The sequence below is a fragment of the Mytilus californianus genome, unplaced genomic scaffold (assembly GCF_021869535.1).
Source record: "Mytilus californianus isolate M0D057914Y unplaced genomic scaffold, xbMytCali1.0.p SCAF_10, whole genome shotgun sequence".
In the NCBI taxonomy this organism is placed as follows: domain Eukaryota; kingdom Metazoa; phylum Mollusca; class Bivalvia; order Mytilida; family Mytilidae; genus Mytilus; species Mytilus californianus.
Window position 1 is genome coordinate 12,039,781 of NW_026262582.1, and position 144,179 is coordinate 12,183,959.

The following is a 144,179-nucleotide window of genomic DNA, read 5'->3' on the forward strand; positions in this document are numbered from 1 at the left end:
CTGCAGTAACACCATTGTTGCAGGTTCAAGGATATTTGATTCTTCACTTAATAATTGAATACTTCTTTTTGTAAATTCATTGGGGTGTAAAAGCGTTGACGAAGTACATCTTGTCCCGCGCTTCATTCTAAAAATGAACGCACGGTTAACGCTTTTTCAACTCTACGACATTACCAAAAGAAGCATTCAATACTTATAATTACATTTTTTTCGCTATGATCATGATGATCATAAAAACACGATACTATCAAGTTTTTCTTATATTAACCTGTGCACTTTATTGTGGAAACGTGTGTCATGTATGTTTCATTTCATACAATTCATTTTGAAAGGAAGAATGACGCGAGATTGCTGTTAGCCAATCAAAATAACGTATAATAATGAAACATATATCTAATGTAATTATAGACATGTTTTACCCTGCCATAATCTTTTGATGCATGTCCCAAGTCAGGATTCTGTAAATATTTGTTTTTCATAAATCATGTTGTTGGTTTTCTCTTAATTGTTTTAAATTTTGTCAGGCCGAAGTCTTTTATATTATACAGATAGCTATCAGACAAGGTCTATCCCGCCATATTCGTTGGCAAATGTATGTCCCAAGTCAGCATTGTGACTTTTTCCCACTTCTTCCTTTAATTGATATTGTTTAGGTTTTGTCAGATTTTATACACTTCCCCTTTTTGAATTTGCCATGGAATTTGCTTTTTCTGTTATACTATTTTGCTAAATGTTTTTGTTTTTTCCTGAAGGACGTATATTTCGTTCACTTTTAGTTGCTTATTTCCATGCACTTGTGTTTTGTGAATGTCAATTCACATCTGCTTATGTTTATGTTACCCTTCCGGGGCATCTGAGATCAAACCGTGGTTTTTGGTGGGGTTCGTGTTGTTCAATTTTTAGTTTTCTTGTTTTTGTGTTTTCTGTACCTTTTTCTTCTTTTCTTTTTCCTTTTTTGACTTGGCGTTGTCAGTAAATTTTTTATTCATAAGTTTGAATGTCGCTGTGGTATTTTTCGCCCTTCTTCTAAAGTGGTTGATATCAGACCTGTTTTCAAACGTTCGTAAAGCAAAAAGCTTCATTTACAGTTTTTCATCGATGTTACTCCGTACGATATAAACTCTGACTATATTGTTGTCTTTTTACTTTCTATCTTTCTTCAGTAACCGTATCGATATGTAGATGTATCTTCGAATTTTCGACTCGGGAATTTTCTACACAACCATTTTCACAAAATTTAAACATGAATTCACAGTGCAAAGATTATGAAATTTTAGCTGTGCAATTCTTCAATTAACAAATTGAAGTATGACGCACAATTCATCTAGTATTGGCATTTTGAATTAAGACGTTTTCATACTGTTCTACTATTTTGCCTAATCATGACCACGTGATAAGGTTTCTTGGTATCTAAACAAAACAAAATAAGCGGAACTTAATTTTTTAATGTATAGAAGAATGCAACATGGGTGATCCCTTGGCTTTTTAATATTTCTAATTTGATGCATAATGGCGTACACATATTTCATTTTGCAAAGAAATATTAGTCCCAAGAATGAATAAGTTGGCATGTCTCTGCTAAATTTGTAGTTAAATGCAGTTTTTTAAATAAATCATCTACGTATTTTAATTCAGAATTTATGATGACTAAAAAATAATTCGTTGGGTCTAGAAGTTTTGGAGGTTTATATAAATTAGTTTATGTATTACTAAAGTTATTTTTGTGTTTGCAGGATCTCCATGCAACAATCAACCATGTTTTAATGGCGGTCTGTGTAAATCGGTTGTCAACAATTTCACCTGTACATGCCGACCTGGTTTCTCAGGATTCAGTTGTAAATGTAAATCTGACTTGTTTTAATATTTTAGTTCTTGAAAAATGTAAGTGTTACCATGGTTAATGCATGTACTTTTTTTAATCCACTTCACTGTTAATAATTTTTAGATGAGCTCTTAACAAAGGGTTTTTACTTGAAAACTCGCCATTTAATGTGCACCAAAGGTAATTGTGTTCAACTACAAGAAGTAAAGCCCAACCCGGATGAAACAAAACTATAATACAAGTGACATATTAAGGAACTAATACTTAAGTAACTGTATCTTAGACCGTTCCCAAGGTTTTTGATGGTCAGTTCAATGGACGTCTAACCGATTTATTAAAGGTTAACACACTTTGCAATTGCAGTGAGTGTATGTGACAGCAACCCATGTAGTAATGGAGGACTATGTCAAGTAAAGGGAGATAACTAAAAATGTACCTCGGATCCTGGTTTTTCAGGTGACCAATGTGATGGTATGTAGTATATCCTTTCAATAATTTTAATACTTCATGCAGTTGTATTCTTTTGAAATTAAGGGTAATAAGTGAGAGTAAGGAAACTGTGTATGTATGTTGGAAAAAGTCGTTGGGGTTGGGGGTGGGGGTGGGACTTAGAATTTATATTTAGTTCGGATCCCCAACTGTAATTATTTGTTATCATTGTCTAGGATTAGAGTGAACAATTATTTGGTGTCTTGACCTGTCCTATTACTGCACTTACTCGATAAAAAATGTTTTTAGAAGAAACAAAAACAACAAACAGAATCCTGCTGTAATTAATAAACATTTTTTTTTAACTTAACAGAACATTTCAATCGTCTGCTCTTTCAGATTAATGGCTTCAAACATATTTTGATAACCACATAAGTAACAAATATTAATGATCAAATTATAGGCTAACGAATTGTCCATAGATTTTTTTATTGTACTGTTGAAGAATTGTTGTGCATTTCTGTCACTTCCTTTGTTTACATCTTGAGACTCAATTTGAGTTTATTTGCTTTTCTAAAATTGTTAATTGCGGTTTTCACTTATTTGGCATTGCATAAGATATCTAGCACACTGCCTTCAGGAACTGATATAAGGACATTAGAAGGCATGAACCATATATCACAACATTTTGTACTTCGACCTTGTTTTCAGAACCGGCGAACATTCATTGATCGATAATGTTTGTATGGAAGTGCTCGATGCAGTTTATTTTTTGTTTTTTTTTCTCTATTATATCGGTAATGACGAGTACCTCGTTTTGCAAGCTTTTGTTAATTTTACCTAATTTCAAATCGTTCTATTTCCAATGCTCAAGAAACAGAGGGAGCGAATTGGGTACAGTATTTTCAGTTTTACTGCTCAGGTCTTTTGTAGCAATATGATGATGACAGCTTCAGCGTATTATCCTTTAAGTTCTTGTTGTTTGATGTGGAATGTTATGTGTAGCGTTTCATGAAGTACTTTCTCCGGACGATTTCTCTTTTTAGCCACTGTATTGTCGGTTTTTTTTTCTCGTTATTTTGAAAAAGGCCTGAAATTTGTACTTGTCTCTATTAAACACTTTTATTATTAGGGCATCATTCGAAAAAGATACGGCTATCGTAAAAAGCGATTTCGTTTCTTTTTCTAATAACTTAAGGAAACGTCAGGTAGATGAAACTTGGAAAGAATTTGATTTTAAAAAATATGTTCATAGTTGGCGCCTTTTCAATTTTTAAACCCGCTGCATTTTTATTCCCCTTCAATAAGTCAGGAGCCAGTTGTTCAGTTGTTGTAGTTTGTTGTTGTGGTTCATACGTGTTTCTCGTTTTTTTTATATAGATTAGACCGTTGGTTTTTCTGTTTGAATTGTTTTACACTAGTCATTCCAAGGGCCTTCATAGCTTGCTGTTCGGTGTTAGCCTAGGCTCTGTGTTGAGGGCCGTGCTTTGACCTTTAATTGTTATTTTTTTATACATTGTGACTTGGGTGGAGAGTTTTCTCATTGGCACTCAAACCCCATCTTCTTATTTATACTTATCTTTATTGTAGACATTTAAAGAAAATGCTTAATTTCATTCTCACGTTTTAAACTGACAAGCACATTATTTCAATTACAGTTGGCCCTTGTGATAGTAGTCCATGCTTGAACGGTGGAACCTGTGATATTAACGGAAACATACACAGCTGTACATGCCTGAGAGGATTTTCCGGTGGCCAGATAAACTTAAATCAAGGTCGAACACATACAAAAATACAAATGCCCTTTATCGAGATAAAAATGACAAGCTTGCTATGCTATATATTCAACTGTTTTTTGTTGAAAACTGGTGGGTGCCCTCAAGACATCTAGTGTAGCGGTGTTGCTGCCTTATCTGCCTTATCGTTATTGCTAGTAAACTAACAAGGTATGTGTTTGAAAAGTATTTAAATGCAGATTAGCATAGAAACTATTTGGTTAGGAAACCTCTGTCAATATAAATAAGATATTATATGGCTATCGAAAATGTATGTTTTTGAGTGAGTGATTACATACTTTTTATTTCTGAACATATCAAAATAATGTTGAAAAAAGTAAAACAACAAAAATATCAAACTCCAAGGAAAATTCAAAACGGAAAGTTCTTAAACAATAGGCAAAATCAAAAACTCAAACACATCAAACGAATGGGTAACAACTGTCATATTCTTGACTTGGTACATTCATTTTCTAATGTACAAACTGGTGGATTAAACCTGGTTTTAAAGCTAGCTAAACCTCTCACTTGTATGACAGTCGCCTTAAATTCCATTATAATGACAACAATGTGTGAAAAAAACAAACAGACATAGTAGGTAAAAATGTCAAAATTAGGGGTATAGCAGTTAACATTGTGTTATAATCTTTGTAATTGCAGCGAGTGTATGTGACAGCAACCCATAAAGTAATGGAGGACTATGTCAAGTAAAGGGAGATAACTACAAATGTACCTGTGATCCTGGTTTTTCAGGTGATCAATGTGATGGTATGTTGTATATCCTTTCAATAATTATAATACTTTATGCAGTTGTATTCTATTGAAAGTAAGGCGAATTTCATTTATGTAAGAGTCCGGAAAATGCATATCTATGTAGGGAAAAAATTGCGAAGGGTTGGGTCGGGGTGGAGGTTAGGGAGGGGGAGGATAAGAATTTATATTTAGTTCGGATCCCCAACTTTAATAATTAGTTATTATTGTCTAGGATTAAAGTGAACAATTTTTGGTGTCTTAACCTGTCCTACTTAACAGAACATTCCAAACGCCTGCTCTTTCAGGTTAATGGCTTTAAACATATTTTAATAACCAAATAAGTAACAAATATTAATGACAAATAAAATTATATGCAAATAAATTATCAATAGATTTTTTATTGTACTGTTGTAGTATTGATTTGCATTTCTGTTGCTTCCCTTGTTCACAATTTAAGACTAAATTATATTGGGTTTTTCTAAAATTATCAATTGCGATTTTCACATTACTTTATATTGAATGAGATCATCTAACACACTGTCTGCAGGAACTGATATATGAACACTAGAAGGCATGAACCATAAATCACAATACTTTGTACTTCAATTTTGCTTTTAGAAACAGCGAACAATCATTGATCAGATAATTTTGTATTAAATTGCTCTTGGCGGTTGAAAATAAGTTTTTTTCTGTTATATCAGTATTAACAATTCACGTGTTTTGCAAGCTTTTGTTAAATTTTACCTGATTTTAAGACATTATATTTTCCACATGTTCCAATGCTAAAGAAACAAAGGGAGCGAATTGGGTCCTTAAAATATATTTCGACCCTCTTCCATTTTCATAATTTACTGCTCAGGTCTTAAATACATGTTGTAAGTTCTCGAAACTACTTTGCAAAATCATGCCTGTGTTTGTTTAAAAAAAACCAACCCTAGTATGATTATCTTTTGTAGCAATAGGATGATGACAGCTACAGCGTATTATCCTTTAAGTTAATTCTTTTGGTTTAATTACTTGTTGTTTGGTGTGTAATGTTATGTGTAGCGTTTCATGGACTACTTTCGTCGCACAATTTCCTTTTTTAGCCACTGTTTTGTCTGTTTTCTTCGAAAAAATGGTTTTTATCGTTATTTTAAAAAGGCCTGAAATTTTGTACTTGAAAAAGTAAATTCAAGGATGGCGCCTGTTAGAACGTTAAAACCCGCTTCATTTTTATGCACCTGTCCAAAGTCAGGAGTATGTTGTTTAGTGGTTGTCGTTTGTTGTTGTTGTTCCCTCGTTTCTCGTTTTTTTTTATATAGATTAGACCTTCGGTTTTCCTGTTTGAATTGTTTAACATTTGTCCGTTTGGGGTCCTTTATAGCTTGCTGTTCGGTGTGAGCCAAGGCTCCGTGTTGAAAGGCTGTACTTTGAACTATAATTTTTAACGTTTTATACATTGAGACTTGGATGGAGAGTTTTGTCATTGGCACTCATACCCCATCTTCTTATTTATATTAAAAACTTATCTTTATTGTAGAAATTTGGGGAAAATGTTTAATTTCATTCTAACGTTTTAAACTGACAAGCACATTATTTCAATTACAGTTGGCCCTTGTGATAGTAGTCCATGCTTGAACGGTGGAACCTGTGATACTAACGGAAACACACACAGCAGTACATGCCTGAAAGGATTTTCCGGTGGCTAGTGTCAAAGTAAGTACAAGGAAGATTTTATCTCGCTTGCATAACTTTCAAATTATTTTGCAACCTGAATCAAGGTCGAACACAAACAAACATAATAATGCGCTTTATCGAGGTAAAAATGACAAGCTTGACATGCTGTATATTCAACTGTTTTTTGTTGAAAACTGGTTGGTGCCCAGCAGAAGTCTAGTTTTGCTGTGTTGCTGCCCCATCTTCCTTATCTATATTGTTAGTAAACTAACTAGGTATGTATTTAAAGGGTATATAAATGTAGATCAGCATAGAAACTATTTGGTTAGCAAACCTCTGTCAATATAAATAAGATTTTATATGGCTATCAAAAAGTATGTTTGTGATTGAGAGATTATATACTTTTAAATTCTAAACATATCAAAATAATGTTGACAAAAGTAAAACAACAAAAATAACAAACTCTAAGAAAAATTCAAAATTACCGAAGAAATACTTATCCAAAGAATGAAGGAATGGTCATGTTTCTGCTAAAATTTTGAAGTTAAATGTTTTTTTTTTTCTAAAGAAATCATTGACGTGTTTTAATTCGGAACTAATGATGACTAATTTTTAAAATAAATCGTTGGGTCTCGACGTTTTGAAGGTTTATATAAAATAGTTGATTCATTACTTAAGCTATTTTTTTTTCTTTTCAGGTACTCCATGCGACAATCAGCCATGTTTTAATGGCGGTCTGTTTAAATAGATTGGCGACAATTTTACCTGTACATGCCAACCTGGTTTCTCAGGATACAGATGTGAAGGTAAACCCGACTTGTTTCAATATTTGAGTTAATTCTGGAACAATGTAACTGTTAATGCTTTTGAAAACATCTTGAAAACCATTTACAATTGGGAACAATGTTGGTGTGCTGTCTCATTCATTGACATATAGTCCTCATTTCCTTTTAATCATGTGTGCAACCCCCCCCCCCCCTCCCCCCCCCCCCCCCCCAAAAAAAAACTGATGTAATTATATATGCAAGTACTAATATGATAACTTAAAATTTGATTTCTAAGTCTTAACCACAGATACTTGCATTTTTTCGTCTCTGAAAGGTATTTCCTGTATAACTTCATACAACAGTGTTAAATTAAGGTATATTGGAAAGGTTTTTCAGAGGCAAGTGCCAGTGGTCTTAAACTTTAAATTTTTCATTTGTGTTTTCTATCAAAAGACATTGGAAAATAAAATTAAAACAAAACAATACCGGACTTCTTTTAGTTGTATTATGATTTCTAGCAGTAGGTATAGATTTCTAGTTGAAATATGTTAATATTCTTAATTAAAAGTGTACATAATACTTTACACATGTGATAAGCATGAAATTATGATCATTTATTACTTTTCAAATGTACTGGTTCAGTTATGAAAGTACAGGTACACATGATCATTTATAAGAACATTTTAGATATTGTTGTTCATAATTACAATTAGAAAATAAAAAACCAATTAAAGACACGTCATGAAATTGAGTGTTCACAAAGTCAAGATCAGCCAACAAAACTTGTATAAAATGGGTTTGATTGATTGATCAAATTCTGAGAATTGATTTTCTTGAGTCAAATATGCATATTTAGGAAGAAAGAATATAATCTGATTAGAACCCTCCATTCCACTTTCAATATGATGGTGTGAGATGCCTAGGCTCATTCATTAAAATGAAGACAAATACTGCAAATACATGTACATGTATTACTTTAAAAGTTTTCCTGAGAACAATTTTTATTTCGCATGCATGGTTAACTTTGTAATGTAGACAGAGTTGGTGAATTTTGATTTTACCTTACTTTTACGCAATATTTAAATCATTTTTTTTTAAATACAGAAAATAAATTTCTATCATGAAAATGCAATATAGCATGATCATGATGATAGAGAGAGTAATTAGTCACATGTACCAAACATCAAATTTCATACCTAAAGTAAATGTCAGTCAATGAGAAAAAATATTAAGTTTAAAATAATGATGGATTATTTTATTAAACTAAAAAGTGTACTTTTTGACAATTGAAAATTAGGTAATTAGCAGATTTTAAAAAAAAATAAGGAGATATGGTATGATTGCCATTGAGACAACTATTCACCAAAGTTCAGATGAAGTGCATGTTAGCAATTATTGGCTACCACAGTACGCCCTTTAACAATGCGAAAAACCCATACCCGATCCGTCATAAAAGGCCTTGAAATGAAAAATTCGAAACGATTCAACTGAGAAAACTAACAGCATATTTTGATTAAAAACAATTTACGAAAAACAAATTTGACAGACAAGAACCAACGACAACCACTTTGGTTGTTGCTGTTAAATTTATTTTCAGTTTTCATACAAAAAAAGGAACAATTTAGAGCTTGACATAGATACATGTACTGTATAGACATCTGTCATTGTAATCTGCATGTTGATGCCTAGATGATACGAACAAAGGATAAATAACCAATGTCATTTGTTTGCTGACTGTTATACCCCACCAAGGATTAGTATAGTCAGGCATCTGGAGTCGGGATGTATGTATGCAATTAAGAGACAATTGTCTATCGTTTTTTTAAGATGGGGAAGGAATGTTTAGGACTTCTATACTGTATATGATATAGTATTCTGAGCTGAAAGAATGCATTGGTATGTCTATCTACATGTAAGGTTAAGCATGTAAGTTTTTGTCCTACAATCCATTTGAATTTCGTGGAAGTATTTGGAAGAAATTTTAATATCTGACAATTTAATACTCTTTCGGTGAATAGTTTCACTTTTGGCTGGTTGTCCCCAACCTGTTAAAAGCAATGCAGACAACATTCAAAATTTGTTGAAAGCATATTAAAATTAAGAGCTCTGGATTTGACAAATCCGAGGCAAATTGTCCAAATTTAACTGGGAATGACTTTTAATAATAAGAAGGTTTTAAATGATTGCAAATAATATAATAAAACATGTATTATAGCATTGATAATTTTGAAGGTGACTTTTAAATGTAGTTAAATCCTTACACAGATTTGATTTTCATTGTTTTTGATCAGTTTCCTTGGCAACAAACTGAAAAAAGTATTGGATATACATGTAAATACATATATTATTATATACATGTATCTTGCAAAAATTACACTCATGATATTAGTTTACATACATTATCAAACATGTATTTGACAAGAAAATATCTTGTGGCTGCTGCCGGGGTAATCCCTTATGATTCTGAGTCTGGAGCGATTGTCTTAATTGGGCCCCTCTGAGACTCCGGGACTCGGAAATTATCATAAACTGTAAAAGTGATTACAGCTTGGGTTAAATTTCATTACAACTGTAACTATTATATCAACAGACCCTGTTATTTTATTTGAAGATATTGATTAATTTTTTTTTATATTTACCTTATCCAATGTGAATACTCTGTACATGCTGTTTATGTCTGTTCTGTTTTCTACAAGGACTCCTCTTTTACAAAGAACTGCAAATCTACAGTCCTTCAAAGTTTCCAGATCTGCTTTAAACTTGACGTTAGTTGTGGTCATGATATCAACATCAAACTCAATTCCTTCTTCACTTCACACCAACATAATCCATCTATGTGAGCTCTACAGTACGTTTGTGTTATATCAGGACATTTTCGTCAAAAATGTGCAGAAGCACAGAGCTGATAAAAAGTAAAATAACAAAAATACCGAACTCCGAGGAAAATTCTAAACGGAAAGTTCCTAAGCAAACGGCAAAATCAAAAGCTCAAACACATCAAACGAATGGATAACAACTGTCCTATTCCTGACTTGGTACAGGCATTTTCTTATGTAGAAAATGGTGGATTAAACCTGGTTGTATAGCTAGCTTAACCTCTCACTTGTATGACATTCGCATAAAATTCCATTATATTGACAACGATGTTTGAACAAAACAAAGAGACATAATAGGTGAAAATGTCAAAAATAGGGGTACAGCAGTCAACATTGTGATATAATCTTAATCACTACAAAAATAAGCAAATATGTCAACAAAGACAAACAAAATGCATATAGACAAAGCACATTAGCAAAGACAATAATACAAACATTTACCATAGCACAACAACACAATGACGGGATGTACAAATACCGAGCCACGTCAAATGAATCACTACAAAACAAGCAAATATGTCCACAAAGACAAAGACAAAGCACATTAGCAAAAACGAAAGACAAGAATACAAAAATTTACCATAGCACAACAACACAATGACGGGATGTACAAGTACCGAGCCACGTCAAATGGATAATGCCAAAAATAGGCTAAACAGTAAAAGTAATAAAGACAAATTAAAAGAATACTTTAACACGTTATTAAGATGATAAACAACGTCAGTACCTAGAATCTGTACTTCAAGACCATCGTGTATTATTTGTGAAGTTGATACGGAATATTTATCAACAAGGTCTTGGTATCTTCCGATGAACTTTTTTAGAAAAAGGACGAGACGTTCTTTGACATACCCTTGGTTCATCAACTTTCTGCTCAAACACTAATGACGTTTTACAAAGCCTGAGTAGCAGCTGCAAGCTCTTGATTACCGAATGAGTTGGGAAATGTATATACCATATGCAAGGTGAAGTTGGTATATTGCTACTAAGGTGGGGGAAATTGATAATTTCAAAATTAAAATCGTTTCGTTTGTCATAGATTCTGGAACTGAGATGACCACTTATGTCAAATTCAAGGTATAAGTCTACAAATAAGGCAGAGGAAGCCGTGTCTGTTGTTTCTTTAATTTCTAGTTCTTGAGGATATATCAATGGAACCCAATTCCAAAAGTTTGGATTGTTAATGGAAAGAACATCATCAGTATATCTGAATGTGAAATTAAATGATCTGGCTTCTTTGATCTTCTTGGTTTTGACAGTGTCTGAAGGAACTCCGACTCATATGAAAATAAGAAGAAGTCGGCAAGTAGAGGCGCACAGTTCATTCCCATAGGAATGCCGACAGTTTGTTGAAAAAGTCTACCTCCAAATTCAACAAATATGTTGTCAATAAGAAACTCCAGCATACTGATCACTTGCTCCTCTGTGTAGCATGTTTTACCTTTTTGTTCACTATTGCCAAAATATGCCGTTTGGTATCCAAAAGTAATAAATTTATAGCGTATGCTAACATTTTTATGTTGAAAAGCACTGTGGATTATTTCGTGTAGACGATTTTTTAATTTCACATGGGGAATGGTGGTATACAGGGTTGAAAAATCAAAAGTTTTGATAGAACTAATTTCAGAGAAAGATCGAGATTTAAAATTATCCAGAAGATATTTAGAGTTTTTTAGAATCCACATATGGTTAGTACCACTACGCGAGTAAACAGTTTCACAGTATTTCTGAAGACCCTCTTTCACTGCGGACAGAATCTTTGTCAACCTAGAGGACAATTATTTAGTCGAACATGCAGATGAGCCGGCAATGTACCGTTGTTTGTACGGAATTTTGTGAAGCTTAGGTATTCAATACAAACAAGGTAAGTCCTCCGATTTGCTGTTCAATGTAATGTCCATTGAAGCCATGAAGGACTTATGATTCGCCAAAATCTAATCCTTGTCAAATGATATGTTTTTGTATGTGCTCATTTATTCCTAATTCCTAAAATGTGAGAAAACCTGGAATTTCTCTGGATTTTCACTTCACAATGCAAAATTGACATCAATGCAAAGTTTTGTGTATCTTTATGCTACTCATAGAGCTTAGGTAAGGTCTTTCTAACATAGGCAAGCTTAGTTGACATTGACAGGGAAGTCTGCATCTAAGCAGTTACCTTCTTCACATTCTTGTGTAGAATGTTTTAAGGGGAGATAACTCTTGATAACAATTTTTTTGTGAAAGTTACAAAATCTTATTTATTATGAAGTTATACATTTGCAAATAATTTTATCTGAATTAAATCTTTGAAATGTTGAAAATTGAACATTGTAAATGTTTATTAAATCATATTTTGTTTGAATTATTCATAATTGGTACAGTAAAAAATGTGGGAAAAGGATTGACGTGGGGTTTTAAAGTAAGAAATAAGGTATTTTTTATTTATTTGCCATGGTTGGATTTTTCACATTATTTTAATCCAATAACATTGATTGCAAATAAATTTATTTCATGTATTTAAGTGCTCACCTTTTTAAAAACAAATGACTTAAACTTATCTAGTAAATGACATACACAAAATAAGACCTTATAGGAAGCACCTTTTAAGTTTGCCAAAAAAGAAAACGCGTTATAAATTCACACTTTAGGACATTTTATATATATTTTCACAATATAAATGGCTAGAAACCCAATATAACTAGTATGGTGACTTTTAAAGTACTTTTAACTTAACCTATATTTGAAGGAATGTTCAGCTCATTTTAATAAATTATGCTAATTAGCTTGTTACTAAAAATAGACACAGTTCAGTGAAGTCTGAAATATGTGTTCTGGTTTCCATTGTACATAAGATCTTAAAAATCTTAGCAAGAAAAGTTTTAACCACCTTCCTGTGCGATTTTTCAAATTTTGCATGGTTTTCTGTAAGACAAGCTCTTTAAAAGTTCTTGTTGTTTAATGTGTTATGTTATGTGTAGCGTTTCATGAACTACTTTCGTCTGACGGTTTCCTTTTAAGCCACTGTTTTGTCGGTTTTCTTCGAAAAAATGTATTTTCTCGCTATTTTGAAAAGGCCTGAAATATTAAATTTGCCTCTATCAAACTCTATTATCATAAGGAGAACTTTCCGAAAAAATATATGTCTATCATGAAACACCGATTTCGTTACTTTTTCTAATAACTTAACGGAAAAGTCAGGTAGAAGAAACTTGGAAAGAATTTAATTTGAAAAAAAAACAGGTTCAAAAACGTATCTTTATTGTAGAAATTTGGAGAAAATGTTGATTTCTTTCTCACATTTTAAATGACAATCACATTATTTTAATTACAGTTGGCCCTTGTGATAGTAGTCCATGCTTGAACGGAAACACACACAGCTGTACATGCCTGAAAGGGTTTTCCGGTGGCCAGTGTAAAAGTAAGTACAAGGAAATTTATATCTCGCTTACATAACCATCAAATTATTTTGCAACGGAAAGTAATAAGTAAAAAATACAGAAAGGGAAAAATAGTTATGATTTCATTCAATACTGATGTTTCTGATAAATTAGATTTCTACATGAATAGATAAACGTTTTGGATGCAATATGGTTATTCGTATTTTCCATTTATATAAACACATGTACCTATAGGATGGAAAGTTTTATATTCTTCTTATATATACACAAAATATGAACAGATATTATGATAAAGCAGCTCATTTATACAATGTAAATTTCATAGATTATCAAATTTTAACAGGTTATCCGGCTTTTATGAAATGTTATTATGATGATAAATATATTAACATGATAAAACGTATATCCTATTCATGATTATATATTTAAATAGTACACAGGTTTCTCATTGTATCACGACAAATCCTTTCCGATTCAGTGTTGTATGCATTGCCATGAGTTACTATTTTATCACTAATCATCCGTATTTGAGGCTGTGACGACGAAGAAGTTGAATTTTGTTGAAAAAATCAAAATGGTTCAATCAATTACTTATTCTAAAGGGACGTTGTATTGTTATATTTTTTACGTCGGAGTTCGGTGGATATCTAAGTGTCGGAACCCTTTCCTCATAAACATGTTTTTTTTTTAAATTATGCAACAAAATCGGAAAAATAGAACACTTGAACGTACCTTTTTCAGAAAGAACTTTAAATACGCTCCTTCCCCCTTTTCTGGACTTAACCATCTCTTTCAAAACATTAGTTAAATTGCAATTTATTTTATGTTTTACTTCAGTTATTCATTTTTGTTTCTGTTTTTGCTTGAAAGCATAATTGCATACGTAGGGACTTGATTACTTGACCATTTACCTTCCTACCCTTTTTCCTCTTTAATAAATTGTCCTAGGATTTCGTCCACTAATAATGCGCCAAGTTTTCCTATTCAATGTTTAAGCAACCTCAAGAGATATAAACGAACAACAAGCGAGGTCGATATTAGCCCTTTCAAACCAGGTTTAATCCACCATTTTCTAAATAAGGAAATAGCTATACCAAGTCGGGAATATGGCAGTTGTTTTCCATTCGTTTGATGAGTTTGAGCTTTTGATTTTGCCGTTTAATTAGGGACTTTCCGTTTTGAATTTTCATTTGAGTTCGGTATTTTTGTTATTTTACTTTTTTCCTAAAAATTATATATATATTTTTTTTTCTCTTATATAGACCATTAACAAATAATTAAGACCTTGTTTTCTATGCCAAAAAATTGAATGTGATTTATATATATATGAACAGACTTGCATTGACCTGGGCTGTATTTACTTGAACCAGTTGATTTTTTCGCATTTCATATGCATTGTGTTGAGTGAGTCGAAGCATGCAAGAAAAGTTGTAAGTTTTCGTCTAGTGTAAAAGGTTGTGAATATCACACGAGGGAAAGACTGATGATCTATTAGATTTAGTTCCTTCATTCCCGAACATAAGTTTGCGAGTAACAAGATGGTTTTCTTACCTTTTCAGCTGGACTTCTTGTTGGCTACTTTCTTTTTCAATGTTATGAAACGTTGAAAATAAAATCTGGGGTCTATATAGGATATATCAATACACGATCAATCTTTTTGTGATAAAAAAAAGCAATGATAGATTTAGTGACAATTTTGAAAATTAAAAAGCTACTGTTACTGGAAATAGAAAGCTATTGAGGGTAAATATGTTAACACTGTCGTACACAATATATAAAACATATTATTTTATATACAATTTAATATGTATAGAAAAATTTTAGCAATTACAAAAATTCAGCAAGAGTGTACGAGTTTGTTTATTAGGTTACGTTACTTATATAACATTAAGAATAACGTTTTGTCTTTTATTAACTTAAGGTATAGGTTGCTGTCATATTGGTGAATACGTCACAATTTCTTTCTACTTTATGTGGAATCCTGTTTTAAAAGGAATGATTTCTAAATGATTAAGTAATACAGTAACAGCAAAACGTGAGGTCTAAAAATGAACGATCTTTTTATTACAATTATAAGAAAAAATAATAACCTGTATGACTTTTAATTTTTCATACGCCCGTTTACGGGACGTATTATCGTATACCGTTGTCTGTCCGTCCGTATGTCAGCTCGTCTCTCTGTCCCTCTGTCTTTCCGTCCGTCAACATGTCGGACAATAACTCAAAAAATCTTTCCCAAATTTGCATTAATCTTTGATGAGTAATTTAAATCTATTGACGTAAGCTCTCTTTCGATTTTTTTTTCAATTAAAGATTTTACGATTCCGGGTTATGGGATTTTATTCATTAAAAAAGGGGAGTTTCCAGTTTTCTAACTTTAATTCAAAAATGCCTTGAACAATTTACATGAAACTTTGGTGAATTGTTTATATTCATGATATTCATTAACACAAGTTTCCTTTCAACCTTTAATTTTCTTTGATTTTACTTTTGGGAGAACTGGGATTTTTAGTATTTCGGACAATAACTCAAAAACGCTTTTAGCAGTTATCATGAAACTTTGGTTACTTGTTTATATCTTTTGAAATAAGCTCTCTTTTTTTTATACATTTCTGAGTAATGGAACTTTATTAGTTGAAAAAATTGCCCAGTTGGCGACGGGCGTATCATGCGCTCATGGCGCAGCTCTTTATTACAGTTTGCTGTAATGGTTTAGTTTAACACTACTGTCCAAAGTCAGTCGGAACAACCTTTATTATTTTACTATCTTTCTTAAATAATCACCAAGATCCAATCATCAAATTTTAAAAGAAATACCTTCTGATTGAGGCTAAGACAATCATTTTAGAGAGCGCTTACAACAAATCTTTCCCAATAAGTAATGGAATTGAAAATACAAGTGAACTCATGTGTTAGAAATTTTAACTAATTCCACGTTCCTGCCAGTTTGATATTCTATTGTACATGCAATACATTCAGAATACTTATTTTTATTTTCACAGCATGTGGTCGAGCAAAAGTTGACATAATTATTATGTTGGACTCCTCAACAAGTATGGGTGATGATAACTACCAGAAAATGAAGAATTTCTGTAAAGATTTATTGAAGAAAGCTGATTTAGGTTCTGGTAACATACAGGTTGGAATTGTTTTAATCACTACTGCTGTCCGTATTGAATTCCATATTAATACCTACAGCACCTCAGACATATTGGAAGCTATTGACGACCTTCCATATAGATATAGAAGTACACACACTTTTGATGCTTTGAAGAAAATGCCTTCACAAATGTTCACGGCTGCCAATGGGGATCGTGATGGTGTGCCTAATGTAGCAGTTATTTTAACTGATGGTGTGTCGAATATGAATTCACAAAGAACCATTCCTTAGGCGGAGAAGGCTCGTGCAGAAGGAATTCATATTTATGCTATTGGTATTGGTTTAAGAGATACTCGTGAATTGGATGCCATGGCCTCCAGACTAGCCTAAAAAAACAGCTTTAAAGTAAAAAGCTTTGATGAATTGGCAGTTTTGAATGACCAAGTCTTCCGAGCTTTCTGTTCTGGTAAGCAGTAAAAATTATTTAAACAGTTGTTTGACCAACCCAATAGTCTCAAGGTTTGATGGTAGTCTCTAGAACAAAGGACATACAAAGTAATTATTTGCTGCTTGTCTTCTCGTCAAAGTAAAGTCGATAATCTTAAAGTCAGAATAATATGCAGCTAGCCCATTAAAAATATAGAAGCATATCTGTCTATTAAAACGCAAGGTGAATTATCTATATGATTTAAACATCAATTTATTGATAGTTGGTGTTTAATGCTTTTCAGCGACCTTCCCTTTATCATGAATGCCATTTGTTTTAGAGGAGGAAGCCAGAGGAGTCTGAGAAGACAACCAACCTTATGCATGAAAAATGGTAATCTTAGTCAGTTAAGATCGGAGTCAAAAGCACCATGTCAAAGTGGAGTTCCGATTCACAAACTCAGTGTTGTTAGGCTAGTGATAACTAAATATGAACTATATAGTCATATACCTTCTGAGAGACAGTTGAAATTAATTATTTTAAACTCAAAGGAAGTAGTAGTGTTATATTCATGACGACCACTATTCAAAGGAAAGTACAGCAATGAAATCCACGATTAACACCAATATGATATAAAAAAAGGTAACGAACCACCACTACAAAAGTCAAAAAGTCTGAAAAGACCAGTTTTTGTCTGAATTTGTTCATCTTGATTCAAAAACCTTATTCATTTTTTAGAACAACCCAAAAACATTTTTTATTCAAATTTGAGTGTTGAATTTTATAATTTTTTTATCAAAAATAAATAAATGTGATAACTCCTTCCTGAAAAGAAAAAAATGTTTAGATCTATATTATGCATGTCTGTTTGAGAACCATTTCACAAGACCGATGATTTCTATAGAAATCATTGATGGGACCCATTATAATTACATTTTTTTTATTATTCCTGGAGTAGGTAATAATTTTCTTTTAATCTTTGGGAATTATTCAATTTGTTTTTATGTTAAAATAGTTAACTTCATAATTTTGATGAAGAAAATCCATTTCAATTCAATTTTTTTTCATCAAAATGATGATTTTCATTTTCATCTATCAACAAACTTTTTAAATTGTAGTGGCATGGTCGGTCAACTGATAAGTTGTATGGCTGATTACAGGTAAAGCAATAACTTCTATTTGACAGTTTCGTGTACTCTGGGGTGTGGAATACCTTAATTTTATGGGGAACATATTCCAACAGATGACATTACACAAATATTTCTTCTGTTAAATGAATGATTTGTATATCATCATAATTTGCTATTTATATAAACCACATTTTGGTATAATAATTATTTACCACTTCAACATTGAATATTATGAATGTAGAATGAAATATGTTTACACTATAATTGGATTAAATCATTTAATTTATAAGATTTAGGAATCAAAATTTGTAATTATTTTAAAACCCACATTGAAATTGTTTTATATCAACACACCCACATTTGAATTATTTTATACTTTAGATTTCATAGCCATATTTGCATTTGTAAAAATATTTGTATACCCAAATTTTCAATTACTTCATGTACTTTACATGCCCAACTTTTATTTTTGTTGTAGAGGAGTGTAACTTGAAACAACAGTATATCATATAAAGAGAAATAAAGATTAAAGTTATATCATGAATATTGGTCATGATTTGTAAAACTCAGAACTGTCAAGTAAATTTAAGACACCATTCAAAATGGTCAGAATATGTCAAGCCATACTGAGAAAAAATAAGAATGTCGAGAATATGTCGAGAAATTTCAAGACAGTATTCAAATGTCAAGAATTTGTCAAGACCATATTCAGAATGTCGAGAACATGTCGAGTAAATTTCATACAAATTTAATATAAATGAGAATTTGTCAAGAAAAATTAAGACACAAGTCATACTTTTGGAGAATGTCGAGTAAAAGTGCATGCAAATTAAGACAAAAACTGGTCTTTTCAGACTTTTAGACTTTTGTAGTGCACTGTACTCAAAGTGCAATCAAAACACTATTGTTACCATCTTGTCGGCCTTTTCTCTATCGTTGCTAGTAAACACAATATAGTGAAATAGAACTTTCAATACACATGTCAAGCATTTTATGATTTGATAAGAATTATATATACTCATATATTTAGATTACTTAACTATGAGTATGGTTATCTGTTGCACAAAACAGTTTTATTGGAAGTAGCAGAAAGTAATGCATGGCTGATGAATCTATCTGTGCTACCTATGAAACTATGGAGGAAGGGATTAAACTCAATAAAAAATGTCTAAAGACATTCGCTTGATAATTTGCAAGGATAAGTTTCAAATTTAAAAGGCAAAATGAGAGCAATCTTAACCCCTCAGTACTTTTAATCACTTTAAGATCACCACGTTCTCGATAGGGGATCCGATGATAGTCTCTGAATGTCTACTTGAATCATATTTATACTCAAAAGACCATTTGACAAAAGGCTTCCATATTAAGTGAGATTATTTGTACTTATATTCCCTTGAACATGCTATACTGCTTGTATGAATTGACCGATTTTACAGTGAACTTTGTCCATTTTTTTCTACTCCCATTTACGGAACATATTATTGGATAACATTGTCCGTCTGACTCACCGTCTCTCCTTCCGTGTGTCGTCAACACTTGGGACAATAACTCAAAAAACGCTTTCACCAATTTTCATGAAACTTGGATGAATTGTTAATATCTATTGACGTAAGATCCTTTTCGATTTTTATTAATTGTGGATTTAACATTTCCCAGTAACGGGATTTTATTCATAAAATATGTCGAATTTTCTAGTTTTCTGACTATAACTCAAAATGCTTTGAGCAATTTTCGTGAAACTTTGGTGAATTGTTTTTATATATTGACATAATATAAAATTAAGGAGATGAGGTATGGTTGCCAATCAGATAACTACCCACCAAAGTTCAAATAAAGTGGATGTAAGCAATTATAGGCAATCGTATGGACTTCAACAATGAGAAAAGCCCATACCGAATAGTCAGCTATAAAACGCCCGACATCAAAATATGAAACAATTCAATTAACAAAAACTAACGGCCTAATTTATAACAAAACAATTAACGGAAAACAAATATGACAGACATGAACATAAGACAACCACTAACTGGAGGCTTCTGACTTGGGACAGGCACATAAAGAATGTGGCGGGCTTTAACATGGTTGTGAGCGCTCAACCCTCCCCTTACCTGGGACTGTGGTGTAACAGCACAACAAAAGAACAAATTATAAAAATCAGTTGAAAAAAGCTGAACTTATCAGATCGATACAAAGCAGAAAGCTATCAAACATAAACGCAGACCGGACGTCGCAGAGTATTTATCCATCCCTTATCTCTAAAAACAGAAAGGACAAATCTGAGAGTTCTCGCAGTTACTGACAGCTAGTTCAAAGCCAATAACCACTAATTAAAAAAATATAATATTTAAGACTAGGATATCAATTAGTACACATGCAACATCCAATGGATTTAGTGGACGTCATTTACAGTCAGAGATAAACATGACCTTGTCCAAAGCCAAAATAAAGGATCGAAAGACTGTAGTACCGTTAAAGTGCATATGTGTATAATAAAACTATAATTATGATTATAATTTACTGATAACAAAATCAATATTTATACCAATAAAAACAATATTGAAAGGTCTAATTACAGTTTTGAATTGATAACCTTTTAGAATAAGTTTATTTAAAGGATTGATAAGTTTACCCAGATTGTAAAAAACGCTTTCAGAAGGTTTCATGAAACTTTGGTTACTTGTTTATATCTATTGAAATAATATCCTTTTTGCTTTTGTTTTTTTTTTTAATAAATGTCTAATATGACATTGCTGAATTATGGAACTTTATTCGTTGCAAAATCATCGAAAACTGTCCATATTTCACATTTTGAACGAATATAGCATATTAATCGTTCAAAAATCGTGACCACAAACTTAGTAGAATTTGAGGAAGCCTTCATAGTGCCAAGTTATGCATGGTTTGTGTCAATAGGTACCACTGTGTGTGCATGTTACTTAATTGAGGGTTTAATGAAAGAAGGAAGACCTTGCATTATTTTCCTTCACAGATTCAGAAGAAATAAATTGTCAAATCCTACCCAGTAGTCAGCACTTCTGTGTTGACATGAATTATCATTGATAAGGTCATAATTATAAATTAACTGTTTAAAAAACTTTGAATTTTTGAAATACTTAGGCTTTTCTACCTCAGGAATAGATTACCTTAGCTGTATTATCAAAACTTTTAGGAATTTTTGGTCCTATGCTCTTCAATTTCGTACTTTTTTTGGCCTTTTTAACTTTTTTTTTATTCAAGCGTCACTGGTGAGTCTTTTGTAGACGAAACGCGCGTCTGGCGCAAATACAAAATTTCAATCCTGGTATTTATGATGAGTTTATTTAGATATCAAATAGTCTAAACAGAGTGTTTAACATATTGTTAAAACATTTCAAAACAATTTTAACATATTTAACAAAAAAAAAAAAAAAAAAAAATTAAAAGCATTCGGCCGTATATGTTACTGATGAAGGCATTTTGATAAAAATTGCAAAAATGCAATTCGGCTCAACATGTTGCTGCTGAAGACATTTTGATACAAAACTTCAAATTTTACATATTTGGTAAGTTATGCATTGAAGGACGTCAATTACCAAATTAATATACTGTGAATAAGAAATACAATACATAACTTTATTTCAAACAGAAATGTTGTTTTGGTTTCACTAATGATCTGTTTGAATTAGCCTATCCTTATTATTGCAAGAACCTTAAAGTACACCCTTGGAGATCGGAAACTGTGAATTGAATGAAAGATTTAAAAAGCATGAAATTCATAAGATATTTTCTAATTACCTTATTTGAGAACTAACTTTATGTGAAAATTGGCCATACCAAGTTGCTTTTTAAGCCATATATACCTTTTAAATGAATACGCATTTATATGTTGGCATAGGAATAAGAAGTAGGAGGAGTCTCTGTTTGACATTTTATACACAGTCACTGTTAATCGGACTGCCAACTGTAGACAGTGTCTCTCACCTTCTCTTTCAGTTGTCACATTCGATGTCAAACATTTGTGCCGACAAAACTTACCAAATTGAGAAACTTTCAAAAACGTGATTGTTTGATTCAAATATTGATACTGGAAGTAAGAAACAATTGCAAGTTAATTTAACCGGACTACAGGGAAGTAAAATTCTGAAAAGTTCAAATATAGCGGTCATTCGAATGTATGTCAGTGTTTTGAATTTAAATAACATAAATATTCTATACATTTGTATTACTTTTTATGGGATATTTAATTTGCCATATCTGAGAAAGTATAAAAATTTCATATCTCATTTTTTCGATATACTTGTTTAGTTCCACATGCTCTAGTTGCATGCACAATTTCTAAAAATTCTGTGGGCTCATCCATTTACGTACCTGTTACTTTGAAAGATAAATTAGCCTTTATGTGTTTAACATCCATCTATAGACAAATTGATTTTATTAAAGGACCCTTTTTTATTTGTATTAGCTGAACGCATTTTGTTTTTGTTTTTACTTTTCACAACCCCACACCATAGGCTTAGGGTAATTTTCACGTTTTTTTGTTGGTGTTCATGGCCTATTAAAAGCATATTTTCTTTGAAAATGTGTAAAATAGACTTTACTTTGCTCATCTGAAATAATGCAGGCACTTAATGTATGCTACGTGTCTTGCTTATCAATTTGACACATTTTCTGTATCAATAATCTTCAATAATTGCCACTTTTACACACAAAAAAAAAAAGCACAGAACCAGGACATAGGTGTCAGAACCATGACATGTTTCTCATCACCAACACATTGCCAAAAATTTCGGTTTTATATACCTCATGAGGTACGTGAAATGTGTTTGTGAAAATTTTAGCAACAAAATGTTGGTTTTATTGCCATTCTGATACAATATAAGCTAACCCATCATCACAGATTCAGGACCCTCTAAACTGATCAGGACCAAACAACGAACACAGAACCTTTTTTAAATTATCTTTCAGGGACAAAGTCTGTCGCAGAGGATGACATATAATACTCATTACCACGTCATAATCATGTATTGAGCCTTCTTCTTATATGTTGTTCCTGGTTTTACATTTAAATAACTTTTCTGTACCAGAAATGATTCTATGGTTGAGGTTTCTCTGTTACATGTATATTTATATTGTATAATTATTAATATTTTTACCAGACATATTCTCCCGTAGATCTGATAGTTACTTCCTGCTGGAGTATATATACCTGTGGTCATGAGAGTTCGCAATGAAATAGGGATCCAAAGAATAAATTTCCGTTGTTTTCTCCTTTAAGCAGCTAATAATATTTAAGCTAAATTGATCTTAGGTATTATTATATCTTAACTAAATGGTCTCATTAAATCAATTTTAATCATTTCGTGCGCATGGCGCTATTATAAAATCTTTAATTCAGATAATAAATTAGTATACACGTATGAGTTGTTTTAAGTTGAACAAAACATGTCTTTTTTTTTCTTTTTTTTATTGAAATTAAGGTCTTAAGGTATTCCCTATGTCTCCCTGGTTTCACATTCTTTAACGTTTTGTAAGGTTATAGATGGCCATTTCCATGTCAATCCCGTAATATCTATTCGATTATTTTACATCGCGAAATTAACTTTTTGAAATGCCGAAAGATACATCACTGGTTTATAAAACGATTTACATAAATCACCTGGCAGTGGGACCGTGTTAAGGTTTCTAGTTTGCTGTTAAAACGTACAGCAACGTTCAGCCGGAATAAAAAAGTTATAAGTGTTGAACCGATAAGCAGAGGCCAATGCTCTCCTTTGGTAACAAATCCTTGCAATAACTGCCCTATTGCAACGACAAATAATAACCCCTATTAAAAAACTTTTAAAAAACTGGCAATCTATATTTCACGCTCTTCAGCACTGACGTTTTGATATTTCTGAATATACAAATACCATTTTCAAATGGACGATATTATGGAAATACAATTTACTCTAGACCATGTTAAATGGTGCATTATTAAACCATTATTTCACAAACAGTCTTATATGAAAACATGCAGATTAAATCAAAAATAGGATGGACAAATATCGTTTTGGTCGGAAAACAAGACCCAACGATATCTAGACTGGTTTCCTCTCCTTTATCTGTTTGGCTCTTACAGATATAACAACAAGGGTGTCTCAGATAACCGTATGTTGCAAGGGAGAGGACCAGCCTAATTTAATATCATAAATAATTGAAATTGGTTCGTTTCTAATTTTTATGCCCCGTTCTAACGAAACTCCTTCGGGTTTACATCTTAAAGTGAAGCTATGCAAGTCTTACGGTCACTATCACGAATTGGCTGAATGATACGATGTATCTACGACTCAACTCACAACGGGATGTTTTTGCGGGCTTTGAATACAAAAACAGTCGTCTGATCTTTACATATACATTGTGACCTCTGCCCTATTGTGCATTTGACTGAGTGTAGACTTACATACCACTGTTAATCGATAAAAAACTTTATTCTGACTGAAATTGTTTTGATAATTACTGTAAATATTCAATATATATTTATATATCAAATGAATATATAAATATCAGGTATTGTTTTCATCCAAACCTCCTGTTAACGGAAGTATGTATCATTTGTTTCGTAGAAAGACAAATTCGTCATTCTGTTTCTTTAAGTGAAAGATAGGGTCAGTCGGGTACATGTACACCACATTTATATAACACTAATGTTAGCTAGTTAATATGGCACTAACCTGAGTGTACAGTGCTCACTGACTCCTAGTAACCAAAATCGAGTTGAGCTTTTTGTTTGGTTGATATATTTTTTTCTAATGCTTGTCTAAAAAAACGAAAACCAAAAACAACCACACGTATTCCTCAATAGTTGTACGCTTTATACATTCTTTGTTGGTCTTGTATGTTTTTTAATTTTCGTTCATTTATATGTTTTGGAGTTTAGTATGAGTTTATTATGACGTACATTTTCACTGAACTAGTACACGTTTTTGTTTAGGGTGCGGGGTTTTCTCGCTGGGTTGAAGACCAATTGGTGGCCTTCGGCTCTTTTCTGCTCTTTGGTCGGGTTGTTGTCTCTTTGACACATTCCCCATTTCAAAAAGGTACCAAATGACATCTCGAGGGCAACATACAGACTTTAAAAAATAAAAATGTGTCCATACAATATGTCAAATTCTAATTTGACCCTAGTCTTAAAAAGTTGTGAATTATTTCAATTAAAACAATATCATTTCTACCATTAACAAAAAAATGATCAAAATAACGAAAATTATATTTAAGATATGACATACGACAACTATTGATGAGGTTCCTGACACCCACATGACATGACCAACCCTCCCCTTTTTTTTAGATCGTAGATCGATTAACAAAACGTACTTTAAAAACATAATATAAATACCAATACAGTAAAAGCTTTCCAATCTGAAATTGCTTGCTGATATAAAACAAAACTACAAAATTATAATAAACTATGCCGTATTGAAAATGCTCGCAGTTAAAGAAAGCAAGCGCAAAGTGTTCGCCGGTAATTTTGCACGTTTTGTCTTTTTATCTTTATGTTGTCGTTTGTTTTTGTAGCAGTTCAGTGTTTCTGTTGTTCCGTTGTTTTCCTCTTATAGTTGATGTGTTTCCATCGGTTTTAGTTTGTGACCCAGATTTGTTTCATATAAATCGATTTATGACTATTGAATAGCGGTATACTACTGTTGTCTTTATTTATGGATAACTGTTTCATTGCTAAACATATTACACATCTTTATTTTTATATCAAAGTACTTTAACCTGCTTGTAAGAAATCATACCGTCCTTTACTTAATTTCGGTTTCTGTTTTTATGGATTTCATGCAGAAACGTAATAAACAAATTATACTGAAATATAAAAGATACATTTAAGTATTGCCTCAGACTTAAGAGAAGACAATTGATTATTATCCAAAACGTACGCGACTCTGTGATTAAACAACCAGAGTATAATAATAACCTTTCTCAATAAGTCTTTCAATCCAAGGATACATATTTGAAGGTCGATTTGTTGCTCTATACAAAATATTACTGGAAAAAACCTTGATGCAAAATTCCAAGTATGAATAAAGGGGAACTACATTGGTTCAATTTTATGTTGTATTGAATTGTAGCAGCAAATAACGTGAACAATGTGTAAATGAACTTACATACATGTAATACAAATGTACTATTTTTGCAGATTTCGGATAATTCTACTACGTCATCATGTTTACAGAACCACCAAGAGATAATAACATTCCTAGACTGTATATTCATTCTTCTAATAATCTACCAGTTTATATTCTAAGATTGATAAAAACCGAAGCTGTTGCCTTAGGTTCCGGTACTAATCAACTAGACCTTCTTAAATCTGTTTTAACCAAAGTTGACATTTTGGATAAAGCAATCCATGTGAATTCTACTGTACCTATTGTCTTTAATGGATTTATTATTGATATGTGGTTGGATGGTTGGCCATACCATCTTCTATGCTTGGTGAGAAATACATTGTCTAAACATATACACCGTCTAAACACGTGGATCTCGGGAAAGTTTGCTTGGCGTCATTATTTTGGAGGCAAATACACATGTACAAATAAAGTTTAAAATTCCAAGTACCGAAACAATGGTGAAATATAATCATAAATCGTATGGAAATGGTGAAACTTTGTCGGTAACTTTAGCCGAACTTCTAACATTCCAAATATCTCATATTTATGATGTATCTGGTTTTCTTTTAATATGAAACAAACCAGTAGGCGTTGTTTCTGGGAACATGTGCAATGATATTAGCAACTTCAGATGTAACGCATTTATTGAAATGGTTTTGCCTATTAACCAGTTTGTCCAACAGTACATCACTCCGACAATTGCCAGACGAAACGATGGTACGGTCAGGGTTTACACTCATGAAGCTACATAACTAAAGATATCAACAATAAGCCGAAAATATTCTGTCCGTGTCGAAAAAGATAATTTTTATGAATTTGAGAGTTCTCATGTATCAGTCATAAATGCAAGTGAGACTATTCTTGTAGTCAGTTTCCGACAGATACTCCTAACTATGACGTCTACATGATGACAATACCTGGAATACATCATTACAAATCACACTACAATTTCACTGTTCCAACCGGTAATACACGCTACATAAGAATTACATATCTCGTAACAGACGTGATATCACGATACGATCCATTTGATGGATTTAAAATCGATAATCGAAAGTTGGATTTGACAAACGTATTTTACAAAACAATCAATGATTATTCCTTTGCAAAACCTTTAGTAAGGAAATTGTAGACACCGCCCATGAGAATTAGATATGAAGTTTGGACTATTGATTAACAGAGAAAAGAACACTGAAGGTTATGGGTTTCCTGGCGGAATGGCTTATATAAGCCAACATAAACTCTTAAACTCTGAACACTGTGTAAAATCTTTTCACACACTTTTTTTTACTGCAACATGCTTTTATTCGATAAAAAAATGTGCAATGCCGATTTATGCATATAAGTTTAGAATGCATGTTTATATAACCGTTATACGCTTTGCTAGGAGAGTCACATAAACACCCTGTTCTGTCGGAATTGCTACAAGATTTTTTTATATATATACATATATATGAATGGGTTATGTCAAAGAACGTCTCGTTCTGTTCCTAAAAAACGTTCATTGGAAGATACCAAGACCGTGTTGATAAATATTCCTTATCAACATCATAAATAATACATGATGGTCTTGAAGTATAGATTCTAGGTATTGAAGTTGTTTATCATCTTAATAACGTGTTAAAGTTTCCCTTTTCTGTCCTTGTATATTTTTTAACCTATACTGTTTATCCAGTTTTGATTATATAATTATGACTTGGACCAATTTTGAGTGTTTGCCTTTCATTGTTGCTTATGTACTTTGCCTATATGCCATTTTGTGTTTCTTTGTTGAAATAGTTGTTTTTATAGTGATTAAGATTATGTTACAATGTTGACTGTTGTACCCCAATTTGTGACGTTTTTACCTACTATGTCTCTTTGTTTTGTTCACAATTTGTTGTCAATATAATGGAATACTATACGACTATCATACAAGTGAGAGGTTTAGCTAGCTATAAAACCAGGATTAAACCACCATTTTCTACATAAGGAAATGCCTGTACCAAGTCAAGAATATGACAGTTGTTTTCCATTCGTTAGATGTGTTTGAGCTTTTGATTTTGTCATTTTTATTAAAGACTTTCCGTTTTGAATTTCCACTGGAGTTCGGTATTTTTTTTATTATTTTACTTCGTACAGACATATCTTAGTTAGAAAGATACATTTTATTTCTATTTAACGTAGTGTAGTTGACCTAAGTCTATTGTGTTACTCGTTTTTGTTACAGTTATTATACTCTTAGGAATTTACTGATTTAGCGATATGTCAGTCGTCATGGATCAGTCAGCAACTATTCATTAATCAATCAACAATCATTTACCGATCAATCAACAATCAGCCGGACGGTTTACGCAACAAAAACATTTTTCAAAGATATTTCGAAATACTATTGTTGCAAAATGAACTTACTCAAAGTTAATTTATCAACTTTAAATCTCAATGTTTCATTGAAAATATCTGACCATTATTTTATAGAATATGATATGGAAATAGTTTTTGGAATATCATACTGTTACGTTTATGGGCTGTGTAAATGCCCTAATATTTGTGTATTATTGTCTTTTCTATTAAATATGGATATGTTTTATCGATCTCAGTTATTTGCTATATGAGCGAACACATTGCTTGGCACAATCGTCACTTCTTGCATTTCTAGGTTTCTGACATATGTCAATTGTAGTATTGTGTTAGATCATAGTATTGTCAGTATGCTGTCCGAAAACCTGGAGCGAAAGCACAGGCCGAATCTTCTAGATCTCTACCAGTAACGTAAAGGGTTGAGCTACCAGGGTATAATTTCGTGAGACAAACTAAGAAGGGAAAACCCGTTTACGTTGCAAATGTTGAATTAAAGGAACTGAATTCTATTATCCCCAATCATAATGAAATTCTCTCAGTCTATTGTAATTGATTAAGCAAATGAATAGTTTACTACCTAGGAATAGTTTGTAAATATAATTTTATCTTAATAGTTCTCAAATAGTATCAAAAATATTATACTTACTCATATATCTAGTGGAAATGCTCTTATTTTGTTGCGATTGATTGACCTGTAAGGAAACTGAATAGTTTTGTAGCCTGTGACAGGTGTTATACAATGTTACTTTAAATGGAATAAAATAAAATGAATCGTCACTCAAATAGCAAGATTGAATTTCTACCTGTTATTTAAATGGGTTGACCAGTAAAGGATATGAATAATTTGCCTACCTAAGAAAGGTGTGTTCTATATAATTTTACCTCTTATGATCTAACATTTCTTAATATATTTTTTTATGGTAACTGATATAGCAAGCTGAGATTCCCGTATTTTTTTTTTGATTAACTGCTTAAGTAAATGAATAGTTATGCTACCTATTACTGGTGTGTTGTATATAAACGTACCTTTCATGTTTTGAAGAAAACAGTAACACATTTTGTTGTAACTCCTACAGCAACATGAGCAAGTGGACATTCTCTTTTTGATATTACGATTTGTTAGTTGTATATATTTTACCATTAATGTTCTAAAGAAATTTATTTTTTTTTTATCCTTACTCATATTTCAAGCGTTAATTTCTCGATTTCATTAAATTAGAAGGACTGGTACATGTTCTAATATATCTAAGGTTTTTACGTAGTCGTAGCTGATATAGCAAGATGAAATTTCCGTATTCAATTGAAATTGATTGACTTTTAAAGAAATTGAATAATTATGCTACCTATGACTGGTGTGTTGTTTATAAATGTACCGTTCGTGTTTTGAAGGAAACAGTTACACATTTTGTTGTAACTCCTATAGCAAGTGGACATTCTTTTTTTTATATTTCGATTTGTTAATTGTATATATTTTACCAATAATGTTCTAAAGAAATTTTATTTTTTTTCCCTTACTCATATCGCAAGCGTTAATTTCTCGAATTAATTAAATTTGATGGACTGGTACATAAAATGAATAGGTTTGCTTCCTATGATAGATGTGTTGTATATAATTGTACCTCTAATGTTCTAAAGAAAGGGCAAATTTTTGTTGTAGCTCACATTGCAAGCTGAAATTCTGTTATTCTTTTGAAATTGATTAACTTGTGAAAAAAATAAATAGTTTTGCTAATTATGATTAGTGCGTTGTATATAATTTGATGAGTAATATAGAGTAGTAGTAACATTTTTATTGTAAGTCATATAGCAAGTGGAAAAAGGCTTATTTCATTGAAAGTTATTGACCCGTAAAGAAAATGAATAATTTTGCTAACTTTAACAGTCTGGTTCTATATAATTGTACCTCTCGTGTTCTTATGAAATTTTTATAGTTAATCACATAGCAAGCTGAAATTTGGTTATGTTATTGAAAAAGTTGAAATTGCTTGACGTGTAGGAAAATTAATAATTGGGCTACATGTTATAGATGTGTTCAAAATAATTTTACCTTATATGTTGTAATGGAGAAGTGTTCTTTTTTTTATCGTAATTATTATAGCTAAAATTCCCTTAATTTATTGAAATTGATTGACTTGTAAAGAAATGAACAGTTATAAGGACGAATGGTTGAAATCGACACTAAATAAGTTTTACAGTCAGAATCACGAATTTGTTGACCGATACGATGTGTGGGTGTGCCCAATTGGAGCCAAAATGTTAGAATCAAAATGAAATCGTTTCAGGACTTTTGCATGTTTTATGGAGTTGTAAGGGGTGTTTCTTTAGTTTTTCACCTAAAGTTCCATTTTCCACCACTGCAACAAGTGTGTTACAATATTTCTCCTTCCGAGACAGTTAAATTTTGATATTTAAAGCGCGAGGCTTGCCGAGCTTTTTAAATAATTAAAATTTAACTGTTGAGAGTGGAAACATATCGTAATACACGAGTTATAGTAGTGGAATCTGTTTCTCTAATGATTTTTATCCTTCCATTACAAAGATTTGCAGAAAGTTGTGTTCTTTATAAGTAACGTAATCAGGCATAGTTGCCTTATTTATAAATAATATAAATACAATATTTATACAGCGCATTATATAATAACAACAATTACTCTAAGCGCTTCACATTTGAAAATAAATAAAATACAAAAATACATAAAACATAAATTACAAAGCACCAACTTACAAGAATCAAACAAGCATATAAAAATTAATAAAATACTAAAAATGAAAAATGCATGTACCCTAAAATATACAAAAAACAGTCTAAAACTAATGCAGTCAATTAAAAGTATATGAAATCTACAAGAAATCCTTAAAAGCAGTTCGAAATAAGTAAGTCTTTAGTTGCTTTTTAAAAACATCCAAAGAATTTACACTCCGCAAGGACGATGACAAACTGTTCCAGAGTGTAGGTGCAGCCTTGTCAAAACGCCTCTCACCGTAGCTTTTCGCTCGGACGTCATTCGGAGGATGTAAGAGCATACAATTTTCCAACCTGAGTGATCTACTGGGTTTGTAAGGCGTAATTAAATCTTGAAGGTAGCTAGGAGCCTTGCCATTCTGGGCTTTGTACACATATAAAAGAAGTTTATATTGGCAACGGTAATGTATGGGTAGCCAGTGTAACGATATTAAAACAGTCGTAATTGAGTCAAATTTCTTTTTCGTGTAATCAAACGTGCTGCTGTATTTTGGACCCGCTGTAATTTACTGATAATGTTGGTGTTAGTACCGTACAACAATGCATTGCCATAGTCCAGCCTTGATGTAACTAGGGAGCATACTAGTGTTTTACAGGATTCTACTGAAATTAAAGATCGAATTCGACCAATATTCCGAATTTGGTAAACACAAGCCTTAGTGATCGCACTGGTTTGATGTTCCATGCTGATAGTTTTATCAAAGTACATTCCCAGATTTTTCACACAAGAAACGTCGCTTAACACAGTTCCATCAAATGTCAGACGGAAATAGGAAAGATGCTTCAATTGATGTTTTGGTGCAAAAATGATTATTTCTGTTTTGTCTTCATTAAGTTTCAGCATGTTGACACTCATCCAATCACCAATATCAGACAAACATTTGTTTAGGCGTTTGGACAGATCGCACCAGTCTCCTTGCGGTCTTATGATTTGATAAACCTAAGTATCGTCTGCGTATGAATGGTATGACATTCCGTGGCGCCTACAAATTTCACCTACTGGTTTTTCAAAAATACAATACAGTTTCGGCCCTAAAACCGAGCCCTGCGGTACACCAAAATCGAGTTTTATATCGTCAGATTGTACTGATCCTATAGCAACACATTGAGTCCTGTTCATAAGATACGATTGTAACCATAGCAAAGCATATCCGGAAACGCCAAAGGAATATTCCAAACGATCAAAAAGAATTTGATGGTCGATGGTATCAAAGGCGGCCGATAGATCGAGCATGAGCAAAACGGCACAACAGTTATTATCTAGTGCATAGGCAATATCGTGATGAACACGTAAGAGAGCAGTTTCCGTGGAATGACATGCACGGTAGGCTGACTGAACAGTATCATGTAGAGAATGTGAACTCATGTAATTTCCCCTCGACTGTCGACAACCTTTTCCAGTGTCTTTGAAATGAAAGGTAAGTTGAAGACTGGTCGGTAGTTTTTGAGCACCTCTTTATCTAGACTTGGTTTCTTAAGTAATGGTCTCACAACAGCTTGTTTGAACGACGGTGGTACACATTGTTCTGATAGCGACGTGTTAACTATATCTGTGATTGACGGCAACAAATGATCCACACAAGGCTTAAGAAGTTTTGTTGGTAACGGATCAAGTTCGCAAGACTTTTTCGTAGCAGCCAAGATAATTTTACGAAGTTCGTCATTTGAAACTGGCGATAACGATCTTAATGGTTCACCTTCAAATTTTATATCAGCTCTCATTGTATCACGGTTGTAATTGGATGCATCATTCTTAGCCGTTAGATTGTCACGAATGGCACTTATTTTTCCAACAAAAAATTCACAAAATTTGTCAGCCAGAACTTTTTCATCATCATGCGAAGGTAGTATGACTTCTCGCCTATTGCCCATTTAGTCATTTGTCAAACGATGCAATTGCTTTTGATCATGTTCTATTTCGGATATTTTGGTTGAAAAATAGTCCTTCTTGGATTTAAGGAGAAGCTTGCTTGCTTCCAGACAGGTATCTTGAAACATTTGACGATGAACTTTTAAATTCGATTTCCGCATACGTCGTTCTGCTTTCCGACGGTCTCTCTTAGCTATGCGTAGTTCGTCTGTATACCACTCAGTGTTTGGACGCATTATGATGTTCTTCGATTTTAATGGTGCATGCCTATCGATGATTGAACTAAGCTCGGTGTTATACAAGTTTACTCTATTTTCAACCGACCCTTCACGATTTTGAACTATTTTAGTAGTGCTCAAATCTTGTATGAAGTCAGTTGTACTGATGTCACTAAATTTGCGATAAGACACGGTATGGCGTTGTTTCGGGGGCTTTGAGATCTTCAATGATGTAAACAAAGCAAGGTGATCGCCAGAAGGATTACCATTCTGATCGAATAGACATGGGTCCTTAATGGATGGAGATGTTTGCACAATTATGCTGTTGTCTCTTGTTATAACGACATCAAGTATGTGACCCTTGTTGTGTGTTGGTCCTTGGACATGTTGTACCAGTCCATGGTCACGAAGAGTTTCATTGAATTTCCGAGTATCGCTCGCATTCACATTATCCAGGTGAAAATTAAGATCGCCCGTAATAAGCAACTCGTGTGGTATGACAACAAGCCGATCTAGGAATTCGGACCATTCCTCAAAGAATGTGGTGTTTTTCAGTTTATTTGTCCGAGATGGAGGAGGACGGTAGATGACGCATACTCGGAAATGATGTGATTTAACTACAACATCGCATTCTAGCAACTCAAAATGTGAGAAGGTCTGTGCGTGCTTCACTTCAATATTTGATTTGTGGGTAACGGCTACACCACCACCTGTCTTTCCTTTTCTCGAAATTTGGTGAATACTGTATCCATTTGGAGTAATTTCGGAGATTACAGGTTTGTCAATTGAAGTTCCTAGCCAGGTTTCAGTCAGTGCTAGTATATCTGCATCATTTGAAAGCAAAAAATCACAGATCGAAGTCGATTTGTTCTTTACGGATCTTGCATTTAGCGAAATGAGGGAAATTCTATCAATGATTTGACTGATAGCTATTCGCGGAATCTTTCGAAGATATGATGTATCACGGGCGAATGTTTCATGAGTGTCCTCGTCAGGTTTATGTCGAATGAGAGTCTTGATAGGATGTGTATCGATACTATTAACAGTGAAGTTAGATGAACATTGTGGTGTTATATGTATCAAATTACTATGGGAAATAGTTCCTCTGAAGGAATGATAAGCACACGAAACCCTGTTTGATGTCACAACAGTGCGGATCGATCGGAAAAAATTTCTTCAGGCTTTTGTCCCCCGTCTCGTTTTTTGGGTAGATTTCATGATGGACGTACTGTATTTTGAAATATTTTGACATGTAATCCACGGATGGCTGAATACTTGAGCCGTAGATAAAAATACCCTGACAGGTTGTAATGAGTTCATGGTTGATTGATCACAATAAAAGTTTGTTGACAAAATGTATACGGTCTCTAATAATGTTATTTCGTGCTGAATTGTTTAATTGAATATAACACTATTTACGATAGAGTAAAAATTTGGGAAGAAACAGTGTCTGGAAGTCACAGGAAAAGCAAAAATATCACTTACGTTGTGGGAGCTGCCATTAGCGCTATATTTAAACATGACAACAAGCCGATCTGGGAATTTGGACCATTCGTTATTTCATGACGTCACAATAGGAAACTCAAAATAAACAAATAAATTTTGACGTCATCAATAAATTTCGACCAATCATTTGCCGAGAACAGATATTTCACTAGTGAGGAGAACAATTTTTTCACAATCGGTTGAGAAATGTGAAAATAGTGAAAAAAAATTAGAGACATTTGTGTTGACATGAAAGATCATTGATTTGCTCATTTCCTCTTAATTTACTGAATATAGAATGTTCGGATTTTAAAGCTCTACCTTCCAACTGTTGTATTTCCATCGCCACTGCTGAGTCTTATTTATTATTTACTATGATATTCACACCAAAAAAAAACGCATACAAATAAGTTAATTTTAGCAACAGTAGTTTACCGATGTTCACAATTCATGAAAATCGTCTTCCAAGGCCGTCAAAGGAATCGACTGACGATTTCACTTATTTCTAAATTATGTCAAACCTACCATGTTTTCTGTTTAAAATATCTCTCTACTTTTATTATAGTTTTCATTATTATAGCCAAAAACGCAAAATTCATAAAATCGTTTTTGATGGGCAAAATTCCTATAATTTTTCGACCGACGTGTTCGTTCTATTTATGAAGATTTTGTCTTGCTGATCATCTTTGCTGTATATAGTTTCTCTCAGTCTACTGAAGTTTTCACAAAGAAATCGCAAAATGTCTGAAAATTGCCATGAAAGAAAAAATAACTCCAACACAGAGTCACAGAGAAGACATTTTTGGCATGATATTTGTCTGATCTGCTGCTATTGGTCGGGTCAAATGAACATAACTAACAATCGATTTGAATACGTACTCGCATTAACACTATTAGTACTAATATTTGAATGTAATCCCCAAGTAGAATATGACTGACTGATTAACGTAATACTAGGTGAAATTATAGTTTGAAAGCTAGAAACGCAAGGGCCAGCCATGGAACTATTAAAAGTATGAATACTTGAAGTGTAAGGAAGAATACCACTAGCACCTGATACACTATTTGGAACTAATTGTGTTTCATTTTCTCTTGTTAAGTTCGAAATTTCGGAATTAACACTATATATGGGAGCTCTTGAGGACCCTTCCCTCCATTATTTAAAAAAAATAGGAAGTGGTAATTGTCTGTGTCTCAAATTCATATTTTCAATATTACCCATATTTTAGTCAGTACTTGCATCTCATATATCCCAGTAAACTTGAAATTAAGGATACTACTGATACTAGAAAGCAGCTTTATCCCTTACTTTTTTTTTCCGTAAATTTTATGGACACCATCACGAATTGGTTGATCTTTACGATGTACCTGTGTCTAAACTAACTAACGACATTTTTTACCACGCCTTAGATTGTGGTTTACGATCTACGTCGTCTGGTCTGCTTAGTACCGAACGTGACCTGTTCCCGAATATGACTGTTTTGCCGAGTGTGCATTCGCATTGCTATATGACGTGTCTCGGTATTTATATATCCAACATTCATGTATTTAGTTATGATGTTTCTTTTGTATGTCCGGTTAGATATTTTGTTATTTCTTATGTTCGCTGTTGGAGACGACCTGGTTCGGTATTTATATATCCCGCTTTCGGGCATTTTGTTGTTACTTTCTAATACGTTTGGGTCCGGTGGGTCATTTTGTGCTGAGTTGTTGTCTGTTTATTTCGTTTGTGGTTTGAATTCTGTATTTTCGGTACATTTCACATATGTAGTGTTTGTCAGTATAGTCGAGTTACTCTCGGTTCGTCTACAGGACTTTTGTTTCATGTTGTTTGTTTTCACGTGTGTTTACTGTTTGGTCTTACATGATCTTGTTATATATTATAGTTATTTTATTTTTTATTTTCTATATGTATGTAAAAGTTGAGATAAACAAATTAACTACTGCATTTATATATGATTTTGAGATTAAAGCAACTATATGCACAGGATTTTTTTGTTTATACAGTTTTCAATTAGAAGAAAAACCACATGGTTAGATAAAGTAACACCATTACAAACTAAATCACAATTTAATATTCTTGTACGTGTCTATAAATAAAACAAATCTATTTTATTTTTAAAAATGTACCTATGATAACATAAACGTCACTAAATAAGTAACTTTTTGTGACGTTGATCCATTCATGTCACGCGCAGTTAATATTTCGTTTGTGGTGTCCTGGTGTGCTGTCGTAAATTCATGGGAGGTATCCGTTGTTATTCTGCGGTTTACATGTTGTAATATACTATTGTATTATTCATTTATGTATTTCTCTGTGCTTGAGTGTTCTTGCGTTTGTTTGTACTGTATTCCTGTCACGTACTGTTGTCATTCTAGCGGTATTTTTAACATTGCCATATAAGCGGGAGGTTTGGCTAGCCATAAAACCAGGTTCAACCCACCATTTTTTCTTAAAATGTCTACCAAGTCAGGAATATGGCAGTTGTTATCTATGTATGTTAGCGTTTGCTTTTGTTGTAGTTCAGTGTTTCTGTTGTTCCGTTGTTTTCCCCTTATCGTTGATGTGTTTCCCTCGGGTTTAGATCGTTAACCGGAAATGTTTTTGCCTAATCGAATTATGACTATTGAACAGCGGTATACTTTTGTTGCCTTAATTTGCCAGACTAAATTAATACTTTTAATTTCAGTTACCCTTAATGTTTAAAAATATTTTGACAAAAATACACCTTGAGTTGCAATAACTCTTAATGCTCAATTGATTATTTAAGTAAAATACACCATGAGTATCAACAATTCTTAGTACTGAATAATTGTATGGAGTAAAATACACCTTCCGTTTCAAAACATCTTAATGATCAATAAACTTATGGAGTAACACACATTGAATGTCACTAACTCTTAGTGCTCAATAATTATATGGAATAAAATACACCATGAGTTTCAATAACTGTTATTGCTCAATAATTTTATGGAGTAAAATACACCTTGAGGTTTAACAACTCTTAAGTCCTCAATAGTTTTGTCGAGTGAAATTCACCTTGAGTTTCAATTACTATTAGTGCTCAATAATTTTATATGGTAAAACACACCTTGAGTTTCAATAAGTCTTAGTGCTCATACTAATCAAAGTTTTGTCTTAATATTCACTTTCAGTCTGAAACTATAAGTGATTCGAAAAAGAAAACAATTGCAAAATCTATATTTAAGCTGTTTTGCTTGTTTGCTTGTTGAACTTTTTTATATGTATTTGTTTTTTGCATTGTTTTTTTTTTTAATTGTTCTTTTACCGCTGCCACCAATTGAAGAGCCAACCGATATTATGAATGGTTGGCAGATATTATCAAAAAATCAATTCTAAAAGTCACAGTATTAAACTGTTTTGAAAGTCCAAACTTTGTAAAACTAGAATCAATATTTATTTAGATAAATAAAAGCAGCTTTTTTAAAAGCTAATATTATTAGTTACAGTTATTAATTAATATGAAGTTGTAATGTGTGCTAAATAACTTGCAGTGTGTACAGTATACCTCAATAATCAAAAGTGCTAAACTGTCAAAATAAGCTGATCACTCAAGGCTCTAACTTGAAACTGACTATATTTTCTGAAAACGTTTGGAAGGCCAAATCAATCAATACAATTTATATATAGTACATGTGTACACACATGCAACAGTAAACAAAAATGGCCTTCAAGTAGGATTTTGGATTATTCTAACATTATAAAAGGATAAATATGGATTAACTAGGATGCAGTTATAACATCTGAATAAGGTAATTATGTTGTAACTATGAAAGATCCTTCCGCATAACAAACAACTGTACAAAAGTGAAAGTATATGGAACGCCACAGCTGTCTTATGTGGAACTCTGATACTACTTTATGTTGTTTAATTATTACTTGATGATATTTTGTCTTTACTTAATATGGTTTTGACATTACGTAATGATGTTTTGATATAACTCAATATGGAATAGTCATTACTTAATGATATTTCGATATTACACGATATGGTTTCGTATTGACTTGATATAGTTTTGTCATTACTCGATGTGGTTTCACCATTATTGAATGTGGTTGTGTCATTAGTCAATGTGGTTTTAACATTACTTGATGTGAATGTGACTTAACGTTATGTAGTTGTTTCACTACATGATGTGGTTTTGTTATTTTGTAATGATGATTTGCCTATTCTTTATATGGTTTTTACATTACGTGATGATGTTTCAAAATTTGACGATTTTACACTACATGATGTGTTTGTTTCATTATTTGATGTGGTCCTGTCATTCTTTGATGTGGTTACCCCATTACTTGATGAGGTAAAATCACGTGACCAATTCGGAAAAACCTGTTCTATTTTTAGATAGATTTCCATGTTGTATGTGCCTTGGATGAGTGTGGCCATCCATTGAATTAGAGTTCGGGTTACTGTTTAAGTTAAACTTTGAGTTGTTCTTCGATTTCGAATTCAAGTCATTATTAGAATTAAAGTTTTAGTTAGCATTGAGTTTCGAGTTGGACTTCGAGTTTGAGTCACATTTAAAGGTAGAGTTCTAGTTACAACATTAAATTTGAGTCACATTTTGAGGTAGAGTTTGAGTAAGATTCGAATTTAAGTCTGATTTAGATTAATTAAGATTATGAGTTGAAATTCGAGCTATCTTATATGAGTTCGTAATTAAATTTTCTATCGCGGAACAAGGGCTTCCGAAAAGAGGGCTCCAGGGTATGCGTACAAAAGATAAACAATGTTACAGTATACAAAACGCAACATAGAAGTTGAAATAAAGCTAGATGTGGTGTGATTGACAATAAGACAACTATCCACCAGAGTTTAAATGCAGTGGATGTAAGAAATCATATATAGGCAACCGTACAGCCTTCAACACACCGTATAGTCAGCTACAAAAGGCCACCATGCACCATGTGAAAAAATTCAAACGAAAAAACAAACGGTCTTATTTATAAATAAAGAATCTACTAAAAAAAATGACACACATTTATACAACGACAACAATTGAACTTCATGCTCCTGACTTGGGGCAGGTACATAAAGAAAGTGGCGGAGTTTAACATGTATGTGAGCGCTAAATCCTAACCTTACATCGGACTGTTACAGTTGTGTAACAGCACAACACGAGAAAAAAATGTAAACTAGACAACGTGATGCCCCTGCACTCAACTCATTTAACCGCTTATACCCCAAAAATGACAAAAAAAAGTTCAATTATCTTCCATAAAGAGCAAAAGATAATAAAAATTAAAACCCTGACCACATGCACACCTTCAATATTATGTTCAAACAGCCAGCAGAGTGAAAACTTCCTAGCATTCAAACTGTAGGAGGAGTTATCTGGAAACGCTCTTCTTATGCAAGTAAATTTCCCAAAAAATTACAAAGTTCAACTATCTCCCAAAAAAGCAAATATTAATAAACATTAAACCCTGACCACATGCACACCTTCAATATATGTACAAACAAACAGTAAAGAGAAAACTTCCTAGGATTCAAACTGTAGGAGGAGTTATGCGGAATAACTATATACCCATAATGGGACGGACAGAAGGACGGACGGACGGACAGTGGTAAAACAATATGCCCCCCAACTTTCAGTTGCGGTGGCATACAAAACAGTTTCATTTGGCTGATTCAATAGATCGGTATGACTGGGTAATATAAATCCATCGGGGTGATCTCGAATGCTCCAGAGAGGCACTCGTCGTGTTATTCGAGAAAGTACAAACCCAGTGATTTGGTTTTATTTGGTAGTTTACATTCAAGGAAAAGATGACGGTATTATGGTTACGACCACTGGAACATGTCCGTCGTTACATGTGAAACAGATATTCCAAAAAGTTTATTTTTCAATTAGTGCGAGGTAGATCAGGGAATTCAATTCATTACAAATAAAAGATTGATATTCGTATAAGTTCAAATGATCATTTAGGCTAAAAAAAAATTCGGAGAATTCTTATTTTATAGTATTGATGCTTTGTCGCTTAGTCCGAGACCCCCTTCCCCCGTTTCCCTGTAACTTAAGTGTGAGTTGATTTGAAGTGTTTCATTTGTTAACAATAAAGTTCAAGTCTATTGATTTGTGTCGAGCCTGCGACATCAATGTAGCGGCAGTGAGACACAACAAACATATATTTCATCGTCGATAGTGGCGTCGGCGTCTCCATCTCCATTTTTTTTATTTCTATTGAGTTTAACCTTTCATTATACATGTTACTAAACATGTATGCCATCATAATTTTGTACTTTTAGAATATCATACTGTATTTGTTTACCTTGACTATTGTATCTGTATGTTTCTCTGTAAACTTGTATTTAGTTTTTAGAGAATAAAGTATCTATGTATCTATCTATAGATCGTTAGGTTTCTAGTTTTTTACATTTTTCATTTCGGAACCTTTTATAGCTTACTTTAGGGTATGGGTTTTGCTCATTGTTGAAAACCATACAGTTTTGTTTTAGTTAAATAAAACCGAATTAAACTGTTTTGACATGATAAATTTGTAAACCTCCATGAAGTGTTTTAAAACTTGTATAGGAGTTATTCCTCAATTTCAAGAAATAGCATCTACAGAAAAACATTTTTTTTTAAATTTTTTTTTTACCGATAAATGTATAGATAAATGAACAGCCGATCAACATGAAGCTTTTACACTTACAGCAGCAATATCAGGCGCGACATATGGTTCCGTGGAATATTTTACAAATTTATTACGAAAATAATGCTTCCGTTTGAAAACATAGGATAAAAACAACAGGACCAAGGGGTTTGGGGATATCCCAATTATGTCCGAAATACTGTGAACTTTTTAATACTTTTTTTCTTATTATCGTCTGCCGTTCCCCTTTATAATACCAAATAACTCTGAACAACCACTCGAACTTTAATTTGAACTTTAACTCAATGGATAGCGATACCCATCTAAAGCACATTAAACAAACGATATAATATTGAAATCTGTTTAAAAATAGAACATATTTTTTTCCGAATTGGTCACGTGGTTTTACCTCATCAAGTAATGGGATAACCACATCAAAGAATGACAGGACCACATCAAATAATGAAACAAACACATCATGTAGTGTAAAATCGTCAAATTTTGAAACATCATTGCGTAATGTTAAAACCATAAAAAGAATAGGCAAATCATCATTACGAAATAACAAAACCACATCATGTAATAAAACAACTACATAACGTTAAGTCACATTCACATCAAGTAATGTTAAAACCACATTGACTAATGACACAACCACATTAAATAATGGTGAAACCACATCGAGTAATGACAAAACCATATTGAGTAATGACAAAACTATATCAAGTCAATACGAAACCATATCGTGTAATACCGAAATATCATTAAGTAATGACTATTCCATATTGAGTTATATCAAAACATCATTATGTAATGTCAAAACCATATTAAGTAAAGACAAAATATCATCAAGTAATAATAAAACAACATAAAGTAATATCAGAGTTCCACATAAGACAGCTGTGGCGTTCCATAAAAGTAAGTATGAAGTAGTTTCGTGGAAAAATATACGCCGGGAAAAACGAATGAAATGAATGAATGAAGGCTATTACTAAAATAATTACTGTCAATAATCTTGGCACAAGAATGGTATTGTAGATTTTCAGCAGTAACCTACCCTCTACTCCGTTGTATAGTGTTTACATATCTCAGTTACGCTCGTGCATGTTTACACTATACGGACTCTTTAACAGGGGTGTACTCCTTACACAAAAACAGCTCTTTGATATTAATAAGTATTGTAATTTTCATTGTTATTAATAAATGTAATGTCAGTATTACAAATCTAATCTTGAATCAATCCTAGTCCTATCTTATTTTTGGAAAATATTTTTACAAATTCAAATGTGACGTCACTTAGTGTGTTTTTTTTAGAATTTCAAATGTGACGTCACTTTGTGCGTTGATGCTTTGGCTAACTCGGCTGTGTATTTTTATATGTTGGATTAAGTTGTTTTATGTAATGTATCCGTTTTTATTCTGTAGTTAGTCCCCACTTCGGTTTTATCATGTATATCTATTATATAGTCATTTTATAAAATTTACTGTTTGCAAAATTATAAATTATTCTAAATAATAAGGATGTTCTTGTCCCAGGCAGAAAACCCTGGCCGTGTTAGGCGCAACTTTTTGGAAGTTTTGGTCCTCGGTGCTCTTGTCTTTGTACTTGTTTTGGCTTTCAAGCTTTTTTCATCTGAGCGTCACTGGATGGTCTTGTGTGGACGGGACGCACGTCTGGCGTATTGAATTTTAAGCCTAGTACCTTTTGTTAGCTATTATTCGTGTGTTTCTTTGTCCTATATCTTCTCCCATTTATTTGTATTGTGGTCCTGTCATGTGATGTTGTCGTTTTTGTGTTGTGTTTGACGTTGCCATTTAAGCGGGAGGTTTGGCATGCTACAAAACCAGGTTCAACCCACCATTTGTTTCTTAAAATGTCTTGTACTAAGTCAGGAAAATGGCCATTGTTATATTATAGTTCGTTTCTGTGTGTGTTACATTTTAATGTTGTGTTTTTGTTGTGTCGTTGTTCTACTCCTATTTTTGATGCGTTTCCCTCAGTTTTAGTTCGTAACCCGGATTTGTTTTTATCTCTATCGATTTATGAGTTTCGAACAGCGGTATACTACTGTTGCCTTTATCTTATAGAGTTACGGAGAAGAACGACTGAATTCAACACACCACAAGTGTTACAGTCAATATCAAGAATTGATTGACCGATGCAAGGTTTTGGTGTCTCAACTCACTAGCGACATATTTTCTGCGTTCTAAGATCTTTAGATACCAGCAAAGTTGTCTGATCTGTAACTTTTACCGATTGCGTCCTATTTTCGATGGTGACATTTTTACTGAGTTTAGATTCGCATGGTGGATAATTCATGCATAACAAGAGACGCTTACACTGTGGACGTACCCAGTCTCACTCCTTTTGGAGTTATTGCTATTCCCACTGGGTTTTTGTTTTTTATTTACCCTAATTTGTCTCTTCATAATCGATTTACGAGATTTGACAATCGTTAAACTACTGCCGCCTCAATCTATGCATATCAAAGGATTCAAATAAACGAATTCTTCTAACCTGGTATAATTTATGTGATTCATCCAGAATTTATACGAAATGAAAGAGGCGACCATACTGATTCAGCTGTCAGGAGACCGCTTTCACCAAAGACCACAGGTAACGTACGTGAATACTTTATTATATGCAGATCATAGTACGAGTTCAATAAATGGAGACCAATTGACTACACGTTCGTGTGTGTTTTTTTATTAAGGGATTAAATATATTCATGAGAACTGATTGTTTTTCCAAACATGAGACCCCGACATAAGAATAATGCATCAAACTGTAAAATTGAAATGAATATACTTCCTGCTACGCGTTCTCAGTGAACTAAAAGTTAAAAAATGTAAATAATGTACATTGTTATTCCATTCGTTTAGTGTTCCAATAACGAATTGGTTGACAATTACAGTATAATACTGGAAATAAGAGATTTGCTAACCCCAGGCAAATACGGCCTCAGTCAGATTTGGCACAACTTTGGTTTTTTTGGTTTTTGATGCTGTTCAACTTTGGTCATTTTAAGTATATTTACTGCTCATAAAATGATAAAATCACTCGGAACACTAATGTCTACCCCCAGACTAAAATGGCTTACGCCAGTTTTGTCACAACTTATTTGAATTTTTTGGGTCACTGCCTTTAACTTTGTAACTGATTTAGCCTTCCGACTCTTGATTTCAGTGTCATTTATCAGTCTTACGTAGACAAAAAGCGCGTATGGCGTATAACATTATAATCCTGAGATCTTTGAAGAATTTGTGCGAGGCTTGCTTTCATGCACAATATCAAAAGAATTGTTAACAAAAAGATATCAAAATACTCACCAGGATAAACCATTTTTTGTCGCGACTTCCGATCATTCCCGAATGTACCGATAATTTAAATATGCGGTCAACGAAAAGCAGCAATACGGCATGTCTAAAAATTAAACAAAAACCATTTCGAGGTCAATCTTTAATAAAATACAGGCTTTCCATATCATACATAAATCGTCCAGAAGAAACTTAGAAAATCATCCATATGGGAGAGGGTTAGACCAGTTTTGTGAAGATAAATTTAATATCCATAGTACAGAGAATAACACAGAAAAAATCAGTTCGGCTTTATAATTACATGCTGAACAAAAGTTTGCTTCTCTCGTTTGTTCAAATATAGTCATTAAGATTCACCTTCGTAGACAATTGACAGCCTGGGTATCAGTCCATATACAGTATACTAAGATTTGAATGAACAAAGGTTCATAAAACTGTCGTACCACATAATGAGCATAACACTTGATAAATTTTGATGCACCCAAAGCGGTTTTCTCCATTTAAGCGTCAACAGAAAAACACTCAAACCCAGAATTGATATTAACTATAATGAGGAATTATCATTTAAAAGCCCATAAAAATTACACACATCAAATATGAACTTTCAAAAAAACAATAGTACATAATCTCTGTCCACGTCATTTCATATCTATCATCCAATCAAATCTTGATATGGTTAAAACTTCGCCTATTAATTGTCGGCAAATGCTTAAATTGAAATGGTTGAGTAAACATTATAACAAATTTGCAGAATCTAACTTTATTCAACATGGAATTGTTGAACAGCTCCTACTTTGTAATAATGGTTTAACAGACGACAAAAACTATTTAAAAAAACAAATGTACTATAGAAAAATCAAAATAAAGAATTCATCATCTGCATTTTCAGAATGGCAAGCAAATCAGATAAAAGAAAACTGCATGCGGAAAGCTATAGTAAGTACTTAAGTACTCAATATAAACAAAAAACACGTGGTATGATTGCCAATGAGACCATTATCCACCAAAGTCAGTTTATCCTATAACCCAGAGGGACTTCTCTGACTATTTAAGTATTTCGGCCTTAGTTATAAATATGCGTTTTTGGAACAGTCAATTGGAATATTGTATTTTAAGACAAGTACTTGTACATATTTGACTGGGAATGTGTCTTTGATATAATGATTTTGACACTAGTTAAAGGAAATTACACACATTTTATGTTACAGTGAAACTTAGTGAAAAACAAAAAAAACATTATCTCGATGCCAGGAAACGTAAAAGCTAGAAAATATTTTGATTAACCACCTGAGAAAATTCTTTGTTTTTTTTTTTTATTTTGTAGCTATTTTTTTTTTAATTTAATTTAAATCTTATAGAATGGACTATGTCTTAAATAGATCCTCAAGAGCTCCACATCTGTAGTTTCCAATACAGATTTACTTGGAATGGGCTTACAATGAAGCTACTGATCAAAGGATTCCAATAATGGTAAAGTGTGCGTCATCTCTTCGAAAGGTTCACGGACGCTATCATGAATTGGATGACTTAGATTGAATATATGTGTTACAAATGACTATGGATAGTTTCTAGTTGTCATTTCTACAGTCTCACTCGCCAATAATCGTTTATTACTTACCACATACTACGTCTAATCACCATTTTTAATTGTCACGAGCAAAATTGGTGCTACTAGTGGCGCATAAACTGCTTACCCTTCTGGAGTTTATAAAGGTTTGGCAGGATTCAACGTGGTGACAACATGATAACCCTTACTTTTTTTTATGACAGTCCGAAAATTTTGTGCATATGTCCACTTGAGGAATCGCTATATAAAGGTATCCTTTTGTTTACGTTGCGTGTTTCAAGCGATATGGCTTTATAACAACATCAAGAAAAGAGAGACGAAAGATACCAAGGGACATGCAAACTCACATGTCCAAAATAAACTGACAACACCAATGAAAAAAAGCAAATGACCAAATAACTAACAACTGTGCACAAAACACAACATAAAAACCTTAAGAACGAGCACCATGAACCCCACAAAAAACCGGGGTTGATAGCAGGTGCTCCGGAAGGGTAAGCAGATCCTGCTTCACACCGTCGTGTTGCTCATGTAAGTACAAATCTGGCGATAAGTCTAATTCGGTAAGCCATATTCGGGGAATAGAGGACGGGATTGTGGTTACGACAATTGGAACATATCCGTTGTCATCTGTAACCAGATATTCCATAACGGTCAAACAACTCGTGATGGCGTCCGTAAAATCTATGAAGGGATGATTTCATCTTCACCACTTGAAACTCTTGGTTTAATAGCTTCCTTGTGAGCAGCAACCCTCTATCAAGGAAATCATGATAGGAAATGCATGCCCTGGAATATCGTCTCAACTGATAGATCTATACTTCAAATGCAGGCGCTGCAATACATTGATATAATTGGTGAAAAAAATACATAATCTGACTGCACTTTTGTCTAATATAAAATCTATATAAATAATTATTATCCCAAATAAAATATGTTCCTGACTTATTTCCATTATAAGCAAATACAGAGCTTAAAATATATAAATGATCAGTTCCTCTGATAATTTTGTCTAAATCATATGGGTGCATGGTGCCCTATTTCTGTGTAATAATTTATCAAATTAGATAAAAACATTTACAGGTTGTATTTCATGTAGAAAACTGCATTATATACAATAAATCTCATAAGTACGTAAGTCCCAATTTCAGAGTTTGATCAATTTTGGCGAATCAATAATGGTGCAATTTCCTGTAAATCTTTATGCAAAAACTTTATTTTGCGACTAAGGATGTCTAGTTATCGACTTCATATGGGTAGTAAATTTTAATCACGATAAGCGTTAACTGTCATGTCAAAATCGAAAGCTGATTCAAAAGAATCGTCAAACCTGTTGCGTAGACGGTCCATAAATAGAAGACGGTAGCATGTCCAGGCATACGACTTACACTCCCTTTCTAATGTTTTTCCGTCAAATGTTTTCCGTTTGTTACTGGAAAAACGAGCAACTGCTGTAAATCCCCTCATTATCTAATCAATCAATATCCAACCAAACGTGTCAATCCAGAGTTGTATACCTAAAATTTATAATGTTAGCATACACTTTTATTGAGTTCAATTTAAGTGATTGTAAGGTTTATGCATAAAAGGATTAATCTTTCGCCGTAATTTATTTAGATATTGCATGTTAATTGTATGAGAACTAACTAGCTTGTATGGAACATATTTGTGATCTTGTGATACATTAATTCTAAAGTCTCTATTACTCATGTTACAGTTGTATTAACCAAGCCGTATTTAGAGAAGTTAGCAAGCAAGATTCGAAGTCACTACCATCTCATTTTATTCAAACTTGGAGTGGAAGAACACATGTTTGGACATTATGATAAATATGCTTATCGAAATGCTTTTAATGGTTTGCTAGATTGGCAGAGACAGTTTGAGGATAAAGGTGAACATTACATGATACAGCGCCTGAAAGAAGCACTAGTTAATGCTGACAGAAAGGATTTATGTAAAGACTTAGGTATGAATATGATAATTATCTTTATATAAGACCTTTCCACAAAACAATCTTAGATAAAAAGTTTAAAATTTTAAAACCGTTCCTTGAATTAGACATCACTGAATGAGACTTTTCATCGAATTTGTAGTTGCAATCAGCAACACGACTGGGTATCTCAACTTTTTAACGACATGTTTTTTGCGGTCTTAGATCTTTACATGCTAATAAAGTTGTCTGAGCTTTAATTTTACCGATTGTGTTCTATTCCTGATTGTGACATTTTGACTGAGTGGGGATTCGCGTGGCAAGTGATACATGCATAGAAATAGACACTTATTCTATCGACGCACCAAGTCTTTTGTTTGTTACTTTGATTTGTCTCTTCTTAATCGCTTATCAGTCATAACTTTCTATGTTGTATTTCGTTGACTGTTGGTTGTCGTTTTCTCGTTTTTATACGGTTGTAAACATTTTGAGGTCGTATACTGGTATGGCGATATCGTCGTCAGCGTCGTCGTAGTTCGAAGACATTTGGTTTCATGACAATAACTTGAGTATAAGTGTATGGACATCTATGAAATTAAACCACAAGATTCCATACCAGAAAAGAAAGCTTGGGATTGAATTTGGGAGTTATTGTCTTAACTGTTTAGGAATGATGGGCCAAAAGGGGCAAAATAAGCATTGTTCTTGTTTTAGGACAATAACTTGTGTATAAGTGTTTGGATCTCCATTAGATTGCACCATAAGGTTCCATACCTCAAAATAAATGTTAGATTTGATTTGGGGGGTGATGGCCTAAACCGTTTAGGAATTAGGGGCAAACAAAAGGCCAATAAACAAGGACTCTCTGGTTTTCGGATAAAAATTTGAGAATAAGTCTACTGATCTCTTTAAATTGTACCATAAGGTGACATACCAAAAAAAAAAGGTGGGATTGATTTTGGGGGTCATGGTCCTAACCGTTTAGAAAAAAGAAGCCAAAATCAATACTTTTCTAATTCTTTGTATAAATTGCTTATTTCTTGACCAAGTTCAATGGGGTTTAATTCAAAGTCTTGAATTATTGAGGTTCTTTAATATGCTGAATTTAACCGTGTATTTATATTTTGGATTTAGACCGGGTTTTAAATTGATCCACATTAATGTCCAAAGGGTCCTAAATTTAACTTTGTTAAAAAAATAAATATACATGTATGGGGTTTTTGATATGCTTAATCTAACCATGTATTATAGATTTTTTATTCTTGTCCCAGTTATCAAATTGGTCCACATCCGAAGGATCAAAAATTAAACTTGATTTAAAGAAGAATTCTTGGGTTTTCTTTTTATATATGCTGAATTTTACCGTGTATTTAGATTTTTGATTTTGGGCCCGGAATTTAAATTGGTCCGCATTAAGGTCCAAAGGGTCCAAAGTTAAACTAAGGTTGATTTGAACAAAATTTGAATTATTGGGTTTTTTTGATATGCTGAATCTAACCATGTATTTATATTTTGGATATTGGACCATGATAGGTGAATACAATTTCAAATTTAAGTTCTTATACATCATTCATTTTGTGTCAGAAATCTTTACTATATCAAATATCTAATCACAATCCAAATTCAGAGTTTTGTCAAGCTTGAATGTTTTGTCCATACGTGCCAAACATGTACTTAGATTTTTTATTTTGGGCCAAGTTTTCAAGTTGGTCCTAATCGGGGTCCAAAATAAGTTAAATATATGGGGTTCTTTGATATGCTGAATCTAATCGTATTTTTAGATTTTGGATTTTGGGCCCCGTGATGTGATTAAATTGGTCTTCATTAAGGTCCAAATGGTTCAAAATTTAACTTTTGTTGACTTCATCGAAAATTGAATTCCTATGTTCTTTGATATGCTGATTCTAGCCATGTACATGCTGTATTTAGATTTCGGAAATTAGTGTTGGACAATAATAAGTAAATGTCTAATTTCTAAGTTCTTAGGCCAGATTCATTCTTTGTCAGAAACATTTGCTATATCAAATATCTAATCACAATCCAAATTCAGAGCTGTATCAAGCTTGAATGTTGTGTCCATACTTGCCTCAATTGTTCATGGTTCGACCTAGGCGGTCGTATCAAGCTGAACCTGGGAGCATTTTATTCGTTTTTTGTCATGATATTGTTGGAAATTATAATCAATGATAATGTTGAAAGCATTAAAAAAAAACTAAAATTCCAAAATTGTGTCCCCACTCCTGTATTGACATGAAATATAATTCAGATACTTTTTCGTCATTCAATGTATAAATTGTGTATGTTATAAAACTGCCGCTGCAATGGAACTTCCACCGGACGAATTGATATCAGACACTGTTGAAGCTACGATGTAAAATCGTTTGGTTTTCATGCTCCTTAGTGTTTTATAAATTTTGATTCCCAAACTTTGGAACTCAACCGTTCTTGAGAAGGATTATTTTAGACACACATTTAGTCTAAAAAAAGACGAGAATCCTACATTTATTTTTCAAAAAGGCAGACCATACCAAAACTTTTTTTAAAGACTGTTATAAACTGATAGTATATAAATAACAGAACTTAAAATGTAGAAAAATTCCATGTCCTTGTTTTTGAGATAAAGCCATTCAAAATGTGGCGGGAATTAAACATTGTCACATTTTTTCTTTCAAAAACTACGAAAAAATTACAAAGATTTTATTAAATTTTCAAAAACGGCTTTTAAAACTAAATGTATATTCAATTGAATAATGAAAAAAAAAGTATGAGCTAGGTCCGTGTATATTTGCGTCCATTCGTTTTTCATTTTGAAATATCAAAAACAAAAAACAAAAAACGAGAGTGTTTTCATTTTTCGTTTTTGATTTCTCAAAAACCAAAACGAAAAACAAAAGTGTTTTCATTTTTCGTTTTTGATTTCTCTAAAACCAAAACGGAAAACGAAAGTGTTTTCATTTTTTGTTTTTGATTTCTCTAAAACCAAAATGAAAATCAAAAGTGTTTCCGTTTTTCGTTTTTGGTTTCACTAAACAAGAATTTTGTATTTAATTTTAATTATTTCTCGTTTTATAATGTACAATGTTTTCCTTTCTTGTTTCACAGTCATTGATAGTAAATAATGCCAATGTAAACACCCCGGTGTTCTTTCAACATAATGTAGACAAAATAGACCGCCTGACTTATGAATTGAACTACGGTGATAAATGAATCAAAGCCTTTCAAATTACCTTGTTTATATCTTTAATAAAAAATAAATTATTATATTTAAATATCAAACGAATCATAAATTGAAATTGTACAATACAATATTATATAAAGATGGTACAAATAAATAGATTGATTACAACATCACATTAACAAGGGAGGTTACTACTTTTAAAAACTTATAAGAAAACTACCCGGGTCGTTAAAGTATACATGCACAGTCACTGTGGTTATCAGATCTTTAATCGAAGATAATGTCGACGGATGCAAAAGACTTTATCAATCTGAACAATAAGGGTGCGTGATCTTTACTTTTAAATTTAGAAAGGTTGATCTCATATGATTAGAATTCATAACCAAGGTACATTTTACGAACATTCAGGACAATAATGTGTTTTGCTTGATCAGTTAATTGAAAAACAAATTTCCGCAATTTCACAATTCAAACCGGGATAAGCATTCAATCATTTTGCCTTTCGGAGCCTACTCGGTATTAGTTTTGCTTATTTTTGAAAGCTATATGGTGACCTTAACTAGAGCCTGGGTGTGGATGGGGGTTTACGGAAGAGAGAATAGTGGGAAAAAAATATAAATGATAGAGACAATGGACCAAGAAATAAAAAAAATAGAATAATGAGGTGTTAAAATATAAAAAGAATAGAATAATTGGCAAAAAGTATAAGAAATAAACATGATAAAGAATAGAGAAAAATGGCCTGAAACACTGATTGAAGAATAGAGAAAATGGAATAGAATATCAAAGAATACAGAAATGAAGAAATACGCATCCAGACCATCATACTATAGTTGCCTAAACCAACGTTATTTTGTCTTCGGTAGAATGTTATTGGTTTTCATACGTTTTCTTTTTATTTCTATGCCTATCAATTAAGACATGAGCTTTCATAATTTGCCAGCTTATTACATTATAAAAAAAGACTAAGCCGAACATCACTCTGGATTTTTTCTCAAGTAGACCTCAGCTACCCACCCTACCACACCATTACCGAAAAGTTAATAAACAAAATCTACGGCAAGACTTTTGGCCGTACTAGGTGCAAAGGGAAACTGGGTACCTGAGGTCTTCTGGAGAAAAAATCCAGGGTGTAGGATAAAGCAAAACATTGTAATCCACATAGCCAAGTGTGTGGCTGTTGTTTTCAGGGTATGAATGGTTCTTTTCCTCGTTGAAGACCCTCCAGCTATTTTCAAGATAAAGAACAGGAATAATAGCCCTGTTCATCGATAATTTGTATTTTTTCTATGTATTGTGTGCGATTTTGTCCCATGTACATCTCTTTATTTTCTATTTTAGGGCCTACACACGGCTCAATGCAAGTTTAGCCCTTCAATATTAAATGTCATATGTTACATTATTGTTTCGGATAAGAGTGAATTTGGTACCTATTAAAACGTTTAAACCCGCTGCATTTGTTTGCACGTGTTCTAAGTCAGGAACCTGATGTTCAGTAGTTGCCGTTTGTTGATGTGGTTCATAAGTGTTCTCGTTTCTTGTTTATTATATAGATTATACCGTTGCATAGTTTTCCCGTTTTAATGGTTTTGCACTGGTCATTTTGGGGCCCTTTGTAGCTTGCTGTTCGGTGTGAGCCAAGGCTCCGTGTTGAAGATCGTACTTTGACCTACAATGGTTTTTCTTTTAGAAATTGTGACTTGGATGGAGAAATGTCTCATTGGCACTCATACCACATCTTCTTATATCTATATATGTTTTTTTTTGAGTGAATTGGGAGATTGGGATTTCTAGCTTTAATCTCACCCATGTGATTTACAGAAAAGAGAGCTAGTTTTGTATTCTTTAATATACTGTAACAGTTTAATTTTCCATGAAAAAAGGACAGTTTTTTCTATGTCCGGTAGCGTCGTATCGTATCTGGACATCGGCTGTTGTCTGCTCTTTGGTCGGGTTGTTGTCTCTTTGACATTTTCCCCATTTCCATTGTCAATTTAATTATCGGTAGGTATGTAAAATTGCCAAACCATGCATACACGACCGTTCATTAGTCATCGTAGATCTATTCCAAGTCTTAATAAGTCTACACAAAGCAGAAAAGGAACTTTTACAAAAAGGAATATAACACAACTGAAGCCATAGTCATAAAGATCGATTGACTGATTGGTGTTCCTTTAACGTCGCCGCAGAACATAAAATTATTACCTGATCTTTATTCTCAACATCTTCAATCTCTATTGTTCCCAAGGAAGCAACCATTTGATTCTCTGGGGTGGGGCAATAATTTTTTTTAACTCAGACTGAAAAACATGCCTTTATCCATGGCCACACACAAACACAATAATATTTTCAAGATTTATTAAAAAAATATTTTGTTTACACTTTTATATTTTTATGTTGTTTTGAAATATTAATTTGACTTGAATTTATACAAATTTACTAAATATACATGTTTATACCAAGCCAAGTCCGTTTATATCTTGTTTCTCGCCTGACTATACAAAAGGCCAGGAGAGCTTTGGCCATCATTTGTCGTCTTTGATAGATATGGTTGACTGATAAGCTGTCTATATAAAGTAATGGGACAATGGCATGAAGACATCACCAAATCACCATATACAATACACAAAAAGACACCTAGAGCTTACCATATGGTCGTCAACTACCCACCAACAGGCAGTAAGCTCTGGTTGGCCTTAAACACAAATCCAAGGGCACAGCAAAATGAGAAAATATCCAATTAAAACTGGGTGATCTGGGAAGAAAACATTGGAACTTTCCTAAGAAATACAAATTTCACCCCTCCCCCCCCCCCCTTCCCCACTCAACATTTTAATAAGGGGATGTGGTATGATTGCCAATGTGACAACTATCCCCAAAGTTCAAATGAAGTGGATGTAAGCAATTATATATAGGCAACCGTTCCACCTTCAACAATGAGAAAAAAACCAGTAGGGTATAGTCGGCTATGAAAGGCTCTGACATGAAAAATATGAAACAGTTCAGTTGAGAAAAAACGGCCTAATTTAAAACACAATAAAACGAAAAACAAATATGACAGACATCAACAAACGACAACCATTGAACTACAGGCTCCTAATTTGGGACAGGCACATACAGTATGTGGCGGGGTTAAACATGCAAGTGAGCGCTCAACCCTCCCTTTAACCTGGGACGAGTTTTGTTATAGAACAACATAAGAACAAACTATAAAAATCAGTTGAAAAGGGCTTAACATATCAGATCGATACAAAACAGAAAAAAACATCTAACAAAAACACAGACAGGACGTGGCAGGGTATTTATACATCCTTAACAAACAAAAAAGGACACAAAGTACAGATCTGAGAGTAATCGCAGTACTGACAGCAAGTTTAAAGCCAATAACAACTAATACAAAAATCATGTATCTAAGACTAAAATATCAATCAGTACGCATCCAACATCCAATGGATTTAGTGTAATTAGTTCATTAACAGTCAGAAAAAGACATGACCTTGTGCAATGCCAAATCATAGGTATCAACAGATTGTAGAACCTTGATGTGTATAACAATAATATGTAGTAAAATTTTAAGTTACAGTGACTGATAACAAAATTAATATTTATACCAATAAAAACAATATTCAAAGATCTATTTGCAGTTTTCAATTGGTAACCTTTTAAAATAAGTTTATTTAAAGGATTAATTCAGTTTACCCTGATTTTTATAGTTTGTTCTTATGTTGTTCTGTAACAAAACTCGTCCCAGGTTAACGGGAGGGTTGAGCGCTCACTTGCATGTTTAACCCCGCCACATACTGTATGTGCCTGTCCCAAATTAGGAACCTGTAGTTCAATGGTTGTCGTTTGTTGATGTCTGTCATATTTGTTTTTCGTTTTATTGTGTTATAAATTAGGCCGTTTTTTCTCAACTGAACTGTTTCATATTTTTCATGTCAGAGCCTTTCATAGCCGACTATACCCTATTGTTTTTTTTTCTCATTGTTGAAGGGGGGATAGTTGTCACATTGGCAATCATACCACATCTCCTTATTAAAATGTTGAGGGGGGAAAGGGGGGGGGGGTGAAATTTGTATTTCTTAGGAAAGTTCCAATGTTTTCTTCCCAGGTCACCCAGTTTTAATTGGATATTTTCTCATTTTGCTGTGCCCTTGGATTTGTGTTTAAGGTCAACCAGAGCTTACTGCCTGTTGGTGGGTAGTTGAAGACCATATGGTAAGCTCTAGGTGTCTTTTTGTGTATTGTATATGGTGATTTGGTGATGTCTTCATGCCATTGTCCCATTACTTTATATAGACAGCTTATCAGTCAACCATATCTATCAAAGACGACAAATGATGGCCAAAGCTCTCCTGGCCTTTTGTATAGTCAGGCGAGAAACAAGATATAAACGGACTTGGCTTGGTATAAACATGTATATTTAGTAAATTCGTATAAATTCAAGTCAATTTAATATTTCAAAACAACATAAAAATATAAAAGTGTAAACAAAATATTTTTTTAATAAATCTTGAAAATATTATTGTGTTTGTGTGTGGCCATGGATAAAGGCATGTTTTTCAGTCTGGGTTAAAAAAAAATATTGACTTCGGGTACAAATCCCTGCCCCACCCCAGAGAATCAAATGGTTGCTTCCTTGGGAACAATAGAGATTGAAGATGTTGAGAATGAAGATCAGGTAATAATTTTATGTTCTGCGGCGACGTTAAAGGAACACCAATCAGTCAATTGATCTTTATGACTATGGCTTCAGTTGTGTAATATTCCTTGTTGTAAAAGTTCCTTTTCTGCTTTGTGTAGACTTATTAAGACTTGGAATAGATCTACGATGACTAATGAACGGTCGTGTATGGTTTGGCAATTTTACATGCATACCGATAATTAAATTGACAATGGAAATGGGGAATACGTCAAAGAGACAACAACCCGACCAAAGAGCAGACAACAGCCGATGTCCAGATATGATACGATGCTACCGGACATAGAAAAAACTATCCTTTTTTCATGGAAAATTAAACTGTTACAGTATATTAAAGAATACAAAACTAGCTCTCTTTTCTGTAAATCACATGGGTGGGATTAAAGCTAGAAATCCCAATCTCCCAATTCACTTAAAAAGACCATATATAGATATAAGAAGATGTGGTATGAGTGCCAATGAGACATTTCTCCATCCAAGTCACAATTTCTAAAAGAAAAACCATTGTAGGTCAAAGTACGATCTTCAACACAGAGCCTTGGCTAACACCGAACAGCAAGCTACAAAGGGCCCCAAAATGACCAGTGCAAAACCATTCAAACGGGAAAACTATGCAACGGTATAATCTATATAATAAACAAGAAACGAGAACACTTATGAACCACATCAACAAACGGCAACTACTGAACATCAGGTTCCTGACTTAGTACAGGTGCAAACAAATGCAGCGGGTTTAAACGTTTTAATAGGTACCAAATTCATTCTTATCCGAAACAATAATGTAACATATGACATTTAATATTGAAGGGCTAAACTTGCATTGAGCCGTGTTTAGGCCCTAAAATAGAAAATAAAGAGATGTACATGGGACAAAATCGCACACAATACATAGAAAAAATACAAATTATCAATGAACAGGGCTTTTATTTCTGTTCTTCATCTTGAAAGTAGCTGGAGGGTCTTCAACGAGGAAAAGAACCATTCATACCCTGAAAACAACAGCCACACACTTGGCTATGTGGATTACAATGTTTTGCTTTATCCTACACCCTGGATTTTTTCTCCAGAAGACCTCAGGTACCCAGCTTCCCTTTGCACCTAGTACGGACAAAAGTATTGCCGTAGATTTTGTTTATTAACTTTTCGGTAATGGTGTGGTAGGGTGGGTAGCTGAGGTCTACTTGAGAAAAAATCCAGAGTGATGTTCGGCTTAGTTTTTTTTATAATGTAATACGCAGGCAAATTATGAAAGCTCATGTCTTAATTGATAGGCAAAGAAATAAAAAGAAAACGTATGAAAACCAATAACATTCTACCGGAGACAAAATAGCGTTGGTTTAGGCAACTAGTATGATGGTCTGGATGCGTATTTCTTCATTTCTGTATTCTTTGATATTCTATTCCATTTTCTCTATTCTTTAATCAGTGTTTCAGGCCATTTTTCTCTATTCTTTATCATGTTTCTTTCTTTATACTTTTTGCCAAATATTATATTCTTTTTATATTTTAACACCTCATTATTCTATTTTTTTTATTTTTTGGTCCATTGTCTCTATTATTTATATTTTTTTCCCACTATTCTCTATTCCGTAAACCCCCATCCACACCCAGGCTCTAGTTAAGGTCACCATATAGCTTTCAAAAATAAGCAAAACCAATACCGAGTAGGCTCCGAATGGCAAACTGGTTGAATGCTTATCCCGGTTTGAATTGTGAAATTGCTTAAATTTGTTTTTCAATCAACTGATAAAACAAAACACATTATCGTCCTGAATGTTCGTAAAATGTACCTTGGTTATGAATTCTAATCATCTGAGATCAACCTTTCTAAATTTAAAAGTAAAGATCACGGACCCTTATTTTTCAGATTGATAGTCTTTTGCATCCGTCGACATTATCTTCGATTTAAGATCTGATAACCACAGTGACTGTGCATGTATACTTTAACGACCCGGGTAGTTTTCTTATAAGGTTTTAAAAGTAGTAACCTCCCTTGTTAATGTGATGTTGTAATCAATCTATTTATTTGTACCATCTTTATATTATATTGTATTGTACAATTTCAATTTATGATTCGTTTGATATTTAAATATAATAATTTATTTTTTATTAAAGATATAAACAAGGTAATTTGAAAGGCTTTGATTCATTTATCACCGTAGTTCAATTCATAAGTCAGGCGGTCTATTTTGTCTACATTATGTTGAAAGAACACCGGGGTGTTTACATTGGCATTATTTACTATCAATGACTGTGAAACAAGAAAGGAAAACATTGTACATTATAAAACGAGAAATAATTAAAATTAAATACAAAATTATTGTTTAGTGAAATCAAAAACGAAAAACGGAAACACTTTGGATTTTCATTTTGGTTTTAGAGAAATCAAAAACAAAAAATGAAAACACTTTCGCTTTCCCTTTTGGTTTTAGAGAAATCAAAAATGAAAAATGAAAACACTTTTGTTTTTCGTTTTGGTTTTTGAGAAATCAAAAACGAAAAATGAAAACACTCTCGTTTTTTGTTTTTTGTTTTTGATATTTCAAAATGAAAAACGAATGGCCGCAAATATACACGGACCGAGCTAGCGGACAACATTCTAATGACACTTCATGGATAAAACCAGAGGGTTCCGAATATCTGACAAAAGGTCAAAAACAAGACTAGCGAATATTATTAATGAATCCATCCTGCAGCGGAACTACATGATCACACCGTGATATTTGAGTGACAAATAAGTTGATGCTCAACTCACAAACTGTGTTTAAAGTACAACTACATGTACAACAGCGACAACATAGTCTACATTATACCTAAAACGTTTTCTTTAAATGAAGGTTAATGGATAAGTTTTGTCTTTTATATTGTTTCACATTTTGTTAACCACGGCCTTTTATAACTTACTGTACGGTATAAGTTTTGCACATTGTTGAAAGCTGTATTGTGACCTGATGTTGCTTACATTTTTGTCCTTTTGTCTTTTTGAGGAAAGTTGTCTAATTCGCAATTAATCTTATTTTAATATATATTAATCATAAAAATTATTCAACCAGCATCTTTTTTTTGCATAATTGCTTTCGTTATTGCAAAAGAGTACTGTTGTGAAATCCTTGAATTCATAAGTACTCTATGGATCATCATGTGTTTAGGCGAAACGTGGTTCAACCAAAACCGGCTTAAAACTGGGAAACTGGCTTATATGAATCATTTTATCAATGAAATTTTACAGGGGATATCGTAGTATTTTAAACGAACGTCTGTTCTCGCCTAACAAACTCATCTTTCCATAGGGGTTGCGTTTAGTCGGGTTCAACTACAAATATAACACGATTGGACGTCTAAGTGTAGACATGGGTTTCACCAATGAAATCATATAAAAGAATATATCCTTGTTTTAGAAATATTCTATACTAAATTTCATTATCATGAATTGAAAATATCGATTGAATGTAGGTTAATCAGCAGTGACTTTTGATTCAAAATTAGTATTTAAAACTAATACCAGCACGAATGGATTGGGATCTTGGTAATTATTATCAACGTAAAAATACTCACTACTATACAATACAAATGAACGTACAAAATAATCAAATAAACAATGTCTTACAAATTTTTTCCCTTTAAATTCAAAAGAAGAAGAACAGCAAAAACAACAACAATATCAAGAAGAAGAAGAAGCAGAACGACGACGACAACGACAAGAAGAAGAAGAAGACCAGCGACGACAGCAAGAAGAAGACGAAGAAGAAGAACGACGTCGACAACAAGAAGAAGACGAAGAAGACGAACTACGACGGCAAGAAGAAGAAGAAGAAGAAGAAGAACGACGACGACAACAAGAAGACGACGACGAAGAAGAACGACGACAACAAGAAGAAGACGAAGAAGAAGAACGACGACAACTAGAAGAAGAAGAAGAAGAAGATCGAAGACGACGACAACAAGAAGACGACGACGAAGAAGAAGATCGAAGACGACAACAAGAAGAAGACGAAGAAGAACAAAGACGACAACAAGAAAAAGACGAAGAAGAACAACGACGACAAGAAGAAGAAGAACAAGAAGAAGAAGACCAACGACGACAACAACAACAAGACGACGAAGAAGAAGCAGAACGACAACGACAAGAAGAAGAAGAAGAAGACCAACGACGACAAGAAGAAGAACAAGAAGAAGAACGACAACGACAACAAGAAGAAGAACGACAACGACAAGAAGAAGAAGACTACTACTTGTACTATGATGATGATGAGTAAGATTTTAACTGTCACTGATAACAGTCATGATATTTAAGACAAACGTATGAGAAGTGTCTGTTAGCTTTGTAAAATGTCAGTCCTTTATATAATATTATACACTAACAAACTTTATTTCAACTGAAACATCTCACGAGTATAACAATAAATATATAAAAATGTGCATCATAGAAAAGCCATATGTATTACCATCACACGATGTATTTCCTTTGTAGTCCTTTAAAAAATGTCCACTGAAACCACTAGGTCAATCAGAACTAAATTTGGCCTGTAACTTTTTTTTTTTTTTTTTTTTAGGGGGGGGGGGGTACTTTTATACTTGACCCCTATTGCTAATAGTACAACATAAGAGCAATATTAAGAAATACCTCAATCAAATATTACTAGTAAAAAATAAATCTTATCAGAAATAAAAAGCTATAAACTATTGCGCAAAATTTATTATTTGTAATTAATAATTATACTATTATGATGTTATCACCCAACAGATACTCAATCTTGCTATCTAGCGTTTATTTGAATAGAAATGTGGACAAAAATGTAAAGAAAAGGATGTAAAAAAATATGAAGTATCAATATACTTTGATTAAATAATGCATTCGTAGTCCTCTTTAAGAACGTCATTTAATGAACTAATCAACATTCAAACCTAACATTCTAACTTAACCGCCATCATTTCTAACAATGGGAAATATGACAACAAATTCATTATTTTTCTTAAACATTGTTTCCTTGTAAATCAACTATGCCAATTGGCTCAAAACATGCTCTGTATCTTCCCAAGGGGTCTATTGAATTAGTTTATTTGTTGCAATATAACATTCATCATAACCTAATCTAAACATTTCTTTTGTTTGTTTTATCACAGTTAGCGTAGCTGTACATGTAGTAAAAAGTAATGATCGATATTTATAATATATATTCGAAATGATTCATTCCAAAAATAAAGTAAAAAGCAGTGTTCTTCTCAAAGTTATAAATAAATCAGCATTGGTTACTTATCGCAGGAAAGAGATGCTTAAATACCGTCTAGATTCGATTTTAACCGATGATGTAACATTCATTAAGGATGTTGCATTCGATCCTAATGCTCTAACAATTAATGACATTTATTGGATGGTAATGAATACAAAATTTATATATATAAAGTCATGCAAGCTTATACTATTGCTAAAAAATACACAGAGAAATCCATTTTAAAGATCTGGTAACAGAAGGTGGATAGCCATGTTAAATTTCCATATAAAACAGGTGATTTAGTACAATAACGTTCGAAGAAGTTTGGAGATGAAATCCATCTTACTTTGGTTTGCCTTGGAAGTAATATTGAAAGGAAGAACAACAACGCCAGTTCAAAGGTTTCATCTGCGTTACCGCCTATCTTTCGATTACTCGTTAATCATTTTACGATATGGAATGGTAGTTGATTCTCCGCATGTGATCGATCAAATCACTGACACTTTTCGGTCGTTTTCGTGTTCACGGAAAATTACGAACAGACAAGTTGTTGTCGTATATACGTGCGAGGTAACCCGAATAGTCCACTCGTTACATTCCGCTGATGTACGCTGTCGAATAGAGTAATTCGTTCAATGTTGATTTTAGTCTAATTTTCCTATTTCTGTTTATTTCGATCTTAAAAACTTGAGAACATGGGTGGATCGTTTTCAATTTTAATATTTACAGACAGTTAAGACGCCATTTCTTAAAAATTTAAGAATATGATTGTACAACAAATATGTTTGGACCCCCTTTTATTAAATATGAATAATCCAAGTCACGCGTGTATACCAGTCAATTAAAATATTCACAAACGTTTCGATTCTTTAAACTAATTCGTATAAATGAATATGCGGTTAGGCAGATAGGGTCAAGCTCATTTTGTCTGTTTGTTTTTATTTTTGCTGTAGCGTGTTATATTAACTGGATTAAAACATTTTTTAAAATAGATATTTACGAACTTATCCCGATTTTAGTTGTCCAGTTTCAATAATGTAATCAATGACATTTATTACATATACATAAATTTAAAATACTTGAAAGTAAATATCCTTTTTTAAATCTCGATAAACTTTGCACATTTCAACAGTAAAAAAATCTATGTCTTCATTTGTCTTCATTTTTTTGTTAAACATCATGTGAAACCTGATCGCTTCGTCGGTATTACCTGTTTTACTCGGGATCCGCTTTCAATCGGAAAATACTTTTAGATCAGTTTAAAACGAACGGTAAAAAGCAAAAATATGCAAAAATAAATACAATTTTCCATGTTTAACTGCTGTAGTGTAAACAATTCTCGTCCGTTTTTCAAGTTTTTTTTACATCATTCAATTTCTTTTTGAAGGTAGAAGTTATATATGCTGAAATATTAGGCATTTTAGTAAGGAGTAGTGATGAGATAAAGGGTATTACGATAGATGATTCAGAGTATATCTTGTCTCAATATGCACACGACACATCACTTATTTTAGATGGGTCGCCTTCCTCAGTGGATGCATCTCTCCGTATATTAACAAATCTATGCTGAGATATCAGGACTGAAAATTAATTTAGACAAAACAAACGTTACATGGATAGGTAGTAAAAGACATAGTCAAGACAAAATATGTGTGAAGTGGGGACTGAAATGGGGTTTCAGTACATTCAAATTATTAGGTATCACTTTCTGTGTTGATTTAGATAGAATGTTAAATCTAAACTATGCTCCTTGAATACAAAAAATAGAACAAATATTACAAAAATGTTCAAAACAGTCACTTACCCCGTTTGGTAAAATAACAATTATAAAGTCACTAATTATATCAAAATTAAATCATCTGTTCCTGTCAATCCCAGGTCCAGATGATAATATGATACGTCAACTTAATAGTAAAATTTATTCATTCATTTGGGATGATAAGCCTGACAAGATAAAGCGGGATCTTCTATGCCAAGAATACTTCAGAGGGGGCCTAAAAATTATTAATTTGAGACATTTTATACAAGGGTTAAAACTTACTTGGGTAAGAAGATTATTTCAGTCAAAATCCAAATGGATCCAATTATTTACCTCCACCCAAAATATAAATTTTACAGAGTTGGCTTATTTTGGAATTATTAAAAAATCAAAAACAAATTCTGGGATGAAGTTTTTCATGCCTGGAAAAGTCCGAAAAGGGCTCAAAGGATATGTATACTATTTTAAATCAAGGAACATTACCTATAGATTTCGTAGCAGAAAAAAAATGCTAATTAGTCGTTGTTATTCCTTTTAAATATTACTTCCATGCCATTGGGTTTGCACAACAAAAATTATAAAGCAGGAACATAAAAGAATAATAGAACTTCTTACGATAATAATAATAATTTGGAATTATTCACAAACATGACTCTGTCAACCGAAGACATTAATCAATTCACATACAGCCAGGAAACAGCTACTGGTCAAGGAGTTTAACTTGTGACTTTTAGGAAAGAACAAGTCTGAGTAAGTCTTCAAAACGTGCAGCATCGTTCAATCTCATGGCATGCTCACCCAAACAGCTGACAAATTGTACTGCTAAAAATGCGCAAAGTTTGTTAGTGGCCAAAACGATGGTTAAACTAAATGCTGAAATAGTATACGTTTCTAAACAAAGGGTATGGGTGACAATATCTAATCAATGCTCGGAATCATCTTAGAAAGATTATATGATGCTTTTATTGATTGTAGTCAGAACAGAAGACAATGAAACTTTCTATTATATATTCGAAGACTGTTCAGAAAGGAAAATTTACTTATATCATAGCAAAGGGCATTACAAAAATAGAATGATCATTTCTACATGTTCTATAAACTACTTGAGAAAATATATTGCAAACATATTTTTCTCATAAAAACGATTTTTAGATTAGTTGTATGAAAACGTTATTCTTTTCTGATTTTTAACAGAATAAAAATACTGAAAATACTGTGATTAACGAAACCCATTCTCTTACTCTATTTCCAGTTCATGATATTTAATATCGCACTTAAACCGACGTTGTAACTTCCTCAGGCAGAAGTCCCCTTCAGATTTTGCTCTTTTTGTTTACTGTTTTCATTCGTTTAACATCACTTTCTTAATTTGAACGCTCGTACCCGATGATGGTTTTTCAAAAAACGCGTCTTGCCCTCGTAAATTGATATTATAAGTTTAGAGTTAATTTCATGTTTTAGTATCTTATTAATTTATTTCAAATTATTTGTTTTATTGACTTTTAAATATCTTATAATTTATTATCAACGTTTATATAGTTTCCCTTCTTATTTTACCAATTATATTACTTCATTAAGATATGAGGTTAGTGTCTTCCTTTATTACATGGATTATGCAAAAAAATAAAATTGTCTATTAATCATAATGTACAAGGTCTATGAAAGAAGTAGAATAACAAAAATACCGAACTCCAAGGAAAATTCAAATTGGAAAGTCCCTTAACAAATGGCAAAATCAAAAGCTCAAACACATTAAACGAATGGAAAACAACCGTCATATTCCTGACTTGGTACAGGCATTACCTAATGTAGAAAATGGTGGATTATACCTGGTTTTAAAGCTAGCTAAACCTCTCACTTGTATGACAGTCGCGAAAAAAATAATTATATTGACAACAATGTGTAAGCAAAACAAAAAGACATAATAGGTAATAATGTCAGAAATTAGGGTACATCAGTCAGCATTGTGTTATTATCTTAATCACTTAAACAATAACTATATGTCAACAAAGAAAAACTAAATGGCATGTAGACACTCATATAGACAAAGCACATAAGCAAAAATGAAAGACAAGAATACAAAACAAATGACCATAGCACATTAACACAATGGCGGGATGTATATATACCGAGCCACGCCAGAATGATTTTACCAAAAAAAGGACTAAACAGTAAAGGTTAAAATAATACAAGGACAAATAAAGAGAACACTATAATACGTTATTAAGATGATAAACATCATCAGTACCTTAAATCTATACTTCAAGACCATCATGTATTTTTGTGAAGTTGATACTGAATATTTATCAACAAGGTCTTGGTATCTTCCGATGAACTTTTTTAGAAAAATTATGAGACGTTCCTTGACATACCTCTGGTTCATCAACTTTCGGCTCAGACACTGGAGACGTTTTATAGTCTGAGAAGCAGCTGCAAGCTCTTGAGTAACGAATGAGTTGGGAAATGTACATCCCATATGCAGGTGAAGTTGGTATTATGCTGCTAGCGTGGGGAGACCAGATTATTAACTTACTGATTAAAAATCGTAATAAGCGCAACAAAATGTGTGTCTGTATCAAGTCAGGCGATTTGAACCGTGTGTTTGTTTGTTGTTGTTGTTTGTCTTTGTTTAAACGTCTTGTGGTTTTTTTCCGGAGGAGTCGGGTATTGTTGTGGTATGTTCGTACTGTTTAATATTTTTTTCATAACTCATGTTATACTTTTAATGCATTATTAATAAAAGAAGAATGTGTCGGATGACACGAATGCCCCCTCTCAACCTTGCTTATAATATGTGAAAATAAGACTGGAATGAACGGAAGGACCATCGAAAAGACAGACGGACAGAAAGACGGACGGACGGAAGGACGGACGGTCAAGGGTTACACTTAAAGCTCCCGTTGCTAATCGGCGGGGTATAATTATCGTGCTAGTATCTTTTTACATTAGAGAACTACGTATAAGTAATTAGACACATCATTAACACAAAAAAAGGAAGGACGGAGTGATTACCATATATGTAGTACTAGTATCATTTAGAATAGAACTTCTATCTAACAATGAACTCAGTTTCAGAGTTTCATCAAATGTGACGATAAAGTAAATATTAATGAAAAGATATTTTCTATTCTGAATAATCTATATATAATGGTTGTTCTTGACTACAAGAGGCAGGCGAATTCAAAAATAAATTCAGAGATGACAGGCTTATAGTGTAATACGCCAAAACAAATTTTACGAACAATTTTTGTCTGCAGAATGTAGATTAACTGCAATTTGAGAATGATTGTACATGACGGCGACGATAAGTCATAATTGACAACATAACAAAAAATAAAGTTGACAAAATTGCTTACATCTACTTCATTTGAACTTGGTTGCATAGTTGTCTCATTGGCAATCATACCACATCACCTTATTTAAAAAAAGATAAAACAAAAGATAACAAATAAAAAAGATAGACGGATTGTTGAATCATAAATCATACAACAGTTATATATGGTCTACTGCGACTAATGATGTCAACAATTGCAATGAAAGTAAACATGCAAAAGCTAAGTACATTAGTTTTTCCGTGTGATTTAGTTTAATGATTATCAGAATATAGACAATGTATTCCCAGGCTGCTCAGATAATGTTGCAACTGTAACATATTATAAAACAAATATTGGACTAAAATAATATACATGCACGCGTTAAATGATACTATTTAACAAGGAATAACCAGTTTTTAATTTACTTGATTGTACTAAAACTAGACCTCAGAAAGTGTTCATAATTGATTTGGCCTTCCAATTGTTTTGATTCAATCCCCACTGATAAGAGTTATCTAGACCAAACGCGCGTGTGGCGTGTGAAATTATAATTATACCTGGCATTTTTAGTATGTTTTTCTAAACCGTAGACAGTTTTGTTTGTTTTTCTCAGGTACATTTGGTTATTGAAGCTCTCATACGTTGTTGTCTTCACAAATGGCCGAGCGTACACGATAAAGATTTCAGTTTCAAAAGTCTCCTTCAACCCAAGTGTTCGCAAAATTTAAGGGTTAGTACGCTAAACATAAGCCCAGATTAAATAACTTGATCTAAAACATCTCTAGTCTTGATAAGTTATATACAAATGTAACAAAGAATCACACAATTTGACAGTAACACTAAAATAAACTTGTACAACAAAGATAAAATTTATAAATGTCAGTATAACAAAAGACCAAACATAGTGCGTGCTTCAACCTTCAAAATACTACAATATCATACACAACATGACTTACAGCAAGCCTAGTATGTCAGAGAAGAAAAAAGAAAAAAATTCAAAATAGCTAAATGAAATAAATTGTGTGTTCCATCAATATTTAAAACCAAATTGACTGCTTATATCTTTAAACCATAGCAACTTTGCACAATAATCATACAGCTCAGAACTCTCGGTTTGAAATTTTCAAAATTATATGCATATATCATTTAAATACTTGATTGTTTCAATTTTTTCAGTATTAAACATACATAGTGCAAAACTGAAAAGGTTAAGCCTTTGATTTAATTTGGCCTTCCAGCTGTTTGTTGATCCAACGCCACAGATAAATCGTCGTCTGGCGTGACAAATATAAGCCTGGAACTTTTATAAGCTTATTTATGTATGCCAATATGAAAACAGAGATATGTAGTTATTCAAAAATGCCTGGAAAACCTTATTACTAACGAGATAAAACATCCTATTTTTAACGGTGCTATATAGAGCCCGGAATCTTAGATACGATACATGTAAACTTATTGATCCTTGGCTTTTAAATGTTTGGGTTTGATCGTCCCTGATGAAGGTAAATCCAGGAGATTGCTTCGGATACACAAAAAAATTAATAAAGTGTTATTTTCATTTAATAATTCAATTAACAAAGGGTCTTCAATTTAACATTAAAGTAAGATCTTTATCGGTACTAAGATTGCTTTTTTTTTTTGGTAAATTAAAGCATAACTCTACTTATACAGTTAATAACACTTCTAGTCCTACAACTTGTTGATACTTATATTTTGTAATTGCACAAGGTCGTGTTTATCTCAGATTGTTTGTGACATCCTTACACTAAATCTGTCTGATTGTTTACTGATTGATATTTTAGTCTTTGAAATCATAATTTATATTTTTAGTTGACATTATTTTTGAACTATCTGTCAGTTACTGTTTAGCTGTTTATTTTACTTGCTGATCTGATGAACCAAGCCCTTTCCAACTGATGTTCACAGTTGCTGATTGTCGTTGGTTTCTGTTTGTCATAATTGTTTTTTTGTTTATTGTTTTTGACATAAAATGGCCGTTGGTTTTCTCTTTTGAATTGTTTCATCTTTTGTCATGTATGGAACTTTCATAGCTTACTATATGGTATGGGATATGCTAATTGTTGAAGATCCTACGGTGACCTATACTAGTTGTTTTTCTGGAAAGTACTATATCAGAACTAAAATCGCTGTTATTATTGTAACCAAAAGTGACATTTTTCTTTTGTGCGGCTTTATCTTGTTCAGTTTTCACAAATGCATATTAACAAAATATGTTGTGTTGTTAGTTAACTTTCTTAAACTTGGTATGTTGATATGTCCATTGAGAGTAAAGCTAGAGAGACGAATTTTTGCTAAGTTCAACAAATTCATTCCTTATATACCAATCACAAAGTAGTTTGAAATTCAGTTTGGATGTTTGATTTTTTGATATATTTTGAATGCCACGAATGTAGTTTTCATCAAAAGGGAACCAACGATCGGATATTGACCGCGAAATACCGCCAAACGTAGACAATTGCAACATTTTACCGGTTGTACAGTATACAAAGTGTATTCTCTGCTAAGATTTATGTGAGCAGAGAGGTTATAGATTGACACGTCACATTCCTTTTTGACACTTCTACGAAACATACCTACTTGTAGGATTATGTAAAGTTAAGAAGTGTCGAGCTGATTAACTAGCGTAAGTGGCTAATATTAGGGAGCTACCATTTGTCCCCCCCCCCCTAAAAATCAAATGGTAGCTCCCTTAAGTACGAATTAATACGTGAGCTGCTGATTTAACTAGCCAAAATCAACAAAAATGCCATACCCATGCCAGTTTTTTTTTAGTTAGAATACAATACCTGAAAATTCAAGCACAGTAAACTTTCAAATTATTAAAACAACATCCTAGTTACATGTTTATGACAGTTAACCTATACTGGAGCAAAAACACCAAACTTTGCCGGAGCACTGCGTTCATAAGATTTTTAAGGGGTTCGTCTTTCTTAATCCTTAGTTTTCAGAGTAGAGTGGATGTTATTTGTCTTTCGGTTCTACTTATTTTTGTCATGGCGTAGTCTGACTTTCTTTAACTTATTGTTTTAATTACCCCTTTGATATATCATCTTATGGTTTAACATATATGTCTTTCACCTGAGAAATAACTATTTTGTCTGCAACATAATATCTAACCAAACTCGGTTACAAAACTGGATATAACTCTATATTACAGTAATACTTCTTTATCTATTGGAAAGAACTTTGATTCTTCTGGCAGTACTGGTTATTCGTCCTTTATCTGTTTGGCTCTAACCAAGGTAACTCAGATACTTGTACGTCGCAAGAGAGAGAACCAGCCTACAGTACTGGTCTATTTATGAAAATTGAAGAAATTGTAATTTAGGCGTCAAATGTCTCTCTTTGAAAACGACTAACGAGGGAAGGCCTTAACATAAAAAACATTGTGTCGACTTGGAGGACTCAGTCAACATAGCTACCTCTAACATTTAGTTTGAGTTAGTAAGAAAAACAAAATAAAATAATCGGATTTTTTTTAATTTATATCCAGTCTTGGGTTCTGTATTGTCCTGCGTGACTTCACAGTCTAAAATAAAAGTATAAAAGTAGTGTGTGATATACATGATAAATTATTTCATATTTTTTTTTTTCCTCAACAATATGATTTTATTGAACACAAACATATCCTGTTGTTTAAACTTTGCATAAAAGTGCCATACTTTGATAGGTTTATACGAGGGAGACAATTTTCTATATCCCATAGTTCAATGAGAGAACATTTTTTTTTAATGTCACCCTCTTATGCAGACCAATCAAACATCGATAATTTAAAAAACAATGAATTTAATTTACATCCATAATTCTAAAGACAAAGAATGCTAAGGTTTTACGTTTTTTTTTCATAGATTTTCACATTACAAAATACATTTTGATTCACTTTTGTTTCTTTTCTAAAGACTGTAACGATGATATGCACATTAAATCCTAGTTCATTATTTGCAATTTAAAATTTTAAAAGTTTTAAATAATGACAAACCTTTCAATATAATATAGTGAATAACATAAAGCTGGGAGGGTGATAGAGCAGATTACCTTCTCACATATGTGTCATTTATATGGTGGTCCTTAATGCTTTCTCTTACGTATTTGAAAATCTTCAGTAAAACATCTGTAATCTACCTAGGGTAAGGGACATAACTCGTATAAATCAGTGTTGCGCTTTAGTCAACCATTTTCATAATTATATTCTAAACTTCTAAGAAACACAGATTGTTTAAATTCTGTATCACATACTTAACGCATACACCTTATCGCTATTTGTCCGCCATTACTGGATATCACACAGGTTCCCATAAAATTTTGACGTCATAAAACAAAATATCTGACGCCACAATGGAAAAGTGATTGTTGTTGACGTCAAAAGTTCAAGCGGCCGGGTCAGCCGGAAATAGCGATAAGGTGTATTGGTGAAATAGTCTGATACAAACGCATTACTAATTTAAAGAATTGTCTCCCTTGATTAACCCAGGTCTACCCACTTAAATGTCTACACACCTATCCCTTTTAATGTACTACTTTGACAATCGATATTTATTTGGCGCCTGGTTTTTTAAATTGTTTTAACTATAAGTCACCAGCGCGCATAGATAGCGAAAGGACTTGCACTGATCTTATCATTGTATAGTTATTTCATAAATATGGTTAAGGTCATAGGGTCAACACAAATTCACAAACTCGAAAAGAGTATTCTTACTATGATTTGAAATGAAACAGAATATGGAAATTATGGAGAGTGTCGCCTTCTTTCACCACACATTTTCCTTGTAAAAATTTGTATGCGGCAAAGTTCCATACTTACTGTTATAAGACAGCTGTTTAGTTGTTTCTGTTCAGCAATGCAAGGGCAACAAACAAACCTCCAACTAAAATTAGAAAATGAAAGCAATTGAAAGTATGTTAACTTTATTGTTTGTATATTTTTTCTTGTAAGTTAAATATTATGTGTATTTGTTTCTTTAATACCTTATCTAAAATGTCAACCTCGTTTGTACTCGGCTTCCGTCTGTTTCATTGGTCACTTCCTGCTTTGTCAGCAACATAGCTAAGCTCGGATCGGCAGTTAATAAGGTAATATAACACAAGTTTGAAAAGTTTCTTTATTCTAATAGGAAAAGTACATTCTGTACTAGAACTCACAATATCACAGCTGTATGCGAGTACTGTGAGGTTCTTTATTATATTTTGTCGTATTTATGAACATGCAACCAAATCATAAAATCTTTGCACCCGCCTTTATTATCCTGCCAAACGCTTAAAATATGTTTCTCTACCTTAACGTTTAAGGTAATTGCATAATGACTATAAGCCTATAAGCAAAAGCAAAAAAGTTGTAGAAAAAAGTCTCTTTTTTCTTGCCAGCAAAAAAGTTATTAAATCTTTGTTTGTGCATGACTATATTGATGAATAATTAAATACTTGCAGTAGTGGTAAAGGTTTATTTTCGTGCAACGTGTTTGCAATTTTTATTTTACGCGTTTGTGTGCTTGAAGCTATTATCCATCGTGTTTCGTGCGAATAGGTACAAACGTAACGTGTAAGCTTTTTTGTTTTTTTAGTTAAACAAGAAATGGCCATTTCATTACCCGTTCTTCTATGACACAAACACCCCCTTTTTGCGACACTCTTTAACATTACTTACTGGCTGCAATAGAGGCACCTTCTCCTCCAAAGATACCAGTGGAACCAGCTGGATTATACGGAGCAGCGAAAGCATATCCATATGAAGGAACACCATATGGAATCGGTTGTGGCATGTAAATAGTAGTTTCATCAATGTAACCTCCTTTTTTGCCATATCCGGAATATCCCTTGTTGCCGTAACCCGAGTAACCACTGATTCCACCGTAACCCTTCTTGCCATATCCGGAGTAACCACCATAGCTACTGTGACCTCCGCCATATCCTGTTTTGCCGTATCCTCCAATTCCACCATAACTTCCGCCATATGTTCCGGGATGGCCATAACTTCCGGCACCGCCATGATAGTTATCAGCGAGAATACCAGTAATGCCACAAAGACATATTGTAATGGCAAGTGTGCTGATTGCAAGTTTCATGCTACAACATAACATTGAAACCTAATTCACAAGGAGTAAAAATCGCTTAAAAACTAGAATTTCACACTTCAAGTTTTAAAATAGATTGAAAAATATTAATTTTTATCTATCTCAATGACATTTAATTGACGTGGTTGATGTCACTAGATCTATAGATTTAATTGTTCTATTGCATGCATGCGGAAACTAACTTCTTTCAAGTTTGGCTCTTTTAGATTTGACATTTATTCACTTGTTATTTCATATTTTCAATATCAAGCTAAATTTCTAAATCAATAACATAAAACTCCGCATTTATATTCCCATTTTTAACGTTTTCCCGCAGAAATTTTCGTTTTTTTTTTTAATTTTTATTTATGCTTGATGGCACATTGATAGTAAAAACATCAAAAATCAATACAAATATCAAAACTAACAAAATAAGTAAAAAATATCAAACAAACATAGAAATTAATGTCCCGAGGTCATATGTTATATGACTAGATAAATCCCTCAAACAAGTCAAGTCCAAAATGACTTTAAATTAAACGAAGTCCAATGAAATCAGGATTTCATAGCAATTTAACGTAAGTTAAATAATAACTTTTTATCTGTATAATTTATCATTTTGATTTAATAATTGAATTTGTATTTATGTAAACAATAAATGTTTTTCAAATTGTTCGAAAAACAAATTTAATTAAATGTTATGTTCATATAAATGTGAATTATTTTGTAAATATTTGTCTCATAAGCCGACTCCATTGCTGGGTACTGATTGTTTTTATGTATATTTTTATTATGTTATTGTATGATGTACAATCAATATGTGACACATTATTAAAATAAAAATGTATTATTTAAAACACAATTAATCAGAGTAGCCCATTAAAGTTTTGATTAATAACTCATTAAAGTTTAAAAATATAGATGTATTTTCTTTCCCATAGTAGGAAAGGTTGCAACCATACCACATTCCTTATTTTTTGTATTGCATAAATATTAACATTTCTACATAATTTGTACTAAGATCTCGGAAACTTTTCGTTATCCTGCGTTCAAAATTATTGACAAAGTGTATCTATAAAATTAAAAATGGTCAAATCTTAAACGATTTGCCTACCTGATACGATCTCTGTTTTATTCAAGAAATGATTTTCTGACACGAGCGACACCTTTTTCTATAAAAATGACTTCCTATTTTGTGGGATTATGTATAATTATATTAACTTATATTACAGACTTAAAAACATGTCTTTTTGGTCAACTCCTCTTATTAGTTATTGCAGATAATTATCATGTTGTACTTTGATAAAATAACAGCATTATCATCATTGATATTTTGTCAATAATTAATTATTTTGAAATATCTAAAATAACACTTTTGTTCATCAAAGACATTGAATCATTTTTTTCTTTAAATTGTAAAATATCCAAACAAGTATTTTTTATATAGATTAGACAGTTGGTTTTCCTGTTTGAATGGTTTTACACTAGTCATTTTTGGGGCCCTTTATAGCTTGCTGTCCGGTGTGAGCCAAGGCTTCGTGTTGAAGGCCGTACTTTGACCATAATGGTTTACTTTTACATATTGTGACTTGGATGGAGAGTTGTTTCCTTGGCACTCATACCAATTATGGTATTCAGGTAACTTTAATTTACTCAATTTTCTCTGTAATATTCTGCTGTTCATTATAATGCCGTGATATGTGCTAAACACTCCAGCATTTTACTTTGCAATAAGTGCTAAGAGTGATGTTTAATACACGCAGCCTCCTCCATTTATAACAGCTTCTTTCCTTGAAACTTAATTAAAGCCATATGAAACGAATTTCTTTTAATTTTAATGTTATCGAAATTATTGAACCAAACCATGCATATATACTAAACTAAGTCCTGTATGCACGTTTTTTTTTTTATAGTTGTAACGAATCTATTATGTTTTATCGACAAATAATATTTCATTTAATGATCGTTGATCGCAAGCTAATTTACTTTCGAGTTTGTTGCCGAATTTTACTGGATCGTGACATTGACAAACAATCAACACAGAGCACGTGGAGCAGTTAGTGTACGGGAAAACAGTAATTCAATAGCAGTACATTTGTGAAGATTTTGATATAATAAAGGATTTTCTTTTACAAGAAAGTTCACGTACACATGTTTTATAGTAAAACTTAGCCATTCATGTATTCGTTCAGTGTATTATCACTGAACTAGTATACATATTTGTTTAGGGGCCAGCTGAAGGACGCCCTGGGTGCGGGAGTTTCTCGCTGCATTGAAGATCCATTGATGGCCTTCGGCTGTTGTCTGCTCTATGGTCGGGTTGTTGTCTCTTTGACACATTCCCCATTTCTATTCTCAATTTTATCACTTGTGTTAATATGTCTTTTGATTGAGTTAAGCCATTTCAATTGATATTTTATAGTGTCTCTTTCTATGTTGTGATGTTACACTATTGTTTTAGGTAAGGGTGAAGGTAGGTACCTATTAAAACGTTTAAACCCGCTGCATTTGTTTGCACCTGTCCTAAGTCAGGAACCTGATGTTCAGTGGCTGTCGTTTGTTGATGTGGTTCATAAGTGTTTCTCGTTTCTCGTTTTTTATATAGATTAGACAGTTGGTTTTCCCGTTTGAATGGTTTTACACTAGTCATCTGTGGGGCCCTTTATAGCTTGCTGTTCGGTGTGAGCCAAGGCTCCGTGTTGAAGACCGTACTTTGACCTATAATGGTTTACTTTTACAAATTGTGACTTGGATGGAGAGTTGTCTCATTGGCACTCATACCACATCTTCTTATATCTATATAAAACATTTTCAACTTTTTTTTTTAATTTGAAGATTTATATGACTTTAAGAAATAAAAAAAACACAAAGGTTTTTGTCATTTCGCAAAGGTTTGCGTTCATTCGTTAAGGTTTGCGTTATTTCGCAAAGGTTAACATTATAACGAATAGGTTGCGAAATAATTGCCTGTTCTCAATACAGCAATGAAACCATAATTGATGAAACTGCAGAAATGGTGCCATGGTAGCTCTAGTGGTATATTCTTAAAATTAACGTATATTCACCTCTTTTTACGTTTATATATATGTTAATTTAAGTATTGATGAAACAAATTAATTAAGGAATTGCCTATTTAATCTTTCGTTTTATCTTATAATGCATTTTTTTTATGAAAGTATAATTATATTGTTGTTGTGCAATAAATGCGTTTTGTATATTTTGGTATGATTAATAAATCACAAATTAATTGTTTGAACAAGACTAAAATTTTCCCTTTTTTTCTGCATTGTGCTGATTATGACTGTCTTCGTGTGATGTGCATGACGTTTATCTTCCCTGTAGTTCAGTGAACCGATATTAGAGCGAATAACGATATAATTTCACATCAGCAGATTAGATACTTTGATACGTAATTGTTTCAGTGGTTGTCTTTGGTTGCTGTCTGCAATATATTTATTTCCGTTTAATATTTTAGCAAAAATCAGGCCATTGGTTTTCTATTCTAAATCGTTTCATATTTTGTCATTCTTATTTTTTATAGATTACTATACGGTATGGGATTTTCTCATTGTGAAATGCCGTACGGTGACCATAGTTGCTTACAACCACGTCCGTTGGTCTCTTGTGAATAGTTGTTAAATTGTCAATCCTACCACATTTCCATATGTTTTAAGTGATTATATTGTAATGGATAAAAACTTCTTCTATGTTTTTGGTTCGAGTGTTCCTGATGATGGTAATCAACGAAAAACAATTCAGACGCACCAAATTATCGACTTTTTTAGATTAGAAACAATTTAGAGCTTGACATGTCATATTTGTAGTCGAAGACTGTTGTTTTGTGTCTTCTTTTAGTTTGCTGTCTTGGTGCCATATACATCATATCTCCTTTAATAAAGCACATATAAATTGAAATTAGAAATACAGTATATGTGATTTAGTGGTTGTTGTTTCTTGCTGTCTGTCATAACTTTTTAATCGATCATTATTTATTCATAAATCAGGCATTCCACCGTTCTGATGCCTTTAAGAAAGCCTTCTATACGATGGATACGGAATTTGTTCATTGTTAAAAGACCGTACGGTGAAATCAAATTCCTTACATTCGCATCTGTTGGCCTCTTATGAAGTTATTTCATTATTAATCACACAATATTCCCTTTTGTTTGTCTATACTATTAAACGAGAAGACCTCATTTTGTGTGTCGCTTCTCTTCCTTCCACAATAAATTAATCATCATGCCTCTGTGTCCTATAGGTACCATGCATAGTCGCATTTGTCATCCTCGCTTATGATTATTCGGTTTGGGTTATTTTGGGAGGAAAACGAAAATAAAGGCGTCCGGATATTGTTTCCGTCACCGGACGGACTTTTAAGTCATAGAAAAGACCGTTTAGGACTGTTTTAAAATTACACATACGTACTTGGGGACAGGACAATTATTTTCGCGTTTTTCTGTATACTATGATCATACATATACTATAAATAAAGTGTATTTGCTATTTACTATCAATTCCAAGTTTACTATCCACGGCGGTTACTGATATATATTATATAGAGTCTCTATATAATATATCAGTGACCGCCGTAGATAGTCTCTTAGTCTATATAATTTATCAGTGACCGCCGTGGATAGTAAACTTAGAATTGATAGTAAATAGCAAATACACTTTATTTAAAGTGTATGTATGTTCATAGTACACAGAAAAACAGAAAACAAAAAATAACGGACTTTGGAAAAAAGGGGGAGGGCTAAAAAAATTGTCCTGTCCCCAAGTAAAGATGACTTTTGATACCTTTCCTGAAATTCTCCAGTCATAAATCTTTTACAAAAATTCATCCTACAACAGTTTACATACTTTCAATGACGCTCTATTGCCCGCGATTTCGCGGGTGTGTTCTAGTATTGTTTATATTGGAATGGAAAGTGAAAGGACAGTTATTGAAAACTTCAAAAGAAAAATATACATGCATCAGAGAAAAGTGCTAGCACAGCTGGCAGTTCCGGAAGCTCACCAAAATAAGACAAGGAACTCTCTACTCACAGCAAGATCAGCACAGCCCAGAAGGTCGAATAAAGTGGCAACGTAGGCATTCTTTTGGGTTCTTTATTGTTGTAATTTGACAACAATTACAAATTGTCTTAAAGTTAATAACAATCTGTTGAGTTAAGCCATTTCCAACTGATTTTTAAATCAATTTTATGGTGTTATGTTACACAACTGCCGTAGGTAAGGTGAGTCCTGTGCGCTTACAAACATCTTATGTATGTGTCTGTCCCAATTCAGGAGCCTGTAATTCAGTGGATGTATCTGTATATCAAATTTGTTTTTGGCTTATTGTTTTGTTAAAATCAGGCCGTTGTTTTTTTTTTCGATTTGTTTCACATTTTGTTATGTCGGGGCTTACTATACGTTATAATTTTCATCATTGACGAAGCCCGCATGGTGACCTTTAATTGCTTACATCAATGTCATTTGGACTAAAAAAATCTTGTGGATATTTGTATATTTGGCAATCACATATATCACATCACCTTATCTATATATCTAGGACAATGTTTATGAATAAAAGAAATGTTCGACAACGAGAAAGGAACACGACGACAAAAAAGCCCCAAAACATCTTGAGGTCAAAGTACATACTTCAACGATAGACTGGTGTTTATTGAATATGTCAAATATATAAATTGTCCTGTCTCTAAATTAGGCAAATAAGTTTCTGATAAATTCAACACAGAATAATATGCTTGTTTGCTTTAAATCTTTTCTCCTCTGTACAGTAGTTTGCTGTAAATTGAAAGATATTTCGGAATACTTGATATTTATACTGAGGAAGCAAAATCAACAAAAAAAGAAACCGACTGACTCCGAAACAGTGGTTACATTGTCTCTACTACCCGACGCTGACTTTAGCGAAGCGACGTCGCCACTGTTTCGGAGTTTAAACGGTCCAAGTTGAATCTTCACAAGAGTGGTTACCAGGATTCTGATTTGATAAATATCAATTGAATACTAGATTAATAATATTGATTTCTATCTTATTATATAGTTTAATATTACATGTTCACATAATTTTAAATAAATATAAGCAAACCAAACTTATTTACATAAATTACACATATAAATGATACGGATAAAGGCCTCTTCAAAGATGGCATCGTCAAATTATTACATAATTTTTGCACCAAAATATATTATTATTACAATATGCATTGTTTAACCAGTACAACGTTAAAAGCAGCATTTTTTTCATTCCGAATATCTAACTAACTTGAAGATAAAAGCACTCCTGCAATACGGAAGATAATTTAGTATTTCTGATGGTAACTTCATACATAAAAACTTTTAACATTAAACTGTACTATTCTGCTGGAGGCTTATGACAAGTGCATCATAGAGTAAAAAACGTGTTGTCCAATTTTATAATTTTGTTGGAAATGATACAAGAGGGTCTGTATGGAGTTAACAGAATAAACGAACACTACAGAAAAACTGCTAAAAAAAATAAAGAACAGAGAAAAATAGGTCCACAAGATAAAAAATAGAGAATAATGGTGTTTAAGATATCAAGAATAGAGAATAATGGGTCAAGTTATAAAGAATAGAGAATAATGGGCAAAAATATGAAGAATTGAGAATAATTGGCAAAAGTATAAATAATTAGAGAAATAAAAGGCAACAATATAAAGAATCGAGAAAAAAAATGCCCTAAAAATTAAAGAATACAGAAAGGAGGGACCCCCATAAAGACCTTCACACAACTCCTAGGTAAGAAAAATTATGGTTCCTGTCAATACCAATTAAGTGGTTCAATTATGGTTCATTATGCGGAATTTAACCAAATTTTGACTTCGTAAGTGTATCACAAATTTATTGTTAAAATAGGAGGATAAGTTATCAAAATATTTTACACCATCGTACATTACGGAATGATCCTATCTTAATGTTTGCGATGACGAGGAACACAGTCTGTGGTATTAAAGAGTTGACTCCCTTTGCAGCAAAAAGAATTACAATAGCAAAATAGTCGGTAACTTGGTAATTGACTACTGTATTTATAAGCAGTATGAGAATTTTCTAAAACAACGTATTTTTACACATAAATTTATATAAGTTCCGGTCCGTATTTTTGTAAGTCTTAAAATAAAACTTGTCGTCGTGATTTCTTAGGGAGAAAATCATTCTTTTCTCCACTTCAAGTCCTACTGGTCACAATAAAGTGTGCTTAACTGATAAAGCTAAGCAAATAAGTGGTGAACATTTTTACATTTCTAAATTGGAAAACGTATGTCAAGATATAAAATAAACTGTTTTTTTTTTTAATTTTTGAACACAAAAAAATCATTTCTTCCAGAAGGGATGTTGCTAAACGGCGGAAACAGAATACGAAATGGAAACGGAAAACGGAAACAGAAAGAAGCGGTTTTTTGGTGATATATCAGGGGGAAAAATAGTAAGAACTGCGGAAATCAATAAAGAGTGAAATAACAAAAGCACACAACAAGTATGTCGAAAATATTATAGCACATATCACAGAAAGTAGCACCCGTTTTGGAAATACATAACCACCACTACACTGAAACAACCCTTACGACAGAAAAGGACCGTGAAAAAGCAGAAGCATTTGAATGAACAATTTGCTAGTGTATTAGCACCTATAATTGAGGGGGCGGACAGGGTGTTACCTTTCTCCATTCTCCCGCCCTTTCTCTCCTTTCTCCTGCCACCTCTCTCCTTTCTCCCGCACCATCTCTCCTTTCTCCCGCCCGTGCTCTCCTTTCTCCCACCCCCTCTCTCCCTGTCTCCCTTTACCCTGTCCGCCCCTCATAATTAGGCACATTTTTCAACAATATAAATCAGAGTTAATTATAAATTTCAACATGATAGTTCAATTGACTGATTCTGTTTTATTACTTAATATCAAATATCCGCCTCAAGTATCAGTCAGTTAAAGAGTTCTCATGTTCTATGTTAAATAATTTATATATATGAAAAAGTCGACTTTAAATAAAGATTATCTTTGTATAAATGAATATAAATAATGTCCATGTTAATATTTTCAATAATAGCGTAATGCTCAACACATAACACCGAATGAGTGACAATATTGTTTATTGTATTATCATGAAACAAAGTTCACGGACACTTTAAAAGTACTTTTTTTTTTCAGTTCTTACCGGGTCAAGTTATTCATTTTCAAAATACTCCTGCCCCTCCCCAAGCAAATCAAATGGTCGGCCCATTTTCTTAGCTCACCAAGGATTTTTTTCCTGAATTTTATTTCCCACCAGATCTACACATATGGTCATTGTTTGAAGTTTCAAATTTCAAAAAGCTTCAATTTATTTTGTCTTAAACCATTGTGGTGACGTCAGCCTATTCATTTACCGTGGATTCTTTTTCTAGAATCAACGCTTCCTAAATCTGCCGCTGAAATTGACTCACCAACTTATATTCAATTGTTTCCTTTGTGTGCCTAATTTCATTAAGTTTGAATTGGCTAATTTACTGATTTCTGTTCACTAATGGAATTAATTTAAAAACTTACCTTTAATTTTTGTAATTTTTATATGCCTTCACTGAAATCTGTTATGTGTGACTCACATCAATACATCGACGAAACCTCTCGGCTACCAATGGGTTACACTATAAATGTCTATTTTATATATTTAAATAAACATTTGATATACATCGGTTCATCGGACACACAGGGCTTGTACCTTTATATAGACAGAATAGGCAGTCGTATAGTATGAGTCGGTAGCCGCGAGGTTAGCATGGTTAAAATCAATGAGTTAAAGATAGGGATTTGTCGGTTTAGGTTCGAATCCCTGTATTCTCTCTGTTGTTCCAATTCTTAAGTTATCCTGGTTTTATTCTAATTTTGCATGTTATAGTGGATATATTTGTAATAATAGCGAGTTTTACCGGTTTTTTTTTTAATTATTATTATTGGCTATTTCACATGTTTGAAACAAAAATGATTACATTCTATTTGTCAATTTTTGTTTTATAAATATAGTATGATTTCATCTGTTTTACTACATAATTTTACAAAGGTTTGTTCGCAAATTCCTAGAAAATCGTGATGTGCCTAGAGTGCTAGAAAAATTTCGATAACATACTTATTATATATACTTTATATATGCTTTTTGGTCGGGATGTTGTCTTTTTGACACTTTCCCCATTTCCATTTTCAATTTTATTAGAACTAATTTGAATATGTCTTATTTTGTATAAACAGATAATATTCATATGCCTGGTAATATAAAGATCTTTAAAGGTAGAAGTGTTATATTGGTATTTTGTTAACTAATTAATTGTGATCTGAGATTTATCATGCAATGCATCGTTGGACACGATAACATGGTTATTTAAACTCACTTACAATACCTTCTAATTAAGAAAAGGCTTTAATTTTGAAAAGAAATTAACACAATAGTTTAAGTTATAGATACAATGGATAAGCGTAGATTCATGAAAAACAAACCATTCGCCCTCCGGGCTCATGGTTTCTTTTTCAAGAATCCACGCTTATCCATTGTATCTATATAACATATACAGTTCTTTTAATCTTTTGATGTAGATTATTGCAATAGATATGACCCTTGATTGAAGTACTGAACAACGTTAATCCGTTTGAAGTCATGTCAGTGAAGCGTGAAGCATTAGACGTGTTAGGAAAGTCAATACGATTTTGACGCTGATGTTAAATACCAATACCACTACAGGCTATAGTGGGGACCATCTCAAAAAGCACAGATAATCATTCATTATAGTTACCTGTATGGGTTTGTTTGATAATGCTGAGATGATTTTTAAACAATAAAATAGTAACAATTTATTCCGCAATACACGGACGAGGATCCAGCGAACAACACGAACATTATTCTTGCATTGTGTCATAGTAGGGATCGATTAAGTTTAAGATCGTTGTTCCCCCATTTCTTACTATTTTGTTGAACGACTACAAGGAAAATCTACAAAGTGATCAAAATAAATGAATAGAAAAAACACAGGAATCAAATCACACTCAAATCCGATTTTTTTACTCTACATCAATCTTTGTTCAAAACGTTCGTTTATTTGAAATTTATTTAAAAAATAATTGTCATGTCGGGGCCTTTCTTAGCTTTTATATGCGGGAATGGTTTTGCTCCATGTTGGGGGTCTGTCATACGGTAATCAATAGTTGCAAACATTTACGTCGTTTGGTCTCTGGTAGATAGTTGTCTATTTTGGCAATCATACCGCATCTCCTTATTTTATATCATTTTCTAGAATAGAGAAATGTGTTACACAGTAGCGTTCTAAAAAAAAACCAAACTAGAAATTTGTGTACTTGACAATTAAAAAAAAAGACTGAAACAAAAGCGTTTTCAATTTGATTATCTTTATATTTTTATTTTATCTAGAAATGTCACTGACAATTTTATATAATGTTAAATGAATAAATTCTTATTCACGTACAAAGTTTTGCCCTGACATTTTCCTTCTATCAACTTTTATCAGTTAGTTTTTCGGAAAAGAGAGGTTATCGAATTAAGTATTAAAAGATTACAACGTTTGGACATTATCAAGCATGTTAAATTTACGTTTCAGTGAAGGGTCGGAAGTTGTTTTTCTTGTTACCTCGACTTCCTCCACCAACAAAGCAGAACACCACGATTAAATTGAGATATTATTGAAATTGGCGTTAAACTTTCATATGGAGAAGTTAATGATAGTATCTTTGGGTCAGGAGGTTATTTTGAAAATGGAATATTCATTTTCACCTCTTTCAAAACAAAGGCTGCTAAATTATATGTCGGGCATTTTTTTCTTTTTTTTTTTATTTGCTTCATTTTGTTTTGCCTTAGATTCACTATACACTCCACTTTCTAAATTGGACGGTATATAGTGATGGGTGCATTAATCCATCCGTCCGGTCTTTCGTCCCTCTGACCATTCATTGCATTCATACCCAGATAGTAGTAGACAATACGAATCACATATAGCTCATGAAAAGTGGTTTTCTTGAACATTAAAACGATGCACAGCAAGACAACCTTCTTCTGTAGCCCCCTGCTTCTTAAAGTTGTATATAAAAATAGCACTGTATCCACTTGTGTCCACTTTTTATTTACTTTTTTATATAAAGATATAACGATGTGTTCAGATTAGTACTGATTTGTTTAAGCCACACATGTATACGCGTCCCTGTATCACTGGACACAAAATGCATGCTAACTATATTTTGCAACGGAGATAGGACATATCTGTTGTGGAGAGACAAATTGAGTTATTTAACTATTAAACATATTCTAATCATATCGCTTAATATATATATATGGACTTGTGGCCGTAAAATCCGTCATTCCCATTCTTGACTCTTACATATATTTTTGTTAAGTTTTGTTTTGCACTCTTAAATCAAACAAATATAAACTAATGTATGGATGTATGAAGATCTACGTAAGGCCAATGCACGTCTTAAGCTAAACTATACTACTCCGGGATACTTTTCAATGCAATTGCATTTTGAGAAAGTCCACACTTAAATCTTGTATCGGTATTGGTATTTAACATCAGCGCAGTATTTAAACCCCTTTCCTAACACGTCTATTTAAAAACCAAGTTGCGTTACTTTTTGTGCTCATAGTTTATCTACTCGTCGAGCAAAATCATGTGGGAAGAAGAATTTGCGAAGTTTCTACAGAGGTATGCTTAAATGTGTAAATCTAAATCGAATTAAAAATAAAACAGAGGGAGGGCATAAAAACATAAAATAGTACATATTATTCCGTTTACTTTAGAATTCTCTCTTTTCGTATTGCTCGTTAAGAGTAGTGTAAAAGTATAACTGTTATGACGAAAAGTTCGGGAAATCATTTTTAAAATTTGTTTTTAATTTATTGCTAACAAAGATTTTTTTCTGTATTTCATTAATGCCCATCAGTTTAATTTATTCTCTGCTTAAATATGGGATTGGCGATGAATAACAAATTCAAGAATTTGCCCGTTGCAGCTTGATTGAAACTCAAATTTCAGAAGAATCCAAGAAGCAACTAATCATTGTTAAGTCCCTGATCTGACGTGACTGTTATGGGATCCTATAATCGCCAACCGGGGTGATATGAACGAAATAAACAATAATATTTTTAAATAAACACTTTTATTTTTTTTAATTTTTTATTAATCATGGAACCAGACCGAACATCCTTAACTTGTTTTTTCTTTCTTACGAAATATCCATTTATAACAGATTTTCGCCCTATCTATTTAGGTCACAGAGATAAAAACCAAGCACTCTAATATTTTCAATTGAAACACGGAATATGATGCACAAAGAAATACAATACTAATTTGCATACTTTTAAACAAACAAACAAGAATTCTACGACATGAACTTCATTGCAGTACCATGACTTTGTCAGTGTGTTGTTACGGCCAGAAAATCGCCTTTTAATTGTAGCCAACAAAAGACACAAATCAATAATAAAAGTTAACAAGATTTATTATACACAAGTTTACAAGAAGTATTACACAAAAAGAAATGTCAACTTAACTGTCAAAATATATGTCCGATCTTTTGTCTTTTCTTTATCCGGAAATCTTCTCGGTTTGATTGCATATGTCGGCTACAAGACAAAAATGATCATTCGTTACCTAATACAATGAAATATGCGTAGTTATTATGAATATAATTTGTACGATGTCTACTAATAGTTCCTTGAAACACGAAAGGTGTCATTTTTTTGTAAGAATTAATTGCAAATATGTAAATTAAGAATGAGAGACTAAAAATTAAATCAAACTTAATAAAACTAAAACTTAAAACTTGGTAAATATGAATATAGCTTTAGATGCAAAAGTTGGTGCAGAAAACACGACAATTTCTATGTATATTTGTTTTTTTAATGTCGTTTTTTTTTTTTTTTGGAAAAGGGAGTTGGAACTTAGATGGGGCAATACCCTGGCAATAATTCCATTTGAACCCCTTTTCCTGTGTGTATTGGTTATTCAGAGGGGGTCACATTGAAGTACTGCCTTCGCAAAGATTAAGTGTACCGGGAAAACGTCTTATGCCCGGCTTTTGGTACGGTTCGTTTTGCTTCGTCTTTAGTTTTTTTTATTAAATATTCTGTGTTATGATGTTTGTCTTTCGGTAATTTCGTTTTTTAATATTTTGACATAGCATTTTCAGTTGTATTTCTACTTGTGAGTTTGAATATCCCTTTGATATCTTTCGCCCTCTGTTATAACATGACAGAAGAACAAATTAAACATATTCCATTGAGTCAAAACTCTAAACTCCTTACAATGTCAGAACTCGTTTTTACATAACACACACAAAGGCCGTACGATAACCTATAATTGTATCCTAGTCCTTTGGTGTTATCCGGACACGCCGGTTTCCTCCACCAATAAAAACTGACCGCCACGAAATAGCACAACAGTGTTGAAAGTGGCGTTAAACACCAATCAATCAATCAATAGTCCTTTGGTCTCTGGTTGAAAATTGTCACATGGGCAATCATACAATATATCTATTTTACGTTATCTTTCTTTATTTAAAGACTGTTGTTGCGTAATGTCCAGTGGCAAATATGTCATGGAAAGTTGTCACATGGGCAATCAACTTACATCTCCTTATTTTGATATTTATCTATTTTACGTTGTCTTTTTAATTATTGATTGACGGTTGTTGCGTAATTTCCAGTGGCAAATATGTCCTGGAAATTAAAAACATATAATATTAAGAGCTTTTCAATCTGCAACGAAGGTCGACCGGAATGAAGTGCAGGAAATTTTAAATGTCCTGGGGATGGATTTTATGTTGGACATGGGGAAACATTTTGATTTGTGACAAGGCCATTCAGAACCCTCAGAGAGTTGTTGCAAGCATTCTTAAACGTGCATAGAACGTGGCAAGCATGCTGTTGTCTCTTTGACACATTCCCAGTTTCGAGAGCGTAGAACTCTCCGTACACGATGCAATTGGATTAACATCCATATTCAGATCTGACGTGGCTGCGTATTTATACATCCCGCCAAACAGATTCCCCATTTTTATAAGATTTTTGCTGCCAAATGGGATAAGTCCGAGGATGACCATATTTCTAAATCAAATCCAATCCTTTTGCAATGAACAAGGACTTCTGTTTATATAGCTCAGTACTAGAAAATACAGATAGACAGCAAACCTTCAAAGTTAACAATATGCGGGAAAGTTATATGGTACATTTGTACAAAGGAATATATTTATTTCTTAATGATAGTATTACAATGTTTTCATTTTTGTATCGCCTTGACGGAGACAAAAAGCAAGACATAGGTATGCTGTTTCCGGCGTCGGCGGCGGCGTCAACAATGTATTAGTTTGTGAATAGGTCTAGTTCATGGTGAACCACTAGTGGTAGGTCAATGATATTTGGTTTGCAGTTGTATTAGCATTGGCACTTCTCATTACTATGGAGATTATTTGGCCCCGCCCCCTCAGTCAAGGTCTATTGACTTTGAAAATTTTGCTAAGTTTTCATGTATTAGTTTGTGATTAAGTCAGTTCAAGGGGAACCATTAGTGGTAGGCCAATGTTAATTGGTGTTCAGTTGTATAAGCATAAGCACATCTCATTTCCATGGAGAATATTTGGCCCTGCCCCTCAGTCATGGTCTATTTACTTTGAAACTTTTGCTTAGTTTACATGTATTAGTTTGTGATTAGGTCAATTTATGGGGAACCACTAGTGGTAGGTCAATGATATTTGGTATGCAGTTGTATAAGCATTGACATATCTCATTTAGATGGAGATTATTTGGCTCCGCCCCCTTAGTCATGGTCTATAGACTTTGAAAATTTTGCTAAGTTTACATGTATTAGTTTGTGATTAAGTCAGTTCAAGGGAAACCATTAGTGGTAGGCCAATGTTAATTGGTGTTCAGTTGTATAAGCATAAGCACATCTCATTTCCAAGGAGAATATTTGGCCCTGCCCCTCAGTCATGGTCTATTTACTTTGAAACTTTTGCTTAGTTTGCATGTATTAGTTTGTGATTAGATCAGTTTAAGATGAACTGCTAATGTTAAGTCAATGATATTTGGTATGCAAATGTATTGGCATTTGCAAGTATCGTTTCCATGGAGATTATATAGCCCCACCCCTGATCATGGTTCATTGACTTTGAAACTTTTACATAGTTTACAAGTTAATGTTTGTGTTTAGGTTTGTTTAAAGGGAACGACTTATAATAAGTCAATGGTATTTGGTATGCAGTTGTATTAGCATTGGCACATCTCATTCCATGGAGATTGTTTAGCCATGTACCTTCAGTCATGGTTCATCGACTTTGAATATTTGCATAACTTACATGTTAAAGTATTGCTATTTTAATTTCAACATTTGCATTATCAAAATTACAAAAAGGCGAGATATATCTCTGTGATAACAGTTTATTATTATTAAACAAAATTTGGAATACTATAATATTGACAAACAAGTAACATTTTAATATCCTCCTTTGGTGTTTAGCACCAAAAACCAATTTTCACAGCAAAATGTTAATTGGATTTAAAGCAGTTTTGTTGACCAGGTTCTATTAAACTGACCAAATCACGGTATATAATTTTCAATTCTTTTTTAATAAGAAATTTTGTATATGTGTCTATGCCGTTCTTTACCTTGCTTACTCAATCTTATTAAAAGATCTCTGATTTCGCTGTGCTTCGACGTGTAAGGGAGCTACCATTTGATTTTTATAGGGGGGGGGGGGGGGGGGGGCTAGGATGAAATTTGAAAAAAAATAGGCAGGACAGGAGTTTTGAGTAAAAAAAAAGGCAGGATGAGCAACTTGGTAAAAAAAAAAGGCAGGATGACAATTTGTGTAAAAAAATTCAGGATAAACTAGTAAAAAAAAAGGGCAGGACAGAGATTACAACTAAAAAAAAAGCAGGACAAAATTTTTCATCCTCATTACTGTCTCATTTAGGATAACCTGTATCTCCTTATATTCATGCATACAGACAAATAATGTGACGTAGCTTAGACTTCTATATTCGTACAAGTATAGATAACATAGAACTCTACAGTGAAAGCCATACAAAATAATCTTTTAAGAATAGAAAACCCTTTTTCGGCCATTTTTCTTAAAAAAACAATTTAATATTTTTCTGCAGTTTTGCAATTGAAATTGTTATGTAAATTTATTACACGTTATACTTGTAAACAACTGTATGCTACAAAGTAGCTGGTCGAACAGAAGCTAGAATTAGTTTGGTTTTACTGTGCTTTTAAAGATCTGTCGTACCGAAGAAGACATGAAGTTCGGTGTCATATGTGTAATTGTTTTCACGTTATTTTTATTTTCTTTAGCAGTGGCAGTAGATGATGAAATGATAGAGAGGCTAGTTCAGACTGTGGAACGAATGAGGGAAACACAGGAAAAAATGCAGAAAGAAATTCATCAATTGAAAGAGGAGATAAATCGGTGTTATAATCATACGAAAGATTCACAAAGAAGTAAGTAGTTTCGGTACTTTTGGTTATTTTTATCATTGACATGAACCTAACATCGACTTCATACCGTTCAAGTAGTTCTGACTAATTTCTTTTATAGAATTAGTTTTTTTGTTGTACATTTTCACTCAAAGAGGGAGGAACAATTTCGTATTTATGTATTTTATGTCAGACCAGTATAGAAGATGTGGGGTATACAGAAGCGAAAAAGCAACAACATGTTGGGTCCAAATATGTTTAACCTATCCTCCCCTCATTCTGTATGTGCTTGTACCAAGTCAGGAGCTCGAATTCAGTGTTTGTAGTGTGTTGCTGCATAGTTTATTTTGGTTTTTGTTTGTTGTTTTGTACATAAATCAGGCCAATAGCTTTCTAGTTTGAACTGTTGTTTGTTTGTCTTGTCGGGGCCTTGCATAGCTTGCAAGCCGGGTGGGATTTGCTCATTGTTAAAAGCCATACGATGACCTGTAGCGGTTCATATCATTGCCTGTTGAGACTCTGGTGGATCGTTGTCCCATTAGCAATCATACCGCACCTTCTTATTTTTATGAAAAGAACAAAAAGATATCCAAAGATCAACATACGGTTATACGAAACAAAACAACTTTTTATGTCAAGCTATGAATCGCCCCGAGTTTAGAACCGTGAATTTATTAAAGTAGACTCAAAGTTTTTCGACCCAAGTAAGCAGTCTATTTGTCAATTTTCCACTAACTGTAACATGTAAAATAACAGAGTTGTAACCTCTAATTTAAATAAGGGTACGATATAAACCATATTTTGGACAAGTATAAAACCATTTTATGTGTATACCTCCTACAAGAAGGTCTGGAATATATATTATAGACATAAAGCTTTATTTAGAGTCGGTATAAGCAATACAATTACAAACATAAGCTCTGAAGAGCTTTTAAAACCGACAGAACAAAAGCACAACAAACAAAACATACATATCAAGTCATGCCCACATACAATTAAACATAGAAAGCAAGAGTTCATTATGAACACGATGAAAAAATCCGGTCATGACTGGTTTTTGATAAGTATCGTCATAACCTTTCTTTCAAAGTCATAAATAGATAGCTAACTTCCTATTAAGGATAAGGATTTTTTTGGGGGGTGGGGAGGGGGGCAGCTCGTTTTCTAAGGAATACAAAGGGAGGGACTCCTGATGTTTACAGCTACTTTTGCACATGTACTCTTTTAGTAATAGTATAATAACTGTTTTGCATTACTGAAAATGTACCTAAATACTATAGTACTTTCGAACTTTTTTACTAATTTCAGAGCTCTCGAAAATTGGTGGTCCGAAGGTTTTGACCACCAAAATTTTCAAAGGATTGACACAATTTTGGTATTTTGCAATAGAAATAAAAGTGAGGACAAGCTGATTTTCTTCAAGGACCACCAGGGAAAAACGATTTCGATAACTCTGTAATTTTGTACAATAGTTTAACATTTCCAAATGTGTACTACAAATTTGAAGTACAAGTTTGTACCTCCGTTTTGTAGCTTAATATCTGAAGGTACAATGTCTATATTAAACTTCTTAGGAAATTTAATTGAAAGTGCGATGATATAAAAGTAGTGTACTGGTACAAACCTCTTGTACCGGGTTGAAATGTTCTGCACATTAACAGTATAAATCTGTTACTTTAAAATTCTAATACAAAAACAGTGACATAATTTCAAGGTTCCTCAAGCCTACTATATTATTTATGTGCGTTTTCAGTACTGTTAAGTTTTAGTACAAAATAAGAATATAAATTACACATGCAAAAGAAGCCGTGTATATACCCAAATGCATGTATATGTCGTTTCTAATGGTAAGTTGAAACATTGATAAATATAAATTTAATCTGTTTTTTGGTTATGTGAACCTTTTTTTCTTGGTTTCTTGTATAAGCTTGTAAGGAAATTTAAACACGTATTCCTTTAAAAACTTTACTTTAGTAATCACTAAATTCTAGCAAAACGAATTGATGTGTCTAGTTAAATTTTTTAGTAGTAGAGGATTGTTTATATCAAATGTTGCTGACAAAATATTACAAATATAAAATTAATTAATAAAAAGAAATGCCCAACGTATTTTTTTAATCGGACATATTTCATATACCAGAAATAAAAGAGAGTACCGAAATCTCAAGTTGAAAAGAAAAGAAATTAAAAAACCCTGCCCTTCAAAAAAATGATAACAAAAAAAAAACATCTAAGTACAAACTTAACACCCAGTCTATCATAAAAAACAAAACAAAACAAAAACACACAAAAGAAATATGTGTGAGTAACTCAAGTATTCTTAAACAGGAAACATATCACATAAAAATATTTAGAATATGGACTTAACTTATCAAATGATAAAGATCATGTACCGTCATAATGTAAATGAATTGCTGTATCTGTGAAAAAAAAATTCATATGCTCTGATTACTGACGAAGTGAACTTGAAGGGTTGAAAAATAAGGTCTTGATCCAAAACAAGCATATATAATACTAAAATAACGAGGTCCAATTTGTTCGCCGGCATGATGTAAAAGCGACGAATTATAGAATTCAACTTTATATATGACTAATATAGGACAATGGTGTTGATTAAAAATTACACCATTCCAGGCCCTTTTGTTTTCCACATAATTAATATTGCCAATAATTAACCAGTTCCGGGTCGAATCCGATACCGATACCAATAGTATACATGCCACATGTTACCTGTTACCTAATCTGTACGTTCTGCGTCTGTCAGGCGCACCGCCAAACGGTGTAGTTGAGATTTGCGATGTACACGGGTCATAATCACACCCGAACTTCGTCATTATACAGGGATTGGCAATACTAAATTCAATCATTGCATGATAAAAAAAAATATATCTACAAGTAGTTTCCGGTTGAACGGTAGTAAGAAAACGAGGACGTTCAAAGAGAAGGATTTTGAAAGGATTTTGCACCTTATAATCAGCATGAATTTATCTAATGACAATACGAATACTAAAAATCAAGGCTGAAAATAAGGCGTAGGTACTTAAATTCAGTCACGGACCCGCAGTTTCACGGGTGTGTTCTAGTTGTATTTAAATTTCAGATCAAACTACATTTTTGTTGTTGACTTAAAGTAAGTTAGGCTCACGTGTAAGATCACTACTCATCAATTTCTATCTTCCATCTATTCGTCATCACTTCATTTCCAACAAGTAGTTTGTTATGCAGTAAGGGTTAAATGTTGTATAATATGGTCACCTGGAGTTTCTAAATGCGTCAGCAGGAGCCGAGTGTCCATTTGACTGTACGGGATGTATACATGCACAGAAAAATACTTAATATTGTGTTGTCCATCTTAATTTAGACAACAGTACCGATATTCAAATCTCATAAATCGATTAAGATTACAAACCAAGCTAAGAAAAATCAAACTTAGGGAATCACATGAACTCAAAATTTTAACAGGAGCAAAACCTGGTGCGTCGACAGAATAACAACCGATTACGTGATAGTAAGTTCTCTTAAAGCCGTTAAATGAGTATTCAAGTTTAAAAGAAATTGCCATCAGCTCTGGCAAAAAAATGAAAATGAAGACTATACAGTCATGTATGTGTTTTTTTTTTATTTTTGTGCTTGTCACTTTGAAATATTTACCCCCACTTACTATTTTCGTCTACTCCTACGCCATCGGTATTATAACTTTCCGTTGCTTTAAATAGTCTTTGGAATAGATATTTTATGGAATTGGGTTTCTAACAATCTCACCGCTATATTTGTGTAGGATATGTATGAACAAGTTCCAAAAAAAATATTTTGGAGTTATTGCCTTAGAAGATATAAAATATGTGCATGGGCAAAGGACATTGGAACGCTTTTCTTATATTTGTCTTAAAAGTAATTTGTTTTAATTTTTAGGGATACTTCTTGCAAATGGAGACGAATCTACTGTTAAGGTAGCTTTCGATGCCATCTTGACTCACAGCCTTGACCATTCTTCCATTGAGGATACAACTATCATATTTGATAGTATCCTGACAAATGTCGGTAATGCATACGTGAAGGACTTTGGAGCATTTATAGCTCCCGTTCCAGGGGTTTACTTGTTTACCTATACGATTCACGCAGGCGGAGCTGGGGACATTTTTGGAACTTTAATGGTTAATGGCCAAAGAAAGACAAGTATTCACGTTGATGGCAGCAGTCACTCTATTTTGATAGCTTCTTCATCGAGAACCGCAATCCTGTCCCTTAACCAAGGAGATAGAGTGTACATCCATATTCTGAAGAACAGCCGAGGTCTGTTGAGCTCCACAAATAACGGGCATTCAGCATTTGCAGGAGCGCTATTATTTACTAATTAATAAAAGAATGCTGAACATTTAAATTTGTTAATATTGCACAAACAGTCGTGAGGAAGCATTATCGATATTTACATGTAGCAATGACTACCGCTTTCACCGATGTTAGGGGACGTCGTGAACTTGCAGTGATGTGTGAGTTTATTGTTCTCTGTTGAAATTAAAAGCAGCAATAACTAGAGGCACAAAAGAACCTGTGTCGCTCACCTAGGTCTAAGATATCTTCAGCAATGAACACCCTCAAACACTGTAGACTAGAGTATAATTTATAACTAAACTCTCTGTTTTGCTGACCTTGTATTGCTGTTCATTTTTTTCTGTTTAATTTATCTCTATCTTCTACAGTTTTCACATAAAACACAAAAAGGGTAAAAATTGTCATTTAAGGGCAATAACTCTTATGAGAAGACAACTGACAATTTCATGTATGCTGACATATTTGCAGATCTTGTCGTGCTAACTATTTTTGCTTTTTAATTATAATATTCAAAATAATAGGCAATGACACAAAAGTAAATAAAAATCATCATTTAAGAGCATTAACTCCTGTAAGGAATCAACTGACCATTTTAGTAATATCGGCTTATTTGTAGATCTTATCTTGCTGATCATAATTGCTTTTTACAGTTTCTATCTATCTATTATAATTTTCAAGGCAACAGGCAAAAATGTAAAAAGTTGGTAAAAATCGGCATTAAAGGGCAATAACTCCGGTAAGGAGATAAATAAAGATTTCTACCATTTGACTCATTAATAGATCTAACAGTCAATTAAATTCACACATGAAATTTCCGACTCTAAAATGACTTTCTTGGACACAACTACATCTATAAAGGACGGTGTCATGTCAACAGACCTCTACTGTAAACCTACAGATAAACATCAGTACCTTTCTCCACAAAACTGTCACCCCAAACACTGTACAAACAGTTCCCTGTACAGTCAAGCTCACAAAGTAAAGAAGTAAAGCGGATTTGCTCCTATGAGGAATCTGTCACTAAACGGTTACAGGAACTTCGCGGATTTTTTACCAAACGAGGTTATAAGAAATATATATATACGAATGTATCAACGCCACAAAAAGTGACGTCACAGGTAAATTTCTAAAAAGTGGATATAAATAGAGATTAGGTTTGTAATTATGTTATCTGATGTATTTTATAACAATTACAAAAATATTATTATAGAATTGTGTTAGTAATTGTGCAACGAACTGCACTATCTAACTATGTCGGCCTTTCTTCCAAATCAAACTGTGTACAACAAATCCATCCTGTGCTCATAGTTGATTTAAACTAAAATCATACAAATGAATGGTGTGATTAATTATCTTTACTTTTACATACGAATAGAAAATAAAAAATAGAATTACAACTACAAACGATAAGATACAAAACAATATCCGATCAGAATTACAAATAAAACTTCGTAACTAAATACATGAACGCTGGATAAACAAATACCGAGACACGTCTTATAGCAATGCGAATTAACACTCAGTAAAACAGTCATATTCGGGAATAGGTCATGTTCGGTACTTAAAAGATCAGACGACGTCAATGGTAAATCACAATCTAAGACGTGGTAAAAATGTCCTTAGTAAGTTAAGAAACAGACACATCGTATGGATCAACCAATTCGTGATGATGTCAATCAAATTTACGGAGTGTCATTTTAATCTTTCCTCCTCATAACTTTGTTGGAGCACACTCCTGTATATGAAATCCGTATAGTGTGAACATGCACGAGCATAACGTATGAACTGAGATATGTAAACACCATACGATGGGGCAGAGGGTATATTACTGCTGAGAAATGGGAAATTGATAATTGGGAAGTTGAAATCGTCCCGTTTGTCATAGATTTTAGTGTGAAGTCGTCCATCTGTGTTAATATTGAGGAAGAGATCAAGGTATGAAGCAGTCATTTTAGTATCAGTAGTATCCTTAATTTCAAGTTCACTGGGATATATGAGATGTAAGTATTAGCTGAAATATGGGTTATTCAATGATAGGAAATCATCAATATATCGGAAAGTAAAATTAAAGAATTTCGCAAGGTGTTTTTTTTTTGTCTTTTAGAAGGTTCTGAATGAATTCTGCTTCATACGAGTACAAAAACAAATTGGCCAGTAGGGGTGCACAATTAGTACCCATTGGAATACCGACTGTCTGTTGAAGTATCAATCCTCCAAACTCAACAAATATATTGTCGATCAAAAAGTCCAGCATTTTGATATTATCATCTTCATAAACTAATCAGTGAAAATAAGAGAATTCAAAGTTTTGAACATAAAAAAAAAATAAAAATAATAACAATAAATAAATAGATGCACAGACTGTTGTATTTTAAATGTCAATTTTTGTTGGATACTTAACAAAAATATGCTTATAGTAAACAAACATCTGGTGGTATCATTACTAAACCCTTAGGCGATACATATGGTTACAAGAGCGCAATTATTCGTAATGCATTTTCCATAGGGTACCACTGGTGTTCCGTATTTTTTTTCTCGAAGACTACACAAACTAGGGAAAAACGGATTGCAGTTCCTGTTACTAGAAATGCCAGTGTTGCATTACAACCAAAAAAATATATAGGGTCATGCGGCAGAAATTGACTTAAAATGCAGTTGAAAAAGATCGTCTATTTTTTTCGCTTAATGAAAAAGGCATATTTTTAATGGCTCCGACGTGCAGAAATGGAGGATATTTTCTATACTTCGTAAAATGTGAATATGATTTTCTGCAATTTTTAAACCTAATTGGATAAGCTTTCGATTAAATGTAATTCCAATCCTGTATCATCCAATCAGAAGCCGTATAGGATTCTATTCTGAGTACCATCTTGGGGTAAAAAAACTTGCCGGTAAAATGTAAACAAATAATTGCGCTCTTGTAACCTATACGGTAATGAAAAAAAATTCCGAAAATTAAGCGCCCGCGCTAAATGAAGCGCTAGCGTCTATCTAGATAAAATCACGTCTTTAAAACATTATCTGATCACTCTCTTAATTTTGAGAATTAGTTTTTGCCCGCCGATCGGGCCAAAAATTTGAACTGATTTTTTCACCAAATACGGTACTGCTCAAAAAGACATGAAGATAAAGTTTATTTACTGGCCTTATTTTTCAAAGGCCACCCAGCACTGATCATATTGTCGACAAAACCGTTCTGATATGGAAAAGCTACATCGAATTTTGAAGAATGGCTTTAAATGAAACCATTTCTTGAAAAAACACGTTTTTGAAACAGACTATAGTTTTTCCAAATTTTGAAAATATGATAATATTACTACTTTGGCAAGAGAAACTATTCGTGGACTATAATATTCAATGCCAAGATTAATTTTTCTACTTTGCAATTTAACTAAATCGTTGGTGTTTGCTTAGGGACCCTTTCGGTCAATTTTCACCAAATTAGCTTTTTGCTAGAATAGCAACTGAGTCACGATCATTATTGTTAAAAACCAAAATGAATCTTCAAATTCAAGATATACACATGCTTTTCCCCATAAAAACAGTAGATATCACAAAACCGTTCTATTCTCTTCATACTTTGTCGACATTCGAGCCCACCCTAGATTTAGATATGGAAATCAACATAAATAGGAAACAGACTATAGCTTGAATTCACGTTGATGAAAAGTCCATTTGACCCAATTTCTCGCTGTATCACATTTTTTCCGAGCAAAATGACTATTTTTAACATTTTTCAAAGCCTTATTAAAAAAAAATGTCTTTTTTCTATAGGTTACAAGAGCGCAATTATTCGTAATGCATTTTCCATAGGGTACCACTGGTGTTCCGTATTTTTTTTTCTCGAAGACTACACAAACTAGGGAAAAACAGATTGCAGTTCCTGTTACTAGAAATGCCAGTGTTGCATTACAACCAAAAAAATATATAGGGTCATGCGGCAGAAATTGACTTAAAATGCAGTTGAAAAAGATCGTCTATTTTTTTCGCTTAATGAAAAAGGCATATTTTTAATGGCTCCGACGTGCAGAAATGGAGGATATTTTCTATACTTCGTAAAATGTGAATATGATTTTCTGCAATTTTTAAACCTAATTGGATAAGCTTTCGATTAAATGTAATTCCAATCCTGTATCATCCAATCAGAAGCCGTATAGGATTCTATTCTGAGTACCATCTTGGGGTAAAAAAACTTGCCGGTAAAATGTAAACAAATAATTGCGCTCTTGTAACCTATACGGTAATGAAAAAAAATTCCGAAAATTAAGCGCCCGCGCTAAATGAAGCGCTAGCGTCTATCTAGATAAAATCACGTCTTTAAAACATTATCTGATCACTCTCTTAATTTTGAGAATTAGTTTTTGCCCGCCGATCGGGCCAAAAATTTGAACTGATTTTTTCACCAAATACGGTACTGCTCAAAAAGACATGAAGATAAAGTTTATTTACTGGCCTTATTTTTCAAAGGCCACCCAGCACTGATCATATTGTCGACAAAACCGTTCTGATATGGAAAAGCTACATCGAATTTTGAAGAATGGCTTTAAATGAAACCATTTCTTGAAAAAACACGTTTTTGAAACAGACTATAGTTTTTCCAAATTTTGAAAATATGATAATATTACTACTTTGGCAAGAAAAACTATTCGTGGACTATAATATTCAATGCCAAGATTAATTTTTCTACTTTGCAATTTAACTAAATCGTTGGTGTTTGCTTAGGGACCCTTTCGGTCAATTTTCACCAAATTAGCTTTTTGCTAGAATAGCAACTGAGTCACGATCATTATTGTTAAAAACCAAAATGAATCTTCAAATTCAAGATATACACATGCTTTTCCCCATAAAAACAGTAGATATCACAAAACCGTTCTATTCTCTTCATACTTTGTCGACATTCGAGCCCACCCTAGATTTAGATATGGAAATCAACATAAATAGGAAACAGACTATAGCTTGAATTCACGTTGATGAAAAGTCCATTTGACCCAATTTCTCGCTGTATCACATTTTTTCCGAGCAAAATGACTATTTTTAACATTTTTCAAAGCCTTATTAAAAAAAAATGTCTTTTTTCTATAGGTTACAAGAGCGCAATTATTCGTAATGCATTTTCCATAGGGTACCACTGGTGTTCCGTATTTTTTTTTCTCGAAGACTACACAAACTAGGGAAAAACAGATTGCAGTTCCTGTTACTAGAAATGCCAGTGTTGCATTACAACCAAAAAAATATATAGGGTCATGCGGCAGAAATTGACTTAAAATGCAGTTGAAAAAGATCGTCTATTTTTTTCGCTTAATGAAAAAGGCATATTTTTAATGGCTCCGACGTGCAGAAATGGAGGATATTTTCTATACTTCGTAAAATGTGAATATGATTTTCTGCAATTTTTAAACCTAATTGGATAAGCTTTCGATTAAATGTAATTCCAATCCTGTATCATCCAATCAGAAGCCGTATAGGATTCTATTCTGAGTACCATCTTGGGGTAAAAAAACTTGCCGGTAAAATGTAAACAAATAATTGCGCTCTTGTAACCTATACGGTAATGAAAAAAAATTCCGAAAATTAAGCGCCCGCGCTAAATGAAGCGCTAGCGTCTATCTAGATAAAATCACGTCTTTAAAACATTATCTGATCACTCTCTTAATTTTGAGAATTAGTTTTTGCCCGCCGATCGGGCCAAAAATTTGAACTGATTTTTTCACCAAATACGGTACTGCTCAAAAAGACATGAAGATAAAGTTTATTTACTGGCCTTATTTTTCAAAGGCCACCCAGCACTGATCATATTGTCGACAAAACCGTTCTGATATGGAAAAGCTACATCGAATTTTGAAGAATGGCTTTAAATGAAACCATTTCTTGAAAAAACACGTTTTTGAAACAGACTATAGTTTTTCCAAATTTTGAAAATATGATAATATTACTACTTTGGCAAGAGAAACTATTCGTGGACTATAATATTCAATGCCAAGATTAATTTTTCTACTTTGCAATTTAACTAAATCGTTGGTGTTTGCTTAGGGACCCTTTCGGTCAATTTTCACCAAATTAGCTTTTTGCTAGAATAGCAACTGAGTCACGATCATTATTGTTAAAAACCAAAATGAATCTTCAAATTCAAGATATACACATGCTTTTCCCCATAAAAACAGTAGATATCACAAAACCGTTCTATTCTCTTCATACTTTGTCGACATTCGAGCCCACCCTAGATTTAGATATGGAAATCAACATAAATAGGAAACAGACTATAGCTTGAATTCACGTTGATGAAAAGTCCATTTGACCCAATTTCTCGCTGTATCACATTTTTTCCGAGCAAAATGACTATTTTTAACATTTTTCAAAGCCTTATTAAAAAAAAATGTCTTTTTTCTATAGGTTACAAGAGCGCAATTATTCGTAATGCATTTTCCATAGGGTACCACTGGTGTTCCGTATTTTTTTTTCTCGAAGACTACACAAACTAGGGAAAAACAGATTGCAGTTCCTGTTACTAGAAATGCCAGTGTTGCATTACAACTAAAAAAATATATAGGGTCATGCGGCAGAAATTGACTTAAAATGCAGTTGAAAAAGATCGTCTATTTTTTTCGCTTAATGAAAAAGGCATATTTTTAATGGCTCCGACGTGCAGAAATGGAGGATATTTTCTATACTTCGTAAAATGTGAATATGATTTTCTGCAATTTTTAAACCTAATTGGATAAGCTTTCGATTAAATGTAATTCCAATCCTGTATCATCCAATCAGAAGCCGTATAGGATTCTATTCTGAGTACCATCTTGGGGTAAAAAAACTTGCCGGTAAAATGTAAACAAATAATTGCGCTCTTGTAACCTATACGGTAATAAAAAAAAATTCCGAAAATTAAGCGCCCGCGCTAAATGAAGCGCTAGCGTCTATCTAGATAAAATCACGTCTTTAAAACATTATCTGATCACTCTCTTAATTTTGAGAATTAGTTTTTGCCCGCCGATCGGGCCAAAAATTTGAACTGATTTTTTCACCAAATACGGTACTGCTCAAAAAGACATGAAGATAAAGTTTATTTACTGGCCTTATTTTTCAAAGGCCACCCAGCACTGATCATATTGTCGACAAAACCGTTCTGATATGGAAAAGCTACATCGAATTTTGAAGAATGGCTTTAAATGAAACCATTTCTTGAAAAAACACGTTTTTGAAACAGACTATAGTTTTTCCAAATTTTGAAAATATGATAATATTACTACTTTGGCAAGAAAAACTATTCGTGGACTATAATATTCAATGCCAAGATTAATTTTTCTACTTTGCAATTTAACTAAATCGTTGGTGTTTGCTTAGGGACCCTTTCGGTCAATTTTCACCAAATTAGCTTTTTGCTAGAATAGCAACTGAGTCACGATCATTATTGTTAAAAACCAAAATGAATCTTCAAATTCAAGATATACACATGCTTTTCCCCATAAAAACAGTAGATATCACAAAACCGTTCTATTCTCTTCATACTTTGTCGACATTCGAGCCCACCCTAGATTTAGATATGGAAATCAACATAAATAGGAAACAGACTATAGCTTGAATTCACGTTGATGAAAAGTCCATTTGACCCAATTTCTCGCTGTATCACATTTTTTCCGAGCAAAATGACTATTTTTAACATTTTTCAAAGCCTTATTAAAAAAAAATGTCTTTTTTCTATAGGTTACAAGAGCGCAATTATTCGTAATGCATTTTCCATAGGGTACCACTGGTGTTCCGTATTTTTTTTTCTCGAAGACTACACAAACTAGGGAAAAACAGATTGCAGTTCCTGTTACTAGAAATGCCAGTGTTGCATTACAACTAAAAAAATATATAGGGTCATGCGGCAGAAATTGACTTAAAATGCAGTTGAAAAAGATCGTCTATTTTTTTCGCTTAATGAAAAAGGCATATTTTTAATGGCTCCGACGTGCAGAAATGGAGGATATTTTCTATACTTCGTAAAATGTGAATATGATTTTCTGCAATTTTTAAACCTAATTGGATAAGCTTTCGATTAAATGTAATTCCAATCCTGTATCATCCAATCAGAAGCCGTATAGGATTCTATTCTGAGTACCATCTTGGGGTAAAAAAACTTGCCGGTAAAATGTAAACAAATAATTGCGCTCTTGTAACCTATACGGTAATGAAAAAAAATTCCGAAAATTAAGCGCCCGCGCTAAATGAAGCGCTAGCGTCTATCTAGATAAAATCACGTCTTTAAAACATTATCTGATCACTCTCTTAATTTTGAGAATTAGTTTTTGCCCGCCGATCGGGCCAAAAATTTGAACTGATTTTTTCACCAAATACGGTACTGCTCAAAAAGACATGAAGATAAAGTTTATTTACTGGCCTTATTTTTCAAAGGCCACCCAGCACTGATCATATTGTCGACAAAACCGTTCTGATATGGAAAAGCTACATCGAATTTTGAAGAATGGCTTTAAATGAAACCATTTCTTGAAAAAACACGTTTTTGAAACAGACTATAGTTTTTCCAAATTTTGAAAATATGATAATATTACTACTTTGGCAAGAAAAACTATTCGTGGACTATAATATTCAATGCCAAGATTAATTTTTCTACTTTGCAATTTAACTAAATCGTTGGTGTTTGCTTAGGGACCCTTTCGGTCAATTTTCACCAAATTAGCTTTTTGCTAGAATAGCAACTGAGTCACGATCATTATTGTTAAAAACCAAAATGAATCTTCAAATTCAAGATATACACATGCTTTTCCCCATAAAAACAGTAGATATCACAAAACCGTTCTATTCTCTTCATACTTTGTCGACATTCGAGCCCACCCTAGATTTAGATATGGAAATCAACATAAATAGGAAACAGACTATAGCTTGAATTCACGTTGATGAAAAGTCCATTTGACCCAATTTCTCGCTGTATCACATTTTTTCCGAGCAAAATGACTATTTTTAACATTTTTCAAAGCCTTATTAAAAAAAAATGTCTTTTTTCTATAGGTTACAAGAGCGCAATTATTCGTAATGCATTTTCCATAGGGTACCACTGGTGTTCCGTATTTTTTTTTCTCGAAGACTACACAAACTAGGGAAAAACAGATTGCAGTTCCTGTTACTAGAAATGCCAGTGTTGCATTACAACTAAAAAAATATATAGGGTCATGCGGCAGAAATTGACTTAAAATGCAGTTGAAAAAGATCGTCTATTTTTTTCGCTTAATGAAAAAGGCATATTTTTAATGGCTCCGACGTGCAGAAATGGAGGATATTTTCTATACTTCGTAAAATGTGAATATGATTTTCTGCAATTTTTAAACCTAATTGGATAAGCTTTCGATTAAATGTAATTCCAATCCTGTATCATCCAATCAGAAGCCGTATAGGATTCTATTCTGAGTACCATCTTGGGGTAAAAAAACTTGCCGGTAAAATGTAAACAAATAATTGCGCTCTTGTAACCATATACAACTACAAAAAAAATGTCTTTACCAAAATTAATTTAGATATTTAATGAAAAATAAATGTAAAAAGAAAATATATATATATTTATTAAATACTATAAAAAAGATGTCAAATAAATATTGTTCTAGTACTTGAGAGTACTACAAGATGATGTAATAACATGTTCGTGACATCACATAATAACTAATTAGTAAAAAAACTTGTATTCTTGTCTTTCATTTTTGCTAATATGCTTTGTCTATATGCCTTATTGTGTTTCTTTGTTACATATGACGTGGCACTGTACTTATACATCCCGTCATTGTGTTATTGTTCTATAATAATTTCTGTATTCTTGTCTTTCATTTTTGCTAATATGCTTTGCCTATATGCCTTTTTGTGTTTCTTTGTTATATATGACGTGGCTCTGTCCTTATACGTCCCGTGATTGTGTTATTGTGCAATGGTAAATGTTTGTTTATATATTTGGTTTTTTTTATAGTGATTAAGATAATAACACAATGTTGACTGCTGTATCCCTATTTTTGACATGTTTTCCTATTATGTCTGTTTGTTTTGTTCACACATCGTTGTCAATATAATGGAATTTTATGCGACTGTCATACAAGTGAGAGGTTTAGCTAGCCACAAAACCAGGTTTAATCCACCATTTTCTACATAAGAAAATGCCTGTACCAAGTCAAGAATATGACAGTTGTTGTCCATTCGTTTGATGTGTTTTAGCTTTTGATTTTGCCATTTGATTAGGGACTTTACGTTTTGAATTTTCCTCGGAGTTCATTATTTTTGTGATTTTATTTTTTACATGTCAACATACGAAATCCTTAGCCGATATATATAAACGAGAAAATAAAACCAATAACATAGTTAAACAAATAATTATAAAATAGAATAAATTTAATTAAATTAAAAAAAAAAGAAAAAAGAAAAAAGAAAAAATTAAAAGAAAAATTTGAAAAAATGAGCATTCAGTACTATTTAAACACATAAAAATCAATTTGAAAATATTTAGATTAAACCAGCAATTTTCGTAATAAAAATTGAAAGTCGTTTGTAGACTTCCATATTACAAATGGACAATAATCCTTCCGTTTTAATGTATTGTGAATTAATAGTATAGTATCTAGGTAAGTATTGGTTTCTATAATTAACAGCAGAATAAGTTGACATACAAATAAAACATGAAATTCATCGCCAACAAATTCATGAACATAAAGTACACATTCTCTCTGGTCTAGGTATATTTTGCTTGATTGGAATACGTGAGTTCGATGTCCTTAATTTTCTTACCAAGCCTCTATTCTGTTCAAACAGTCTGATCAGATATTTTTCTAATCCAAAGTCCTTTTTTAAATGTCTCATAAAATGGTCTCCGAGATGAATTGGCTATATCGCCAAACCAATAGGAAATAAACTGATAACTCAATATTCGATAGAGACAATTTTTATCACAAAAGTCGATCTGATTCATGAAAATACACCCTAGACCAGTGTTGTTAAATATTGATTCTACAGAATTAACCCATTTGAAAACATAATGACCATGATTCTTCAATGATAACATCAGCCTGTACAGAGCACTACTGAGTTTACTACTATTGTGTACAACTTTACACCAGTACGTAATCATCCTACATTTAACTTGAATTTGCAGAAAAAATCTTCCCAATTCTCCATATACAATAAAATTATTTTTAATAACAAATTATATATAAACAATCAACTGATTACAATTTCTTCTTTTCTTTTTACAATGGAATCTCTTCACATTCATTCTGCATTGTGGTACTGTCGTGTAAACTTTATCAAACTATTCCATTCACTGCATTCACACGATGATTCAAGTGTTATCTCTCTTCTCTAAAATATGGTTTGAAATTTCTAAAATGAAAATTCAAAAGTTACAAACAAGATATAAAATACTTTCTATTTTTCCAATGTAATGCAGGCTGCAGACATCAGCGGTTTATTTGGCACAGGTATTACTTTCTTGAATGAATCTGATATCAAAGATCATGAAATATTTGCCAAAAGCAATCAATCATACATATTTGCATTTGATACCTTAACAGTAAAAACATGAAGCTTCGATTGGATCGAATTTTAGAACACATACGTGTATTGCCCTCTAGAACTGCCTTTCTAACTTTTTTATTCGAGCGTCATAGGTAATTTTATTGTAGACTAAACGCGCATCAAGCGTACCAAATTTAAATTCTGGCATATCTCATTCCATGGATTCTATGTAATCTGTTTTATTTAACATTTTAAAGTGTCTTAAACATTCATATTTTAGATGCTTATTTTAATGTGCAAGAATTTTTTTTCTTGGTTAATCGTCAACAGGTACATTTATCAGGGAAAGCATAAACAAAAAATAACAAAAATAGGAAAAAGTATCTGAGGTTGAAATACAAACACATGAAATAATTACTGACGGTAAACACCCTAAGGGGTCGTGTTGCTCAGTCCTTAGATTTTTATTTAGTGTTTTGTCGACTGTTGGTCGTCTTTTCGTCGCTTTCGTGTATTTTGCTATGATTGTGTTGCCATCTCTTCGTCTCATGAGTTTTTGATTCTCCATTTGGTATCTACCTCGTATTTTTCATGATTGCTGTATATATTGACAAGTAGAATACACTTACCATAATGAGGTTAAAGCTGTTTAATCGTCGTTGTTTCTGAACAAGAACGGTACCAATAAAAGGAGTGGAACTGAAATATATAACAGACAATATAATATCCGTCAATGAGACAGCAATTAACCCCATAACACAGCGGACCGGTAAATAGATTTATACAGGTCAGCATATGGTATACGTTGTTATTAAGTAGGAAAGAGAATGAATACAACGACATGGTCAATATCACTTTTCAAATACATTTGATCTTCTTTATCTCAATCTAAATCAGGCGAGCTTTCAAACTATTTAATACTTACATTTTTCAGTTTTTAAAAAAAACGTCACCGACATAGTGTGACAGAGTTTACATGTATGTGGGGTCTTACCATGTTTTCATTTTTTGAGAAATTTGACTGGTTGTTTAAAACATATTCTTATCGTTCAAATTTTTCTGGTTTTCAATTGAATAAGATATAAATATTCAAGTGAAAAAGTTTCAAGATATATCAAAATTTTCAAACAATTTGAATTTCATTTCTTTATATAAATTTAGGGATTTATTATGCTTAGATTGTCAACGAGATAACTTTCCACCAGAGACCAAATGATGTAGAAGTTTGCAACAATGTGCAAAACCCACACCACATAGTAAGCTACAAAATGTATGTATTCAAATTCTGTATTTAGCTTAAAAGTGTATATGCATTTATATTTGTGTTTTGTTTTGTTGATTGACATGAAAAGATAAAAATCAACTTACGTAGTGACATGCTATCACCACCAATACCACTGCCAATACCGCCACCAATACCACTACCGATGCCGCCTCCAATCATAGCGGAAGGGGCGATAACTGGAACTGGATGAGGTAAATAATGGATTGTTTCATCGACGTAACCTCCCTTTTTGCCATATCCGTGGTGACCTTCATTTCCATAACCAGAATATCCCTTTCCATATCCACCATATCCTGAGTAACCTCCCATGTGTCCACCCTTTCCATAGCTACTGCCGTATCCACTATTTCCGTAGCTACTGCCGTATCCACTATTTCCGTAACTGCTGTATCCACCATTTCCGTAGTTTTGACCGTATCCACTATTTCCATAGCTACTGCCGTATCCACTATTTCCGTAGCTTTGACCGTATCCACCATTTCCGTAGCTTTGGCCGTATCCACCGACCCCACCGTAACTTCCCCCATAATAATCGTCGTCGGCAAGAATTCCCTTCATACCAGAAAGGCAGACTAAGATGGTGACAGTAGAGATGGCAAGTTTCATTCTAAAAAGAATTTAAAAAATATACTTAGCAACAACAGATTTTATACGGAACGTAACTAAACGTGAATATTAAGCATGCAATATTATATCATCTTGTACTAGTGCAAATAAAGGTTCAAATGAGTGACGAAATCAGTATCATATGTTTTTAAACAGTTTTCAATCTATGCTATACAATAACAGGGTTATTTCATGAATATTGGTGAATATTATCCTTTGTAGACTCGCAAGCTCGTGCAATATAAAAGTTTACTCGGAAAAATGTTCACGGGATAATTATGAAATAAGCATTATACATTATTTCTCTTGTGAAATAGACTATTGGAAAATAAATATACTTTAAAAAATTTCTTTTTATCTCCTTTTTTGTTTGTAAGTTCTGTCTTGTTATCGTGATTGTGTAAACATCTTTTATCAACAAATAATGTAACTTATTAATAAATCATCATTTAGTTTTACAAACTATAAATATGTTCAAATGAACTGATGTTAAAACAAATTTCCTTAGGGAAAAAAAATAAACAACTTAATTTTGTTTTAAATACCATAATGGTTTTTACTTTGTATATCTGTCCACCAAAAGTGATAAATTTAACATGAATTCATTTTATTTATTTTCTAATATTAATAATATGTTTTTGATATTAATAAATTGATTTTCAATACTACAAATAGTATATTTGTTATTAAAAATTAAGGCTATTAATCAAAATAAAAAAAAGGTTTTTCTAATATTGAAAAAAATATTTTTGGTATAAACATTTCAATTTTTAAATATTAAAAAATAATTATTGATATATAAAGAATAGGGAACATATTATCCAAAAACTTGCCATACAGTATTTTAAAGCGAGATATATTACCTGATAGCTTGTAGTTTCCGAACTAGAAGTAATTCAATTGGAATTTTCAAACTGTTTTATACAAGACAAGTCTTCCGGTTCGGTGAAATTATGTTTGATTGCATATGTCGGTAACAAGACAAAATTGATCATTTGTTACTTAATATATGAAATAAGTGTAGTAATAATGAATATGAAAAAATTGTATATCGTCTACAAATCTTTTCCTGAAACACGAAAATATGTCATTTTTTTGTAAGAATAAATTGCAAAAATGTAAATTAAGAATTATGAGACTTGTCATTAAAAAGAAAATCATAAGTAATTAAGCTTAAGACTTGGTAAATATGAAAATGTTCGTAGTTCAATATCTTCTTTCAATGTAAATATTGTATTTAGTCGTTTTAGATATTTGTAAGAATTCTTTTCTGTTCAGGTTAACAAAAATATTTTCAACTGTTGTTATATGTATTGACTTTGTATTGTTTTTGTTGAACACTCTATTTACATTAAATACTATCAATTTACATAAAAACACGTATTTTGTCGCATAAATATTTTGAATGTTAATTTTTTATAAACCATATGCATCTATAATATGCCTATTTTTCTTCCTTCTTGGCGAGAAGGGGCCTCGGTGGCCGAGTGGTCTAAGTAGTTACTACTGTAATCACTAGCCAGTCAACACTGAGGTTGTGAGTTCGAACCCCGCTCGTGCGGGTGCACTCGACTCCAATCTTAATTGACTAGGATTGCCAGTTTTCCTATCGAAGGTCGGTGGTTTTCTCCGGGCACTCCGGCTTCCTCCACCAATAAAAACTGGCCGCCACGAAATAGCCCAAAAGCGGTGCTTAAAAGTGGCGTTAAAACACCAAAAATCAATCAAATCAATCTTGGCGAGAGGGTTAGGGGATTTAAACATAAAGCAATAATGTTCATAATTGTTCAATGCTATATTTCCTATTTGTGGAGATGAAGGCTTGTGGAATTGCCGAAACCTTTTAAAGATTACTCTTATTTCTTTGATTCTAAAATGTTCGGCAATATAATACTTTACAACAATGTCTAGATTGCATTTAAAACAATTTCTTCCCAATTTGTAAGGCAGCATTCATTTTTGGCGAGCTTGCGATATTTATGGACTAATTTATTTTACAGTTCACATTCAGATTTAGTCTGAGTTTAAAGCATTTCAGTCATCAATAACCTTTTAATAAAATTTGGACAGAAGATTTTTTAGGACCAACAGACAGTATCCAGAGCGAAATTTTGAAAATATTCATTTTCATTTTTCCATATTTTACTGATAAGTGGACGTTAAGTGGACTTAGTTTTCTTTTTTACAGTTAACACGCAGGCTCAGTCTGAGTTTAAAGTTTTTCAGTCATCAATAACATTGTCAAACCTTTATTGAATTTAACAAAATTTGGACAGAAGCTTGTTAATGACCAAAATACAGTATCCAGAGAAAATTTTGAAAACATTTATTTTGACATGATAAATTTGTAAATTTGTAAACCTTCATGGATTGTTATGAAAATTGGGCAGACTCTAAGCTTCAAGACAAAGAAAAAGCATAAGAAGAAAAAGTTTGATTTTTTGTATTTTTAAATTCTGTATTTTACTGATAAATGGAATCACTGTTTAAGACAGCATTACACAGTAATCGGAACCCCTTACGAATTTTTCATTAATAAAAACAAAATTTTAAAAAGCATTTACAGTTGATTTCAAAATTAAAAACAAATCTCATCCGAACACATAAAATATGACAAGTGTATGCATGTTTTACCATATTAATTTATTGTATATATAAAAAAGAAGATGTGGTATGATTGCCAAGGAGACAACTCTCCACAAGAGACCAAATGACACAGAAATTAAGAACTATAGGTCACCTTACGGTCTTCAACAATGAGCACAGTCCATACAGTATAGTCAGCTATAAAAGACCCCGAAATGACAAATGTAAAACAATTCAAACGTGAAAATTAACGGCCTAATTTATGTACAAAATAATGAACGAAAAACAAATATTTAACACAGCGACAAACGACAACCACTGAATATCCAAAATACAATAAGTAGTTTTTGAGTAATAGAATTTTCAAATTTTATAGCCAATACAGTCAGTCTCATCAGCCAAAATGTTGAGAAAATAGGTGAGGGGTACAAGAAATAATTTTACCAAAAATATGTATATCCAATTGCAATCAATGTTTTCTTTTTAAATTTCTTAGATATGTTTTTTTCCAATCATTTATGTCAAAAGAAGTTGAAATAATATGCTTTTTCTTCTAAAAAAAGGAAAAATTCCAAATTTACAATATTGACAGCATGGTCAATTTGACACGAAAAAGCAACAAAATTTTATAAAACTTTCTAATATTAGCACCTACCTATAGTTTTTTTTTTAAATTGAATTTATTCAGATTGATCCACTTCATCTTTAGTGGAAGTATGAAAAAAAGTTTAATTGTGAAACTGTGATTTTTTTCATGATAAAAGCCCAAAATGGGTAAATATTGATGAAAAATGGGAAAATCATTAAAGTTCGATACCTTCAAATGGCCGTAGCAAAACAAGAAGTGCACCACCATACATTTTTTTCTTCACCAATTACTTTCTTACAGTAATATAAACCCAATAATCTTGTTAAGAAAAAAAGTATAATACTATAATTTTTGGCTCCCCCGAGGTATACATTCTTAATTAGATAGGAAAAATTTTGTTTGATACGATTGTGTGGACGTGTAGTGTAAAGAGTTGAAAAATCAAAATGGTCAACAGAATCAAAAGGACCATCAAAAGCACGTAATTTATCTTAAACATCCAAAGATTTTTTTACACTCCAAAAATAGTTAATTCCACTATTTTCAGATATTTTATTACTAAAGTTAATGATAAGTTCTTTGATATCTATTTTGTCTTTGTGATTAACACAATACATATTTAAAAGTATCAATGTACAAGCTTGTCGCTTTTTATAGTTTTTTTGTGTCGTATATTTATATACCAGTCAATACTTATCTTAAAACAAAGGACAGTTGTTTTCAGTATAACCAATAGACAGCAAACTTTCAAACATGACAAAGTTCCCGTATGTTTTGCAGTACGTATGTATATGTTGTTTATTTCTCATGTCTTTAGGATACGATGTTTTCATTTTTACACAAGATAAACAAAATATTGAAATCCATACCATTTCTGCACACAAGTTACATTTTATTGTGTAACAACAACCAGTTTTTATTGGTATATGTAAATTGAATTTACGCAGTTTGGAAAAATCTAGTGTCTATTAAACTTGCTAAGTCTCAGTAAATAATATTCTATACTTTTAAATATAGAATTAAAAACATCATCGGAATGAACTTGTATATGTCTCTTTGTCGTTCTTTTGCGGTCACATTATCTTTGCTAGCTACAAATTTCATTCTAACTGTGTTGATATAGACTCAATACATACACAGGGTCAAACAAGTTTGTGAACGGTCAACCCTCCCCAAACATGTGATAATGGGGTACATGTAACAGCACAATATGCAAGCAAACTGAAACCATCAATTGCAAAGTGCTTGACTCATTAAATCTTCACGTTCAAAAAATTCAGAAAAAAACATTGTGTTACTTTCTATTTTGTATAAAATGAGGAGATTTTCAATGAGACAATTATATAAACGCCGTACAACCAACTATATATCTATATATAATCATGTGCAAAACAGTGTAGCCGAGACCATTGATTGGCGCGCTAAAATATCCCATTGACTGGGTCAGATTAGGTGAACGTTCGTCTGTAACGCCCACAACTCACGACGTATTTATTATAAACATTTAAACTGTGGGGTTGCCAAAGGGTCTCAGTATATATACGAACTACAGTGCACAGTATATTATATACATATTTTATTTGCGATCATAAAATGTACGTCCATTGCTATGTAAATTGGGTCGATTAAAAAAAAAGCTGAATATGTTTCTGTTGCCAAGGGTTTTTCACAAGTATAGTAGTTAGCAGAAAAGATCACCAAACTATACATTTCACCTATGCAAAAAGCAAATGCAAATTTCACAAGGCTTGATCCAAATAGCCTTTTTACTGTCTAATAACTTGCAAGTACGAAACAGACAGGAAAGAAGTTTATTTTGTCTATATGTTTTGTGTTTGCACACTTTTTAAAGCTGATCATGCATTCGTTCTAAAAGAAATTTTTGACCAGATAAAAGTTAAAAGATGACATAATCACTACAAACCAGTAAAGGTCTGAAATGGCCTATATCTGTACTCGACTGTACTGATTTTTACTCGACCAGTCTGAATTGGTCTGAATTTTACTCGACATTACTCGACCCCAGTCTTAACCATACTCGACCGTACTGATTTGTACTTTACCATTATCTTTGCCATTGAAAATAGTCTGAACTATTACTCGACCAGTCTGAAACAGTCTTAACCCATTCTCGACCTGTACTCGACCAATTTTTTCAGTCTAAACCATACTCGACCAAAGGTCTGAACAATACTCGACCAGTCTAAACCATACTTGACCAAAAAACCTATACTTTTTTTTATTAAGCTGTTAAAATTAATTTCTTTTTTTTCTGACATGACAACAGCCACAATAAAAAAAACATATATATAAAAACATATTTTTACATCCTTACATGATTCTCAGATTTATCAAATAGAGATAGTTAAATTAAATTATCTTATATAATAATTTAATTATATTAATTTTAAAGTTTTAGAGTTTTGTTAAAAAAAAGATTTTCTTTTAACTAAAAACCACCCCTTTACTGAGGGTAATAAAACCTTATTAAGGTGCTTCTTGTTTGGCATGTGTTTTTTTTTTTTTTTAAACTTAATTTTCCTAAATTCCTTAAGAAAAACTATATAGGTTTCATGGTTACATACAATAGTTATATAATTATCTTTTTAATGAGGTAACAACAGACAAAAAATCACTGAAATTGTTTAACCTTATATTAGAAATATATCTATTCTTATTATAATTTGGGATATATTATATATAATATATACCAAAAAGGGATAAAAAATTAAAGAAATAGATAAAATTTTTCTTCTGATTAGTGGTAAAGTATAAAGTAATACCTCATGCTTGGGGCAAACTCATTAAAAAGATCACACCTGGTCAGAGAGTATTAATTTCTAATTAACATTCATTAAAAAATGAAACATCCTGTGAATCTTAAATCGCAAGGCCTTTTGAATTCACTAGATAAGTAATACACGAGTTTAAGAAAAAAAGGGCTTTCTTTTTACCTGTAAAACACACATGTACCGAGGTAAATAAACCTTATTAAAGTGCTTCTTGTATGCCATGTCTTTAATTTTGACAAAAGTTATTCAAATTTAATTGAAATAATTTTTTTCTGCAACTTTGGAACACATTTCCTTTTTTAAATGGTTATCAAGGATTGCTATGGAAGTTCTATTATCATGATTATATTAAATTCTTGGTTTTACAAAACAAAAGTGTGATTTTTAAAATTTAATAAGTTGCTTTATATACTATTTTAAATATATTTTAAGAAAAAAAATGTTAACTGCATTATTAACTAAACTCAACTGACACCATAAATCTATACGAGGCTTAAGTTAATGATGAAAATTGTCCTGTAACCATAAAATATATCTGAAACATTCAAAAAAAAATTGAATAACATTGAAAACATTAGTCACAATTCAGTTTTGAGATTATTTGATCAGCTTGTTTTATTTTTATTTTAAAGGTGATATATATATGTAAGTGAGGATAAATATGGTGTTGAATTTATACTATGTTTATTGAGAAATTTTGGTTTCAATGCCATATTGAATACATTTTAAATTTCAAATTGTTGTTCAAATTTCTAGCCAGGGGAAATAGCTGTTAAAAACAGTTCCTTATAAATTGTTGAAATACAATAGATAGATACAAAAATTAGGTCTAGGTTGGTTAAGACTTAGTCGAGTATGGTTCAGACTAGGTCGAGTATGGTTCAGACTAGGTCGAGCATGGTTCAGACTAGGTCGAGCATGGTTCAGACGAAAATAAAATGGTTAAGTACTGGTCGAGTACAAGTTCAGACTGTTAAGTATGGTTCAGACTACAGTCGAGTATTATCAAGTAAATTTCAGACCAATTCAGACTGGTCGAGTAAAAATCAGTACAGTCGAGTACAAATATAGGCCATTTCAGACTTTTACTGGTTTGTAGTGAATTGGACAACCGCAATTGTTAAATCGCTTTGACGTCCGAAAAAAAGATAATAATCAACACATCCATTGTAACTTTTAAAGCCAGTCAAATCCTTTTTTGCTGAAAGAACGTCCGATATCATAAAAATTCATTATTAAAACATAACAAAAACACAAGTAAAGAACGTTTAATTATTCAACATAAATCAAAACACAAAGGTTATTCCTGATTAGTTTTTCGAATTATTTTATTTAGGCGTTGAGACCCATTGGTGACCCCACAGTTTAAATGTCTATAATAAATACGTCGTGAGTTGTGGACGTTACAGACGAACGTTCACCTAATCTGACCCAGGGATATTTTAGCGCGCCAATCAATGGTCTCGGCTACACTGTTTTGCACATGATTCTATATATATAAGTCTAGAGATTTGCACAACTATACTAATATAAGATGGTATTATACGAAGATGTTGTTAATAAATCGTGTTGACAAATATTTCGGCTTAACAAATAGCCTTCTTCAGTGTCAATTATTTTAACAATACAGATTATATGTATAAAAATAGCTCAATAATACAGGTAAGTTTTGGTCTATTGATTTAATCCAAAATCCTAAACATCATAATATAAAACAAAACTCAATACTCAAATATACGTGACTGTGTATAATTATATCCCAAAATGAGTGAAAAATAAAACTAAAATATAAGTACTTCTGGAGAATGTCGTTCGTGTGATGAAAAACGCTGCAAATGCTGCCTACAGATGCATCACTCATCAACTTTTCACAGTAAGGCAACCGAAAATAACTATAAGATATTTTGCAATGTTAACTGCAAAAGTATGAATGTTATTTACATTCTAGAATGTTCGGTCTGTGGCCTCCAATATGTTGGTGAGTCAAAGCAGCCTTTCCACAAACGCCTCAATGGCCATAGGAGTGATATCTCTAAGAAGCCACTTCTCCCAGTTTCTCAGCATTTCAGACAGTCTGGTCACACATTTGATGACTTTAACCGCATGAAGATCTTAGTGATTGAACAGAACATTCACTGGAGTGATGCCCAGCGACAGGTTCGGGAAAGCTTTTGAATAAAGGAACTAAATGTACATCATCCAAACGGCATCAATAAAAAATACTAAGTTTTATTTTTCACTCATTTTGGGATATAATTATACACAGTCACGTATATTTGAGTATTGAGTTTTGTTTTATATTATGATGTTCAGGATTTTGGATTAAATCAATAGACCAAAACTTACCTGTATTATTGAGCTATTTTTATACATATAATCAGTATTGTTAAAATAAATGACACTGAAGAAGGCTATTTGTTAAGCCGAAATATTTGACAACACGATTTATTAACAACATCTTCGTATAATACCATCTTATATTAGTATCGTTGTGCAAATCTCTAGACTTATATAATTTTTTTCCTTATCTGCACAGTATCGTCTATTCTAGACGATCCGGTACATAGTAAATTTGCTGGTTGGTCCTTTTTATAGACTTATATATATATATATATATAAACAAGTCTAAATTGAAAACAACGTTCAAACCTATGATTGCGTTGGATAAAAACCGCAATTTTTATACGTGTGCATGCAAAACAAATTTCTTGGTAGAGTGGTCTAAATACAGCACAAACTACATTTTCCAAAAGACCAAAAATAGTGAAAAAGTATATTTTAACAAAACGCATTTGACTAGCAGGTCGAACAACGGATGTTCTTAAACCCTGCTGACTGCCATGGCGATTGCCAAATAAACGGATCACCAGATGTAAAAATGGATCTTAATTTATTAATTAAATACCAAACAGAAAACAATAAACTTGCGGAAAAGATGGTATACCGCAAACATGAGGTGCAAAAATTTGTACACCATATCCGGATTTCGACAGTTAATGTCTCTTCAGTGATGTTAGGAATCGAAACGGTATTTGGAAGGCCATATAATTTATATATATACATTTTTGAAACCAACGGATACGACCACACACCACTGTATACTAATATTTGAGGAGCAAGTCAGGAAGTGGGAATATATTTTTGATTTCTTTTACCAATAAAAAAAATCCTGAATTGACAGAAGTTCTATTTTATATTTTAAAACGAAACGGACAGGTGTAGCAGTCCAATGTAATTTTTTCCCTTTTTCTTCTTCTCATAAATTGACATGATCTTGTGTACAAATTGATATCTTTGATGTTTTCTTTTTTTTCAATAAATATATATGCAGAAATCATTTAAATTATAAGCTTACAGACCATTTAGTTTTATCGTTTGAATTGTTTTACATTTGTCATTTCGGGGTCTCTTATAGCTTACTATGCAGTAAGAGTTTTACTCATCGGTGGGCTGTTGTTGTTATCTCTCTGTCATTTCGTCTCTAGTGGGGAGTTTTCTCATTGGCAATTATACCACATCTTCTTATTTTTATATTTAATTTTACGTGATAAAATCATCGGAATTTAATGGCTTACTATTTTATTAAAAAATTAATACAGAGACCAAGGATACATCAAATACTGTTTTTTTTACGGACGCTCCAAGGCCTATTTCATTCAAGAAGCGGAAAAACAAAATGAAAAAATGCGAAATCACATTCTTTGTGCTATACGACAACGCCGGTACCTGTTCGTATCGGTCAGGTTTCCAACCAAAACGATAATGGTCGTCTGTACAGTGTGTACATTCCAAAGATTAAAGGATAAGGATGTTAACAACTATTGGTCAATATACGGCCTTCAACAATGAGAAAAAAATCCATACAATTTAGTACATGAAAGCGAAAATAGCCCCGGGATAACACAATATCAAACAATTTAAAGGAAAAATCAACGGCTTAACTTCTTCTAATAATATGAAATGAGGCATAAAACAGGCACTGACATAATGTGACAGGGACTACGTGTATGTAATATGTAAAACCATGTTTTCATGAATATTACATTAAAAGAAATATTCGGATTGTTTTACAAACAAATGTAAAGAGCATTGTCTGGATCAATTGCAAAAAAAAGTTAAAAATGTCGCTACAGGCTTTTGCAATTTATTATTTAGCTATCGTCCTACACATAAACCCGATTTTCAAACCACATTATACGAGTGTGAAAGGGCAATCAAAGTCTTGCGCCGTGCTATTCATTTATCAAGTGACAAAAAGTCGTATTAGAAATCAAACTCCGAATTTGAATTTATATATATATATATTTATATATATATGTGTATGTGGGATGATAATAAAAGATGATGTACACCAAAATACATGTATAATTTTTAATAACAAATATATATAAACAATGCAATCTCTTCTTATTACAATGAACAGATTACAATGCAATCTCTTCTTATTACAATCAACAGATTACAATGCAATCTCTTCTTATTCGAATTCATTCTGCATAATGGTGCTGTCGTGTAAACTTTAACACACTATTTCATTCACTGCATTCACACGATAATTCGGGTATTATCTCTGTTCTCTAAAATACGGTTTGAAATTCTGAAATAAAAATTTAAAAGTTAATAATGAGATACTGAAGACTTCGTTTAGATACATTTAAATGCATGCTGCATACATCAGCGGCTTATTTGGCACAGATATTACTTACTTGAATAAATCTGATCTCAAGTTCATGAGGTATTTGTCAGAGGACTTTAAGTAAAAACGATCAACCGTACTTACTTGCATTTAACAATTTAACAGTAAAAACATGAAGCTTCGATTGGATCTAGATTTACGTGTATTACATGTACCCCCCCCCCCGATTTTTGTAAGGGTTCATGTTGCTCAGTCTTTAGTTTTTTTATGAACTGTTGGTCGTATATTTTGCTATGGTTTTGTTGGCATCTCTTCGTCTCATGAGTTTTTAATTCTCTCTTTGACATCTACCTCGTATTTTTCATTATTGCTGTATATATTGACAATTAGTATACACTTACCATAATGAGGTTAAAGCTGTTTAATTGTCGTTGTTGTTATTTAACAAGAACGGTACCAATAAAAGGAGTGGAACTGAAATAAATAAGAAAAAAATTAAATATACGCCAATGAGACAGCAATTAACCTTATAACACAGGGAACCGGTAAATAGATTTATACAGGTCAGCATATGGTATACGTTGTTATTAAGTAGGAAATAAGAAGGAATAAAAAGACATTGTCAATGTCACTTTTCAAATACATTTGATCTCCCATGTTTCAGTCTAAAACCATCTTCGCTAGCCAAGGGTTACGATCCATTTCCCTCCTCTTCACCCTTGGCAGATTAAGCCAATATTTGTGATAACAATGTTGCGCCATCTATCGGTAGATTAAAGTCACGCCCATTCCTAATTCCTAATACATTATTCTTGACCAATGGTAGCACTTGAAGTCTTCAATTTGGAGGTAAAAACACGGTAGCGTCTAGATTCTACACACTTGGTAAAGCAGGAAACGAAAATATACGTTGACATTAATGCATTTGTGCAAGAAACATACACAGGAACTTCTATTAGTTGATTGAAAACATTCAAATTGTCACTAAATATAGTCGTATGTGTAGGGATGTAAAGACTTGTTGCACAATAAGCACGTGGCAATTGTTTACATACACTTTCTACATTTACACGCGATCATGTTATAGGCGCTTTTTGATTGGATGCAGTAAGTTTCGACTGCAACCAATGAAAATCATTACCTTGTGTCTCCGAAATTCTATCTCAATCCGCCAAGGGTGGAGAGGAGGGAAGTGGATCGTAACCCTTGGCTAGAGAAGATGGTCTAAAACAGGCGAGCTTTCAAACAATACTTACATTTTTCAGTTTTTTAAGGTGAAATTTAACTGGTTGGTTAAAAAGAATTCCTATAGTTCAACTTTCCGAGTTTTCATTTGAACTTGATATAAATATTCAAGTGAAAAAATTTCAAGATAAAGTGAAATTGAATCTCTAAATTTTCAACCGATATCAATTTCATTTCTTTATACAAATTTAGGAAGATATATTGCTAAAGTTACAAACAAAACAACTCTCCACCAGAGACAAAATGACGAAGAAGTTAGCAACAATGTGCAAAACCCACACCACATAGTAAGCTACAAAATGTATGTATTCAAATTCTGTTTTTTGCTTAAAAGTGTATATGCATATATATTTTTTGTTTGTTTTGTTGATTGACATGAAAAGATAAAAATCAACTTACGTAGTGACATGCTATCACCACCAATACTACTGCCAATACCGCCACCAATACCACTACCGATGCCGCCTCCAATCATAGCGGAAGGGGCGATAACTGGAACTGGATGAGGTAAATAATGGATTGTTTCATCGACGTAACCTCCCTTTTTGCCATATCCGTGGTGACCTTCATTTCCATAACCAGAATATCCCTTTCCATATCCACCATATCCTGAGTAACCTCCCATGTGTCCACCCTTTCCATAGCTACTGCCGTATCCACTATTTCCGTAGCTACTGCCGTATCCACTATTTCCGTAGCTACTGCCGTATCCACTATTTCCGTAGCTACTGTATCCACCATTTCCGTAGCTTTGACCGTATCCACTATTTCCGTAGCTTTGACCGTATCCACCATTTCCGTAGCTTTGACCGTATCCACCATTTCCGTAGCTTTGGCCATAACTACCGCCATAATAATCGTCGTCGGCAAGAATTCCCTTCATGCCACAAAGGCAGACTAAGATGGCGACAGTAGATATAACAAGTTTCATTCTAAAAAGAATTGAAAAAAAAACTTATTTTGACCCATAAATACCTTATGTAAAGCAACAACGTATTGTATACGGAACGCAGTGAAATACGTTTTAAACAGTTTTTCAAGTTTTGTTATATCTACAATATTTTAACAGTGTTATTATACCCTCGTATGGGCGTAATTTGTCCTTAATAAAGTTATTGCACGAATATTAATGAGAATTATCTCTCGTAGATTATATATAACAATCGCAAGCTTGCGCAATATAAAGATATACTCGGGAAAATATATTATTTTTCTTATGAATTTGACGTTTTGAAACCTTTTATATTTCTTAATTGAATTGTTCCACCTGGTTTTTGGTAACTCTTTATATACATCTTTTATTTATCAACAATAATAATTGATTATAAACATGTACTTGTGTTATAAACAAATTTTATTTTGTTTTACAAAATATAGATATGTTCAAATAAATTGATGTTAATACCAATGTCCTAAGGAAAATATAAGAGACAACTTAATTTTGTTTTAAATACCATAATGGATTTTACTTTGTCCATCAAAAGCGATAAATATTACAACCAATGTCGAATATTTTCCATATTAAAAATCGATTTTCAAATGCTAAAAAGTATTTTTAAAATTTATGAATGATTTTTTGATATTAATGAATGATCTTTTAATATAAATAAATGAGTTTTTGATATTAACAATGATTTACTGCATAATCCTTGATATTAATAAATGATCTTTTTAATATCAAAAATAGGGAATGAGTTATCCAAAAGCTTGCCATACATTATTCTAAAGCGAGATATATTACCTGATAGCTTGTAGTTTCTGGACTAGAAGTAATTCAATTCAAATTTTCCAACTGTTTTATACAAGACGAGTCTTCCGGTTCGGTCAAATTATGTTTGATTGTATATGTCGGCTACAAGACAAAAATGATCATTGGTTATCTGACATATGCAATATGTGAAGTAATTATGAATGTGAAACTTGTTTGTTTGTCGTCTACTAATCTTTCCTTGAAACACGAAAAGATGTCAATTTTTTATAAGAATAAATTGCAAAAATGTAAATTAAAAATAAGAGACTTGTGACTAAAAATATAAATCAAACGTAATAAAACTTAAGACTTGGTTAATGTGAATATAGCTTAAGATTCAAATGTTGGCTGGCGGCTGATATTTTATTATATCAATGTGCAGAAAACCCGATATGTATATTTGGTTATTTTCTCGTCCTTTTTTTTTTTTTTTTTTGGAAGTGGGGTCGGGGGGTTTGGACCTTAGATTGGACAGTAAAACCGGCGATAATTCCATTTTGAACCCCTTTCCCAGTGTGTACTGGTTATTCAGGGATGGGAAGTCAAATGGAAAGAGTAAGTGAAGCGGGAAAACGTCTAGCGCCCGGATTTTGGTGCGGATCGGGTTGCTCAGACTTTTGATTTCTATGCTGTGTTTTGTGTAATGTTGCTTGTCTTTTCGTAGTTTTTCGTTTTTCAATATTTTATCATAGCATTTTCAGTTATTTTTCGACTTATCATTTTGAATATTCCTTTGATATCTTTCGCCCTCTGTTATAACATGACAGAAGAACAAATTAAACATATTCCATTTAGTTAAAACTCTAAACTTCTTACAATGCCAGAACTCATGAGAATAGTTACATAACATACACGATGAAGGCCGTACGGTAACCTATAATTGTTTATATCCTAGTCCTTTGATATCTGGTGGAAAGATGTCATATGGGCAATCATCCAACATCTCCTTATTTTAATATATATTTATTTTACGTTATGTTTTTAATTATTGATTGACTGTTGTTGCGTGATGTCCAGTGGCAAATATGTCATGTAAATTAAAATCAAAAACTGTTCAATTAAAACATTAGGTATCTGCAATGACGGTTGACCGGAATGAAGTGCAGGACATTTTAACTGCCCTGGGAATTGATTTTATGAGGGTATGGGGAAACATAATTGAGTTGTGACAGGGCCATTTGCAAACCCTCAGAGAGTTGTTGTAAGCATTCTTAGACATGCAGAGAGCGTGGCACTTTACGTACACGAGGCACTGGGATTAAAATCCCTATTCAGATCTGAAGTGGCTGCGTATTAATGAATCCCGCCAAACGGATGCCCCATTTTTGTAAGGATTTTGCTGCCAAATGAGATAAGTCCGAGGATGACCATATTTCTAAATCACATTCAATCCTTTTGCAATGAACAAGGACTTCTGTTTATACAGCTCAGTACTAGAAATACAGATAGACAGCAAACCTTCAAAGTTAACAATATTCTGGCAGGTTGTATGGTGCATTTGTACAAAGGAATATATTTATTTCTTAATTATAGTATTACGATGATTCTATTTTCATAATTAAAAAGAAAACTATTCATGCACAAGTTACACTTTAATTGTCTTTATTGGTGTTTTGTACCAACGACCAGTTTTTACATTTAAATATAAATTAGATTTAAGCAGTTTGGTTAACCAGGTTCAATTAAACTGACCAAATCACGGTAAATAATTTTCAATACCATAGTTGTTTTTGAATAATGAATTTTGTATATGTTTCTATGCCGTTCTTTTCCTTGCTCGCTCAATCTAATTAAATATAGATCTCTGATTTCGTTGTGCTTCGACGAGTAAGTGAGTAACTATAGATCAGAATTTTAATTAGATTGTTTGCTTGCTGCAAATTCCATTCCAACTTCATTGAAAATAGACTCAACAAATTTAATCTATTTGAAAGAAAATTTACCCCTTTTTGTGTCGTTGGGTTACTGTCTCGTTTTGGGATATTCCGTATCTCCTTATATTCATACATATAGGCAGATAATGTGATATGACATATACTTCTATATTCTTACAAGTATAGATAACGTTGAGCACTACAGTGAAAGCCACACAAAATAATCTTTTTAAAAATAAAAAACCTTTTTTCAGTTCTTTATTTTTAAAACAATCAAATATGTTTCTGCAGTTTTGTTACTGAAAATGTTATGTGACTTTATTATACGTAATACTTGCAAACACTGTCTACTGTATGCTACAAAGCAGCTGGCTGGTCGAACATAAGCTAGAATTATAATGGTTTTACTGTACTTTTAAAGATTTTTCGTACTGAAGAAGACATGAGGTTCGGTGTTGTATGTGTTATTGTTCTCCCGTTATTCCTAGCTGCTTTAGCAGCGGCAGTGGAGGATGAAATGATAGAGAGGCTAGTTCAGACTGTAGAACGAATGAAGGAAACACAGGAAGAAATGAAGAAGGAAATTCATCAATTGAAAGGGGAGATAAATCAGTGTATTAATCATACAAAAGATTCACAAAGAAGTACGTAGTATAGATATTTTTGGTTATTTTTGTCGTTGATTTGCTGTGTCATTGACTTAAACCTAACATTTGTTTTTTTCATACTATTCAAAGAGTTCTGACTAATTTTGTTCATAAAATTACTAGAAAATTATATACTTTGCTTTTCAACCAAATATGAAGTTTATCCTTTATGATTGGTGATGTGGACCATTACTTTTAAGTGGAAAGACCTTTTGATTTTGTTCTGATTACGTTTTCTTTTTCTTCTTCTTCTGTGGCTTTTTTTCTTGTGCTGTATTATGATTTATGTCGATTAGATATTTTGCATATGGATGATGTGATATCAAACAGTTATTGCGTCTTAGAAACTCACCCCTTTTAACCGAATACATTTTGGTAAGAGTTGTCCCCAGAACACTGTTTTTCTTGTTATCGCTATTTGATAGCAACTGTAAAAAAAAAAAACATTTATTTCAAAATTTGCTCTTTTTATCCTCATGATATTGAGATAATTTTGACAAGAGCGATCCTGACACTCTATATGAGATTTATCTCCCTTTATGTATTTGATACAAGTGACATGTACTTGTTACTGGTAAATCATAAGTAATATAGACCTAGGGTCGTTTGATTTAAGGCCCTTGGCCCACTTAAATGGATATGTGGTTAAGGTCATAGGTCAAGGACGTGTTCTCAATTTTGGCGTTTGCTTGTTATCGGTATTACATATATAATAAACATATCGACACAAGTTTTTTTTCTAAATTATTTGTTGCGACGTGTTGTAGCTGCAATACATTCAGTTCTTAATAGTATGGATACAACTTATCGGATTGTCTCCCCTGGAATACAGTCAGGTCTAAATAGTATGGAGACAACTTATCGGATTTTCTCCCCTGGAATACATTCAGGTCTAAATAGTATGGAGACAACTTATTGGATTTTCTCCCCTGGAATACTTTCAGGTCTAAATAGGTTGGAGACAACTTATCGGATTGTCTCCCCTGGAATACAGTCATGTCTTAATAGTATGGAGACAACTTATCGGATTGTCTCCCCTGGAATACATTCAGGTCTAAATAGTATGGAGACAACTTATCGGATTGTCTCCCCTGGAATACAGTCATGTCTAAATAGTATGGAGACAACTTATCGGATTGTCTCCCCTGGAATACAGTCAGGTCTAAATAGTATGGAGACAACTTATCAGATTTTCTCCCCTGGAATGTTTGAAGAAAGCTGTATGATGATATAACTCATAAACCATATAACATAGAAACCTAGGTTCTATCGGTTTAAGATACACGACCTTAAATTTGAGGTCAAGGTCAGATGTAAATTTGACTTTCAAGATTACATATAACCTTTGCTGTAAATTGATATTGGTACATCATAAAACCGTAGCGTCTTTTTTCATAAGGTTACACATTTGGTCCTGAAAAGTCAACCGGGTTTAGCTATATCTTATACTAAACTGATGTATGAGTACTTTTACCCATATATATATTTGGAACCAGTGTGAATTAACCTATTAACTTAAAACAGAAGTGACTTTTTTGTATACTGGCAGTACCATATAATCTCCGTTGTTTTTATCAAAAGTACACATAAACCTTACATCTTTGGAATGACTGTTCAGAAAGCTATCATTTGACACCAGAAGTGACAAATCATGTCCCTTATTTCATAAATAAAGTACCATAAACTATGTAATTTAAAAATCGACGAAGGATAAATTATACTCTGACACCCAAAACTAATATTTAAAACACGAAGTTAAAAATTTCGAATTAAAAGATGGGCGTTAGGGGTGGAAAGACGTTCAATTGTTCTCTAAGGATATTGTTTTCACCTCAAATATTGCAGAAGAAGAAATTCAAATATAAAATAGATAAAAGTAAGTTAGGCACATGTGTAAGATCACCACCAATCAATTTCTATCATTCTATTCCAGCATATAGTTAATTATGCAGTAAAAGCGGAATGTGATATAATATGGTCACCTTGACTTCCAAAATACGAAAATCAGTGCCGATCAACTTTTTTGTACATGAATTAAGTCATTTTGAAATGAAATCTATATTGACAATTGCATTGTCAGCACGCTCACGCCTACATTTATTGTCTTTTTTTTTGTATGAGTAGTATGAAATTCATAACAAAAGTTTAAATCAGCAAAGTGTTGGCATGCATGACCTTTTTTTTGCAGGAGCTATGCCTCTTTGATATAGGATTTTATGGAAATTGCGTTCTAAGGAAACTCACGTCTACATTTATTTTTGGATATTTATGAAAAAGTTATAAAAGAACAAAAAATAAACATTTTGGAGTTATTGCCCTAGGACAGATAAAATATGTGCATCAGCAAAAAACATTTAAACACTATTATTTTATTTGTCTTGAAAATCATTTGTTTTATATTTTAGGGCTACTTCTTGCTAATGGAGACGAATCATCTGTTAAGGTAGCTTTCGATGCCATCTTGACTCACAACCTTGACCATTCATCCATTGTTGATACAACCATCGTGTTTGATAGTATCCTGACCAATATTGGAAATGCATACGCGAAAGACGTTGGAGCATTTATTGCTCCAGTTCCAGGGGTCTATTTGTTTACATATACGATTCACGCTGGCGGAGCCGGTGACATTTTTGGAACGTTAATGGTTAATGGACAAAGAAAGACAATTATCCATGTAGATGGCAGTCTTCAAATTATTTTGATAGCTTCTTCGTCAAGAACATCTATATTGTCCCTAAATTAAGGAGATAGAGTGTACGTCCAAATTCTGAAGAACAGCCGAGGTCTGTTGAGCTCCACAAATTACGGACATTCAGCATTTGCGGGAGCCCTGTTATTTACTAATTAAATAATGCTGAAAATGAGTTCATTGTTTTATTGTCCTATTTTAGAAGCTTACTGTGACTTTGAAAACAAAAACAGCAATAAACAGAGGCTCTAAAGAGCTTGTGTCGTTCACCTAAGTCTATATATGCATCTTCAACAATGGACACTCTCAAACATTGAAGACTAGAATATAATTCATCACTACGATCGTTGTTGTTGATCTTGTATTGCTGATCATTTTTTTTCTGTTTAATTTTTCTCTATCTTCTATAGTTTTTGCCAAAAACACAAAAAGGTAAATATTGCCATTTAAGGGAAATGTCTCCTATAAGAAGACTACTGACAACTCATATATGCTGACCTATTTGCAGATCTTGCCCTGCTGATTATATTTGCCTTTTCATTATTATATTCAAAATAATAGGCAATAACACAAAAGTTTATAAAACAGTCATCATTTTCTCTTACTATCTATAGCGGTTTTTAAGATTGTAGAAAATCTTGCACTTTACCACCTATGTTCTTTTTTTGGTTTGTCGGCCAAATTTCAGAGAAGATTTTTGTAAAAGTTATCGGACGACGACGGCGGACCACGACGACAACAGACGACGGACGCCAAGTGGTAAGAAATTTCACTTGGCCCTTTCGGGCAATTGAGCAAAAAATAGAAAAAAAAAATACCAATTGTGCAATCGAAAGTGCTGTTCCTTCTTCTTCTTCATGTACTTGTAGAATATTTTGTCATGAATTGATAAACAAATTGTCAGATTGCTGCCATAAAGACAGCAAATCAAAATTCCCTTTTGAACTCATGACCACTGGGTTTTCATGGTACTAGACATAATTAGTTCTGTATGCATGCACAAAATGAGGTCTTGGTCAATTTTTTATTTTGAGCTTCTTTATTGCTGTTTGAATAATAATTATCGTTTTAAATATCAACACGAATATTTGATATGTATAAAAACAAGGAGATATATAATTGCCAATGAAACAACTGTCCATCAAAATCCAAATAATATGACTGTAAAGAACTATATATATGTCACTGTACGGCCTTCAACGATGAGCAATTCCCATACCACATTATCAGTTATAATAGAACCCGCCATGGCAAATGTGAAACAAATTTATGACAAAAGAAAAATTAACATCATGAAATAACTAACGACTACCACGGAATAAAAGGCTAAAAAAGAACATTTCTATACCAATGAAGTGCAATGATTGATTGAGTGAGTGATTGATTGATTGATTGGTGTTTAACGCCACTTTCAACACTATTGTGCTATTTCGTGAAGGTGGCGGAGGAAGCCGGAGTGCCCGGAGAGAACCACCGACCTTCGTTCGGAAAATGGACAATCCTAGTCAATTAGGATTGTAGTCGAGCTCATCTGGTACGTCCGGGATTCGAATTCACAACCCTCAGTGTTCACTGGCTAGTGATACAGTAGTTCGACTACTTAAACTACTCGGCCATCCAGGCCCCTAAAAGTGCAATGCAAATACATACTAACGTTCACAGTTTGATAATAATAAAACCCAATTTGATTTACCAAAAACACACGCCCAGTGATCCCCATTCGATATGACATGAAACGATTAACAAACCAAAGCTAGAAATAGGTGTGCATAGATTTTATAAAGACAACCAGAGATTCAATGCTGTGAACCATTACTGCTCATCGCAGGACAATTAATCTTAATAATAACTATGGAGATGATTCAGGTTCTGGAAGTGAGTTTTGGCAATGGTTATTCCCATATTCTGGTAACTGAAACAAGTGCTATTTTTTTTCTGTTTATTGGTAAAAGTGAAGGTTAATTATTTCTACAATGCAATCATATTATCTTCAATGAATATCTAATAGATGATAAAACATACAAATATCCATTTTTGATAATGAAAATATGTTTTTGTTATACTACAAATGTACATCATGATTTACAGTAAAAACAAAAAAAATCAACCAAACTCCGAAACAGTGGTGACGTCGATTTGCTAAACTTTCACAAGTCAGCGTATCGTAGCAGAGACGACTTAACCACTGTTTTGGAGTCTGCCAGTAATCATGTTTACTCAAAATTTCTGATCAGCTGCTTTACAATACATTGAGATATTTCAGATTATTTCACTCGAAATACAGAATGCACATTTTTCTTCAACCACGAATTCAAAATCTAAAACGTATGTGATAATAATTATACTTGACAGAACATTCAATTATATTTTTGGTTTGTTATTCATCTTGTTTGCGCTGTAAATAACGTTTTATAGAAACTCTGAAAATGGCATTTGAAAATACCGTTGAAAGCCATTATCTAATCAAATTTCATAGTATGATCAATATCATATATTATGAGAGTCTGGATAGGGTTAAAAAAAAATGAATATAATTGGCAAAAATATAGAATAGTAATAAATGGGGTTAGAAATAGAGAAAAGAGAAACATTTGTGTGCTAAGATAACAAAAAAATAGAGAATAAAGAGCATAAAAAAACAAAAAATCAACATTGGAAATAAATTGGGAAAAAATAAAGAGTGATCATGTGTTTTAATATCAAGAATAGAGACATAAACATAAAGAAAGTTTAGATAAAGAAAATAGCCAAAATAAAGAGAATAGAGAATAATGGGTAAAGAAATATATGGGATAAATGCACATCAAAAAGAACGGAGAATTAAAGAACCTTAGTGAGCGCGCTCACATACCCCACGTCCCCACATTGTCATTGGAGAAATAAAATAAGTGTAAGAACAAAAAATTGAATCATAATTTCCTATCAATATGCACATCAACATAGTATGTCCTTATTATCTACAAAGTTTCATGAAATTCTGTTGTGTGGTTTCAGAGGAGTTGCGATGACAAACTGTTGCAGTAGTACATTAAAGCAAATAAGTTCAAAGGGGCGCAACTCCTAGAAAAAAAATTGAATCGTAATTTCCTGTCGATATGCACATCTACATAGTATGTCCTTATTACCTACAAAGTTTCATGAAATTCTGTGGTGTGGTTTCAGAGGAGTTGCGATGACAAACTGTTGCAGTAGTACATTGAAGCAAATAAGTTCAAAGGGGCGTAACTCCTAGAAAAAAAATTGAATCGTAATTTCCTGTCAATATGCACATCTACATAGTATGTCCTTATTATCTGAAAAGGTTTCATGAAATTCTGTTGTGTGGTTTGAGAGGAGTTGCGATGACAAAAAGTTGCAGTAGTATATTGGGCAAATAAGTTCAAAGGGGCGTAACTCCTCGGAAAAAAATTGATTCGTAAATTCCTGTCGATATGCACATCTACATAGTATGTCCTTATTATCTGAAAAGGTTTCATGAAATTCTGTTGTGTGGTTTGAGAGGAGTTGCGATGACAAGAAACAGGACTGACGGACTGACGGACGGACAGACGGACGGACGGGTCAAAAACATTATACCCTTCGCAAAAAATTTGCGTAGGGTATAATAAGGGAAGGTGACAAAAATATAAAGAATAATGGGTCCCCAAAAAAAGAAGAAAAAATAGAGAAAAATGCCTAAAAAATGAAAGAATTCAAAACTTTTTAAATTATCTTGGGTTTTTTGTTCTCAAAGTAATATCATGTTCATAAATTAACTTAGTATCCCAATTCGGATTGGATAATGAACTTTCAGTGGTATTTTTAAACGCATTGTACCATTATGAAAAAAATAGACCTTTCACTTGCATGTGCATTGATATAAACATAATTAAACAATCCTGATTTAGTGTTTTACTATTATTGAAAAGTTTGCTATAAAATTTGTTGAGATTACCTCAAGAATGCTATTTACAGATGATCAGGCCGCCAATAATGTTCACAGTTATAGCCACGTTTAAAAACAAAATCAGACATTATAATTCAAAATCTGTTTCGTCATTGGAGAAAAAGTATTTGTCAAATAAATGAATGTGACAATTTTTCAAGTCTAATATTACTTAATTAATATCGTCAACCAATCTAAAAGTTTTTTGTTTACCTTAGAAGGATAAAAATTAGTTTAACTTGGAATTAAGTAAAAGGGTTTCAAAGGTAAACAATTTCATGAGTTTTTAGTTATGTGTTGAATACTATGAATTACGCTAAAACATAAAGTAAATAGAGAAAAAAACAATTTTTATTCGTTGATAGTTTGGATTTTGTTTCTATATCAATAAAATAAAGAAGTTCAACAATATTGTAAACCAACTTATTTTCGCGGATACCTTTTTGCCTGTTGCCCTTTCTAGTCGACTTTTCGACGATCTATTTTGTTGACGGTTTTATGAATTGTTATTGAAAATCATATAAATAGTTTGACATATTCACGAAAAAACTATATTTGCATTATTGAAGACCTTAGTTTGACATATTCATGACAATTTATATTATCGTTATTGAAGATCGTAGTTTATCGTATTCCAGACAATTCACATTCGAGTTTTTGACATATTTCCATTATTGTTCTACTCGCGAAGTAGCGAGCCTCATTTGATTTTCAGTTTACACTGATATCTAATCTTAAAACAAGTCTTTTCTTCAGTCTTTTTACACACTGCTGGTATATATGACATTTCCTGAAATTAGAGAAAGTATAATGCAAAATTAAACTTGGTATGAAAATACGAACATTATGACAAAAGTGAAAAAATAAGTTTGTATAGTAACAAGTTTATTTAAAATATGAAGTCATTTATTTAATACTACAGTACAACAGCTAGAGCTGACTCCCTCTTTTTATTTATTTATATATGTTAATTTAAATCATATAAACTAAAAACTTAGAAAGCGATATCCGATTTGAAATATACGCGTAAAAATACAAATAAAACATCCAGCGACAAATATTACATTTATAATCAGGATTATAAAAGCTTTTTATATAGATCGAGACGCTTGGAACTCTCGAAAAACCGTTATTTAACTTGTAAACGTCGGTCAAACAGAAACAATTGTGACTTTTATATTAGAACAATGCGATAGTAGAATAAATGTGTACTTACAATTACATATATCGTCGTTATGGTATTTAATCATTGTTGTTGTTTCTCAGTAAAGCAAACAATAAGATAACTCCAACTGCAATATAAAAATAAACAAGATAAACACATGTACATTTACAAAAAATCAACTCTGAAAAGAACTTAAACGAGCTATAAAGGCTAAAATCTGTCGTAAATAATTGAAACATTTTTTAATTTTTATTATCATCTATAAATGTTTTATATGGTCTACTTATTTTCAGTAAAGTATGAATATTGTGATGTATAGACGTGACGTCACACAAATCCTTTATTTAAAAAAAAAATCGCAAGAAAATGAAAAGATATGTATAAGTCAAGATTGCCTGGTATTAATAGCTGCATGGCAAAATAACCAATGTAGTATTTGGTTATATTAAGTACATATCAAGGCAACTTTAAAAACAAAAAGAAAACGGAAAAAAAAGAGTCGGTGATATTTTTTAAAAAGTGTTTCTATTTTAGTCCAATGGCAATATTCTTTAATGTAACACTTCTTATTTGAAACACAGAGGTGCTTCTCAGTTGTTTACTTACAGCAACACGCATCATATCATTATAATTATAGAATAAACTTACAGAACATTGTTGTTTCACTAGCACCGAACATACCACTGAGTATACCGCCATCATCACCACTGTATGAAATACCTCCTGCATATGGACCTGCGACCGGCATTGGTACTGGGTGTTGTAGAAGGTGGATTGTTTCATCGACGAAACCTCCCTGTTTGCCGTATCCGTGGACTGTTTTCTTGTCGTAACTAGAATAACCACCATGTCCCTTTCCATATCCAGAATACCCGCCATATCCATCCATACTGCCACCATATCCGCCATAACTTGAGCCATATCCACCCATACTGCCACCATATCCGCCAATACTACCGCCATATCCACCCAAACTGCCGCCATATCCGCCTTTTTCGTAGCTAGAACCGTATCCTACTTCTCCGTAACTTCCGTCATAATAATCATCAGCATGAATGCCCTTCATGCCACAAAGGCAGACCAAGATAACGACTGTAGCAACGGCGAATTTCATTCTAAAAACAAAAATAAATCTGAAGAATGTAATGATAACGTTTTACTGTAATGTAAATTCAATCAAGTAATGTATACAACATATAACCTGGAAATACTTACGGCAGACACATCATGATCTGTGTTCCCGAAATGTTTTTACTGTCTTGTACAGCAGATTTTTGTCTAGCAATCCGATTGCTATTACAATACAATGGATTTTACAATCGTGAAGAGCATATTTTGAACCGTGTTGGTTATTGCATCTGCAGTATATCAATATCCGGTAATACGGTGTGATGTAACAATCTTAATGTTAACTTAAAAGATAACAGTCATCATGGCGTTTAATGGAGGCACGTGTCTGTTGATTTTCATTTAAATGCTTTTCCAACGTACTTGAATTTATGTGAGTATTTTGTCAGATAATGCTCGGGAAAATACCTCTTTCAATAAGTTAAGATTTATGCAGCTATTCGATAAACAGTTATGCACTTTTCTTGAACTATCTTTGAAAATTTGATGCATAAAGAATAAATGTAACTTAAAACATATAGCCTTTCATGTGTTTATTGGCATTTATTTATTGGGGGGTATAAGGGTTCCAGATGAAGGCTAATCCAAAAAAGGCGTTTCGAACGAAACAAATTTATAAAGTGTTATTTTGATATTTTTTTTTATAGTTTTTCACACTTGATTATGAAAAGATAAGAAGAAAAAAAATATATATGGAACCAGTGCTTGGCTCTTTTCACAAAAACATTCCGATTTAAATTAATCGTTAGTTAATACAAAGGAGGTTATAATAATATAACCTTCATGGTTACACTAAAATGTCCGTGACATGAGAGGTATTTGTTCTAAGAAAAACCGTTACAGGGGCTAAAATGGGTATGTTTTTGGATATGATAAGTTAAGATATTTCAATAAAGCTGCAATTATATTTTGTACTGATGATTACAATGAAATAGCTGTAGACAATCTCACAGACAAACAATTGCAATATACTTTTAAAATAGAAAAAAGAAACCGCCATTTTTGCAATAATTTGATCTCAACATTTCAAGATCAAAATATGTTTCTTTAGAATTTTATAAACTCAATTCCATGTCTATTTCAAAGTGGAAATACTTGGTAGACATACCTTTTTTTTATATTATACTGTGATAGATCTTGTAGAACTTAGTTTATTCTAATTAAGAGAATATGTTATCTGAAATTCTAAAATTTCTAAAAATTGGTTTCCTGAAAACAAGTATGTCAGGTAAGCATAGAAATGATAAGGACTTTCCGTATTGAATTTTCCTGAGAGTTCTTTATTTTTGTTATTTTACTCTTTACTTTAATACATTATTGTTTTGAATGATATTATCATTGTATTGAGAACTTCCAAAAATGAAATTTAACTACCAGAAACGAATATATGTCATATATACACCTTTTGTTTGCGGTATACAATCTTTTCCGCAAGTTTATTGTTTTCTGTTTGATATTAAATTAATATTTAAGATCCATTTTGTTACATCTGGTGATCATTTTTTTTGGCAATCGCCAGTGACAGTCAGCAGGGTTTAAGAACATCCGTTGTTCGACCTGCTAGTCAAATGCGTTTTGTTAAAATATACTTTGTCACTTTTTTGGTCTTTTGGAAAATGTTGTTTGTGCTGTATTTAGACCCCTTTACCAAGAAATTTATTTTGCATGCACACGTATAAAAATTGTGGTTTTTATCCAACGCAATCATAGGTTTGAACGTTGTTTTCAATTTAGACTTGTATAGAACGTTGTTTTCAATTTAGACTTGTATATATACAAGTCTAAATTGAAAACAACGTTCAAACCTATGATTGCGTTGGATAAAAACCGCAATTTTTATACGTGTGCATGCAAAACCCTGCTGACTGCCATTGGCGATTGTCAAAAACACGGATCACCAGATGTAACAAAAATGATCTTAACTATTAATTTAATACCAAACAGAAAACAATAAACTTGCGGAAAAGATGGTATACCGCAAACAAAAGGTGCAAAAATTAGTACACCATATCCGGATTTCGACAATTAATGTCTCTTCAGTGATGTTAGGAATCGAAACGGTATTTGGAAGGCCATATAATTTACCTCAATTTAGGATAGACTCTTGAATTTTGAAGAGTCGAAATAGGATGAACGGATCATAAAAACCCGAAGGCAAATATAACACAAGCCCAAACGACAAAATATAAACAAGTCTTAATTGAAAACAACGTTCAAACCTATATAGGGGGAAACAGCCTGTTTTATTAAGCGAATACTATCTTTTGCAATTTCAAAATTATTTGCAAAATTTTCAATAAAAAAGAGAAGAAATGAAAAAGATTTCATATTACCTGTTAATGACTGCTTGTTCTGTTTAAAACTAGAAGTAATCTTTCCGACGAGCTGACAACCATTTTATATCAAACATGACTTCCTATTACGCAGAAAAAACATGTAAGTTCATGAAACGAAAAACATAGACGGTTAGCTAATTTTCTAATGTCTGAAATATGTGAGTTATAATATAAAGCAGTTTACATATAATTGAGATATAATTCATGGGGCTTGAATTTATCGTGATTTTACCACGGGTTGGCCCTTTATGCTAAATATTTTACCTCGAGCGATAGCAGCATAAAGGACCAACCCGATGTATTATCAATATAAATGCAAACCCCCATGAATTATTTCTATTCATATAGGACAAAGACAGCAATTCTTTTGGTTTGAAGCGCTCTACGTGAAGGGAAATGTTTAACACGCCATTAATATTGACGTAAAAGACGAAGAAAATTGAATTAGTGACATGCATAAACGATTTACAATAGCATACTAAGACAGGCTTGGCTTAATATAATTGGCTATCTTATTTTTATTTAAGAAAATGAGCTTTCAACAAATTCCTATCATCATTTGATTATGTTTTCCGGTTTTGACGACTTTTATCTTCACATTCGTGCATTTTCCCGTAGAATGCTTCTGTTCTTACGTCATCGTTCAATGACGTCATTTACACCGTCTGACCTCGGGTAACTCATTCATAAAAAGCAAACAACCAGTACTGAACGTCGTAGAAGGATTGGAACAGCCCAAACAATCCATGACGTTGACGATCAGCTGACATATCAATATATATTTTACCACGGCTGTGTACTCAAAAGCGTTTGAAGAGCGTCATATTAGAATTTTACTTTAACTCCTGTCTGACTTTTTGCAATCAGCCAGGTATATTGGGATATTGTTTCTAGAGCTTTAAAAGTATAATTATGATCTTATACATGTACTATTTCTGTTTATCAGTGAATTATCAATAGATATATTTCATATCGTCTCGTATTGTGTTTTCGACCGTCTTACGTTTTCGACCTAATTCTACTTTCACTTCCCGTATGCTGCGCATGCCCGTGTGACGTCACATTTGGCTGCTATATTTAGTAACAATAGCAAATAATACCACGTGTGGTGAAGATGTTTCAAGTAAAGTTATTATAATTAAGTATTTACGTTATTTTATTTGATATCACATTTTTGTACCTTTTCACTAATACTTTTTTTACCTTCCACAAGAATCTATCAAAAATAAACAAATATTCTAGAAATATGGCCGAGGACTTTTAGCATGTGAAGTTAACATCAAGGTCATTACGTCACATGACTGTCATGTGGTTAGGTGATATACTTAAAAGTTACATATGGCAAAATCAAAGGTACTTTATTCAAATGATTTGCACCACGTGACTTTGTCCCTTTTGATCAAATTACCTCCCTTAGCTTAAGATTGAAAATATAATTTATTTTAGATTTGCGGATAATCACGTCCTTTTCCGTCATGTATCTTAAACTAATGTATCTTTAAAAACTTCCTTTGGCGGATATTTACAAAAAATGCTGTGTAATTCTAAGGGAAAATGCTTAAAATTTGACTTTTTACGAAATGGGAAGGTTGAAATCATCATTTTTTTAAAAGAATTTGGCCGAAAACTTAAGAAAGCAGGTAAGTTAAATGTTATTTTACTTTAAAATTCAACCTACAAGGTGTTTCCCTATATGCGAACAAATCATGAACAATATCTTCTTGCATATGTATTTCTGTTTTGAATCTTGCTATTTTACGATTTTCCGTCATTTTATATGATCTTATATAGCAATTATACTATGACTTCGCTTCCGATTTTTAAACTAAAAAGGCCGAAAGATTTCAGAGTAGACAATGTCCATTTGTACACGGACAGAAGCCTAAAAACATGTACAATTCACCTATATGCGAACAAATTGTTCATTCGAGATAGGTATTGGCATATTGGCATTTTTATTTAAGGGGCTTATATAATCCTATTGCAATGGCTGCCATCATGATAAGGCAAAATGGCCGCTATGCAAATTAGCAAATTATCCCAAATTTTGCCATATGATTTTTAATACGGAAATGTGGATGATTCTTACAGTTTTTTGCTGAAAAAAATAAAATATCAATTAATTTTAATTCACAGAAACAGCAGTCTGTCAGGGGAGATTACAGACAATACTCACCAACCTCACTTTATAATGCCTTCACTGAAGTATATTGAACAGAAACATGACTGTATACAAGGTCCTCATGTGAAATGTGTACAACTAGTCAAATAAAGATATCAAAATAATATTTTATATCTTATAGTTGTATATGTCACCATTTAATTCATTAAATCATAAGTTTGATCGCCTCTAAAACTTTGAATAATTTGATATAAACATTGGCATCAAATTATAACCAATTCCGGATTTATACGACATGTCATTTCCGACTTTGGACCCGTTTCTTAGATATGTCGAAAACACAAGACGCTAGTTTTTGTCAACAAAGGTGCCATCGATCTAATGAACTGAAATAAAAAAAATATTTAAGATCGAAATATATTTTAGATACAATTATTTAATGTACAAGTATACTAGTGACTTTAAAAAATATTAGGCATGTATATGTTCAAACATATTAAAGGGGAAATATTGATAAATTGTAAGTAGGTCGAAAACACAATACACGAGGATAGTACATAACACTAAATAAGATTCTTGTATGCTTGATGTAAAATGTAGTACACAATTTTATGATTTGAACGTTTGTAGATATTCAGTAATTTGATAATTTTCTCGTTTTCCTTTTTATAAAACTGATAAAAATTTAATTTTTAGATACTAGTATATCATGTATATTGTTTTCTAAAATTTTGATACCAATAACATACTAAAATAGGAAGGTAATACACTCCAACAATATTTATATCACATCGTGTACGCATTATTTTGTTTTGTAATAAATGTCGGTCTGCATGCAAATTATGTGCCGGTTATTTCTATACTTTGATACAATGTATTGATATCAGTCTCAGTGTCACTGGCTTTATCGAACACCAACAGTAAAACTATTGCTTAATGCGGCGTTCACACAGTGCCGATTATGGCTCCCGTTTGAGATCAGACAACGATAAGACACGAAAAGTGAAAAAGTCGGATTACTATCCTCAATGAACTGGAATGTCCTATCATTGTCTGAACGCAGTCGTATACGTTTGTTACAGATTCCTACGGATCGGGAATGGTCCGGAGAGGTCGGCCAAGCACCCCGACAGTTTGGTGCGTCCCGTAACATTCGGGGAGACTCAACCGATTTTGTCTAGTCGGATTACAATCGTGACTATGTCGTGACAGATTCTGCTGTATCTGATCAAAATCGTAACAATGTTCTGTGTTTTCTGGACGGTGTCCTGTGGAATGGGCATGATCTGGAGAAATTTGTCATTGCTGTTTTTTTGCCGATTGAGTCCAGATTGCAACCTGATCTTGCCGAAAGCGAACCGTCTTTGCCGAAACCGTTCCGGAACAGTCCCGTTATTAATACGAAATTCGGCAATAATACCCACGTCAGAGTCTCGACAATTACAGAACACAATACGACTGAGTCCAGACCAAGTCGTTTGCAATGCGGTATAGCAGACTGTGATAGGATTGCGTTCCGACAGTACCTGATCATCCCGAATATGGCGACAGTTTTCTGACGGATATCTTCCGTCAGCGTCGGTTCACTGTCTGGTCTCTGTCTGATCTCTGTCGGATCACATTCGGTATAATCGGAACGCTGTCGGGACAGATTCGGTCGTTGTTTTACCATGTGAGAGATACAAATCGGATTAATATCGGATTGAGAACCGTATAATCGCGACAAATTCGGCTGGAAACGGCTGAATTTGGACGCTTCCTGAACAATATCTGATTGTTGTCGTGATTAAATAAATGTTTTTTACAAATTCTAATTAAAGTTTTAATTTCCAGCCACGATTAACAGGATCTTGATCAGACTTTTGACAAATTTTAATCGGGAATGGTCCTGTCAAGGAAGGCAGTAAAAATCGTGAATGTGTGACTCCGGCTTAAAGTATATATATAAAATGGCTTTTTTCAATATCACACACCGTGGGCGCATTGCATTTGCGCCAATTTTCACAAAATCCAATCTTTCATTTGCGCCACAAGGTTATATTTCATTTGCGCCAAAAAATAAAAACTACATTTGCGCCATTTTACAGGTGTAACATATAACGGGAAAGTTTAAAATATTCATTGCCACATAGTGAATAAGAATTTTTTTTAAGTATTCCCCCTGGGTAACTAAATAAGTTCATATTTATCTTTTATTATAAAACTGAGAGCCACTTATGTTTAAAATTATATAGTGTTCACATGTTTGAGGTGTCAAGATGGACATTGTCAATTCTGAGTTAGTGTCCGTAAGTTTTCTCAGAATTGGATTGTTTAATATTTTTCATGTTGGAGTCGTTTATAGCCGACTATACGGAATGGGTTTTTGAAGGACGTACGGTTTTCTATGATGGCTTTCATCCACTTCATTTGAACTTTGGTGGATATTTGTCTCATTTGCAATTATACCACATTCTTACTTGTATAAAGAGGAAATAAGTCTGTATTTTTTTATGACCACACATATTGGTTATACAGTGTAAATGAGTACGTCCGAGCCGTTGCTTACAAGTCTTGTGTCAGAACAAACCGTTGTTTTTACTCCAGTGTATATTAATGCTTTCTTTTAGTTTTTATGATCTCGTTAATTTATATCAGAACTGTGTTTTAACATTATGAAGAAAGGTCTCTTATTTAGAACGTATATGTACATGTACAGTGCTTTCATTATGGTTACGATGACTGATTTCGGAGGAATATGTTTTATCATTTTTTTTAAAGTTATTATTAAAAGTCTCTTTTAAAACTATTTTTTATTAATTTCTATTTACCTGTATTTACCTGTATTATTGGCGCAAATGAAATGTTTTATTTTGGCGCAAATGAAATGCCAATTGGCGCAAAAGCAAAGCACCGCACACCGGTGTCTTCCTCGAATGCCAACATTTTATATGTTACCTATTCCTTGAATGCCAACAAAAATAATTCAATAGATGTTTATATAATAACAATAGGTGTTTTTATAAGTATTTAACTGTTAAAAATGATTAGTGAACTTGATAGAAATGCAACATTTTATCACTTTTTGCTAAGAAAAAATAGAAGACTTTAGGGTTAAAATCATTATGAATTTTAAAGAAATAAAGAAAATTAAAACATTTTTATTACTTTTTATTAAATAAAAAGATATATTTGGAAATGAAATGTTTATAAACATCAGACATATTAGAAATATTAAAGACATCTTAATTAAATACAATTATTTCAAATTGAAAAAAAGACATTAGAGATTTATTAAATTCCATATCATTTTAAATATTATATAGTTAATATGAACTATATGAAGATTTCAATTGAACAATTAATTAAACATTAAAAAACCATGCATCAGAAATAATTAAGTAAATTTGATAACTTCCAATCTGGAAACCCTACAAAGTTTCAAGAAAATCCATAAAATAGGGTAACAAGTTTTCCGATGAGTTGCGAACATAATAAACACCTAAACAATATTATTTTATGAATCACTTACAATAAAAATAGATGTGATATCATAACGAAGAAAAATTATCCTGAACAAACTGTATAAAATAAAACATAGTAATCTAACATGAGATACAAAGTTTCAAGAAATTCCATCATGTAATATGGGAGGATATTACATGCAGCACACACAACTATAGAAATATCGAAAAAAAGCTTCAAAGTCCAAAGAGGCTTTTGTAGAATTTGTGAAAACTGGAATCCCTGACAATATGCACATGTTGACTTTGTGATGCAACACTTTTCAAAGTTTCATTTTAAGAGAATTCATATTTGTTCAAGCAGTAACAGCAAAAAATGATTTTCAATAACTTGACAAACATGAATTATATTTAACTACCTGCAATTTACATATCTGTTTAATTATTAGTATGATTGTTTTGATAAGCATGAACTTTTGTTGTGATAACTACTTACACCTATTCCTCGAACGCCAACATAATTTTACAGGTAAATTGTCGGTAGATCAAAGGATGTTGGCATTCAAGGAATAAACCCGCACACCGTATCAATCCTCTATCAATATAAACCCTCGAGCAGAGCTCTCGGGATTACATTGGTGACTGGGTTTATAAAATGTGATATTGAAAAATCCATATCATATTCTCTATATATTTATTTATGAAACGTAAATTTCTATGAATTAAAAATAAAAACGCTTAAAAATTAAGCCGCGGACATTTTTTAGAACTTTAGTGGTTAATTGCCAAAGACAGACTAGTATTCATGTAGATGGAAGCAGTCACTCTATTTCAATAGCTTCTTCATCAAGAACAGCGATACTGTCCCTTAAATCAAGGAGATAGAGTGTACATCCAGATCCTGAAGGACAGTCGAGGTCTCTTGAGTTCGACAAATTACGGACATTCAGCATTTGCAGGAGCCCTGTTATTTTCTGATTAAAGAATGGTCAATTGATAATGTCATAAGAGCTGGTCATTTTTGTTTTATTTTATGCAATCTTGTGTTCAAAATATTTGTAAGGTTTCCGAATTAACCTTTTTTATTCAACAGTTGTTGTGATTACTGTTTATTTTCTTTTTTACCCTAGGCGTATTATATAAAAAAAAAATATATTGCAGGGTATCATCAACTTTCCAGTTTTTTTTTATTTTTTAGACACATTTGATAGCAGTGTGATATATTGATATAATAAATTGCCAGATTGCTTTCATATTGACAGTTTGTCACATTCCTGTTCAAATCATAACTATCGGAATTTGTGCTTTTAATTATCTGGTTTGTTGCCAAGGGACAAGTTATTTTACAATACAATACTATGCTGAAACTATAAAAATAATTACATGTATTTATATATAAAAGAACGTGCTGGGTACACATCAATAAGACAGCAACCCAATAACACAAAAACCTAAAAGACATCCAGAGGTAAACCTAGGGTCTTGAACAATAAACCAATATCTATACAATATGTTAGGTTCTAAATCGACTTTTTCAAGAAAACTTTAAGAAATGTAAGTTGTTGGTAAAGCAATAACCAATCAGGTAAGGGAAGCTTTTATGAAAGTCTATACTTTTAATTTAACTTCTTTAGCTGCATTTGATTCCGAAACTTAACGTTTGCGGTTGTTCATACTAGTTAAACTTTGGGTCTGAAATTATACCTAATAGTTAGGATAACAGCGCAAGGATATGCCCCTTCACAACCATAACAAAAGAATGATCTCTTTTCCTCTGTGAGTTTCCTATAAGATTGACTCCAAACATAAAGTTGTTCCAAAATTAGAAATATTTCAGGACCAGTAAACATTTATCCAAATATATACCAATGTAGCATTCATAGTTTAATAAAAACAAACAAACAAAATACAAACAAACAAACAAACAAAAACAAACAAACAAAAACAAACAAATACCAAAAAAACCGACCAAGGTTAGAAAGAGCTGTCCATAAATTAAAGAGAAACAATCGTAGTGTACAAGGCCGTGAACACTTACTACTCATAAACAAGATAATTAATCTTATCTATAACTCTATAACTATAGAGTCAGGTTTCAGAAATGAGTTATGGATAATTGGTATCTCGTGCATACATTCATGTGCTGGTGTATGAAACTAATAAGTCTTATATAATATGTTTTTTGTTTATTGGTTAAAGTGAACATTATTCATTTTTACAATACAATCATAATATAGTGAATGAGTTTTTAACAGATGATAAAGAATACAAATATCCATCTATCATAATGAAAATATGTTTTTTTTATAGATTAACTACAAATGTACACCATGATTTACAGTAAAAACAAAATAACTTCCTCCAGTAATCTAAACTCCGAAACAGTGGGGACGTTGTTTTGCTCAACTTTCATATATCAGAAGTCTTGCGTTTACCGAGTTTATGAGCATTGGCTCTTGATTGAAAGTTGCGTAGCGTAGCAGAGACGATGTTACCACTTTTTCCGAGTTTGCCAGTAATTAAGGTTACTCAAAATTTCTGATCATATCTACTTTACAATACATTGAGATATTTCAAATTAAATTACTCGAAATGCAAAATAAACACTATTCTTCAACTACGAATTAAAAATAAAAAAGTGTGTGTGAAATGTATTTGATATAGTATCCAATTACTTGTTTTTGGTTGTATTTCATCTTTTTTGCGCTGATAATGGCATTTCACAGAATTTTCATTTTGTGTTTGAAATTCTGAAAATGATGCAGAAAAAAAAAATATATCCAGCTCCGCATTAGAAAATATCGCTGAAAGTCATTATCTGATCAAATTTCAAAGTATGATCATTGTGATATTTAAGGGTATGAATGGGTTTTAAAGAATCTAGAACTATTGGCAAAAAATAGAAAAGTGAAAAATGGGGCTAAAAAAAGAAAATAAAGAAGATTTGTATGCTAAGTTATAAAGAATAGAGAATAAAGGGCACACAAAACTAGACAAAAACATTGAAGATAAATTGGAAAAAATAAAGAATTATGCCCAGGAGAGTTTTAAAATAAAGAATAAAAAATAATATGCAAACAAAAAAAAAAGAATAAAGAAAAATGGGCAAAAAAGATTGCTAACATATATATAACGGGTATTTTTTGTTTTGAAAAATATGGCCATAAAACAGAACAGAGAATACAGGGGTGTTGGGGGTGTTGGGGGTGTTGGGGACTAAATTGTAGGGAATAATAGGGCCCACAAAAATGCAGAAATAGAGCCAAATATCCGTCACACACACAGGAAGCTCGATTAAGGTTACTTTTGGAACAAGTGAATGAAAATACAATTGCAAGTGTAATCTGTATTATGATTATGATTGATTAATGTTTGTTTATCGCCCAGTAGCTAATATTTAATGGATTTTCAGAACGAGAACAAATTAACAATTAATACAATAGATAGGTTCCGAAAGTTGAAATATATGGTTGAGGAGCAGGACATTTGAACAGCCACTCAAAGAGGATGTTATTTTGGATAGAAGCAGAAAATTTGCCTTGCAACAGGCTACACGGATCCCTAAAAATTGATACAAGAAATCTTTTTTGTGCTGATACAGTTGCACTATCCTTGCAAGGTAATTCAGTTTAACATTCCATTCCGATCGGCCAATGGGATTTCAGTAATATTTTTAAACACGTTGTACCTTTAATAACCAATAAAGAGTCTTTTGCTTGCATGTGCATTGATATAAAGATAATAAAAACAAATGATTAAATGTTGACATATAAAGGAAAGTTTTACATTGTAAAAATTATTTCGATAAATTACCACAAGAATGGCAATTACAGATAATCAGGTCGCCAATGTTTTTTACCGTTATTGTCACAATATCAAAAAAAATCAGACATTACACAAGGAAATTTCACTCACGTGAATTTCACGTGAACTTAAGATTCATGTGAATTTCATGTGAAATTCACGTGAGTTTCACTTGAATCTCATAAGGAGTTCACGTGAACCTCATGTGAATTTCACGTGATAATCAAATGAATTTTCGAAATAAAGTTATTCATATAACATGAAAATTTTCAAATTTAATAAAAAAAATCATGAAAAATACCATACTTTTTTTGTCAAGTTCACATGAAAATCATGTGAACATTTTCACGTGAGTTTTACGTATAAGCTCTTTTGAGTTGAACTTCACGTGAGTTTACCTGTGTATACTTCAAAATCTGTTTTGTCATTTATTAAACAAATATTATTTGTAAAATAAACAATTGTGACAATATTTGCAGTTTTATATCACCTAATTTTAGCATTTATATCATCAACCAATTTTTTATGGAGAAAACCGTTTTCCGATGATTTTTTCGTATATAGAAAACACATAACAGTTAAACTCTGACTTCACAAAATTGCATCGATTGTAAGATTGGTCGAAAAATTATATACTCCAGAGTCAATAGTCATGTGAAACGAGAAAATAGTTCTTGCCCATTTATATTTG

The 144,179-nt window shown here is 32.6% G+C and overlaps 3 protein-coding genes and 2 long non-coding RNA genes across 7 annotated transcripts in view; 1 reads left to right on the plus strand and 4 right to left on the minus strand.

Annotated features, from left to right (window-relative positions):
* The first annotated feature begins 38,530 nt into the window (after positions 1-38,530).
* LOC127717619 (uncharacterized) lies at positions 38,531-93,507 on the plus strand. Of its 2 annotated transcripts, XM_052223339.1 has the most exons (5): positions 38,531-38,677; positions 45,730-45,776; positions 48,125-48,373; positions 88,925-89,071; positions 92,960-93,507. In XM_052223339.1, the coding sequence occupies exons 2-5, from the start codon at positions 45,731-45,733 to the stop codon at positions 93,403-93,405; spliced, it is 888 nt and encodes a 295-aa protein (XP_052079299.1). In that variant the 5' UTR covers positions 38,531-38,677; position 45,730; the 3' UTR covers positions 93,406-93,507. The 2 variants fall into 2 exon arrangements, with proteins under 2 accessions (XP_052079299.1, XP_052079298.1); XM_052223338.1 differs by lacking the exons at positions 88,925-89,071; positions 92,960-93,507 and adding an exon at positions 59,851-64,768.
* Positions 70,012-73,731, minus strand: LOC127717621 (chorion class A protein L11-like). The gene is made up of 4 exons (XM_052223342.1): positions 73,686-73,731; positions 72,166-72,584; positions 71,326-71,389; positions 70,012-70,053 (listed from the first exon to the last, which is right to left on the minus strand). Exons 2-3 carry the CDS (start codon positions 72,581-72,583, stop codon positions 71,343-71,345), a joined length of 465 nt encoding a protein of 154 aa, XP_052079302.1. The 5' UTR covers position 72,584; positions 73,686-73,731; the 3' UTR covers positions 70,012-70,053; positions 71,326-71,342.
* An 11,018-nt stretch (positions 93,508-104,525) lies between the features above and the next one.
* Positions 104,526-120,361, minus strand: LOC127717623 (uncharacterized). Of its 2 annotated transcripts, none has more exons than XR_007989277.1 (4): positions 120,344-120,361; positions 106,232-106,755; positions 105,493-105,562; positions 104,526-104,728 (listed from the first exon to the last, which is right to left on the minus strand). It is a non-coding gene; the product is annotated as an uncharacterized LOC127717623 (long non-coding RNA). The 2 variants fall into 2 exon arrangements; XR_007989276.1 differs by lacking the exon at positions 120,344-120,361 and adding an exon at positions 107,618-107,693.
* A 9,100-nt stretch (positions 120,362-129,461) lies between these two features.
* On the minus strand, positions 129,462-131,691 carry LOC127719040 (uncharacterized). Its single transcript, XR_007990129.1, has 3 exons — positions 131,304-131,691; positions 130,707-130,782; positions 129,462-130,280 (listed from the first exon to the last, which is right to left on the minus strand). It is a non-coding gene; the product is annotated as an uncharacterized LOC127719040 (long non-coding RNA).
* Positions 131,692-140,095: 8,404 nt separating this feature from the next.
* The window catches only part of LOC127718676 (probable peroxisomal membrane protein PEX13), a 7,470-nt gene continuing 3,386 nt past the window's right edge, over positions 140,096-144,179 (minus strand). Inside the window, exon 2 of the mRNA XM_052224730.1 lies at positions 140,096-140,103. Coding sequence (XP_052080690.1) covers positions 140,096-140,103 — 8 coding nt within the window. The remainder of the gene's footprint in view (positions 140,104-144,179) is intronic.

Bases quoted from the DNA above. Each gene is read 5' to 3' on its own strand.
- LOC127717619 (XM_052223338.1), top strand. From the start codon at position 45,731: ATGGCAAGCAAATCAGATAAAAGAAAACTGCATGCGGAAAGCTATA. The intron at 45,777-48,124 runs GTAAGTACTTAA...CTCATGTTACAG, and splicing joins ACTGCATGCGGAAAGCTATA to TTGTATTAACCAAGCCGTAT. The intron at 48,374-59,850 runs GTATGAATATGA...TAAATTCAAAAG, and splicing joins GGATTTATGTAAAGACTTAG to AAGAAGAACAGCAAAAACAA.
- LOC127717621 (XM_052223342.1), bottom strand. From the start codon at position 72,583: ATGAAACTTGCAATCAGCACACTTGCCATTACAATATGTCTTTGTGGC. The intron at 71,390-72,165 runs GTAAGTAATGTT...TTCTAATTTTAG, and splicing joins AGGTGCCTCTATTGCAGCCA to TTGGAGGTTTGTTTGTTGCC.